This window comes from Pagrus pagrus (assembly GCF_965226575.1).
Source record: "Pagrus pagrus genome assembly, chromosome: 23".
In the NCBI taxonomy this organism is placed as follows: Eukaryota; Metazoa; Chordata; class Actinopteri; order Spariformes; family Sparidae; genus Pagrus; species Pagrus pagrus.
The window spans coordinates 964762-1080182 of NC_140205.1; the positions used below are offsets into that span (position 1 = coordinate 964762).

A 115421-nucleotide genomic window follows, 5' to 3' on the forward strand; every position below is an offset into this window, starting at 1 on the left:
CTAATGTTGCTTCTGTCTTTGGTCAATCTGTGAAGTCGGACATCGAGCAGATGTGGAGGTCTTTTGGAAACGCTGAACTGTTCCCATGATATTCACGCTTGGAAGCTCTGAGTCCTTCAGAGTCTGGAATATTTTAAAACAGAACGAAGCCTAAAAGCTTTTGGCCGCGAGCCACGGCTGGAATATGGAACGGGAACACAGAGCGCAGCCGAATGATGAATGATGATCCGCGGATCAATCAGTGGCTCTGATACCAGGAAAGGGATTTAAAGGCTCCCCTGGCACTGACACCAGGGTGAAGGATTAGGACGTATCCTTAAATTACACATTCCATTATTTCACTGCTTAGATAACCTTCACATTGTGAGTCTGCAGGATCCAGATTAACAGCGCGGAGCTGCTGGATGTGAGTCGATCGCAGCTCCGTCTGACAAAACTCAAACAAGTCGTCTCTTGTTCTGATTCTTCTGCTCTGCAGTCGAACAGAAAACAAGCCCTTCAAAATAAAACGGGAGTGTTTCTGCAGCGACAGAGACCTTTAATGACTGGAAACTCTGATGAAGTCCACTGTCACCACGAGGGCCTCGTCTCGTATCTGACGTCATCCTGAAGAGACGGTTTGAAAACAACAATGGCTCCTCCAGAGGTTAGCGTAGCCGCGGTAGCATCAGGCTTCAGAGCTGGAGAGCTTATCTCAATGACAGAAGAGCGAAGAACGACGCTGAAGACGCTCGTCTCTCCACTGACTGCAGGGACAGTTTGACTTACTAACACATCATGTTGGATCATCTTTAATGAGATGTCTGGACGTTGTTCAGCGTGTTAGTGACCAAAACATCAGACTTCTTCTCAACGTGTAGGAACATTTTCCAGCCAGATTAGTGACGACAACATCGAGTTTATCATTTATATTTTGGGACATTTTCCAGCTGTAGCAGAATATTCTAAACAATACGTCAGGACGTTTTCAAACTGTGTTAGTGGAGTCACAGCTGAATATTTCTGACGAGACATCCGGACATTTTTCCAGCTGTGTTTGTGGCGTCAGATCAGGTGTCTGAAGCCAAAGCTTCATGTTTTCTCACCCTAACTGAGCGTTTTTGTGGCTGAACCTGACCAGAGGATAATCACAGCATGTTCACAACTGAAACACATTGTCGACGCTCTGCTGATCAGGTTGGTGCTGGTCCGAACAGGTGAAGTGTGTCGGACCGACAGGCTGCGCTCCAGAGGTCAGAAATAAAAGCAGCGCCTCGTGATTTGTCTGCTGTAACGGACTTTTCAGCCTCTCGGCGCCACAAGACTTCAGACTTCTCCTGCAGATAAAACAGTTTCATTACAAATAAAAAGAGACTGAATGAAACTAAATGATTCTTGTAGCTTTGTTGTTCGTGTTGTCGCTGTTTTTTCCTGTTTTTTACGAGACACTTCTGCCCAAAACAAGCAATTTGTGCCTGATTTAGTTGTTCAGAAGAGGCGCGGCAGCGTCTCGACTTCTTTTATGGCCACGAGGAGTCATTTCACTAAAATGTTGTGTCTACTTAGCACTTGAGAATACAGCTATGATGACATGACAACCCACAGGATGGAGTTACATACGAGACCACAGAGCTGCTCCGTGTCATAAAGTGTACAGTCTTCTTATTGCATGGAAATTCATCCCACAAACATCAATTATTCCCCGTTTAAAGACGTTCCTGTGCAGTTAGAGCATATTAGACGCTGCACGCTGACTTTATGAGAAGTTACTGTACAATTTAAATCACATCCCCTCAGGAGCTCATTCCTGCAGGTAAACAACACAGTTACGTGTGATAAAAATAGACTCAGCAGAACGTACTGAGATAATAAAGGTGACGTACGCCTGGATTTAACAAACAGGTCAGAACCTTCCACTGGATCAGTGATCCATGAGTTACTGGACTACCTGATGCAGTGAGGAGCTTCTGATCTTCAACAACCTGTCGCTCTGTTTCAGAAGGTCCAATTATTGACCTGCATCAAGCAAAGAAAACATCTCAGGAGACGCTGAAACTACTGAAACTGGGTTCAGAACTGTCCGACCCATTATTAAAACCTGGAGGGATCGTGGTGAACCTTCATCTTCAAGGAGGAAATGTGTTGCAGAAACATCTTGACTGATGGGAGATCAGTGAAACGTTCAAACAGCAGAACTCACGACTGTTTGACAGTGAGAGTAAAACATTTCCACAATGTGAAGAGAACTGAATGGACCGGGACGAACAGCTGGGGAGTCTGAAGAAAACCACTTCTCAGTGAAGCTCGGGAGCATCAAGATTGGACTCTGGAGCGATGAAGAAAGGTCCCGTGGTTCTGATGAGTCCAGATTCACCCTGTTCAGACTGATGGGAGCATCAGGGTAAGAAGAGAGGAGGATGAAGTGATTACCCATCATGCCTTGTGCCTACCGTACAAGCCTGCGGGGGCAGTGTCATGATCTGGGGTTGATTCTGCTGTGGCCCGTATGTTGTGTTTATATTAACAAAAACAAATCTGACAGGTTATAAAATCCTAATTCAAAAATCTGACTCATGAAGAAACGATGAGACAGATTTATTTTCAGACAATCAGCAGAAGAAAATATAAATATTTGCACGTTTCCGTCCACGACGCCATTCTGTGAATATGAGCAGTTGAGTGACGGAGACGAGCTGCAGGTGGAGCTAATCCTCCGGTGTGCGTCGTTAAACCACCACAGAAGAAGAAGAGACTCGATGTGACTGAGGAAGGTTAGAGCCTCCTCATCGTCGCTGCACACGGCTGATGCTTCCAGTTAAAGCGTTCAAACCTGCTGTGATATTTAGAGCTTTTACACTCAGGTTCAGATTAAGATCCGTCAGGATTACGACTTCACAAGTCAAAATTAATACAAAACATTAGTTATCAGACTGAAGCTGATGTTTGAGTCTCGTTCCCAACTTGTTTTCATTTAAATGTATTTATTATCGTTGTCTGGTAAAATAATAATAATAATGTCAACACGACTGAAAAGAGTAAACATTATGAAATAATGAGTGAAAAGATGACGTCACTGTTTGTGTTTGTTTCATCATCTGTATGTTTGTTAACACGTTCACTCTTTACATGAGCTGTTTTAAAGATGGCGTCCTCTGATGTTATATTTTATTTATTTGGTTTTTAAAAAAGAGAAAACTGTCTCAGTCTCTCCTCTGTGCATCTTTGTGGCTGAACACATGAGACTGTACGCTTTTGACTGCAAACATACATTTGTGGCTTGTCATGCCGACCACAGAAGAAGTCGGGACCCACGCGGTCGTGGCAGCTGTCCAGGCCCGGCCCTGCGCACTGGGAGCTCTGGGAATTTGGAAGGAGTTTCCCAGTGAAATGCGTCAGCTGGTGGGCCGGAGGGAACACACCCGGTTGCATCACGGCTGCTGTCAACATCAAACGAGACGCTGCCTGCATCCCCGCTGCAGGCGTGGGCGGCGGCGGCGGGCGGCCTGCGCTGCATGACACATCCAGAATATCCAGTGGTACGCATTCCAGCTCCGGAAATAACACGATGCACGCCGTGTGCAGCTCCACAGGCCACAAACCAAACAAAGCTTTTATGTTTTCACATTTCTTACGCATTGTTTGAGCCCAGAGGAAAGAGTGGAAGAAATGGCAGCTGTATATTTAGACCAGAGCACATTAAAAATAAACGCGATATTCCTCTCTGCTCACAGGAACACTAAAATAAAACAGCCTGCGTCAGTCTCAGAGGAAACCCTGCAGCTACAGAGACCCACACAGGAAAGTGTCACCATGTTCACCTCCGTGACCTCCATCGAAACCCCCACATGAGGCACCGCTGCACTTTCCCACCAGCCGAGCCTGACAGCAGCCATGTGGTGGCTGATGGGATACCTGGCTGCAGCGGCTCTGCAGGAGTCGAGTAATGTGCATTCCTGCGAGCTGAGCGCAGAGCGAAGCTTTGAAGAGGCTCAAACCACAACAGAGCAGACCTCAGGGTTTGAACCAATCAGGCCTTCATGGGGGTAAAACAACCCAGATTTCCCTGCAGAGAACACAGAAACACCTCCGACACTGATTATCCAGTCTGGCTCACGCACATACACACTGAAACTAGCTTCATCGTGTTGCGCTGGTACTGTAACGTTTATAATAGAGACACAGTCAAATCAAACTCACACTGTGTCTGTTCTGCCACTAGGGGGGGTCTCTGAGTCTAAACAGAGGAAACACAAGACGCAGCGGTTGGATCACGGAGCTGCTGTCTGCATCGTTACACAACCACCACAGCAACACAACCACCACAGCAACACAACCACCACAGCAACACAATCACCAGTCAATGTTGGCAATGTTCCTGCAAACTGTTTCTTCAGGTGTTCAGTCTCTGGTTGGGTTTAGGTACACGGCCACCTGGTCAGGGTTAGAGACACCACAACCCGACGGGACTTCCTGAAGTCTCATGAAAAACATCATGTGTTCTCCCAACAAACACTGAGGATGCTGAAGGTGAAAATATAAAAATAAGATGTCCTGACTTCCCATCAAAGGTGTGTTTAACCTGCCACAAACACAAATCCAGCGTTAAAAACATCTGGTTTGTCAGCAGGTTTTTGTTGTTGTTGTTTTGCCACAAACAGCTAGAAAATACGTTGACGTCTCATTCAGAGACCTGGACAGCTGGAGACGTCCTGACTTCCTGTCAGGATCGTCAGGTAAACATCAACAAAACTCGTCTCAGGGAACAAATGAAAGGTGTCTCTTCCTTCCTGCTGTCCGGTGAGGACAGACTGGCTGCTGCAGGCAAACTCAATAATCCCATTCAAATGAATTAACTCAACTTATACGTGTGACAGAGTACTTTTTTTGTATATGTACTTCACTACAGGATCTGAATACTTCGTCCTGTCCAGGATGACGACACTGAATCGGCTCTCTGGTATCTGATGCAACATATCGAGTGACTCCTCCGTCCTCTGTGAGCTGCAGCGCTTTAAATATAAGAAACAGATCCAGTGATTTATTTCATCAGACATCCTGTATGAGTTCACCGTCTGACCTAAACTGCAGCATTAAGCTCCACCGGTCCACATTTAACTATTAGACCTGGTGGGAAAATGAGAGGGGGTATAATTGGAGAGACCTCCACGCTGCCAAACATGTCAACATGTCTGTTAAAGAGCCAGATGGTGCAGCTTTGATCCGCATTTATGTGCCTCACCTTCCCTGATTGTCTCAGAGCCTGGCGACGCTGCCTTCCTGCCTGCCGACCTGAATCTTCTTCAGGCCTCGCTCCACCGACAGCTGCCATCCTCCGTCCTGCACCAACCCCCGTCAGTGTGTTTACGCTCGAGGATTCATGATGAATCTCAGATGATCCGCGGCAGCCGGCAAAATATAAAGATTATAAACTGTTATCACACCAGGCTAGGCTAACGGTAACTCACTAATGTAAACATGTTAAAATGCTAACAATAAGCATAACACCATGTGCAGTTAGCATGCATACAAAGTTAGCACAGGTAGCATATTAATATAACTTTTAGTAAAATATGAGCATGATCGGCTTATGTTAACATGTTAGCATTAAGTGCTAAAGCTAACAGGGATTCAGGCTTTAGTTTAGGCTAATTCTGTCTTCACCTGAGCTGTTGGACGAGTGGAAATGTTGACCTGTTGGTGGCGCTAACGGTTCAAGTGAAGGGGTTTATCTTCACATGAGCTCCAGCGTCTCCAGCGTCTCCAGCGTCACGCTGCTATTGTGGCTAAAATGAAAGTGAACCGACGTCACGCGACTGATTCAACACAGGACGAAACTGTGACTGTGAGCGTTAAACAACACGATGAGGGCTGAACTGTTGGTACAGCGACGACACCTTTGTCTCTTTTATATATGTGTGTGTACACTGGAGCTTTGTGAAGGTTTATCCTTTATCTTTACGTCTTTTCAGTGTTTGGGATCGGTTGTGTTTCTGTGCGTTAGTCTCAGGGCGTCACCCTCCTGATCAAACACACAGAAGAGAAGAAAGAAAGAAAGAAAGAAAGAAAGAAAGAAAGAAAGCCCTCCTCCATCCAAAGCCTCCTGCTTCGTCATTTGCCATCCCAATTTGTTTTGAGGCTGCTAAGGCATGTCTTTTGGTTTGCCTCAGTGAAGCTGTTAACACATAGCAGATTTTTACATGCTGCCATTAAAAGCCACACTCTTTAAAAAGCCCCTTCTTTATTTTTAGCATGTCTCTGTTGAGAAAGAAAAAGGAAAAAGTGGCTTTGGATTGCTTGAAACCTTTAGAGCGACTGCCAAAGGTCCGCTGAAGCTGTGACTTCTACAGCTGAGGAGCCAAATCCTGCACTTCAGCAGGACAATCCCCCGTTTCAGGCAGACTTTAATGGTATCAGGCTCTGCACAGATGCCCACCCACCTCCACAATTACTCCCCCAACCCCCAAACCCTCCAGCTCAGCATAGCGAGACAATGTAATTATGAGAAAATGCTTGCTAAAACTTAAAGCAGACGGGGTTTTTTCATCAGCTGGCAGAGCTCCGAGGCTCCTCCATCCCCAACAGATCCACCCGCCAACCACCGCCGAAAAACCCCCGACCCTCCACCCAGGACCATCATCTGACACCCAGACTGTGATCCAGTGTCGTGGGAGCAGCGACAGTCTAATATGTGGTCTGTTTGACCGCAGAGTGTGTGAAGCCACATACTCTACTGTTTAACATCTGACACCAGAAGATCAACAGTCGAGAGCCACCGACTAAACTTTCCAAATAAAAGTGTCCCCAGTGGGCCGTCGGCTCCGTGTCACGGCTTCAAAATGTCAAATCTTTTATAGACGCTTTCTGTGGACACACTCAGGAAAATGTGTTGTAGGAGCGAAGAAGTGGACGTGACCTGACACAAAGTATCTGTGTGCTGATACATGTATAGTCGTGGTACAAGTACTGCATGTACAGCAACTGAAGCGTGTACTGTACATATTGTACTGTGTAACTCTACATGGTCTCTCTGGTAACAACAGAAGGTCTCTGTATCTTCTGTGAGCGTGTGAAGAAATATTTTGTTCATGTTTCATGAAATCATTCTGATCAATGAGCTTCGTTTTGATTTAGTAAAATGTAACAACATGTCTGAATTTTATATATTTTTAGTTTAGTTTGTTTGAGTATTTGTGTATTATTGCTCGTTGACTTTCAGAACCTCCAGGCTCGGGTTGTAACGGGCTCAGCAATAAGAAACATCTCCAGACACTCGATGTGTCGAGCTCACCGGTTTGACTCGTTACTGTCCGCGTAGTTTAGACGCTGCTGAAACAAGATGGTGGCCTACTTCTTCCCTCCTCTGGGACTGTGCAGGAAAATCTACTTAGTCGTATTTATTCATCATCGTTAACGTATTTATCATTATCTTATCTTTCCCATGAACGGACTCCAGAGGAGAATCGCCCTCTCTGGTTTTCCTCACGGTCGCTGGGATGGAAAGACGCTTCCCTTCCCCGCAGGCTGGTGCAGATGTGAAGCCGCGCTGCAGTATTGATTACAGCCTCCATCTGTTGTGCGTTTTCCCCGTTTTTTTCTCTTCTTTCTATTGTGAATTACTCCCTTTGTTGTGTGTTATTTTTCCCATCCATACTCAGCCTATTTCCATGAGTCACTCAAAGTGCTCGCTGCTGCGATCCAGGCCCAAAGTATTTTTACAGACAGACTCCTTGTTTATGGTTTTCTCATCAATAAATGGCCTATTGTCTCCGGACACCACGGGACTCAGAGTGGGCAGCACTTTATTTTAAACAGCAGCGCTGCTATGAATATCACCGTGTGCAGACTTTTGTTCTTCAGAGTATTATTAGCATAGTACTGACGGCCCATTCAAAACTTTTAACAGTCACACTTATCAAAACTACAAGATACACTGATGACGTCATCACACAAGTACTGTGAGTCTGAGCTTCCTGCTACAAACTGATCGAAGGCTCGAGCTGCTACGAGTTTTATTTTACGTCAGTCTAAACGGGATCATGTGAACAACAACCTCCTGCAGCCACTAGGGGGCGCCTGCAGGAGGCTCGTCATCGGGTTCATAAAGTGGATCTGAAACCAGCTCAATCTGTGACAGGCTGGTGGCGACGAGGGGCAGACTGCTGTTAACGTTCAGATATTATAGATTATTAGCTTATTTAAATTTGTAATAGGTGATTAGCTTAATATTTCAATGACATAAGAATAATGTGGCCGACGAAGGCAGCACAAGCTTTGTGATAATGATTGAACAACAATAATAATAACACACATGCACTGGACCTCCTGAGGGTTCATACGTACCGAACTATGGAACCCTGAGATGTTCTGAACAGAACCAGCAGTGACAGAACTGTGAGCTCCTCTGTGGTCCAGTTTCAGAGTCATTGTTCCAGAGGAACGTTCATAAACATCTGGTTGGTCCGAATCCAGAGAAGCTGAATACCTGCAGCAGGTTTTCCTAAACACTGAGTCTGTTTGAGCCATCAGTGCCTCCCTCCTCCCCCTCCTCCTCCTCCTTCTCCCCCCCCCCCCCCTCCTCCTCCCCCTCCTCCTCCCCCTCCTCCTCCTCCTCCTCCTCCTCCTCCCCCTCCTCCTCCCCCTCCTCCTCCTCCTCCTCCTCCTCCTCCCCCTCCTCCTCCCCCTCCTCCTCCTCCTCCCTCCTCCTCCTCCTCCTCCTCCTCCTCCCTCCCCTCCTCCTCCTCCTCCCCCTCCTCCCTCTCCTCCTCCTCCTCCTCCTCCTCCTCCCCCTCCTCCTCCTCCTCCCTCCTCCTCCTCCTCCTCCTCCTCCTCCCTCCCCTCCTCCTCCTCCTCCCCCTCCTCCCTCTCCTCCTCCTCCTCCTCCTCCTCCCCCTCCTCCTCCTCCTCTTAATGCCTCCACTCCTCAGTGTTTGGCTTCTCCAGTGTGCGAGGACATATGGAGAAACACTGAACAAGCTTCCTTCCTCCTCTTCCCTCCTGAGAAGGTCCTTCAGTGCTTCTGCTGCCCTCCATTTTAAAACAATTTACAACCACAGAGTCACAACAAGGAAGTGTGTAACTGCTGCTGCATATCTATTACACACCGCACGCAGCATGGTATCGCCATTATGAGAAAAATGGCCCTGACGCGACCTTCACTCCATTTTCTGCAAACATCACTGACCCGTCTGAAGACAAGCTGCCAACCAGGAAACACTGCAGGTCTTCAGACACACAAAGCTGACGCAGGTCCGTCCACCAGACACAACGGCCTGAACGCGTCCGAGTGACGGCCGGCACCGAGTCGCTCGGCCGGTCTGAGTAAGAATCCATATTGTTCTTCTGGAGAGACCAAACATAACGACGGTTAAATTAATACACAGGAGGAAAGAGCTGGAACGTGCTGCAGAAGATCTGATGAAGGAACCACGAGACGAGTTCAGTCGAGTGAATCTCCTGTCTGCTATAATAAAAACACTCAGTCGGTCCAGTCTGGGACCAGCAGGTACTTCTACACTGCATCCAACTACTAAATATACTTACAAAAACTACAAAATACACATCAAACTACTAAATACACATCAAACTACTAAATACACATCAAAACTACAAAATACACTTACAAAAACTACAAAATACACATCAAAACTACAAAATACACATCAAAACTACACAATACACATCAAAACTACAAAATATACTTACAAAAACTACAAAATACACTGCATCAAACTACTAAACACACTTATAAAAACTACAAAACACACATCAAAACTACAAAACACACATCAAAACTACAAAATACACATCAAAACTACAAAATGCACTTATAAAAACTACAAAATACACTTTTATAAAAACTACAAAATACACTTATAAAAACTGCAAAATACACTTTTATAAAAACTACAAAATGCACTTATAAAAACTACAAACTACACATAAAAACTACAAAATACACTTATATAAAAACTACAAAATACACTTTTATAAAAACTACAAAATGCACTTTCAGCACTCTTCTGCTGATGAATCGCTCTGTGGACACGTCGCTCTCAGAGATTTCCACGTTTTGCTCCACAACATAAAATCTGTCAGTAAATAACGTTTGAGCTTTAAACGTTTGCGTGTCTTGAAACAGGCGGCAGCTGGCAGCAGCTCCGTCACCAGGAGAAATGTGAGCGGTTTACGTTTATAAAACAGACTAATGTAACCGCAGTCTGAGTCTGTTTCAGCCTGCGTCAGTGTGAAACCACTGGATGTCTGCAGGACTCACCTACGACTTCAGTCACTCTGAACTCTCACTTTACACATCGATCGGTTGGTAGAAAACCTGGACAGTAATTGTGCAGTAAGACGCTCAGTGGTGGAGACGTTTGAGTCATGTGACCGTGATGTCGTCTGTCTGTAGCCTAGCATTAGCTTTTTACTGCTACACATTTAATTTAAAATCTGTGCAGAGTATCTGAACTTCAGCCTACAAAAATGTGTCATGGTGAGCTGTCCACATAGTTTTGGCCGTGTCGTGCTGTTGAGTGTAAAATAGAAACAGAGCGATCGTCAGTAATCGTGTTCGTTCTCATCCGTCGAGCTCGAGGAGGAAAAAGGAGGACAGAGCATCAGTAGATCCTCACTAAGCTCTTCTCTTCAGGGCATCCATTCCTGGAGAAACACTGACACAGAGCTTCCATTACCACGTTGGCAGATAACGCTCGCCAGTGAAGAAGGAAGTGAGGCTAATTATTTCCTGAGTGGAAGTCAAACTGCTCTGTGAGGAGGCTGCAGGCTGCAGGACGCCGACAGTCACACAGAAACACACCTGAGTCCCACTCTTACCTGGACTTCACCCTGCTGCTGCTGGAAACACCTCCACCCTCCTGTGTGCTGCATTTATCCTCCGTCACCCCCGACACAGGAACCTCCTGCTGCCAGAACATCCTCCGGACCAGAAACCAAAGTCCTGCAACAGACCACAGATCCTCCATCAGTGGTGGGAGGACGGAGACGGACGTTTACAGAAAACTCATCGACAGGAGATCAACACCTCAAATCCTTTACAGGTAGAAAGGAAACAAGGCGAGGAGGGAGGAAACAAGGAGAGGAGGGAGGAAAGGAAGGAGAGGAGGGAGAAAACAAGGAGAGGAGGGAGGAAACAAGGAAAGGAGGGAGGAAACAAGGAGAGGAGGGAGGAAACAAGGAGAGGAGGGAGAAAACAAGGAGAGGAGGGAGGAAACAAGGAGAGGAGGGAGGAAAGGAAGGAGAGGAGGGAGAAAACAAGGAGAGGAGGGAGGAAACAAGGAAAGGAGGGAGGAAACAAGGAGAGGAGGGAGGAAACAAGGAGAGGAGGGAGGAAAGGAAGGAGAGGAGGGAGGAAAGGAAGGAGAGGAGGGAGGAAACAAGGAGAGGAGGGAGGAAAGGAAGGAGAGGAGGGAGAAAACAAGGAGAGGAGGGAGGAAAGGAAGGAGAGGAGGGAGAAAACAAGGAGAGGAGGGAGGAAACAAGGAGAGGAGGGAGGAAAGGAAGGAGAGGAGGGAGAAAACAAGGAGAGGAGGGAGGAAAGGAAGGAGAGGAGGGAGAAAACAAGGAGAGGAGGGAGGAAACAAGGAGAGGAGGGAGGAAAGGAAGGAGAGGAGGGAGGAAAGGAAGGAGAGGAGGGAGGAAACAAGGAGAGGAGGGAGGAAAGGAAGGAGAGGAGGGAGAAAACAAGGAGAGGAGGGAGGAAAGGAAGGAGAGGAGGGAGAAAACAAGGAGAGGAGGGAGGAAACAAGGAGAGGAGGGAGGAAAGGAAGGAGAGGAGGGAGAAAACAAGGAGAGGAGGGAGGAAACAAGGAGAGGAGGGAGGAAAGGAAGGAGAGGAGGGAGAAAACAAGGAGAGGAGGGAGGAAAGGAAGGAGAGGAGGGAGGAAAGGAAGGAGAGGAGGGAGGAAACAAGGAGAGGAGGGAGGAAAGGAAGGAGAGGAGGGAGAAAACAAGGAGAGGAGGGAGGAAAGGAAGGAGAGGAGGGAGAAAACAAGGAGAGGAGGGAGGAAACAAGGAGAGGAGGGAGGAAAGGAAGGAGAGGAGGGAGGAAAGGAAGGAGAGGAGGGAGGAAACAAGGAGAGGAGGGAGGAAAGGAAGGAGAGGAGGGAGAAAACAAGGAGAGGAGGGAGGAAACAAGGAGAGGAGGGAGGAAAGGAAGGAGAGGAGGGAGAAAACAAGGAGAGGAGGGAGGAAAGGAAGGAGAGGAGGGAGAAAACAAGGAGAGGAGGGAGGAAACAAGGAGAGGAGGGAGGAAAGGAAGGAGAGGAGGGAGGAAAGGAAGGAGAGGAGGGAGGAAACAAGGAGAGGAGGGAGGAAAGGAAGGAGAGGAGGGAGAAAACAAGGAGAGGAGGGAGGAAACAAGGAGAGGAGGGAGGAAAGGAAGGAGAGGAGGGAGAAAACAAGGAGAGGAGGGAGGAAAGGAAGGAGAGGAGGGAGGAAAGGAAGGAGAGGAGGGAGGAAACAAGGAGAGGAGGGAGGAAAGGAAGGAGAGGAGGGAGAAAACAAGGAGAGGAGGGAGGAAAGGAAGGAGAGGAGGGAGGAAACAAGGAGAGGAGGGAGGAAAGGAAGGAGAGGAGGGAGAAAACAAGGAGAGGAGGGAGGAAAGGAAGGAGAGGAGGGAGAAAACAAGGAGAGGAGGGAGGAAAGGAAGGACAGATAGAAGCAGTGAATGTAAAGGGAAATATATGAAGACAAAAGGAAGAGGAAGAAGGACAGAAGGAAACAAGTTAAGAGAGGAAGGAAACAAGGAGAGGAGGGAGGAAGAGGAAGTGAAGAAAGTCTTCAGGTAAAGTTTTAGTTAGAAAAATGTATCCAAAGTTTATCTTTACTTCTACAGTGAAGTAAAAAGAACAATAATAATAATAACAATAATAATAATAATAACAATAAACAATGGTTGTTGTAATGTCCCTTTAATCCTCCACAGTCTCGACCTGAAGCCGTCTGAAGCGTTCGGAGGTCAAATGACTCTTATTCTCTCCTGTGCGAGTGACTTTAACAGGATTTTCCCTGCATGCATTGCCTTCATGAGGAGTTGTGGGGATTTCTGTGTATTTGGCCGGCGAGGCCGCCTGTCAACACGCCCCGTCAACAAAGCCCCGTTTCCATAGAGACTCCCAAATAAGGGAAAAAAGAAACGCGAGCGGCGGCGGCCAAATTGCATTTTCTTCTCCTCTCGAGTCAATTGGTATGAACAAGGGAGTTAGGTTAAAGGAGTTGATACTTTAAACATGTCAGAGGGAGTTAACAGGAGGAGCCGGCCGGCCTTCATGACAGAATGAGGCTCGTTCACGCTCTCTCCAGGGAACACCTGCAGATAAAACACATCCAAATCAACAGCCGGACCTGTCAACTGCTCCGTCACAGCATCAGCTTACTCTCACTGACAGTCCACCGAGCAGCGAGGACGTCTCCACGGCCGCCTCATCCTTTATGATGACAAATAAATCCAAGTATTGACAACAAAGACTGGATCTGCTCGGTGTAAACAAAAGGACTGGTTCTAACCAGCTAAACAGTCTGAGAGGAAATTTATTATAAATAAAAAAAAAAATGATGTGATGACAACAAACTGAATCAGGTCAGTGAGAACAAAAAACAGTGAGTAAGTCAGCGAGGACGTTCAAGGACTTCAGTAGTTTCAGTCCACAGCGCTGTGTCGGTGTCTGTGTCTGTGTCGGTGTTGGTGTCTGTGTCTGTGTCTGTGTCGGTGTCTGTGTCTGTGTCGGTGTTGGTGTCTGTGTCTGTGTCTGTGTCGGTGTCGGTGTTGGTGTTGGTGTCGGTGTCGGTGTTGGTGTTGGTGTTGGTGTCGGTGGGGAAAACATTCAGGCTTGTCCGAGTGTCTTTAAACCAATCACACCTCTCGGGCGGCGATAAGCCCGGGATGCAGCGGTGGTGCCCCTGTAGCGTCGTGGGAACCTGAACCCCGACACGAACACGGCCCCAGCTACAGCTGCTAGCTTGTTTAGGTCTGTGCTGTTAGCCGTCAGGTACCTGCAGAGACGGGCTCTGGACTCAGGCTTCACACCAACAGTCTGAAGGAAACACGGAGCTTCCTGACACTTGGATGGTTGAACGCTGGTGTTTGAAGCTGCTTGACTCTGACCTGGAGGGAAACCTATAGAGGAACTCGAGGCTGGAGGCTGACTCCTGTCGGACTCGGCTGTGTTGGGTGTGAAGGTTTTACTCTCCCGAGTCCAAACAGTTAAGAGGACCAAGGCCCGGCCCGCTTTAAGCTTCGTTCTGGGAATGTGTTGTCTATTACAAACCACCTCCTGTAATTTGGTTTAAATTAACTTCCATCTGGAACGAGGAGTCTTGTTCCCGAAGAGCAAAGCTAACGTTTCATCCCCCACGTGCCCTGAACATTAACCCCTCCGACCCTCTTATCTCCCGGTCCGTCCGGATCTCCGTCTCACGCCGAGAGTCGACAGTCGAGAGTCGAGAGTCGAGAGTCGAGAGGTGAGAAGTGTCTGTGGAAATGTTCAAAGAGGAGGCGACAGCGCTGCAGCGACGGGCCGAGGCCACACACAACTCTCATTTCCCACTTTTCATTGACATGTTACAGTTTATAGATGTTTTTTATTGAAATAAAAGCCAGCAGCAGTCGGCCGACCACTTCACAAACTCTGAGTAGATGAGTGGAGATTTACAACACGCCTGAAGAAATGAGTCTCACAGCGGCACCGCGTCTCAGATCTGAACTGGATTCAGAGTCTTCTGGGTTTTTTTATGACTGTGGAGTGATTGAACAGTCGAGACAGAGAGACGGCGGACGTCCAGAGGGTGACATGACAGGAAGGTTTGCTTGTGGCCTCGTTTACAGGTGGAGGTCAGGATGGGACAAGTGTTTTATTCATTTTCTTAAGGCCGTTTTCTACCCCACCGAGCAGAAACACGTCCAAAAGACGTCAATTCAACGTCTGACCACGTTGAAAAGACGTCCAGTGGAGATCCGGACGAAAGTTTGAGTGACGTCTTCTTAAACGTTCACTATTGATTGAAGTGACGTCCGTACAGGGTTCAAAATTAAAGTTTCTACAGTGTAAGTTTAGACTTTTCACCTTCAGTCAGACGTCTGAACTTCTTGTGGCCAAGTTTTCCAGCTTCAGGTTGGATTTGAACCCTAAACCGCTGCGTGACACGTGAACGTTGAAAAGACGTCTAAAAAACGTTCACTCCGTCTCTCCACCTGACGTCTTTTCTACATCATCAAAGACGTTGAAAAGATGTTTTCTGTGGTTGTTTCTGCTCAGTGGGAAGTAGTTTACTGGAATATCCTTCGTATATAAAACATGTGTAGAAATGTGTTTGTAAGTGCGCAGAGACAATCACACACCTGGCGACTATGGTTGCTGATGGTTCAGTAGGGTAATCTGGGTTATTAGCCCATCAGGGTCAAAAGCTTTTCAAATTTGGGTGTTTTCCAAACATCGACGCCGCCACAGGCCAGTTAACACGATCGTCACACTCACTCTCTCTCTGAAATATCAGATTCAGGTCCCGGGAGGCCTCTGAACTGACTAAGATCTTCCATGGTGGAGAAATGATCAGCGAAGCCTCTTGTCTTGTGGGCTGAGGGTGTTTGTGTTGTTTTTAAACGCCGTCCTGCGCTCAAGCCGACGCCACCAGACCGCCGTCTGCCAGGGGATTTTCAGACCAGAGGGAGACGCTCGGCTGCTCCTTCTCTCTTTTTACTGTGCGGTCGAGTAATTCGATCCAAGTCTCAGGAACAAGACAAGGGCTAATAAGTGGAGGCTGTACAGTAGCACCTACTGTAAGTTTACAGCCTCTCTGCTGTACCACATCCAGATGTTTGGTGAAGTCTGGATAAATATAGACTCTGTCAGGAGCTGTGAAGTCCCCGCTACATTCTGTAAACATTTTCCTTACCATAATTTGAATTTTATTATAAACTCACAGTCTAACAAGCCCGTGAAAAAGCAGCCGCGTTCAGCAATAAACAAGAGAGCGGCTACTGAACATGAAGACACAAGTGCTTTCAGCTCAGCAGGCAGTTTACTGTCGGACTGAAACTGTAAATGTGCCCCACGGTGAGCACAAGTGCTGCAGTCGTCTCTGCACGTACCCGACGTTCAGAGACTTCGTGTCGCTGCAGCATTTCAGGTCTTTGCATTCATTCAGACAGCGGCAGGAGGTCAGAGTCACTTCCTGTGTCTGATATGAGTCACTCTGGTCGCTGTGGAGACGATACGATGATGACGCTCACACGAGGTCTCACGTCACATTTAAACTTAAGACACAGCATCAGTTGTTCGTTCTTTGAAACAACTTCACGATCGAGTAAATTATGATTTTTATTTTATAATCCAAGTCTCCAGAAGCCCCGAGATCCCAAACTGGTCTGAAGACGTTATTCACACCCTGATATCGTCACTGCAGCTGCTGAGATGAAAGAGTGAGCGTGCACGAGCTCGACTGCGTGTCGAGGGTTTAAACCTGGTGTCCTCAGATCAGGTTGTGATCTCTTCTCTCCTGCAGATGTTTTTTACAAGATCAAGAATCAACTCTGAACCTTTTCAGCCAACATGGACGAGAAGTCGATGAGGAAAATCATCTACGACTGAGCGAGAAGATCATGTTATCGGATCGAAAGCTCCAGAAGAGACTGGGACTGTATTCTGTCCTTCGTTCGGAGGACCAGGATTATTTTTTTAAAAATGAAATGACTGAGCCGGAGCTGTCAGATAAAAGCAGGGCAGTAAAAAGTACACGAGTTCCCTCTGAAGTGCCGTCTGTTAAAGTAAATGTACTTCATCTCTCTGCGTCTCGTACATTTTCCTACGGAGATATGAGGTCAGGCAGGATGATGAGGACTTCTTCTTTTATCGCTTCTGGACCCATCAAACATTCCTCCTCCACATTTTTAAGAGCTGTCTGACTTTTACAACCTGAAGCCGTGAGCCTGGACTCCAGCAGCAGGTCTCTGTGGCTGCGAGTGGAAAAAAAAAAAACGGAGGCAGGCGAGGGAGGTCACGTTATTAAAACCGACTCCACTACTGCTTATTATCTTCTGTCAGACTCGGCCTGTGTTTTTCAAGAGGTGTGGACATGGGAGTATTTACGAGCTCTGTTTTTAATAGACTGTTCCTTTTAGACTCAAACAAATGCCTCTCATTATATCCCGACTGGATTCGCCATAACTACAGTAATGGCTGGTGGCAATTCTATGATCCACGACTGCAGACCATTAACATGCTGGTGTGGGAGTGTTAATCTCTCGCACTCTCAGCCACGTTCCCCAAAGTCTGACTGGGACTCCGACGGCTCGGCTGAGCCGCTCTCAGACACCAGACCGTCGGGGTAACCTCCTCACCTGGCCTTCACATCCAGACGTCCCGTCGGAGAAGCTGAAGGGGGAGTAAGTAAATAAAAAGTGAGCTCACAACTGGGCAAACCGCAGGACACCTCCGAGCTCCAAGGCCCGGCCGCCGGCGAGAGGAGAGGGCCGCGGGCCGGCTGCCATGTTTGGACTAAGTGAGAGAAAAATGGAGTCTTTCTGAAGGGACAAGGTTAGAAGAATGGTTCGGGTTTATTTTCCATAATCATGATGTTGGAGTGTGTAAAGGTCTCTTTTTGAGAGGTCGGCCCTGATTGGCCAAAATGTGATGAGAGGACTGGCATCGTCTCTGGGACTGGTGGAGGAGGAGAGACCTTCATGTTCCTCATCGCAAGAACCAATCCTGGATCATTTAAAGAGGAACTGAACTAAACTAAACACTTTTAACTGAAAACAGTGTTTAGTCGTGTTGTTTATTGATTCAGGTCCATATTTTCGAGCTCCAGACTCTTTTCATGGAGACAAAACTACGTTTTTCTGACAGGAAAGTTGTGGCAACACAACCGACCGGTTATTAAAAGAGGAACTAAACCTAAAACCCCTTTTTTTAACTGAAAAACAAAGTTTAGTTGCGTTGTGTGTTGATTCAGGTCCATATGTTTGAGCTCGGGAAGTGACCAGGACGGTCGTGAAATCTCCAGCTGATCTCTCAGCTGATAAAGTTTGTGGCTGATGTAGAAGATCAAATGGTTTCACAGTCAAACAGGAAGCAGCTCCTTCACTGATGAACTGGACTGGATCTCTTTCCTTCAGACTCTCCATCACCTCCGGACAGAATCTGTGTCCAGTCAGCGTTTCATCGATGAGCGACGGCCTGTTTCAGCACTGAGCGTCGTCCTGCTGCAGACACTATTTACGACTCCTGGAAGCTGCAGCTAAGAAAACACAACTTTCTTAAGCTCACAAATCCAGGTGAATCACTCCCACTTTATTCAGCCATTACATCACACTTTCTCAACACAAACTCACAAATGGGCCCGAACAGAGTGCAGACAAATTAGCTAAAATATGAGGTGTGCTGCAGGGAGACAGCCATGATACTCTGCTTCATTAGAGCCTGAAATCTTACCAATTCTGAGCCGATATATTGAAGCACGAGAAGGAAAACTCTCAAAGGTCACAGCAATTATTGCACAAATGAATGAGAGCAGTGTAGGTATGGCACCGAGTTCAAACATGGCCCCGGAGGCGGCTGCAGGGGTGGCCAGGCTGCTTGGCACAGCCGGCGATGACGTGACACGTCAAATAAATGTCCACACACAAACCTCGGTCCACACGAGAAAAATGGACTCGACTTTCACTTAAAGAAGTCGGCTGTTTGCTCGCTGTCTCGCTGCTTTCTTGGCTTTTCAGAGTGTAAAAGTGTCACAGCTGTGAGCAGCCAGAGGGCCGAGAGATTAATGTAATCCTGAGGAACGACCGGCTGTAATCCCCACAAAACGAGGGGTGAAGCAGAACCAGGACAAAGTCTCAGGATCAGATCAGATACTTCACTTTTGTTTCATTGGATTCTCTCTGATTCACAGTGTCATGGCAACCAACAAATCAATCACAACTTTATTGATTTATTCAACAAAGACAAATCTTAGTAAGAGTCAAACTGCAGACAGGAATGAGAACAGAAACAAGACGTCGCAGCCCGTGAGGACGCAGTGACACCAACCACATGATCGTTTTGATTCATATTCATATTTCCCTCGTTCTGCACACTGAAGCTCATTAATAGGCTTGTTGCCCCACGAGCAGCCTGAATATCTGCTGTCTCAGCAACTTTCTACAAACCGTGAAGAGGATCAGTCCACCGAGGTCTACACTTCCTGACCAGAACATCACAGTCCAAGAGTCACAGTGAGGAGGAGAAACCCGTTAGAGCTCATTACACAACAGGTTCACACCTGATATTAACATGCGTCACTTTCCCGCTTTAAATGATAAACAGACCCGTCCATCACTGAGACAAACAGACTGTTTCTACTCAAAGACAGAAAGAAGTTCATGCAGAACATTTGCTGAATTAACAAGAAGGAACAAATAAGTCAGAATCAGTCAGAGACAGAGTTTCACACAGTTTATAAAGTGTCTCCAACTCAACAACTCACTAAACTGACACATTTGTTAAGGGAGTCTGGGACAAAGAAGTCGCCTATACTGGTTACTGTTTAGTGTGTTTGTAAAATGTGACATGTTTAGATCAATAAAATGTTTCTTCTTTCATAAATTGAGTGTAAATGGTGAAGTCAGTGTAAACAGTGTGTTCAAACAGCTGCTAAATGTTGCAGGTAAGACTTTAGCACTTTAGACACAGAAGCAGACAGGCTGGTACAGCCATGCTGCCACAAACTGACACTTTTTACAAGGAAACAAACAACTGACTGTTTTCATTTAATGCTGAATTTACAAGAAGGAGACGATCATTCAGAATCTGTCGAAGCCGTTTCACAACATTTGTTCAGCTTCTCCTCATGTAACAACTCTTAAAATCACTACATTTCTTAATGGAGTCTGGTGATGTTGTGGTTACTAGTTCAAACTCATTTGTCTGTAGGTGTAATGACCCGTCAGGCCTGTAGGGGCTGCTGTCAGCGCTGTGAGGCCTCTATAATTTAAAACCCATCCAGTCCAATAATACTTACCAAACATAACAAATGACTTGTTTGTGCAGAGTTCATTAAGTGACTACAACAAGTTGCTCTGTAACAATGACTGACTCTATAATCACTCCTCGCTCTGTTTCCAGTTCCTCGAGTCGCTGCTGACAGCTGCGGTCAGCTCGTCTGCGGCCCTCGCCGCGGTTCATTCCTCCAATCAGGCCTCACGCTCCGGCTGATCGCTAATGTCATTTAACCATCAGCAGTGCTCACAGGCCGCCCACACCCTCCGCTCACTTGTTACCAAAGTAATTGTATAAAAAGTCAGTTAATCGGGGCGAGTGGAGACCGGAGCTGAATCACCTCATCTGGGCAGCCGGCGGCCAATCGGGGACGCGAGCCTCGGAGGGGTCCACCCTTCAGGGAGATGTTTCGCTCCACATCCAGGAACAACCGGTCACTTTTTCCCCCGAACTTAAAGCTAACATAATTATTGAAAGGTTGAGAGGCCGACACATGCCAGGCTCTACCTAGCGAGCGGCCGGCCGGCTGTACAGTGGAAAAGCTACAGTGAAAATCAACACACTTAATGACACCTTGATTCAGGGTCGGACACTGCCTGCCCTCTTGAAAAGTTGAGGATGTGATCCCCCTCCCCGCCTCCCCCCGTCGGACCCAGACTATAAACAACAACCTGCCAAGGTCTACCTGCTGCTGCCTGTGAAAATCAACAGGCTTAATGACACCTTTATTAGTCATCTGCTCAGACGCCCCTGGTGGCAAGGCTCTCCCCATTCAGCTCTGGAAACTTTGGATCACTGTGGCCGCTGACTAACGCTCTGTTTACATACCAGAGAGGGCCAACACTGGGGGTGAGGGCTGCCGAGGCTGCTGCTGCTCACACCAACCACACAGCAGCGTTTCACTGCTTTATTTAGCTTTCACATCAGAATCAGCGTGATAACATCATGCAGAGGCGTGTTACACCGGTGATCACATGAGCTGATCAACGCCAGCCTTCACATCCCAAACCAGCTCATCACAGCTGACCTGAAGGTTTGTAAGAAATGGGAACAGGTCGAAGGTAGCTCCGAATCTGCAGGAGGCAGCATGACCGCTAACTGCTGCTCACTGTACTTTAACTGCCCTTAGCAAGTAGCTCTGTTAGCCGTGGAGCTAAGTGGCCCCATTAGCTGACTGGAGGCTGCCAACAGACATCCATCGAGACGAGTCCGAGTCAAATTATTAACGAGATGAGTACGGGTCAGAACTTTGACTCTGACTTTCTGGGTGAACTGTTCCTTTAAGAGCCACGTTGTGCCGCCCTTCCCTCTGTCTTGCAGGTCTTGCAGGCTGTCCTGGTCAACTTCGACCTGAGACGGTCTTCATCTGGGTCTTGCAGGATTCAAAGCGGGCCCGTGTGTCCCTCTGGACAGCCGACCTCCACCCTGCAGCACCTTCCTCCACAACATGTCACACATCCTTACACTGATTTCCACACCCCATTGTTCATTTGTGTTGACTTCAGTTTTAATGAGTTCTGTTTGTTTTGGGTGAATCTCTGAGCCAGTTCATGACATCATTCACCAGCACATCCAGGCACATGTTGCAAATATCCAAGAGCTCGCAGAGATCAGACGGAGCTCCGGCTGTGCTGAATCTTATTGCATGTGGCATGTTTTGGGGGCATTTCTATGTTTTGGGTGGAGTTCAAGTTTCAGAAAACATGATTTTCATGTGCAGTCATGTTGTGTTATGAAATAATGTAAAATGTTTGGCACAGATTAACATAATTAGGAGCAGGGGAGTTGTGGAAATGCTGCATGCTAAGTTGCCATAATACGCTGACAAACAGACGAGTCAGAGTGGTATCCATGCAGGCCTCGGGTCCGTCCAGCACCACCTCTCTGCAGCAGCTCCTCCACTCCAAAGAGCAATCAGCACCGAGGGCAGCCGGCCAAGCCCAGTTACACGTTTACAAGCAATTAAAAAGCGATTTATCATCCTCTTCTTAAAGGTGCCTAACCACAGTCACACAGTCGCCTGGTCTGCGGTGGAGTTTCTAAATGTGCTGCAGAGAGTGGCCCAGATTTTAATGAAGAGGGAGGAAAGTCAGCAGAGCTCCAGTTTACAGAGACGGAGAGCTGACAGACACAAACACAGGACTCCATAATCTGATGAGTCAGGTGGACTACACACTTTATATAAACTGTTCCTGTTTCAAGAGTCCAGATTCTGGATGAAGAGTTTTATTCCAGGATGTAACAGAGACCCTGTTCACACCTGGTACCATCCTGAGTGGTCCCATCACAGGTGTTTTTAAGACCCGATCACTCAGACCACAGGAAGACCAGACCACGAAGAAGAAGAAGGAGACTGATCCAACCATTGAACTAGTAACCTCAACATCACCAGACTCCCTTAACAAATGTGTCAATTTAGTGAGTTGTTGAGTTGGAGACACTTTATAAACTGTGTGAAACTCTGTCTTTGACTGATTCTTCATTTTTTGTTCCTTCTTTTAAATTCAGCAAATGTTCTACATGAACTTCTTTCTTTGTTATTGTTCCTGTTTTTGTGTTATTGTTGCCTCTCACCTTAGAAATGTTTCACTCTCTACCAACCAAACTCTGTACATTTTTTAAGGATTTTAAGAAAACACAGATAAATTAATAATTAATAATACATAAAATTTATATTTTTTTATGTAATGGTTCTTATTTTGTTGTTTGAATGTTCACGCATTAACATGCTAAGTGTTAGCATGTCAGGTGAGCACATCTCTGAACCTGATCAGGTGGAGATACGTTTTGTTCTCCAGGTGTTGAAGGGGTGAGAGAGTTCATGGAGATTTAACTCCTCCTCCTCCTCCTCTTCCTCCACCTCCTCCTCGTCTTCCTCCCAGTAGCCATCAGCAGCCTGCAGCGGTTTGTTAAACCAGAGCTCATTTAGTGTTTTACACACTTCTTTAAATGACTTTGAGCCTGGCCGGTTTCCTGAGAGCGACCAAACCCGCCCATGGAGGCGACAGCTTGGCCCTGCGCCTGTAACCACAACACCACAACAGCAACATGACTCACACACAGGCTGCTAATATGGATTCCTCTCTATATTAGAGTCATAAATGAGATTGAAAACAACACTTGTCATGTTGTATTTTGTGATTATGGTGTAGACAGGATCTGAAACTACCAATAAAGTTTGTCTTGGGTGAGAAATTGTTGCCGTATTGAGATGACAACAGGAAAATGGAGGTTCAGGTAGCATCTTTTCAAAGACCATCTCTGGTGTCGGACGTGAACTACAGTTGAATTCAAACAAGGTGGTCGCCTCCTCGTGTTTAACAAAGAAAGGCAGCATCACTGTGCAGTTCACCTCTTCATCCTGCCACACACAACTACAGGTCACACATCTTTACGGTTGTCAATACTCAAACTTGTCCAACTTCAAGCATTTTTAAGCATCAAAAAGTTCCTTATAATATTGATGTAGTAGAAGTGAGTTGGAAAATAAATGTTAATCATGTGTAAAGTGAACAGCAGAGGACCAAACATTGAGCCATGTGGGACACCGTCGTATCTTTTGTCTCTTGTTAGCAGCAGTCAAGACGTCACAAAACCAGCAGCAAAAAGTAAACGCCTCAATATAGATTGATATAGATTTTCATTATTCTATTCGTGACCCACTCCCTCTTCTTCCTCCTCTCTCCTGAGCCAATCACACGCCCGCCTCCAGATGATCGATGCATCATGTAGCCAATGAGATGTCAGATCCAGTAATATATAGTTTATATCAGTTTTTAAAGCCCTGAACTTGGAAATGATGCAAGTTGATGTAGTTTGATGTGTTTTGTCTGTTTTTCCAGCTCAGGTCTTGTTTTAACCAGCCGCCTGAATATTTCCTCAGAAAAACCTGTTAAATGTTCATTTTCAGTGATTTGTTATCGAATTTGAACTTGGACCATGTCAGACGACATGATGTGGACCCATGGTGTTTTCTAGCTAACAGAGGCAGTTACAGCTCATCTGCAGGCTCATTAACGTGTGCTCAGACTCTATAGATTAATGACAGAAGCACTTACAGAGCTGCGAGCTTCGAGTCTTGAACTTGTTCAGCTTGAGCCTTATGGTTACCGTGCAGGTGTGGTGGGTCGGTGAGGGCCTCCACTGTGTGGGGGAAATGCCCCATTTGTAAAGTGACCATCAGTCATAGTGACAGGCTGAGAGAGGCCAGTCAGGCCGCCGTGAGAAGAGCGAGACACAACCGTCTCTGTCTGAAGCAGCAATGGATAAACAAGTCGGGGCTTCAGCCAGCGCTGCCCGCTCACCACTTCAGACCTCACACACTAACCAGGAAAACACACACAACCGGGCCGACATGCAGCTGTGAGACTCAGAACCACCACTTTTATGTGCATGAGGACATTAACTGCTGATACGTTTTCCTCAAATCAGAGATAAAACACTCACTGATCTGTAAACAGCAGAGACACACGAGAGTCCAGAATCACACAGACATAGAAGTGTGGTGGTGTGTTGGTGGTGTTGATGGTGTGTTGGTGGTGTTGGTGGTGTGTTGGTGTTGGTGGTGTGTTGGTGGTGTTGGTGGTGTGTTGGTGGTGTTGGTGGTGTGTTGGTGGTGTTGATGGTGTGTTGGTGGTGTTGGTGGTGTGTTGGTGGTGTTGGTGGTGTTGGTGGTGTTGGTGGTGTGTTGGTGGTGTTGATGGTGTGTTGGTGGTGTTGGTGGTGTGTTGGTGTTGGTGGTGTGTTGGTGGTGTTGGTGGTGTGTTGGTGGTGTTGATGGTGTGTTGGTGGTGTTGGTGGTGTGTTGGTGTTGGTGGTGTGTTGGTGGTGTTGGTGGTGTGTTGGTGGTGTTGATGGTGTGTTGGTGGTGTTGATGGTGTGTTGGTGGTGTTGGTGGTGTGTTGGTGGTGTGTTGGTGGTGTTGGTGGTGTGTTGGTGGTGTTGGCTGTGCTGTTGTGGTGTGTTGGTGGTGTGTTGGTGGTGTTGGTGGTGTTGGCTGTGCTGTTGTGGTGTGTTCCCTCACTGAGACTCTGGACTCTTCACTGGGCCTGCCCACCTCGTCATTAGCCTGTCAGCTCTGATGAGTGTGTGGCTGGAGACAGAGCGCCTTCACAGCGACCGGCCGCCGCAGAGCAAACCGACGGTGGTCCGAGCTGTGAGACCCCAAACCACAGCGGCTTTCACCTCAACTCAGACCCCCCTGCTCTCCTCCACCTCTGACGGGAATCCACAGCACCTGCCACACTCAGCCGGGTCCATGTGCACAAGTAAATACAAGCAGACATGCAGGCAAACAAACCTGTACTCCACAAACATGTACACAGGAGGGAAGTGACTGAGATCCAGTACAGGTTACAGGTTCTGGTACTGCAAATGAGTATTTCTGTTTCAGTGAGGCTTTCTACTTTTCCTGCACGAGATCTTAGATGTAGTTAGGCAGTTAGAGATTTAGCTAACATTAGCTAATAGCTAACATTAGTGTAAATGTTCTCTCAAGAGCTACAGCTCAAGCTAACATTAGGTAAGAGCCAGCAGGGTTAACAGTCCTTGGGCAGTTAGGATGTATGCTAATGTTAGCTTAGAGCTAGGATCAGTATAAATGTTCTCTTGACAGCTACAGCTTCAGCTCACGTTTGCTAAGAACCAGCATTTGTAACCTGAGGCAGGTGTGAATGTTTTCTTGAATGTTAGCTCAGTGCTAGCAGCTCACTGGATGCAGATTAGTCAGCTGTTTTAGGAAATGACTGATTAACTTTTAAAACATGAAACCAAACATTTATAAGGTGTTTTTTTTCTAGATGTACAGTGTCAGTGGTAATCAACAGGCTGGGAGCTGAGAGCCACAGACAGGAAGTCAGAAAGTATTGAGAACCTGATCTTATTAAGAGTTTGTTTGGAGAGCGGAGGGACTAACGGCTCATAATGACCCATAATCCTCGGCGAGGCTGACGGTGTGGACTTTCAGCCTTGAATCTCAGTATGGTTTGAGTGGTTTGAAGGGTGGAGTCTGCTGCCTGCTGCGAGCACAGGAAATAGGTTAACAGGATTCAATCACACGCTGCAGCCAATCCAATTATGTAGTTAGCTGAAGCTCAGGTGCACCTGGCAGCAGAGAGGCGAGCTCCTCGTCTCTGTTTGGTGGAAAAAACATGAAATGGAGAGAAAGTTTGGTGTTTTTTACATGTGAACCACAGTGAGACCCTGACTGAAGGTGTTCCTTCAATAAACAGCCAACTTTAGGAAACGCTCCTGGTTTAACTGTGACTGAGCCGATAAAACAAACAGTTTAACAGGTGTTTCTGTGAACAGGTGAAGGTTTCTCACTGGGAGACGTTCAGTTTTACTTCTCCTCCACAGAGGACAGCGCTGCTCGGTCCAGACTGACATATCGCAACAACCATCGGATGGATCATCATTAGTTCAGACATTCATGTTCCCAAATGTTTTTAATGAACTGTGGTGCCTGTGAGTGATCGTTAAGGCTTTACTTAGACACGAAGTGTTTTGAGCTAAATGCTAACATCAGCCTGCTAACATGCTCACAAATAAATTGCTAACAATTTGAGGTTTTGCATGAACAATGTTTATGCTACTTTGTTCACATCTTAGTTTTTAGCGTGTTAGCATGCTAACTGATTGTCTCAAATTAAATTCAATACTGTCAATTATCCGCGCTGTAAACAGTGTTAGCTCATGACTGATCACACGTTTAAGCTTCCATAGCTACAACATATACAACAATACTTCTTCTTCCTCAGTAAATGTTCAGAGTATTTCTCCCAGCTCAAGTTTTTTAGCTATAAACTGTTAATGTAAAGACTGTAGTGAGTCAGAGTGTTCGTTCCTGCAGACGTGAAGCTAACCTGCATTTTAAGCCTCGATCCGTGTGTGATGAACAGGAGTCGACTGCTTCCTGCCGTCTTTGTTCTCCGGTTCATGACTCCTAACAGAATCTGCTGTGACCACTGGAATGATTTGGGAAATCTTTATCTAAACCTCACAAAGGAGTGAACATGTGACACAGACTGGAAACCTGCAGGTTGATCTCAGGGCAAAATGTTTCACAATGTGAGGAATGTAAAGTGTGTCACTGCAGGACGTCAGCCGGCTGTTTCCACACCTGTCACCTCCAAACAGACACATTTACATCCAGTGACATCACGTCTGGTTAACGTGCTCCTCAGGTGAGCCGACAGGTCGCCGTGTCACCTGAGTTCACTGTCTGCTCATAACGACGAGTATATAAAATATGTTTTAAATGTGACGACTTTAAATATTCAACTGACCTGATAACTGAGTAAAATACAGGACGTCAGAGAAGAGACGGGACTTTACATGTTGTAGTTTTATTATCATTCTTATTATTGTCATTAATTTGTATTAAACATCTCATTTTATTTATCATTTAATCTGTAACAACATAAAGCTCGTCTGCAGAGGAGAGAGACCAGATCCCAACTGATCTGAAGAGACTTCAGACATTTAGTAACTAGTAACTAAAGTTATAAGTTACAAATAAAAGTACAATATTTCCACTCCAAAATATAGTGGAAGTATAAAGTAGCAGAAAATGGAAATACTCGAGTAAAGTACATGTACCTCTAATTAGGGTAAATGTACTAATTTACTTTTCATCACTGAGAAAAAGTACATCCAAAATATACCTTAATACAGTACTTGAGTAAATGAAGTTAGTTACATTCCATCACTGAGATGTAATGGAGTAGAAGTAGAAGGTAGCAGAAAATAGAAATACTCAAAGAAAAGTATGACTACCTCAAAATTCTGATTAAGTACACGACCTGAGTAGATGTACTTTGTTACAATCTATTATGGAGATATGAAGTATAAAGTAGCAGGAAATGGAAATACTCCTGTAGTACATGTACCTCAAAAGTACACGACTTGTGTAAATGTACTTAGTTACATTCCATCACTGAGATGTAATGGAGTAGCAGAAAATGGAAAAACTCAAGTAAAGTACAAGTACCTCAGGATTGTACTTGAGTACAGTATTTTTGTTTCTTGTTTGTATTAAATAACTTTGAGACAATATTAAAGTATTTTTATTGTTTTCAGTGTTTGTAGTTCAGTTTGTTTCCATCATTGAGCTTCTTTGTTTTTATATTGTAGCTTGTAGCTTGTAGCTGCTATAAAGGTGCTTTATTAACATGCATACTCACTGATAAAATATCTGAGTGTACTTGTATAGAGAAATACTTGTACTTGTACTAATAAATCCACGTTCCTCTGCACCTCCCTGCTTCTTGTTGTGCTGTTCAGCCTCAGTTTTCTGTGCAGCGACAGTAAAGTCGAGTCGAACCTGAATAATAATCCTGATTGCGAGCAGCTGATGAAGAGTCGGTGGAGACGTCCTCGCAGACAGGAAGCGGCCGACTGGCTGCAGATCAACAGTAACATCATTCACTGACGATGTGAAGTGTCGAAAGCAGGAAAACGTGCGGTCTGTGGCTCTCCTTTAAAGATAAGCAATTTAAACATTAGACAGAGCGGCTGCAGTGTGTATTAGTCTCATTTTCAGGAATGTGTGTGTGTGTGTCGTTAGCGCTCGCTGCCAGGAGCGAGGGGCAGCCTTGAGACGTTTCCAGGACTCTGGTATGCATTATTGCGGAGGACGGGATCAAGGCGGTTTTAATACGACGTGACGTTTGACCAAGTTGTTCGCTGCAGAAAGAAAAAGCTCAGAACAGCAGAGAAATATTTCTGTTCTCTGCTTCATTCAGAAGAACGAGGTCACAGCGAGAGTTTGCTCTGATTTCATGACGTGCAGCACATTTTCACTTTTGAATGTTTGTTTTTTTAGTGTTCTGCTTTACTAATGATCACCTCCGAGCTGAGGCCAGGCGGTGCTTGATGAAGTGACTGACGCCGTGTGAAGCAGGATCCTGCTCAGACAGTCGGGACTGTTCTGGCCTCCCTGCAGTCAACCTGCAAACAATCTTTTTAAATGTCAGTATTCGCTTTAACTTTCCCCTTTTCTTTTCTGGTTCTTTGGACCCACACCCATCTGAGCGTCGTCAGAGCCAAGCCCAACATGCCCGCCATCCAGCAGACAAGAGTTCAGACCAAAGCAGAGCACAAACAACACGAAGGGAACTGCAGAGAGACGAGGTGAGAAGTGGCCGAGCCCACCTGGGTCCTGACCACAGAGCAAAGTCATCGATTAAAGCTTTTACATTTCACTGGACTAACTGCCGGTGATGGAAACGTGACAGCATTAAACAGGGTTTGTCCCTCAGGGGCTGCTGTAGCTGTATGCACTGGCTGCTGAGACCATTCAGTATAAACCCAAATACTGACTGACTGGATCAACTCGATGCTTCCTCTGCTCTGGTTGCATCACATCTAATGTCTGAAAAACTCAGTCCAACGGGCCAAAACACTGAGAACACATGCACCTAAAAACACAGCACACACAACAGACGTCCTCCAGGCCTGTAGGGGGAGCTCTCAGTGGGACAGCTTGACTTTTGAGCCAAGAGAGAGTGAGGCTGTTCACGTTTGATATCAACATCCGTCCTGAGTGATCCGAGTCCCACAAGTGGACACCTGGCGTTAACATACACCTGGTTCTGATGTCACTTCCTGCTCTATATGAAATAAACGTCACTGACACACAGACTCCATGTTTCTACTCAAAGACAGAAAGAAGTTCATGTAGAACATTTGCTGAATTTACAAGAAGGAACAAATAATGAAGAATTAGCAGAGACAGAGTTTCACACAGTTTATAAAGTTTGTTTTAACTCAACAACTCCTAAAATCACTACATTTGTTAAGGGAGTCTGGTGATGTTGAGGTGACTGGTTCAGTGGAACAGACAGTGTGTTCACAGACGTCTGCTGCTAACAGAGGAACAACATGTTGTTAACATCACCGTGAAGCACCCGGAGACCAGACAGTGATTTTAAAAGAAAAAGGTTATTATTTAATATATTTTCTGTTGGTTCATCCTGCTCAACATCTCTGTCCACTGCAGGTGTGGAGGATACTGTCCAACATAAAAGACAGAGCATGATTCACTTTGTAGTTTTTCATATCACCCTTCACTGCTGAGTGTCGACAGTCGGCACTCGCATTCATCCTTTATAAACTCAATTCAACCAAAAGTCCAGCTGTCAGAATAAACAGCTGATTACATTTTACAGCTTTTTTTCTGCTTGTTGGTGATTTTACTGTGTGGTTTCTGCTGCTGCTGCTGCTGGAGCTCAGATCAGCTGATAAAAGAGGAAACTGGAGGTTAATTAGTCAAACCAACGACACACTGGAGATACTGAAGGTTTAATTTCCTCCTCACAGACTCCGGAGGAAACGCTTTACTGTCTTCATCAGCGGCGGCAGGCGGCGCTGCTTTATGATTGGACATTAAAGGCGTTCAGCGCTGTAAAATATTTACGACTTCCAGTGAAAATTAATTTGAGAAACAACAAATCACAACATGAAAGTTCTGAAGAACCCACAGCAGCCGAGGTGGACGTCAGAACGTATTTACTGACGGTACTGGAGAAATACATTGTTGTGTAGATTTATATTAACCTGGTGGATTTGTTCTTAAACGTCAATACTTTGCCTTTAAAAAGTATTTTAAAATGTACCACACCAACATCATGTCGATCCAGCCATCAAGATCCCATCTCACAATATTTAAGAAAATGAGAAAAGATTCCTGGATCCGTCCATTTATCTGGGCCGACACTCATCCTCCATCCGACACGGGGGAAATCTGTTCTGTAGCTTTTGTTCAACCCTGCTGACAAACCAACCAACCAACCAACCAACCAGCCAACCAACCAACCAACCAACCAATCAACCAACCAACCAACCAACCAACCAACCAGCCAACCAACCAACCAACCAACCAACCAGCTAGTTTTAAACTAGTTAGTTACTGAGACGACTTCATGTTGAAACTCGGTGCAGAAAGCTGCTGCAGGACGATGATCAACGAGCTGCATCATGGAACCAGCATGTCAAACATGACGTCATGTCACTGAGGCGTCTTCAGGACGGGTGGAGACACTGTGCTGTCTCCTCACTCTGACCCCCCCCACCCCCCCGACCAAACACACATAACAAACACACCACCCAGGATCATCACACACAGCCGAACACCCAGAGTGACAGTGTGTCTGGAGACGAGCTGAGATGTAAACAGTCTGAACACAAACATCAAGACGGAGTGATGTCACTGCTGATACTGATCACACACTCCTCCCTGTGTTCAAAGCACACACACACACACACACACACACACACACACACACACACACACACACACACACACACACACACACACACTGACAGGAGGTGTCCTCTTTCAAAACAGACGAACTGGGCTCCACCCAGGTCCGTCCACTGCGTTCATGTGACGGGAACACGTGGAGGGCGGTCACACGTCGAGATGTTCCATTATTAGTCCCAACATGGTTTTTCTCTAGATGTCACTTTTTCAGCGTTCGTCTGTTGAACTCGGTCCTTTATTTCAGGGATTTTCTGGACTCAAAAGTAATTAAAACTGTTTATAATAACATCTCACTAAATGGCCTCGATAAGTACTTTAAATCCTGCCTGACAGACAGTTTTTTGTTTGACTCGGTTGCTTACAAAACTCACTTGTGGTGTAACTCAACGCTCGACTCCAGGTCCTCTTCTTCTCTCTATTTACATGTCTACACATATTTTTATTAACTTTTATTAATCTAAAGAAAACAGAAGACACGTCAAAAAATGCTCCATTCATGAGTCCTAAAGTGCTTTTTCAGTGATCGTACTGGAATAACATATTTGTCTTTAGAGCGGTGGTACAGAGAGTTATATCACATCCGACCAGTCTCTTAATAATAAGTAGTAAGTAGTTTAAATCTCGTGTCTTGGTCGCTTAATTTCATTATTTACCATCTCACTGGTGGTGTACCTCAAGGCTCGATTGTAGGTCCTCTTCCTTTCTCTACTTACTGTTTATTCTGTATCTGTTCAGTTATCAGATAGTTATATGAAGCTCTGGCTTCCCCAACTCATCAAATACTGAAGATTTGAGATTGTAGGTCGGGTCGGCCGCCATCCAAAAGCCTCAGTGTTTGACGAGTTGGAAAAAAGACTCAAAAATCAACTTTGCGTTCTCCGACCTCCTCTGACTCTCTGACTCTCCTGGAAGTTATAGCAACAGGCCGCCAGATGAAACTTTACCTTGAGGAAACTTGTGGATTTCTCTGGTTTGAACATTGTTGGAAACATTCGGGATAATGTGAGAACACAACGAGACACAGCTCATCAAATTCCACCAAAGTTGAATTTGTTGGACAAGATTAGCCCAACTTCTCCCCCCCGAGTGAATCCACTGATCGCAGGGATTCAATTGAAATTAATCGATTTTGCTGCAGAAGTTTGCCTTTTCCAGGCTGTTGATCGCAGCTAAGGTCAGACACGACAGGACAGTTAAGGACAGAGCTGCTTCCAGTCTGTTTCTGTCTCTGAGTCCTCTGGCTGAGAGTCTCTCAGACCTCCTGAGAAGCTGCTGAAGTTGCCTCCAGCTGGCAGATTTCCCAGCAGTCCCTCCTTCGCTGGTGTCTGGGGGGTCCAGATGCTGCTGAGACTCTCGCAGGCAGTTTGACAAACTTCTATGTGAGGAATTTAAACTGAAACTTCATGTTAAATCGCAGGATTAGAGTCCAAACTGCTGAATCATTATGATTAACCTCACAGACGACTTTTAAAAGGGCATCAAGTACAATTTGTCTTTTACAGGCAGATCTACAACTAATTAACATCACGTGTGACTCTTCTGCTTTAATGAGGTTCTGCTGGTGTTAAAATATGCTGACGTGAAGTAGCACCGAAACCTCTCCCTGCTGCTGCTTCATTAACGTGGGTTTTCATTTGTCTTCATTAAACAGTAGTTTAGACTCATTCAACCTTCAGTTACACAAAGATATGTAGATATTTTTGCAGGGAAACATTAGCAGCAGTGTAGCACTGACGTGTGTTTCAGTTACCAGGTTTTAGTTTTTTAAATCAGTCACTGATGGTGCAAGAAAGGTTTGAGAACCATTCTGCTAAACGACTGAAGCAGCTGGAGGCCAAAAAACATGAACACCAAGTGTGCAGAAGCCCCGAGATCACAAACGGATCTGAGGAGACGTTATTTACACCCTCAACCTGCAGTCGAGCTCGTGCTAACACTGCAGGCGGGTCGCTCATCACGATATTATATCCATTCTTCGGACAACGATGCCATATTACTGATATCGCAAAGTCTACCTCGCTGTGACAAATTCAGGGACGTGTGATTAATATGAGTTCAGTTCAGACTTTTATTGTCCCTCGAAGGGAAACTTCTTACAGAAGAGGGTAAAAGCACAAACACAACACACAAGAGGACAGAAGACATCACAACAGAACAACAACCAAATATATAGAAATAAAATGTAAATGTTTTGTCCAATCTATCTAATCTACTGGAGTGGTGGTGAGTTTAAGAGTTTAAGTTGAGCCGACTCCGACGATGAATCCCTGAGTCGTAAATATCTGACAAAGAAGCTGCTGCCTGCACAGAAAGGGTCAGACACCACGAGATACAACAACAGGTCAGAGGTACGTAAATAAAACCATCAGCGTCTCATCCACATGAAAACCACCTGGTCTGCACATCCATCATCTGCTCATTTAAAGGAGCAGTCTGCAGTTTTGTTGGGGAAATGTTAATGAGAAGAGAATAAACTGAATAAACAAACTGACCTGAAAGGACAACGCACTTTATACTCAACACAAACTCAAAACTCAAACTCATATAATTGTACATAATTTAGTGATTGAGTGCAGTGAAATTACGGCTCGATATTAAAAGTCAAGGAGACAAAGAACAATGACTCACCTTTATTAGCTTTAGCCTATTGCATTTTACATTGTATAGATTAGCCTAGCAGCTAGCAGACTCTATCACCAACAACTGAAGCTCCAGAAATGTTTTTGTGGATGATGGAACTTCACCAGATGTTCATCAGCGTGGAGCGAGGAGATGGTGATTTTTGGAGGAGATGGTGATTTTTGGAGGAGATGGTGATTTGAGATGGTGATTTGAGATGGTGCTGTCTCCAACAGCTTGAACTAGAGTTCAGTGTGTTTGAAGAGATCTTAAGGAACAAGATGAGTTTGTAGCGGCTGAGCCACCGGTGAACACATGAAGCGTCTGTATGAGCAGGTCTGACTGAGCGGTCTGAACTGTGTTTGGCTGAAGGTTTGCAGTGAGACCACAGAGCTGCTGGCAGACGCTCTGGCAGTGTTGGTAAGCCCCGGCTTACTCTGAGGCCTGTGACGTGAGCCAGGACTGTATGCCTTTCTACTTTGGTATCATAACAAGTGAAGCTCTCCGGGTTTAGACCGACACCACAGACATTATCCACAACACAACGCCCACTGCTGCTTTTAATAGCTCGCCTGTCACATGTGCAGATTCACCCATGGAGGCCCCGCACGCTGTGATCACCGTTACTGCGGCGACATCAGGGACATTCAGGAAGACAGGCGAAGTTAATGTGATCAAGACTGAGAATAATTCAACAAAATGAGAAACACAGAAGAAGAAAAATGTCCAAACGAGGCTGCAGGAGAAGAAGAAGAAGAGGTGACCGCTGTGATGTAAAGAACTGGGTCGACATGCAGAGTTCCCATGCTGCCCTGGGCTTTGTGATGACACGGTGGCCTCCACCAGCCTGCCCACGCCAATCAGCAGCCAATCGGAGCGTCCGAGCCCACGGTCTGACACCGCTCCACAGACGGCTCGATGACATCACCGCTGCCTCAGAAACAGAAAAGGCGGATTTATTTAGCAGCATGTGGAATCCCGCCTTCGTCAAGCGGCGTGCCGCCCCCGCCGGCGTTACAGCCGGCTGTGTTTACAGCGAGCGGAGGCCAAACTGAGAGGCAGACTCACAGTTTCTGCTCTGTGTTTGTTGGCAGCCGCCGCGGCCATTTGTGGCGATGCCTGAGGTTTAGGGAGCAGTGGGGGCTGCTGGGAGCACAAACACTGAGAGTCGGGCCTGTGTGGGCCGGCTGGATGACACCAGGCTCCCCGGAGAGGAGACCGGGGCCCCCGGGGGCCGAACACCGGCTACCGTGAGGAGGGTCGAGAGCAGAGCTGAACCATGTGACCACAGCTGGACCAGAACCAACAGCTGCAACCGCTGAGCTTCAGGTCCAACAGCTGGAGGGGACAGACAAGAAACCGGTGGTGGAAAGTAACTAAGTACTGTACTCAAGTACAATCTTGAGGTACTTGTACTTTACTAGAGTATTTCCATTTGATGCAACTTTTGACTTGAGCCTGACTGTTACTCAAAACACTTCATTTTACAGCCCCAGAAATGTCATAAGTAGGTGTAAATTACTAGGAACACAACTGAAATATCTTCAAAATTACCCCCAAATTAAACCAAAATAATTACCTCAACATTTATTGAAAATTACCCCAAATTATATGTAAACAATATTCTGCTATTTTACAACAAGCAGCTAATAATCAGCTGGTAGTTTCTATTTCCAGGAAACTTCCGACGGCAGGTCAGTGAACTGAGGGACAACAACACACACACAGTTATTAGACACAGACACTGAAACACATGTAAATATTAATTTGTGGCTGTTATCAATTTATATTGATATATTGACAATGCATCGTCTCAAAGTACAAGGAGTGTTGTGAAGACATTATTATGAGGCATCAATGGGCAAATAAGTAATTAGTAGGAAGTGAAGTTACATCAGTGTTTGATCTTCCCATTGACTGTAAAGATCAGAGCCATGGCGGGGTCAGCCACAGGTTTCTCACAGAGGGTCGTACTGCAGTCGCCGGCTTGGCAGTACCTGACTCAGCCCAACTCCTGGCTTATCAAAAATGGACCAAGAGGTGGCGCTGAAGCGAGCCTAGTTAGTTCAACAAGCCTATCGGGCTGGAAGCTACCAAGCTAGCTAACGCCAACAAGCTAGTATTACTCACACATAATTTTGCCTCACGTAACTTGGGTAAGTCTGACCCCAAGAGGCAGAATATCTTTCTGTACCAATCAACCAACTTACCAAACCAACCAACCAACCAACCAACCAACCAAACAACCAACCAACTTACAAACCAACCAACCAACCAAACAACCAACCAACTTACAAACCAACCATCCAACCAACCAACCAATCATTTCTCCCTTGACCCTCGGCCTTATGGGTGGCTTCCTGACTGTTTTGTTTCGCTTCAATCATAATCTACTTTTACTTTAATCTATTTGGTGCCATTGTTGCTCAAGCTGTGACGTAACGCTGTGAACATGTACTTCCCTCCGTGACATATTTACTGTCCTGTTTTACAGCTCACACGCCGTCATGCCAAACAGACCAGAGGGCGTCGGGCAGATTTATATCCATTAACAGTCGCCCAGAAAAGTTCTTTTTTTTAATGTTTTCAATTATTTCTGCATTAAAAAGTGAAAAGCGGCCAAACTGGCTGAGCCTGTAGTATCCACAACGATGGGATAATAAAACCCTGCAGGTCAATAAATAATAAACGCCTCTGTGCTGACAGTAAAATCATCATGAGAGTGTTTCATTTCTCAGTAATCTGCGAGTCCAGCGTGTGAAAATCTGCTCATAAATCCTACAAATGTCTTCTTGTGTTTCTGATGGAGCTTTAAAATGACCTAAATTGGTCTTTTCACCGAACACAGCAGCTACAATCTCATTTTAAAGGACATGAATGGATCAAACACCCCGTGGCTTCTGTTAACAGCTGAACAGCAACATGAGGATAAGTACCTCAACCGGACCAACGTTACACTGTGTACTGAGCACTGTATTACACAGAGTTACCAACATCTCTTCTTGTCATGGGAACGACTTGGCTTTGTCTGGTGCTGTCTGATGACTGTGTGGGCGACAGTCCTCGATGATTCCCATCTGACAATTTATGGATGTGTCTGTGCGATCTTTATCGGAAGTTAAAGCTCCCCTGTGGAGGTTTACTACAAACAAACAAAGTTTGTCTGTTTACATTCAGTGTTTCTCACTAAAGTTCAGAGCTAATGTTGGATTTCCATCCTCGTTATTTTTTATTTTTAATTCTTCACTGGTGACATCCATGTTGACCAACCAGCAGTCGTCAAATCATACATGTGCTCTGATGTCCTCGTACATTCATTTGACTAACTAACTATTCATCATAGAAGTTTTTAAACCAAGAAGAAGAAGAAGAAGAAGCAACAACAGGCCCAATGAATGACACGCTGATGTCTGATCTCCAGGTGCTTCACTGTGATGTAAATTAGCAGCAGATGTTCATGAACACACCGTCTGTTTCATTGAACTAGTAACCACACTATCACCAGACTCCCTTAACAAAAGTTGTGATTTTAAGAGTTGTTGACTGAGGAGAAACTGAACACACTGTGTGAAACTCTGTCTCTGACTAATTCTTCATTATTTGTTCAAACATGGAGTCTGTTTGTCTCAGTGATGGACGGGTTTATTTATCACATAGGGCAGGAAGTGACATCTGATCACAGGTGGTCACTCAGGACAGATGCTGATACCAGGACTGAGCAGCTTTACTTTTTCAAACAAGAACACATGTATTAAAACAGTGTGAACATTTACCACAGTATGTTGTCGTTTCCATCCACATGCGATATCTCCAGAGACCTCCAGTCATTATGTAACACACCTGCGTGCTGAGTGTTCAGTCTAACAATACACAATAGTCTGCAGCGTACCGTGAGCTGCCACAGTCAATCACAAATGTAAGTACTCACCTCGGCTGCAGAAACAGCCTATTTATGACCTTTCATCGATCATTACGTATAAAATCATCTGAAGAGTTACTTGTGGGCGAGTAAATGAGTCGTAGCGGGGGGCTGTTTGTCTGGGCGCTCAACAAGTATGAGCTCATTCTCACAATGTCGGCCTTGTCACTGAGCTTTTCACAAATGTCGTGGGCTTCATCGTAACGACACATTCAGACTCCAACTATTAGATTCTGATGGTTCTCGTTCACATTTAAACATTCAAGACCGCAGAGGAACACATCTGTACTTATGTTTGAATTTGATTCATGTTTCTACTTCCTAACTGCAATGATGCTGTAACACCAACAATGTAAAGCACTGGCTCCTTTACCTTACTTTGAGTACACTGGACACTTGACCAGAACTCCTGGCGCCAAAGGTAAATGTGGTCTTTTCTGGGCTGAGATGCAACCAACCAACCAACCAACCATCCAACCATCCAACCAACCAACCAACCATCCAACCAACCAACCAACCAACCATCCAACCAACCAACCAACCAACCATCCAACCAATCATCCAACCAACCATCCAACCAACCAACCAACCAACCATCCAACCAACCAACCAACCATCCAACCAATCATCCAACCAACCATCCAACCAACCAGCCAACCATCCAACCAATCATCCATCCAACCATCCAACCAACCAACCATCCAACCATCCATCCAACCAAAACAGACTGAGATCCAGTCGACCCATAATATACAGTATACATGTAAATATGTATAATTTACTTTTACTTGTACTTTGATACTTAATACATTTAACATCAGATACTTTAAGACTTTTACTCAAGTAAGTTGACTTTCAAATCCAAATACTGTACGACTGTTAGTACTTTTTACAACACTGAACAAAACAAAATGACAACCATCTTTAGCATGAAGCTCGGGGTCATCAGATGTGATTCATCCTCTGGGGATCATGAGTATCTTTAGAAATCTGTCCAGATTTAGTGACCGATGACTTCAAACCTTTAAATGTTTGGAAACCCTGAAAATAAAGTCCGACCTTCTGCAGCAGCTCCAATAATAGCACCCTGTTTCTAACTCTGGATGTGTTTGACGTTTGATTTTCAGACTCTGCTGCCTGTGACACACTGGAGGAGATCCACCGAGAGGGAGGAATCCTGCGTCAGAGCGTCACTCCTCAGCGAGCGGCGAGCTGAGTGTGTTTGGAGCTGTGAAGAGACAAAACCACGGCGGTGGCTGGGCTCAGATCAGTCTGACTGCGGTGTTCCTCCACCATGACTCTCAGTCTGCTGTGTTATTATAGCATTATCCAATCAGCCTCGTCTGGCCCCGAGGGACTTACCCCCAGTTTTACACAGCTTGTTCAGCTCCCCCCACATCACAAGAGGTCAGCCTGTGAGACAAGCTAACGGGCTGTAATGTGGACGTTCAGAGGCTTAATGAGGTGGCAGCGCAGGTTTACGGGAACACGACTTTCCACCAATCACAAGCCAGCAAAGTCAATCCCACCACACTTAATGGGCCATTTATGAATCAGTAAACATGTGGTGAACATATTGATTTGTAGAGCACATTTGTCAAACTTCAGACTAAAACTATTTTCTACAAATTGCCTTTCCTTGCTCAGACTAGGATTAAAAAAAGACTGATTTTAATGTTTCTACCACCCACAGCGGCTCCACAGAAGTAAAACATCTCAAAATGTTTTCAGGCAATGATAACTCAAAAACATGAACATGTGTTTCCTGGTGTCCAGAGCTTCAGATAACAACATGTCCTCTCAGCTTTACTCTGGGAATTTGTTTTAGCCGCCTTACATCCAACAGATTTTGGGGTTGTGGTGCTTGAAGAAGAGAAAGTTTCTGTCTGAAAGGGTCAAAACTCATTTTATTAAGAACTAAACATGGGACAATACAAAAAGTTAATGTGATGACAATTCTGGCCAAAATAATCCTGAGTAAAAACATTATCTCAATAATCATCAAAATATGCTTGGAAACATTTTCGGTCATTCACCGATTCACAAGAGGTAAAAACATTGACAGTCGTGTGCAGAGCCAGACCTTCTGGAGGAGTAAACACCACGAGTCGCACAGAAGACTCAAGTAAAAAGTCTTGATACGTTCTCCTGGTGTCCGGAGGATGATTTCAACCGACTATCCAAACAAACAACCAACCAACCAACCATCCAACCAACCAACCAACCAACCAACCAACCAACCATCCGTCCAACCAACCAACCATCCAGCCGACCGACCGACCAACCAACCAACCAACCAACCAACCATCCAACCAACCAACCAACCAACCAACCAACCAACCATCCAACCAACCAACCAACCAACCAACCAACCAACCAACCATCCAACCAACCAACTAACCATCCAGCCAACCAACCATCCAACCAACCAACCAACCAACTAACCAACCAACCAACCATCCATCCATCTGTCCGACCATCCAACCCATGACCAATTTTTTTTTTTTTATCACTGTGACATCACCGTGACATCACTGTGACATCACTGTGACTTCAGGGTTTGCTGCAGAATGAGAAGTTAAAGCTAAGCAGTGTCCTATTGACAGTTTAGGATTAGATAACATAAGATATATTTTATGGTCCCGAAGGGGAAGTTTTGTTCTGGCAGTTGTACAGCTGCATGAGGGTTTACTTCAGATTTATACTCTTCCCTTGGTGAAGGTTTGTTTTCCGTCCTTCACAAGAGAGAAGAACAAGGAATTCATGTGAATAAATCGCTCAGTTTAATTCTCACTAATTACTAATTTGAGTGACTAATTTGTGAAAAATGTTTCCCCAGACACCCTCCAGTCTCTGAAGCGTCTCCGCTTCATTCTGCTGTTGTTTTTATGCACTTAAAGAATTCAAATAAATCTTTAAATCCTGTTTCATTCCATTAATGAACCTGCGTTCGGATCACAACACATGGAAACTGAGAGGCCCGTGGACACGCTCCATCTGCCTCCTCCACACACACTTAAATCAACATGTCTGCTGCACTCTGTTATTAGCTGCACTATTTTATAGAGCTATTTATAGTAGCGTGAGCTGTCTGATTTGCTTCGTGTGGCGGAAAGTCAACTTGGAAATTGAAGCTAACTGAAGCCAGTTCGAGTGAAGCCAGGCAGGCGTCTCCGCTACAGCGACTTGTGTTTTATTGGCTGCTTCTCACACCGGCAGATTCACCTCACATCCTGACATCATGAATATATATCTGAGTTTTGGTGTTCACCTTCCTACGTCCTCATTTTTCACTGGAAAAATCAGATTGTGCTGGCGCCGTCCTCTGCCTGGCGTGTCCTGCGCTGCAGTGGAAGAAATGCGGCTGGAATTACAGATTCGAGGGCGAGCTTAATCTCCGAGGACACCTTTGCACATGGAAACTGCTGTAAACCAGCCACAAGGAAAACAGCTCATCACACATGCACAGTAAATATTGCAGAAGCTCGAGGATCTGTATCTCCGCAGGAGCTTTTAAAAGAATTAAAGACGAGATGAGTTGACAAAGTTTCAGAAAGCTTTTTTCTGGAAACAAATTCACAAATCTGCCAACACCGGGGCCGCAGCCAGGGCTCAGTCTCTGGGTGCAGGAATGAAGCTTCAAACATCTAGATTTTTTATATTACTTTTATCCAACTGTTTCATCACAGTTGCTTTAAATATTTCACAACACGAAGATGTAAATTCTGCGAAGAAAAAGGTCATGTTCTGGTGGGAAATCACTGATGTTTAAGCAATCAATTATAGAATATAAACTCCTTTAAGGAAATAGTGCAACATTTTGGGAAATGTTCCTTCTTTCCAACAGTAAGTTGAGAGGTACTGAGAAGGATTAGGGCCACCGGAAAAAAAACAACTATTTATTTCTCAGAATTAAAGACAGCCTAATCCTCTGCTGTAGATAAGGAGATGAAAACCCAACCAGTGGAAGTACTCAGATCTCAGTGCTGTGTGCTGGATACACTGTTGTTCATTAAGAAATATTTCAGCACGTACCTCCCTTAAAACAACAAACTGTGGTTTTACTCCTCAGTTTGTTTCCAGATTAAACAAACGAGATATATAATGTGTTAATCCAACCCAGTGTCACCGCAGGTCATGAAACAGAGACCATATTTAATCAATAGGGTTTGAGGACACTCAGTTTAAAATGGAAAATTAAAACTCGTCACATAAATTTCTGTCAGTATTTCACAAACTGATTTTTTATAACATAAAACATAAATTACATATCAACCCACCAATCAACCAATCAACCAACCGATTCTGATAATCAGTTGACCCATAATATACAGTATATACTGTACATAGGTTTATATACTACATTTATGTGTAAACTTATGTATACTCTACTTTTACTTTTAACTTTTGATCCTTAAGTACATTTCATCTCAGATACTTTAAGATTTTTACTCGAGTACTGTTCATATAGGTGACTCACTGTCACCATATCTTCACTTTTAAGTAAGATGTTTTGTACTTTTACAACACGGCTTCTCTTCCTCCTTCATTCTTCTTCCCTTCCTGTAATTTCTGTTATTTGACTCAGCAAGTCTCACATATTTCTCCAGAGAGGAAACTTTTGTAGTTCGCCTATTCTTACACGAGTGTCTTTATATATTGAGTTGTTTGGTTCAGCTTTGGTCACCAGAAGTAAATGACCAAAATATTAATATCAGGACGTGTTTGTCAAAACAACTGAATGGTCCTGTGTGCAGAAAACCTCCAACAGACTGAAAGCGTTTGTTTTCTGTCTCAAGTTTCTGGTTCCTCTCTCCTCTGATTTACATATTCAGAGGAGCGTAAAGACCCCACATCCAGCCGACAGCGGGGGGGAATCACGACTGCGTCTTCAAAGAGACTTGTTGTCATCTTGATGTCGGTGGACGATGACGGGACGTCAGATGTCATTCGATACGATCTTTAGCTCTGTTGTGATTCTGCAGGATGAAGAGCTTGTGGTATTTTTCTACTATACTCTGCATGAAATGTAACTGAATCAAATTATTCTTTCAAAGTGAAACCATATTGGGGAACATATGAGGGCTGACAGAGGGGATCAGGACAGTAATATATGCTCTCTGACTCAGGGGGAAAATGGATTCTGGCAGCAGAGGCAGAGCAGCACAGGCGGCGCTCTGATGCCACACACTCGCTCACGACCACTTCTATGGATAAACATGTTTTTATTGTCAAGGAGATGAAAATGAGAGATTGTGTTCAAATTCTTCGCCCCTAAAAGACTTTAAAGACGCTTTATGTAACCGTCCGTCACGTCGGGGATTACAGGAAGAAGAATCTCTGGTACTCTGAGCGCGATGGAAAATATGTGTCTTCTGCAGATCTACTGACTCTCAGAGAAGAAGTCTGGAGTCTGTCAAGACGTCTGGACGCCTCAGCTGACCAAATTATATCTGTGAGGTGTTTCTAAAGATTCATGTCTTCTGTAGGAACCAATGTGCTTGGAGCCGACAGCTACAGACAGGAAGTCAGGAGGTGTTGAGAGACTCCTTTCACATTGTTACACCGTGTTTTATTGTTACTAGGCGACCACAGAATCACCTGTCCTTCACTTCCAGAGCAGGTCCGTTGGACGTAGATGACACCTGGATACAGCGTTGGAGGCGGAGCCCTGTTCGTCCCTATGAAAGCTGCCCGGTGGTGCATGAGGCCACATTTCTCAGAAACTAATCTCTGAGCTCTCCTCCCATCGGTGATCGTCTCCGGATCAGAGCAGAATCTGATGAGATTCAAGGTGTTTATTCCTCCAGGAGGTCTGGATCTGCACCGACTGTCCTCCAGAGCTGGAGGCTCTGCCCACACAACGTCCGACAAACATGTTTTGTTTTGTTCGATCACATATTGTACATGTGTACATGTAAATGACAGGTGTAAATGAGGCCTGGCTGTTTTTGTCGACAAACAGGAAGGTTTTCTGTTGAATCTGCTGATCTTCGTCTGTGTATCTTTATTAAACGTTGTGTTTGACGCGACAGGATTTCGTGTCCTCGTCTTCGACCTCTCTGGGCTCTTTGATTTGTTTGCAGCTCAGTTTTAAGTCTGTGTGGTCTCCTTCTCTTCGTTTCCACCTGGAGCCAGATTGTGACGTTCATGTGTTAATAAAAGTGTCTCGTTTCTCCTCGTTTGTGTCTTTAAAGCACGTTGTTTTTTATCCCGCTCAGTTAATTAGGTGTGAGGAGCTGCACTCTTTCAGTTTCCACATCCAAAGATGAGAAATAATCTGCAGCGTCTGGAAGTTAACGAATTTATCACAGAGCGACGACAACGACGCGACTTCAAACAGAGATTAATTAGCAGAAGACAGTGGTGTCTGTACGGGACTCCTCACATCGCCACAGTAAACACCAGCTTACGCACGTGGAAACATTTTACAGTGTTCATAAAGAGCAAAGCCTCTGAATGAAAAGCATGTTGAGCTCACGGAGGCAGAGCTGAACGTATTCCTGATGATAATTCTTCACGTTATCTCGTTAGTGATGTTTTCTCTGACGAGCTTCTATCTTTAGCTTCGTCTGTGACATTAACAGCGTCAGACAGCAGCCGGACATTTAATTAGGAGTAATAATTTAATCCGGGTTCATTGATGACGAATGTTTTCCGAGACAGAAAAAGAATATTTTCTTGGTAAAGCGGCGACACACAGCAGGACTGTTATCTCATGAGACACACAGAGACACGACGACTTCATTGTGACGATTTCCAGCTAATCCTTCAGATTACAGCAGAGCATGAGGATTATTTTCACATTAAAGTCATAATCTGAGGTTGTGGATGAAGGAGTGTGTTTCCGAACACACTGAGATTAGAGTTTCCTACACGTCTCAAGTCTCATGGAGGAAAAATCTACTTCCTGCTCTCAGTTTCATAATTTGTCCATTTGGTAGAAACGCGTCAGCTTCATCTGTAAATCTGCCAGAAGAGGGAAAAATATTATGAAGCAATGATGGTGAGACAATAAAGTTTCTGTCATGATTATGAGATTAAAAAACATAAATAAGGGATGAAAATTTTAAATGAGATAATTACTGACTGTCTCATATTTATGAGTTACCACGTGGAAACATTTATCATCAGACTTATTGTATATCCAGCGTCCTGACGAACTCAAACTTCATTTATTATTACAGATCTTCTCAAAATAAAGATTTTTCTTGAAGATATTTTTTATGTTATATTTATTAAAAGAAATAAATATATAACTTTATTAAAATATTTATTAGAGAAATATTGTTAATAATTTACCTTATTCAAATATCTCAGCTGTTTTTTTACTTTAATCCCGAAACTGCATTTATTTATTTGTTTGTTTGTTTGTTTGTTTTATTCTCAAAATATATTTGAAAATATTCCAGTAGATTTCTTGTCGATTTCTGTGTGATATTATTTTAAAAAGTTTTATCAATCTTTAACTTTATTATCGAGATATAATTTTTTACCATAAAGCCTGAAAATATATATTTTTAATTCAACTTAATTTTGGACTTTTCTCGTTGATTCTTTTTGTTATTCTAAACATTTCATCAGGGATTTATTCATCTTTCTTTATCATCAGTTTTAAAAACATTCCTGTTCATTTTAACTCTTTTTCATTAACTCTGGCTGTAACGAACAAACCACATGATGCCTGATAACAAATGTAACTCAGACTGGACGAAGCGTCGACGCAGCGGCGCCGTCGCCGGCTTGAGACTTTCAGGTTGGTCGATGAAGAGGAAGCGAGTCACAGCTGCACGAGATGGAAAACTTCATCCTTTACTTCCACACGTCTCCTCATGTCTTCCACACTGACGGGAATCCAGGCTGAACGTAAAGAAAGAGGCTTATTGGTGACGCAGTGACTCAGTGTTGGCTCACTGGAGGTTCACGTTCCTGACTGATGAGGAGGAGGACGAACAGTCAGTACGCAGAGAAACACGATGTTAGTCACTAAAAGGTCGCTGGTTCGACTAAAACTAAACTTTGTTCCTGGAAGTTTCACTAACGTGTCCCTTAGATTTACTTGATTACTTCCATCGGACAGTAATCTGTGCAGTTGCAACACCAATGACCTTGTTTACACTGGTGCACTTTGCTTTTAGCCGCTAGCTGCTTCACTGAGCCACATAAAGCTAAAGTCGGCTCAGTCTGGACAAGCTAACGCTACTGAACCGAGTAACTGTCATTTTAATTTGCAGGATTTGAGGCGTGGCTATAAGAGACCCCACACGTTAGTTATAGTACATAGTATATTTTTATTGATATGCTTTAAGCTCCTCAGGTGGTTTATCTCAGGTGTTTTTGGAGCTTCTTCCAGGAACATTTGGTGGTAATGTTGAGCAGAAGCTGCTCGGCGTCACGGACAGCCAGCAGAGGCAGACAGGCAGCGTCTGGCTTCAGCTCCGTCCTCACTCATGAAGGAGTGTTTGACCCAAAACCACGACCCTCCGCTAAACATAGAGAACCTCAGACCAGCTGGCACGACTGGAAACTAGAGCGCAGTGCTTTCGTGTTGGAGATTAGGAGGGATGCTACCCAGGCGTGGGTAGGCGTGACGAACCAAACCACTACTACCATGTTTTGAGGAGGTTTTTCCTTTTTTCCCTGCCTGGCAGCAGGGGGTCATTACTTAATAGAGTAGAATTAAAGTGAGACAAAAACAGAGGAGATAGACACAAACACAGCCGAGCCAGACTGCTCGGTGCGAACACTGTTTTCATAAGCAGCTTTTAAATGAACACATTAATCTGCCTAAGTAAAGTTCGGGTCTGTGAAGAAATAACATTTTAAGGTTGAATTTAACGTGTAGGTTTTACTGCTGCGCCTCAGTGACGTGCAGGAGGGTAAAAAATACTGCGAGCAGGATCAATCTGTCACAAAGTGAGAGTAAAGCAACCACCAAAACCACAACTGGTGAAAAACACCAAATCTACCGGTCACGGACGTAAAACAGCGAGGAGCGCTCACATGTGTCATTAGTTTAGACTTTGAATTATGAAGTGAAGTTGTGGTGTGCTGGTGAGGGGAGGAGAGGGGATGTGGGAGGGAGGCAGGAACAGATAGAGTGAGTAAGTTCATCCATCTAATTACAATCCAGCTCCATGGATTCTTCTGCTAACGTGAGGCGGCGATGATGCTGATGACCAGCGTGTGATGTCAGCAGGAGGGCTTAACCTGTGTTTATAAAGCTTTACGAACCTCCACAACAGAGCAAAGAGTGCAGAGACTCCAAGAACCCAGAGGAGCTTCTTCTCCTCAGAGGAACAACCTGCGACAAGACGGCCGAGGAAGTTTATTTTCACAAGCTTCAGTGGATTCTTGATATTCAGGAGACGTCAGGAGCTGCGATACAGGTGGGTGATTAAACTGTGTAAAGCCCAGTTCTGCTAAACTGGGACTTCTTCTCAAATACAGATTTTAAATGTTATTCTAACAAATATTTATTTTCATGATGGAGCCTAAACTGCGTCATCGAAGTCTGAGTTTTGTATTTGTTTGTAAGTAGTTGATGGATCGAGGTCAGTGATAGAAACTTGATTTATTGTGACAACGCTGAGGCGGAGATCTGGTTTGGTGCTTAACATCACTACTGCGAGATCCTTCAAGGGTCCAACGTTATACCGGCCTTGGACTGGTGGAGTAGAGCTCATCATGGGTTCAATGTTTTGGACTAAACATAGAAAACGTAACATTAATGAACTAAAAAAGAGAGACCTGATCCGGACTGGATCCAAGAACAGTCACAGCTCGTTTGTAAAGACGAGGATAATTCAACTTGATCTCCAGTAACAGACGATAAAATCTGGACCCGGTCTGACGAGGGACCCAGGTCAGGTCCTGGTTACTAGGACCAGTGGACCTGGTTCTGGTTGTTGTAGGAGCTTAAACTCCTTTGTGTTGGTTTGTAAGTTGATGTTGAAGTCTGGACTGGGGTCCAGGGTCCGGCTGGATAGTAACCATAGATTTGCGAAACAACTTATTGATTTATTGTCGTCTTTATTATCCACGTGCACAAATGATTTATGTTTCATCATGCGGCTGCGACAGCTGCAGTGGTCGGTGAGTTTAACGGGGAAACTTCAGCTCATGATCTGTGGTATCAGCTCCACCAGCTGATTATCTCACAAACCAACTGTGAGAAAAACAAAAAGTATTAACAGCAGAGCGAGAAAATGAGCTCTGACGGAGGTTAGTGTGAATACAAACAGGCCGGTACGGCAGGATTTTATTTATTTGTGTTATTTAGTTTTTTTACCATAATTATAAACTGTGTGCCTGATAAAGTGGTTAAAATCGTCTGGTCATTAAAACTGATTAAAAAAAATAGGACAGCTCATCAATACTGATCAATAATTATCCATATCAACCAATATTAAAACGTTGGCTCCTTAGTGTTTGTTTTGCAGTGTTAGCTTCTATTAAATGCTTTTATTTTGTTGATGAAAAGCTTCATTTCTTCAAGTCAAACAGTAAATGTGTTGTCATATTTTCAGTGTGTTGGTGAGTTTTGTGTTCGCTTGTTGCTGCAGAGTTAACGACTAATCACCTGTTTGCTGCAGTGAAGCTTAATGTCCTAAAGTCATTTTGGTTACATTTTAATTTTCGGTGTTTTCTGCCTCTGCATGTCTGTTAGCTTGTTAGCTTGTTAGCTTGTTAGCCATCCTTCTCTAAGTAAAACATAGCTGTGGTTTCACACCCTCACTAATGAGAACGCTCAACATGTCTCTGCTAACGAATCCAACACTTCTGGTTTTAATTAGCCTGAAACACTTTCAATAGAAGTCAGTGTTAAATATCTCCAGTCTCCCTTTAATGCTAATTAAATCACAAGCCTAAATCCATAACGACTGTGTTGAATGACAACTAGCGAGTCAGAACTGCTCTGAACCGCTCTGTCCCTCTCCATATTCTGATCCAGTTTGCTGGCAGCGCGGCGCTAACCATAATCAGATCTAATTGAGCGCAGGGACGTTGATTGCCTTGGTGGGATCCAAGAGTGACACACCAACAGATTATGTACACCCAGATGGTGACATCTGCAAAAGTGGCCCAGAGACTCAGGCAGACTGCAGGCGCCTTCCCTCCTCTGAATACTGCTGGTTGTTCGGCGCTGCAGCTTCACGCTGCGCTAACATGCAGCGTGCAGAGAGCGCTCATCTGCCAAAGGGTTCGGAGACGAAGATGACTTCTGCTGAGCGCTGCTGTTCCATTTTCGTGACTTCTGCTGACATATGATGTCTCATTTATAACTCACTGGCTGCGTCAGATGGGAGGTTTGATGGCACGTCAGTGAAAACAGATATTTAGCTTCAACTGGAGTTTCCCACACAAGTCAATGAAGTGTGTGAGCGTAAGGAGACACAAACCATTTCTGAGAGTCAGTATTTCAGATTCAGAGTAAATAATACCAGACAGGACGGCGATCCGCTGTGTATTTTAAATGTTCAGTGCTTTGTGAGTGAACAATAAACGGTATACTGCCGTCAATCTGACCTGATGCCTCTGTCCTCCTCCTCCTCCTCCTCCTCCTCCTCTCTCTCCTCGTACTCGCCAACCTTGAGAAATCAAAATCAGGATTTTAAAACCAAAGCGAGGTTCCTGCTGGTTCCACCCTGAAAAATGTTTTATTTATCATCTGCAAATTTTATTATACTATAAAGTTGCAGAAAGTTATGAGATTTGTAACTTTATAGTAAAGTTGCAAAACAAAAGTTTCCAGTTCAGAGGAAGCAAAAAGTTTTAAAACCAGTTTTAACACAAATAATCTTATCAGAGCAGAAAATCACTTTTACTGTCGATTCTTTTGCATCTGATAAATAACAGTTTAATTTACAGATGAACTTTTTGCAGAACATTTGCAGAAAAAACTAAAAACCTTCGTGTCAAAATTTAGAATAACCAGTGATAGAATGTAACTAAGTACTTCTTCCTAAAATACTCTACTCAGGTATAATTTTGAGGTACTTTACTTGAATATTTCCATTTTCTGTGACTTTATACTTCAGCTCCACGACATTTATTTGGTAACTGAAGTTATTAGTTATCTTGCAGCTTATTCAGTGTTGATGGGCTCTACCTCGTGACAGTCAGATTCACAGAGCTGTCACAACGTGTTATCAGCACATTTACACCAGAACAAGAGGGACAATCAAACCAGGAAACATATACATATACATGCTGCTCAGATGCAGCGACCCAGCTTCAGCCCGTTTGTGTGGGCAGCACTTTTCTCATTATGTCCGATGGTCACTGGGTTCTGCTGCAGCTCGGCGTCGTGCACAGCGTCGTGCACGGCTCCAGAGAGCGTCGGTCTGTGGTCGCACAGCGGTGCCGCAGCATGTGCTGCTGTGGTGGGCGTGTGTTGTATAATGTGAACGAGAGTAAGACGAGCGGGGGGAGAAGGAGTTTCTCAGAGTTTCTGTCCATCCCCAAAAACAAATAAAACCAAAAACGTACATTCCTGAATTCCTCCGCTAAAATCTGTCGCCGCGAGGCCGCAGAGGAGGAGGGTCGAAGGTGAGCCAGAGGTTAAACTGAGAGGGAGGAAGGCCACCCCTGAGAGACGTCTCATGGTCTCTTCATCATCCCTCAATCATCATCATCCATCACCCTGCCCCCCCGACGCCGCTCGCACTTTTCCATCATTTCGCCGTCCGACCTCCGTTCCTCACCCCGAGAACTCCTCCGTGATTTACTGCCGGTCTCACAGCTGCTGCACAAACTGCCATCACGTCTGTTAAATGGAGCCTGAGGTCGCTGTTCTCATCCACTGAGGAGCATCAACACGTCGTCTTCCACATCAAAACACCTTCAACTGATCAGACATTTAAGGTTTTAACAAACCAAGTCAAACCTTTAAGTCTCTTATTGGGATTAACCCTTTAACACACACCAGCATTTTCTGCATCAAATTAAACACACTGACTCGTGCTGTGTGTATTTGCTCATGGATTATTTCTACATGTCAGAAAGGAAGAAAGAAAACAGTCAAAAAAATCAAGTTTGAGCAGATGATCTAACCCTCGACCCCTGTGGAGGTGTTATTCTTTGTGGTTCTCAGTTTTTCTTTGATGGTTTTATCCTCTGTGAGGCACTTTGTGTTGTTGTATGCATCAAAAGTGCCATACAAATAAAAATAAAGTTAAAGTGTAAATAACATCAGGGCTCCTGCAGACTGAGATCGCAGCAGACGAGCTGCATGGAGACATCTGATGTTTAAATCATCTCCAGCTGCTATCATCAGGAGGAGACGATGACTGAGCCTGACTTTATATCATCAGGAGGAGACGATGACTGAGCCTGACTTTATATCATCAGGAGGAGACGATGACTGAGCCTGACTTTATATCATCAGGAGGAGACGATGACTGAGCCTGACTTTATATCATCAGGAGGAGACGATGGCTGAGCCTGACTTTATATCATCAGGAGGAGACGATGACTGAGCCTGACTTTATATCATCAGGAGGAGACGATGGCTGAGCCTGACTTTATATCATCAGGAGGAGATGATGACTGAGTTTTTGGGTGAACTGCTCCTTTAAAGAAGCATTTTTTGCACTGAGCAGCAGGTTTGTCATCTTATTTCCTGACAGTGAGAAGTGATTGGCTGGTGGAAGCTGTGACCCGACGGGGTTAACGTCCTATCAGAGCGGTGGGGGGGCCTCAGGACGGAGTCAGGACCCCTGGGGGGGGCACTAACAGTACGGGCCTTTGTGAGGAGAATTGTTTTTAAAAGCCGAGGCAGGAGAGGCGGGGGGTGCGGTCGCAAAGATTAAAAGCGGACATTTGTTTTGTGCATGTCGTGCTCTGCCAAGACGCAGCAATTTTCTATGAATCTAAAACAGCTTTCCTGGCTCGGACCCCACAAGCTGCCCGCTGCCAGGAAAAGACTTTTTTTCTCGTACCTGTTTACGTGCAGGTAAAGCGGCTCTCACAGAAGAAGCACATGAGATCTTTCTTTCCAGCCGAGCGAGCGGCGCGAGGGGGCGTCCGAGGAGGTGGGAGGGACGACGACAGGTAGTCGCTCCCACCGCCGATCCCGACACTCCTCCTTTTGTTCCCAAAAGATCTGCCCGGACTCTGTGTTCCTGAACCCGCTCCAACCAGAGGAGCTCATAAACTGGAAGGAACTTGACTAATTTGCAGACAAACTGGGGGGAAAACTACTCCCATGATTCTCCCTGGCACCAATCATTCACCATCAAAATGTGACCTGGAAGGAACAATGGACTCTGTTCATGATGCTAATGAATGAAAAGAGGCTTGTTGCATCACCACGTCCAGGCTTCATGTTGACAGCCTCCATGTTCAGCAAATAATGTCTTCATTGTTTCCTTTCATGTTCATACGGAGACCTTCAGTGAGCAGCTGCTGCGCCAAAATCACCGACGAATCAAAAGGCCACAGTCGACCACAATGCTCAGCGTCAGATCGATCTACACTCAGATACAGACGGCGCCCTCTGTCCGCTCACTGCGATCACTTCATCCATATTTATCCGTATTCAGTTTACGGATACGGACGTCTGTATTTGTGCGTGTTTTTCAAAAGCTGATGGACGAAACGCAGCGAAAAAGGTTTTTAATGACCTCACAGACCTCCAGCAGCTACAGCGCTGCCTCGAGTGAGTTATTAGCCCCTGCAAAAAGAATTGGACTGTTTTTCTCTGAATTCAGAGGAAACTGAGAACTGTAAGGAACAAAGTCATAACTCTTTCTTTACCGAGGCCCTGACGCTCCTCCGTAGGACGTGTTGCTTATCATCAACCACTGCTGAACTCAACAGGCTGTATTCGGAGTGGGCGGAGTCGTCCGTCCCAGATACTTGTAATAGCCGAGTACTCGCTCTACCCCAGCTTTTAGTCTTTCAGCTCATTGTTTCTGTTTCCCAGCTTGGTTTATTTGCCTTTTCATGTCTCCTTCAGTTGTTTTGGTGAAGTTTAGTCGTACTGACGTCTCCAGTCCGTCCGTCATGTTTGCTGATCTGTTTAGACTTCTCTCTCTGGTAACTAACTAGTTTTTAAGCGCTCTTAATCGCAGCATTTGGCGTTTAAGTGTTACACAAACCACACATGTTGTTGGTACACGTTTAAATGATGTTGTGGGAAACACAAATAATTATAACTTGTGTGTTTGTTAGATCGACACTCAGGTACGCCCTGGTTTGGATGGAGATCGCCGAGTGTTTGTGCAGTTTAAAACAACTCAATCAGTCATTGTTTAACATTCAACAGAGAGAGCAAAGAGAAAGTCTTTGTGTGAAGTCGACATCACAAAGAAGTCCACTGGCTGAAATGTCAGTGACATTAATCATGTGTGTGTTGTTCTTAAAGTCGGTCCGCACACACAACGGGGATAAAAACACAACCACACGTAAATCTCCAAACTTGTGACACGCTGGTGCCACATGCTGTGTAAACATTTTCCCACAAATGATTTCCACACAGATTTCTGCCTGACAGATAAGAGTGTGTGTGTGTGTGTGTGTGTGTGTGTGTCTGTTTTTAATTGTCGGAGGCGACAGCTGGAACACATTGCTGATATTTCAACACGTGTCAGTCAGAGCGGTGGAGGCGATGGCGCTGCTGCCCGCGGTGTTTGTCTGCGTCGTCAGGACGGACTGACGGCTCCGTGTGGAGGTTCACTCAGGAAACTCAGATTCTTCCTCTGAACGTGTTTTTGTGGGATTATTTCTCACATTATTCTGAAGGATTACGTTTGTTTAGAACACAATTGGACCCTACTGAAGAAAGTCGGTGCAGTTTTCTGTCGTTTTTGCTTCCACCAGTAGGAGTCACCAAAGTCACACACTTTAAAATCCTGCATACAGAAGCTTTAACTTCATCTTAATCCTGGAAGTGTAAATAAAATCATCCTAAAACATCTGCACCCTTTGGAGTACAGACAGGCTGAATGCTTTGCTCTGTCAGTGCCTCAGTTATTGATCTACAGGAGTCTGAACACACTGAAATATATAATTCTTTCTCTGGCCTGATCTTTTAAAGCAGAAAGGATCCAGCAGATGAGCTGTAAACTGCCTGTTAGCTGGAAACACAGCGGGTCCACATACACACTTTTAATCTGCCGTCGTCCACTCAGATTATTTCAACCACTGTAGAAACATTTTTCCACCGTCCGCACATCAGACGAGGTGAAGCGTTCATGATGCACATCTTCCTCTGAGCTCAGCAGTGACACGCTCATCTCTGTTTAACGAACTGAACTGCTGCTGCTGCAGATCGTTACATGTGATCGCAGCAGTCTGATCTGATCTGGTCTCAGCTGCAGACCACCAACACGTCTCTGCTCTGATGTGACCTCTCACTCTGCTGCTAGAAGGAGTTCAGCTGAACTCTTCTTCTGTGGTTTAATTCAGCCTCAACATGAACGATAACTAATCACTTCCTGTCCCAGAACCGGGTCCTGTCAATCACTCAGCTGCCTAAACAATGTAGAAAAACCCACCAGTGATGGGAAGTAACTAAGTACATTTACTCAAGTACTGTACTTCCGTTCCATTGTGAGGTACTTGTACTTCACGAAGTATTTTCATTTTCTGCTACTTTATACTTCCACTCGACTACACTTTGGCAAATATTGTACTTTTTACTACAACCTAAGTTACTAGTTACCAAAGTATCACATTTCTAAATTTATTTATCTGTAATTAAATAAAAAGAAACTGATTCTAATAATTTAGATAAAGCTGAATATTGTACCCGCTGTACACACTTCATACATACATGTGACCTCATGTGTAATTTCCTTTACGCTTGGTATTTAAGTACATTTAATATCAGATACTTTCAGACTTTTACTCGAGTACTATTCATGTGGGTGACTCACTTTTACCAAAGTAATATTTTAACACTGTATCTTTACTTTATACTCTATTATTGTACTGTTGGGTACTTTTACCGACACTGTTAGTAATGCATTACTCTACACGGACTGCAGTATTGTAAAGTAAGATATTTGTTCTAGTACTAGTAACTAGTAACTAGTAACTAGTTAAATGTAATGCATTACATTTTGGAAGTAACTTGACTGTTTCAGAAGATCAGAAGCGGTTGTGTGAACGTTTCACAGGAACAGAAATGTTCCCGAGTCTCATAGTTTGGAAACGTCGTGACAGGTCAGAGTTCAGCCTGCCAGACCTCATCACCTCCGCTCAGATGTCAGCTTCGTGTCCGCAGGCCGAGCGTTATACCTGAACAGACCACCTGACCGCTCAGGTCGGCGGTGGGCGGATAAAGGCCAGCGATGGCCCAGAGTCAGTGTTGTGACGCAGACTACAACCAGCTGTCGGAGTGCATCACTCACACAGGAAATACCTCCCAGACTTACTGCGGCGAGAGCGTCCGAGACGACAGAGTCGGGTTCAGTGTTTGAGTTTGTTATATTCAAATCAGGCAAATTAAACAAGAACAGAGAATAATTCATTACTTGTGAGAAAGAAAAGTCAAGATATTGTGTTAATATTACTTTGGTGAAAGTAGTGGACTGATTATCGACCTGAGTGATTATACGATCCAATATTCAGCATTGTTCTGATGACTGTAGGTAAAATACATTTAATAAAAAATGTGCTCTGATGCAGCATGTAATCTGCAAGTAACTAGTAGCTAAAGTAATCAAATAAATGTAGTGGAGTAAAAAGTGTAATATTGTACAATACGTACAATACGTCATCATTGTACAGTACTTGAGTAAATATACTTAGTTACATTTCATCACTGATTTTAGTGACCATGTCTCTGAGCTGCGCCGTCACTGTGATCAGTAACAACAGCACCAGACTCCCTTAACAAATGTGTCAGTTTAGTGAGTTGTTGAGTTGGAGACACTTTATAAACTGTGTGAAACTCTGTCTCTGACTGATTCTGACTTATTTGTTCCTTCTTGTAAATTCAGCAAATGTTCTACATGAACTTCTTTCTGTCTTTGAGCAGAAACATGGAGTCTGTTTGTCTCAGTGATGGACGGGTTAGTTTCAGTGACATCTGATATTAGGTGGTCGCTCAAAACACGTGTCGAGACGCGTTTAATGTCAGCTGTGAAATGACCAGTTGTGATCGGATCGCTCAGGTCGGATGTAAAACCAAACGTCAGTATTTCTCTCAGCAGCCGTTCTCCATCTTTCTCCTCCTTAGCGTTAGTTAGAGTTAGTTACTGTAGAGACAGAGCTCACATTATAACTACATCCGTCGGGGCTGGTGCTCATTAAACAGCCAGTTCCTGATTTAAATGAATGTTACTAATTTTAGCCTGTTTGTGACTTTTAATACACAAACTTCTTTATATAACAGCCAAAAACATTTTAAAAGAAAAACAATGAGAACAAAAATGTAAAATGATTCAACACAGCTGTTACATGAGAACACAGAGGATTCTTGGCACTAACGAGCCCTCGTAGATCTTCCAGCTGGGTCAGAACCGCTCTCAGTGTTTGTGTTGTTGTTGTGTTTGTTTCTGTTTTGTTGTCTTAGTCTTTGGTGATGAGTGACTTCTCAGTGTTTTCTGGCACTGAGCGTCCTCCGTAGCTGCAGCTGTGGCTCAGCTGACTCTCTGTGCTGCTCGAGTGCCACCTTCCTGTCTGACTCGTCCACAGTCGGTGGGCTGAGACATGATGGAGGCCCTCCTCTCTGTTAAGAAGTCCTCCCCTTCCCTTCGCCTCTGACCTTCTCAGGCACTCAGGCAGCATGCAGCAAACGCTCCCATCAGATCGACCTGCAGCAGTCGCAGCAGCAGCAGTGCAGCCTCAGCTCGTCGCTCTGACACTCACCTTTAACCGCGGGACACCTGGACGACTGCTGGAGCCGCAGCCGGACTTCTTCTTCTTCACTTTGAGGAGTTTGTAAACTGAGGAACATAAGTTAGAGCAGTGAAGACGAGCTCCTGGATGTCTTTTGGCTTGTGGGGATTTTTTCTTTCCGCTCCCCAAGGTGTCATCACCTGGATTTGTGTTGGAAAGTCTGACTGGAAAGTTTGAGAAAGGACATAAGTGACTTATTTTTCTTCCTTTATCTTTTCTCCGTGCGGGACAGACACTGCTGTGGGAAAGTAAGTTTCCCAGTAACTCTTATTCTTCTTCACCTCCTTCCTTTTGTGTTGCTGTGTTTAATTTCAGCTTTGTTGTGGCTCCACTCTGTGAAACACGCTCGACTGGTTTCATCTCATGTGAAGCAGCGTTAATCATTTCAACAAGCCACAGAGAAACTGTTTGAGCGGGCGGGTTTAGAGGCAGACGCTGCGAGACGCATGTGAAGATAAATGTTCCTGTGTTTGTTTGTCCACAGAAAGATGTTCTGCTCCAGGAGAGTCCTGCAGCGCTGGTGCTTCGCTCTCTTCCTCCTCTGCTCTCCGGTGCCGCACTACGGACGGCCCATTGATGCCCTGAGCAGCAGAATGTAAGTCTGATTTCTGGACACTTTTCAGCCTTTTCCCTCTTCAGTCTGTGCTGCTCAGTCCAGACCTGAGGGGAGCTGGAGTGGAATAAACCTCCAGATAATCTTTTTTCCCATATTTGCACATTTCTCCCCCCCCCCCGACGTGGTGGGCGAGCAGAGGCTGGAAAATGTGTTCATATGTGAAACGTGCTGAAAGTGTTTAGTTAGCCCTCGCCCACCTGCGTGTTTACATAAAGCAGAAACCGTCTCCGTGTGATAAACTCCCGGCAGCTCCGCGGCCTCCGAGGCTCTCAGACGCTCGGTCCTCTGCCGACGCCGTCCATCCCTCCGCAAACACTTTGCGACGGAGGGAAGTGAATAATGCTGATGTTCGGCTCGGCCGCGGACCAAACCAAACCTGCTGCCCCTGCTGAGGTGTCCGATGCCAAACAGAATAAATGTTCTTTCAAGTTGCTGAACGCAGTCTGAGAGCCGTGCACAGATGATATCTCTGAGATGGAACGAGTTTTACTGAAGCGGTGGAGATGCTGCTGTAAACAGTCTGAGGGAGAGTCCGGCCTCTCCGGGGAGAGACTCCACATCTGAAATGCATTTTGGTGGCGGCGCTGGAAGTTCTGGAGAGTCGAGTCTTTAAAGTGATTCAAACCGTGTGTCGTCCAGGTTTAACGGGTTGTGTGTGTGTGTGTGTGTGTGTGTGTGTGTGTGTGTGTGTGGGGCCTGTTCTGCTTATGTCAGGGGAAATGGAGCTACAGCCGTTGTGTGATATGAACTTAATAGGATTTTCGGGGCAGGAAAGGAAAACACGGGTTGCGATGAAAAGCGCGAGGTTGAGAATCACACAGCGGTGGAAGCCGGCGACCTCCGACCCGCCTTCATCTGCTGCTGTGGCCTCGTCACAAACAGGACGCAGATTTCAGGCTCTTAAATTAGATTCAGTTGAATTTAGACCAGAAAATGATGTTAGAGCTCCCAAACTCTGGGAATCACCTGAAAGTAGTCCAACACAAACAAAGCTGCAACCATTAGTCCATCCTAAAAAATCAATCTGATGAAGATTTTAAAGATTTGAAGTGAAGACTTGCTGCTTTTCTTGTTCTTCCATGACAGTAAACTAAATGTTTTGGCCAAACAAACAGGACGTTAGACTTCTGAGATGTCCTGAAGGACATTTTTCACAGTTTTGATGATGCAGGTCGTCCGTCAGCTCCAGCTCTCTGATTCCAAAGCGTTTCTATCTGGAAACTTTGAGTAATTTATACATTTTTTCTTCTGCGAGGACGCTGCCTGAATGAAACTGTCCTAATTTTGTCCTCAGTTTTTGGGGCCGATGCTGATGTTGATTTAAAAAATCATCTGTTGCAATGATGCCTCAAACACATGAGGTGTGATTTTTAGACGCCCGAGGAGGTGAACTGTTAAATATTTGTGCCCGAGGTCGACCCTCTCCCCTTCCTGTCCAGTTTGTCAGGTCTCGTGAACATGAACCAAGCTGTGGCTCAAATGACCAACAGACAGTCCCAGTTCACCCTGACAGGAGGTGGGAGTCCATATCAGAGGCTATGGAAGCCCAATGCTGCCGATTAAAGACAAAAAAAGATTGAGATTAAAAATCAGAATTATGAGATCAAATGTCAACACGTCTCATAATCTCATAGTTCAGTTTTTTACGAGTTTTCATCTCATATTTCTGTCCTCTCGCGGCAGTAAGGAGCCTCCAGTGATCCGTCACACTGCTGGTTTTCCTTCTTCCGTTGTTCTCCTGCAGAGAGAAACAATTAGGCTCAGGTGGGACGGCGAGCGCTGGAGCGCTGCCACCTCAGGATGTTTCAGGGCCATTTTCCTCCTCCTCCCCTCGGCTGGAAGCTGTTTGATGTGAGCGTTATTAAAGGTAGAAACAGGACCGGATCAGTTTCACAGCCGCTGTGCTCGCAGGCTTTTTCTCTTCAGACCTGAGATTTACAGGAAATATCTGTATGCATATAAACACTGGCTGTCTCAGGGGCTCCCTCTGTGTTTGGGAGGCGAGTTTTGTTCAGGATATTATTATTATTCAGCAGGAAAACACACGGTGACCCTGGGGGAGCTGAATCAGAAGAGAAAGTCCTTTCTTATTTGTCCATGTGGTTTCATCACATTTGGTCCGTGTGGTTTCAGATTTTAGTCTTGATGTTGCTGCAAAACCTCCACGACTGAATCCAAATCAAACTGTAACTGATTTGTGCGAAGTTCAGTGGTGCATCATGGGAAGCAGCCTGACAGCAGAAGGGCGGCGCTGAGCTCTAATCAGCCGCCGCTATCTCCCATTGAAGTCGGCGTGTTTGTGTGCTCAGACACCTGAAGTGTTTGGCCGGCGTTGGCGCTCGCTGGTTCCCAGGCTTCGAGCCGTGCCCTCTGCCTCCATGTTTGTCTAAGAGTTCAGAGTCTGAGTAACGCGACACCGCGGCAAAGCAAAGCCCGAATCCTTGTGCTGCTCCGACTGCATCAGGAAAGATAACAGGTGGTCCCATCTGGACAGGATCAGCGCTGATGGAGCTGATGGAGCTGATGGAGCTGCTCTGCTGCGTCTTTCATGCCCTAACACTTTTGATTGAGTGTTGTTTTAATCACACTCAAATTAATCATATTAAATCTGCCACCAAGCAGCTCGGTGCTCGTTTCCAGTGCGGTTTGTTCTGTCGCTGCAGGTTCATTAATCAGAAGTCCATCCTGACGTCTCAAAAACACAACAAATATCAATGAAGTTTGGTGTAAAGTTCAGCCAAGTGCTGAGCGTTGTCTTTGGGTTTCTGTGCAGACAGCACCACCGTGTGGCGGTTCCTTGCTGTAGCGCCACAGACCAGGAGATACAGTCCTGCTTTAAAAACCCGAGGTTGTGAGTTTGAATCTGTCTCGGTGCTGCTTTTCTGCCTGAGCAGATTTCTCACCTCCTGCTGTTGTTTTGCAGTATGAATCAGTGACGGCTGTCTGTACTGATTCCTGTACAGCAGTGCAGTGTGTTATGGGTGTGGCCCAGGCAGCTCCAGGCTCCATAGCTCAGGGGTTAGAGCACTGGTCTTGTAAACCAGGGGTCGCGAGTTCAAATCTCGCTGGGGCCTTGTCAAGTTTTCATCCCCTCACTCGAAACAACAGGATTTCTGTTGTCTTATCATGTACTTTATAAACTGCAGACTCAACATGTAATACTTCGTGGCCGTTCACCTGCAGGTGGTGCTGATGGTGTCACAGCTCAAAATATTTAGACATTTCAATGAGGTTTGGTGGAAACTCAGCCACGGAGTGTTTGTTTTATCTGCATAGTGACCGTGACAAAGTGCTTTTTATTGTGCTGACTGTGATAAAACAAGTAATATGGATCTCAGTTATGATTGCAGATTTTTACTGGACGATTATCACGACCAAACAAATTCATACAGATATTACTGCGAGATCTACTGCGTAGAAAACAAATGCTGTCGGTCAAAATCACCTTGGTGTTGGAGTGAAGGGAGGCGGAGCCACAGCTGTAAACACACAAAGAACGATTACACCTGATGTGAAGTGAGGAGGCCACTTAACTGATGATCGTCACTGATGTAAAGCTTAAAGATACAGTTAAAATATTTCTCTGGGAAAAGTGAAAGTCCCTCATATGAATAGTACTCAAGTAAAAGTCTTATATTTTATGTTTATGTTTTTAGTTATTCATTTTTAAATCTACATTTATTCCTGTACTTATTTCTGCATTTGTCTCCAAAAATCAATGAATGAATATATAAATTAATTTACAAATAAACAAATGGTAAAACAAACAGGAAGTGATTAAATGCCTATATTTATTTTAAGTATTATGTTCGGTGCATTTATTGAAATATTTATTTATTTTTCATTCTGATTACAGTTTTTTATTTATTCTATTTGATTCCAGATAAAATTTATTAATTTAAAAATGTTTGTGCTACTTTGGCTCTGACGCAGCATGTAATCTGTAAAGTAACTTGTAACTAAAGTAATCAAATAAATGTAGTGGAAATATAAAGTAGCAGTACAGTATTAAAGTAAAGCAGAATAAGATATGTGCCTTTATTGATCCCGTGTGGGAGAAATTCAACAAAATACTTAAGTAAAAGTACTTAGTTACATTCCATCGCTGCCCTTTGTGAAGAGTTTTCATTCTGTAAATACTGAAACATATTTAGCAGATGAGTATTTGATGCTTGAACTCTTCTCAGAAACCTTGTGGAGGAGTTTGTCCACACAAATTATTTTTATTTTCATCTTGGAGCACTTGTGCTTCCAGATCGATCCCTCCGAGTCTGAGCTCCACGTTAACATCCAGACTAATGAAAAGTGACGGGCCGCAGATTGTATGAATGAACAATCGAAGGGAAATCTGGCAACTTTAACGTGAAAAGGAAAAGAGGAGAAACTCATCTGGACCTCCTCGTGCAGGGTGGAGATCTTTGGTATCAGCTTTAACGACCCTGGGAACAAATTCAGCTCCTGCGGTTCAATGAATCATCTCAGTTCACTGATCGGATGCAGCGGCGAGTTATTGGAAAACTGCTGGTCTGTTGAAGCCTTCGCTCTCATTCCTGTGCTGATGCTGCCCTCTGCTGGTCCGCTGGACGTCCCAGAGCCCAAAAGAGTGAATACTCTTTATTATGACATCAGCAACATGAATTTATTCAAAGCAGTTTATTATGAGGCGCAAGGTTTCAAAAAGATCTTTAAAAATGTCAGTGAAGTTTGGTGCAAAGACATTTACTTTTAAATGTGTTTTTAAACTATTTTATTTAATTAGAAATCTACTTTTAAGCACCAGTTTCTCTCTCAACAGAAGGTTGATGCATTAAGTTTCTGTCCAAAGAAACGTCGACGCCAAAACATCTAAAATTGTTGAAAAGTCAATGAAGTTTGGTGTAAAGTTCTGTCACGAGCAACAAAAGTCAGTTTTGTTATTAGATTTCAAGATTTTTATGTGTGAAGACGTATATTTAAACTTTTATTGAATCAAAAATGTTCTTGTTCCGTCTCTGTGTCAGCTGGAGGCCGATGTCACACGATGTCATGTGTCAGACGTGAATGATGTTTGGTGTAAAGTTCTGTCACAAGGAACAAACAGAACATTTAAATTGTGAAGAAGTATTTTGACACACTTTTACTCAGTTCTCCCAACAGGAAGTAAATGTATGAACATTGTGAAGTGAAAGAAAAATCCCTCAAACAAATATTTTGTGTGATTGTTTGCAGAAAGCGGTCTGTGACTCACGCTCAGCTGATGCACGACAAAGGCCGGGCGCTGCAGGACTTTAAACGGCGCATGTGGCTGCAGGAGCTATTGGACGAAGTCCACACGGCGGAGGTCCGGGACCTCCCGGTCCAGACCACCAGCGGAGGGGGGAGCAGCAGCGGCGCCGGCGTCGGGCTGCCAGGGGCCGGACTGGGCATCAACCTGAGCACCACCGGCAGCACGTTGCACTCTAAACCCCCCGGAGGAACCAAGAACCTCCCCATCAGCTTCAGGCTGGAGGAGGAGGAGGGCACCAACCTGCCGCAGGACACAGAGCAGAACAAGAATCAGACGTACAAAGACGGCGGGCAGAAAGTAAAGAGGAAGAAGAAAGGAAGGTCCGGCAAGAGGAGGGAGGGAGAGAAGAGGAAGAGGAGGGCGCGCTCGCTGGGGTGGAGGCTGGAGGACGAGGCAGGCAGTGGACTCCACCTGGAGTGGAGGTCTCTGCTCGGCCTGCAGAGGGCGCTGCTTTAAAACGCTGTCAGTCTCTGACAAAGGTGAGTCTGCAGCTCACAGTCTGATGGAAAGTAGACTCAGGACTTCAGACAGGAAATCTTTAGGTGAACCTTTTTTACTGAAGTCAAAGCTTCTTCAACGTCCAACAAACCAAGTCCTCAGGAATTCATACTCCAGACATGCTAACTAGCTATGCTAACTTCAGTACAGAGATGCCAGTGCTCCAAGAGTATTAAAGGAGCAGTCTGTAGTTTTGGGGATGAATGTTAATGAGCGAGTGACAAACAAACTAAATAATCAAACTCTCTTTGTCTTCATGACTGAAGAAACTGAATCAACAAACACACTCACCCTTTAAAACTTTTCTAGCATTGAATCTTGGATAACATTATTATTCATAACTGAAAATATTATGCAGAATTACCTGAACTTAAATTTAAGTTGTTATATGAAATAAAAAATAATTCACGCTGAAATATAAAACGTGTGACCTGACTGTTGTCTCCGTGTGTTTGTCTTCCAGAAGCCTGCGGACAGTCGGAGTGGACTCCTAAATACTCACGTTACAGTGTCCTGTAATAGTGACTGTTTGGAAAGAAATTGGAAAATATTTATTGTCTGTAAATATTCTAAATATAGCAGAATAAATAGCAGAATATGATAAAAAAAAAACTTATTTGATGCTCTGTGAGGCAACAGATTTTAATCTTTGTGAATCCTTGCTTTTTTTCTTTTTTATTCCAGTTATGTCAGATTTTTTTGCGGTAATTTATTTTGTCTGAATGGTGTATTTATTTTGTAAATGTATCGAGGTGCTGCTGACCTTCTATATTTTTGTACCATATTGCACTTTAGATATATAAATATAAATATATATACCATTAATTTGTTCATTGACTTGTTCATGTGGTTGATTGAAATGAAGAAAAAAAACAACGGTCGTCACTCTGTGTTATCTTCCAGTCTGATTCTTGACCTTTCGCTCTGTTCAGACGTCCAGTTTTTTGTTTCTCTGCTGCTGTTCATTCGGATGTTTTCGGCTCCGATCGAAGCCGTTTGCTGTCTCACGTTTGTGTTCGACCCTCCTGCTGCCTTCACTGACTCTGTTTCCTCCACGGCCCGCTCTGCTTCTCAATGCCAAAGTTCAGATATGTACATAAACCAAACACGGCTCGATATTGTTGTTTATGGCACTTGCACTGAGATGAACACCCTGTACTGAACGGATTAAACATTTGACAGTATCCTCCTCTCTGTCTCCTGTGTCTTTAATGTCCCATTAATGGTAATAACGTCAGGAACCTGGATGATATCATATCATTATATATATTATAACACTGTGATGTAAATGACAGGTTAGGTCTCTGTTAGCCTGCCAGTGTTAACAGCAGATGTTTGTGAACACACCGTCTGTTTCATTGAACCAGTAACCTCATCATCACCAGACTCCCTTAACAAATGTGGTGATTTTAAGAGTTGTTGAGTTAAAACAAACTTTGTAACGTAGTGAAACTCTGTCTCTGACAGATTCTGAATCATTGTCTCCTTCTTGTAAATTCAGCATTAAATGAAAACAGTAAGTTGTTTGTTTCCTTGTAAAAAGTGTCAGTTTGTGGCAGCATGGCTGTACCAGCCTGTCTGCTTCTGTGTCTAAAGTGCTAAAGTCTTACCTGCCAACATTTAGCAGCTGTTTGAACACACTGTTTACACTGATTTCACCATTTACACTCAATTTATGAAAGAAGAAACATTTTATTGATCTAAACATGTCACATTTTACAAACACACTAAACAGTAACCAGTATAGGCGACTTCTTTGTCCCCAGACTCCCTTAACAAATGTGTCAGTTTAGTGAGTTGTTGAGTTGGAGACACTTTATAAACTGTGTGAGCTCTGGCTATGCGAGACGAACCCCAACATGGACTCAGCCGCTCTCTTCAGGCTCAGCTCTCTCTGGAGTCAGTCTGGTCTCATCAGGCTGAGTCACGGTGAGTCAACGAGCAGCTCAACACATGAAAGTTTCCACTGAAGCTGAAGAAAAACCGAAAGCTGGACTGAAACATGTTTCCAACAGACTGAAAAGCATCACTCAGCAGGATTCCTTCAGTTACTAATGTCATCTGTTATTATTAACTATTAGTAATAAACAGAATAATCACTGGATCATTTTGTTAGTGAGGGAAACTTAAAATGTGATGATTCTGCAGTTAAAAGTCGCTGAAGGCCTCTGGTGTCACGTCAGGAAACGCATGAAGCACGGACTCAAACTCTGCTACAATAAAGTTTAAACTGCCTCCCGTCCTCCACCACGTCTCCCTCCTCTGCTGCGTTTCTTCAGGTTTTCATCACCTCTTCAGTTCGTCCAATTAGCGTCTGATCAACATCAGCTGCCCACCAGGAAATTATCCCCATCAGCTGAGAACGAACTCGAGGCTTCTGTCGCTGCTTTTCTAAACTTCTGCACGTACAGCAGGAAAGAAAATTACTACTTTCCACTCAATAGAGCAAAAGTGTCAACAAATTGCCGCCTCTCATCATAAATTCCATCCAGAATTCAATTAGAGGTGATCAACAGCTCCAGGCTGCAGAACGAGGCCAGAGGGACTTGGCTGCTCTGCGAGCCATTAAAATAATTCCCACCGCTGCGGCTTCACAACATGACAAGTTTGGTTTGGCGGCGGCTCGTCGAGCTGAGAGACATGGAGCAGAGAGAGCCGAGCGCTGGTGTCAGCGGCAGGGGCGGACTTACCATTAGGCAAAACTAGGCGGTTGCCTAGGGCCCCAAGTTCCTGAGGGCCCCATAAAAATCCTCATACACTTATGGTTAATACAGTTATTACTTATTTGCGCACATTAATTATGATTTGATTAAAATCCTCTCGCTAAAATGCAGCAGAATGCTAATCGTATTATGTGTGTGTTGTTGTTAAGGATACAGTGTTTCAATGGGCCACATGCCAAGGCTCTTTTAATGATCAACAGCTGGGATAGATAAGTCTAAAAGGTCAAATATGACATTTCTAAAATGATATGGGTCAAAATCTTGATCAAAGATGTAAAGCCAGTGATTTATACAATTGCATTCAATGTTCAGACCTTAAAGCTCTGACTCAGCTGCTGGGACTTCACTTGTAAAATAGATTATAAAAATGACCCACGCTACATTTTTTACATCTGCAGCAATGTCAGTTCAAAATGTTATCAACTGATGCGTGTCCCTGAAGACATGTTTTGTAGTAAGAGCTAACAGAGAGAAACTTTTCTATCTTGCTAGGTGTTGACGTAACTGTCTGTGTCTTCCTGTTTCCGTCAGTGTGACGAGCTGAAATCCATGCAGGATGCAATCATTGTATCCTGCATGGATGTTGCACTGTATCCTTAACAAGTTAATTTTAATTTCATTTAGATTTGAAAACGGTTCCTGAAATTGAACAGTGTGTCTCCATCTTGGGGGTTGATCTGAAAATGGTGGTGATGAATGAGTATTTGTAATTAATGAAAACATTGGTTATTCACTGGGTTGTTGCAAATGTGTGTGATAATCTCTGGACACGAGGGACCTGAATTTAAAGAGAGTGATGAATATAAACTTTATTCAGGGAGAACTTCATGATGAGGCGCACATGTCATGGAGGACGAATGGGTGGATGTCCAGTGGAAAGGGGGCGTTATGTCCCATTCACTCCAACAAGAAGAAGCAGCTGTGGTGTCGTTGTTGTAAAGGTGAGCACAAAACTATTGTTTTCATGATATGTGAGGTAGGAACTTTTCTTGGGAAAGATGAATTGATTTCAACCAAATTATAGTGTGACTAGAGATAACAGTTTCTTTAATAGCGATCATGAGTGTATGTAGTTTATTATCTGCCCCCCATTATTGTTGTACCTGCATTTGATGTTGTTTAGATGTAAAAGCCCTGATAAAGGCTTTCCCAGCCGTCCCTGACATGAACTTCAGCACATCTAAAAAAAGAAATGGAGGAGAGGAGAGATCTGGCTCTTCACATCCTGGAGGCCTCAGGTAAAGGCTAATTAAGCATACAAATCAAAAACAAGATACATACGAGGTAAATATAATTAAATAAGTGTTTTTTTAGTCTTTGACGATCAAAATTGCTGTGCTATGTGTGCCACCTTCAAGCCACCAGGACCAGGAGCTGCCATTGTACAATGGGTGAGTAACTGAACAACAGTTAAAGACATGTTGAATTGTTATATAGCCATGAAAAAAATATAATAATGTTTAGGTGTCAAATAATAATGAATAAAAAAAATGAAATATATAATTTGTTTTCAATTAAACAGATCCAATGTGATGACTGCGACCAGTGGTTCCATGGCTCATGTCTGTCCATGGACAAAACCTGGAAATGTCCCTTATGCCAACAGCAACAAGGGACATGTTTATGTTATAATAAAATCATTGGAGCCCGACTAGTGTTGCATCATGTTATTCCACTGGCTGCATGAGATACACCTCTTGTTTTTACATTTTACTTCTGTTCATAATTTTTTATTAATTTTTAGGATATATGTAAATATTAGCATGTTAGCTCAATAGCTTCTCAATAGCTTTAAACACAGTATCTCTGCTTTAAATATCCCACATTTTTATTTTGAAAACAGGAAGTGGGTACACGCTGTAGCCGTCTCCTCCGTGTGTTTACTGTAAAGTCTGTAATACGGGTGCACTTGAAATGTTGGAGTGGCTGCGAATGTCGAATATCCAACTTAAAACTAACTTCACTGAAGTCTTGTCATGATGTATTTTCCAGCTGGCCCAAGACGATGTTTTAAAGAGTTTTGGCTGAAGAAGTCGCCCCACAAAGGAAGACTCTTTCAGTTTATCACAAATATTAGCATTAAATCATCATTTTGAGGGTACATGGTTTTCACTGGGCAGGAAGGGTTTGAACTATGTAACCAGCAACGTAAATGATGTACAGTAGTGGAGTAGAAAGTGCAGTATTTGCCTCTGAGATACAGCGGAGCAGACAAAACTGAAGTTGCATGAAATCCTAATATGTCTAGTCAGCACTTGAGTAAATATACTTACACTTCACCACTGGGTCAGAGCCTGATACTGTGTTTGTGTGTTTGTTTTCAGAATGAGGGAGAGAGACAACGTGAAAAAGGGACAGGAAGAGAGGGACAACAGGTAAAACACATAATACATGTGTATTCTGTTAAAACGTATGTGTCTGTATAATTGACCTGTTGTTTTGTGTGTTGTCTTCTCACTTCAGAGGGCCCCATGCCTGCCTTTGCCTTGGGCCCCAAATTTCTTAAATCCGCCACTGGTCAGCGGTGTGATGTTGTGATTCAAGCAGCGGCACAGCAACAATCCTTCAAATCCACCCAACCCAATCAGAACCAGAGAGTCAGGGAGAGGCGGGCGGAGACCTGGACCCAGCAGCCACAGGATCAGGAGCATATAAACATATGGTCTGGATCTTATTGAATCTCTTTTCTGATGTTTTTATAAGTCAGAAGGTTCAGTACGAGATTTCTATTTTAGTTTACGTTGTAAGAAGACAATCATAGAGAGCAGGAGTCAGGTTTCCTTCATGGACCTTATTTGATTAAACGTTTGTCTGGTAGTGATGAAGAGAGACAGATGATGTATTGATCCTGTTTGAATTGTGTCATGAATCACACAGATGATGTTTGTCAGTTTGTCATCAAACTATTGAAACATCAGACTGTGAAAATACGTCATTATAAGGACGACACAACAACAGTGTCGTTAGTGACGTCGTCTTGTTGATTGTCGCCGAAACCCGGAACTTAAACTAGGGACGCATGATATGATAACAGATTATTACCTGACTCTCATGCTGACACCGATAAAATAACTGATGAAAGAAACCAACATTTTAAGGCTTTTTCATGCACACCTGAGTGTGAGAGAGGCTCAGACGTAGAGAGCATCCTCACAGAGAAACGTCCACACCATGACGACGTGTGTGGCTCCACACAGCTGCAGCAGGTTGATGTTATGAGCGTGACATCATCGAGTTTGTTCTTCTTCTCTGTTTTTATTGGCTGCTCACAAAACAACTATAAAAGGTGCATACTTGTGTTATCAGCTGTAATGTTTTTATCTGCTGATAACCAGTAATGTCAATTTTCCATCATTGGGCCGATAATTTATCTGTCCGATATACATCGTGCATAACTTAAACATTGTAGAGCTGCTCCTGTATATTAGCAGCTCGCAGAACTGAACCAGAACCAGAACTGCAGTTCAAAAGTACATGAGGTTTCACTTTAATTACAACAAACTGACAAACATCATCTGTGTGATTCATGACACAATTCAAACAGGATCAATACATTTGTTCTCTCCTCGTTCACTACTGAACAGTTTTTACAGAATAAGGTCACATGGGGCGTGGCTTCGTGAAATTTAATTATTGATGAATAAGTTCCATTTTGTTTTTTGTTATTTTGTGTTAAACCCCCCTGAAGCCCAAATGTCCCTTAAAAAACTCCGACATTAAACACAACATTGGTAACCTTGGCGGTTCGGATGTACGGGCCGCCGCCATCTTAGCTGCCGATAACTCCAGCTGCAGCTAGCCGAGGCTAACAAGCTAACTATGTTCTCACGAAAACAATGAGCACATTTTACTTCACGTTGCCCCAAACAGACAGACAGCTTCACTGTACATTAGCCGCATGATAGCGAGGAACAACTAACACTGAGTTCAGCTAGCAAAGTTAACACTCACCAGATCCTGTAGCTTCTTTTCTTCCCTTCTCTTCTCTGAAGCAGCCATTTCCCTCCATCAGCAGTCAGTGGAGAGAGTCGCTGTCCATCACAGAGACCTCAGCTGCTCTGACAGTGAAGATAAATCCACTTCTTCCTGGTGTTTATTCCTCCAGAGCTCCAGCAGCTGTCCCATTAATCCAACACCGCCTCTGTCTTAGTCCAGTTAACCCACAGAAACACACATTATTATATAAAGTGTCTCATTTCTGCATTAAATCCTCCAAAAGGCACCAATACCATAAACAGAGTTCAGTGACAGGTGAAGGACAGCTCACAGCCACCTGTCACTCAAAGAGGCCACGCCCCCAATTATCCTTAATGTAATTTAAACCAGTGACATGAAAGTAGAGATGGATTAATCAGGTTCAACTGTGAACAAGGTGGATTATGACTCCTTCCATGATCAAGTATTGATCAATGGAGGTTTGAGGTTTTTAAAACTTTCAGTAAGCCGAGAAAAGTGATCTAAAATGTTGTGACGTCATCACAAGGGCGTGATGACAATAGGCTCGTTGGAGATGAGCCAGGCCTGCGCAGAATCGATCACCGACGACCACCGCACAATGCATGCCGGTTAGATTTGTGTCCGACTTGATCCCGACTTGCTCTGACGTCATGCACGCGCCTGCAACGATAACCTCGCGAGATCAAGGCGCCGCAGTCTTTAGAGCCAGGCGCCTGCAAGACCTCAGGGCATGATGGGAAACGCCTGGCTGTCGCCTGATCAAAGAGCTGATTGGCTCTTAGTTAGGACTACAAACTCTTAGTTAGGACTACAAACTCTTAGTTAGGACTACGTTCAGTCGACAATTCTTATTTCCTGTGTATTGGTTATATTTAATGTTAGATTATATGAATCTCATGTGCAATGAAGATTTAATCTGTTAACAGACATATTTTGTGTGGTTGATATACTGTATATAATTACAAATATAAATACATCAGTAAATAAAGATCATAAGAAACCTTTGCTGCTCGTCCTCCCCATGTGTAGCCTGTATATGTAGCTGTGAGAACGTTTGGACTGTTAATTCAGTAGTTCAGTTTCTTAAATTTAGGGATTGTGTGGTTTATAAATGACAGTGTCTTTATATAAATCTACTTTGTAGGCAATTCTTGTTCAATAAATTACTTCCAAGGGCTGAAATCTGCTCAGTCGCTCTGACTCTCACCTCAGTCATAACAGTGGCATCGTTAAACAAATAAAAAGTTATGATTGACAAATTTAGACCACAGTGAAAAGTAGTTATCATTTTAGAAAAATCCACTTTGTATGACCTCAAAGTTTGTATTTCTATTTGTTACATTTGTGAGATTAAATATTAAAAATCACACCACATCCCATCTGCCTATTGAGAGGATTAACATTAAATTATGTGCAAAGTGGAAAAGTAGGGGGATCTCTTCTGCTTCAGTTTCATCAGCGATCAACGTGTTGTGTAAACTGCAGGTAGCTACAGGTGGATCTGACAGGATGTAAATATTTCTGTGACTTCCTGTATTTTCTTTGACGGCGGCTGGAAACTGTCCGACTGGACTGCAGCTTGTTGTCAGCGCCCCCTGCTGCTGCCGCCTGGTCTCGTCCACCTTCCAGGCGCAGTTCATCTCCAGCGGGCCTCTTGTGCTCAGCAGCAGCGGGCTGCTCCGTGGCTGTGACAGCGTCAGAGGAGCGGCCGTGGATCTATAATATAACCTGGATGTGACGAAGCCTCTCAGCAGGCACGCCGATTTTTTCCCAGTGGCCACTCGCGGTATTGCAACAAAAAATCCCATGGGGCGCAGAAAGCATTTTTCCCATAAGCCGTAATAGTAAAAGAGAAGCCTGTGAAACTGTTCTCAGGACACCTCCAGCTGTCACCACTGTTCACTGCTAATCTCTGTATGCCATATTTTTAAGTCATGGACTTTTAAACCGTCAAAAAGTTTTCTAAAGGCCAGAAAAGCCCCCCCAAAGTCTCATTTCCCATGGTGACGTCACAGCTGTGTGCGTGCACTCCCAAGCGCGGTCGCGCTGTGTCTCGGGAGCGAGGATGCCTGTTGGCTGAATGAGCTCTGAACGAGCTACACGTGGTGGGAAAAGTGGATTAAATGACTCCAGGGTCTTTTTCAGACAGAGTTGTGATACAAGTTTCATATTTTAATGTCGTGTATTTTAAATGCAGCTCTAACGGTATTTTGGCATTAAATCCATGGTAAATAACCAAAAGTTATTTACCATGCATGTGATAGTGTCGGTGATGTGTGTCACCAGGGTCTGATGACTGTTTAATATCCTTTTCATCCTGTCATAACGACCTTTTATTACGGTTTGAACCGTCTCAGTCTGATGGCCTGGAGTCATGCAGTCTGCAGCAGAGCTGATGATGATGATGCAAGTATAAACTACAACGCAATAAATAATAAAGCTGAATAAAATAGAAACATATAAGATAAAATTAATTAAGAAATGCACTTTTTACTTACGTAATGTCAAAGCATTCTCTATTTAAAGACAGTAAGAAACAACAGTCAACATGCAGTCACATGTTATTCTCTCACTGCGCTCTTACAAACTATTGTTCTCAGTTTTGCAGACTGTGATCACAAATTAAACCATTTTTACTTTGGACAGATTTGTTTGAGCCTTGGAAATTGTTGTGTTGTCAGGATGAACAGAAACTAGCAGGCAAGCTGCTTCAGAGGAACAGTGTTTACTCACAGAAGTCAGATACAAGTGCGCTGTATATCCTCAATGCATGAATTACATGGAGACACACTGCCACCTACTGGCATGATATATTTATGCAGGCACACACGTATACCATAGAAATATTTTACAATTATTGTTTATACGCAGAGGTGGAAAGAGTACACAACTTCACTACTTGAGTAAAAGTACAGATACTCCTTGTCAAATATTACTCCAATACAAGTAAAAGTAGCTTAGTCAAAATATTACTTAAGTAAAAGTACTAAAGTATTTGTTTAAAAAATTACTTAAGTAAAAGTATTTAAAAAATATCTCAGGAAATACAGGAAAGGAAAGTAGCTTAATGTCATTATACAATACACTGATGCGATTCTGCTACAGACGTGTTTATAGCTCAAAAATAAGCAAATAAAGGCAAGAAGCCTCAGAACACAGACTCAGCTGCATTCACCAACACATGAAATATATACTATACTCACTCTATGCTACTCTCTCTCTCACACACACACACACACACTCTCTCCCTTTCACACACACACACACACACTCTATCTCTCTCACACACACACACTCTATCTCTCTCACACACACACACTCTCTCTCTCTCTAACACACACACACACACACACACACTCTCTCTCTCTCTCTCTCTCACACACACACACACACCCACACACTCTCTCTCTCTCTCTCTCTCTCACACACACACACACACTCTCTCTCTCTCACACACACACACTCTATCTCTCTCTAACACACACACACACACACACACACTCTCTCTCTCTCTCTCTCTCACACACACACACACACACCCACACACTCTCTCTCTCTCTCTCTCTCTCACACACACACACACACTCTCTCTCCCTTTCACACACACACACACACTCTATCTCTCTCACACACCCCCACTCTCTCTCTCTCTCACACACACACACACACACACACACACACACACACACACACACTTTATCTCTCTCTCTCACACACACACACACACACACACACACACCTAACTCCTACCTTGGACTCTTTGATATGAATTGTATAAAAAACATGAGCAGAAAATCAACTCAATCATTCAACTGCACTGCAACAGTTGCCATATTTTTAAACCGTTTAAAATGGCAACTATGATACTACAAACATACAATTACGTTTAAAATGTTCATCTGCAATTTAACCAACATTGTGCTAGCTAACGTTAGTAACAACTTCACATACCGCGACGTGCTTTTTCAGGTTGGAAGACGAGTTTTTGTCGGCCGTGATATAATTTGTTCGCGATAAGCACAACAAACATGTAAACTGAAACGAATCAAACATGGGTTTGAGATAAGGCCACAGGTGCTCGGTGGGAGTTTCCCCCGTGTTTCTCCAGTGTCTTCCTCCATTTCTTCGTATGGCATGACGTAGTACAGGTACGGCAATACGACTAAGACAAACCATACGCGAATCCGCAGAAACAGTTTATTTTCTCTGAATTTTGCAAAAAAATAAAAAATCATCAGCTGACGTAAGCTCAAAAGTAGCGAGTAACGAGAGCATCAATAGAAATGTAGTGGAGTAAAAAGTACAATATTTGTCCTTCAAATGTAGTGGAGTGAAAGTAAAAGTATCCCCCAAAAATAATACTAAAGTAAAGTACAGATACTCAAAAACTGTACTTAAGTACAGTACTCAAGTAAATTTACTTCGTTACTGTCCACCACTGTTTATACGTATATGCACAATCAACTTAATATGAATAATGGCACTTGCACTTAGATATCTGCACTTTATTGGATTCACACACATTGTTTACACATCAGCAGCTCCGCCTGAAAGGGAGAGTCAGGACCCTGAATAGAGGAGACTACATGCTGTATCACTTTGTTAGTGTTTGGTGGAACATGTGCCATCATTACTGTGTCTCACATGTGTAGACTGTAGTGCCATCAGTGTGTGATGTAGTTGAGTCACTGTGTTCAGTATGAAACATAAAGACAGTCGCTCTGGCCACAGGCTCAGCTCTCTCGTCTCTGTGGCACCGTGAGTCCGCGACACAAACGCGCCCCGTAACATGTAATCTGTTGTTTATGACAGATCGGACTACACAAATACACACAACACAACATGTATATGATAATCCATCGATCCACCGATTGACTTCGCTGAAAACAAATGCATACGACCGGAGGAGGGTTAGGAAAACAGCGGAGAACAACGTTTTATCCTCACTTAGAAATAATAAAACAACACAATAAACCACGTGTAGTCTATAACCATGACTCTGAGAACATCATCGGTTGATGTGCGCTATAAATTCATCATTTGATTGTGTAGATCTGTCGTTACCGCTCAAACTCATCCACAAGCACTCATGAGCGCGCAGCGCTTGTCCAGAACGCAATTTGCTCGTTCTCATTCTCAAGTCAGAAACTTTTTCGGCGTATGCGCGAGGCGAGCAACTCATGGATGTATTATTAGTGGATACAGGACCGGGAAATGGCCGCCGTTGATTTCAACGGAGCTGCTGTGATGTGTAAACAATGTTGTGTGTGAATCCAATAAAGTGCAGATATCTACCAAAGTGCACTTGCCATTATTCATATTAAGTTGATTGTGCATATATGTATAAACAATAATTGTAAAATATTTCCAAGGCTCAAACAAATCTGTCCAAAGTAAAAATGGTTTAATTTGTGATCACAGTCTGCAAACCTGAGAAAAATAGTTTGTAAGAGCGCAGTGAGAGAATAACATGTGACTGCATGTTGACTGTTGTTTCTTACTGTCTTTAAATAGAGAACGCTTTGACATTACGTAAGTAAAAAGTGCATTTCTTAATTAATTTTATCTTATATGTTTCTATTTTATTCAGCTTTATTATTTATTGCGTTGTAGTTTATACTTGCATCATCATCATCAGCTCTGCTGCAGACTGCATGACTCCAGGCCGTCTGAGACGGTTCAAACCGTAATAAAAGGTCGTTATGACAGGATGAAAAGGATATTAAACAGTCATCAGACCCTGGTGACACACATCACCGACACTATCACATGCATGGTAAATAACTTTTGGTTATTTACCATGGATTTAATGCCAAAATACCGTTAGAGCTGCATTTAAAATACACGACATTAAAATATGAAACTTGTATCACAACTCTGTCTGAAAAAGACCCTGGAGTCATTTAATCCACTTTTCCCACCACGTGTAGCTCGTTCAGAGCTCATTCAGCCAACAGGCATCCTCGCTCCCGAGACACAGCGCGACCGCGCTTGGGAGTGCACGCACACAGCTGTGACGTCACCATGGGAAATGAGACTTTGGGCGGGCTTTTCTGGCCTTTAGAAAACTTTTTGACGTTTTAAAAGTCCATGACTTAAAAATATGGCATACAGAGATTAGCAGTGAACAGTGGTGACAGCTGGAGGTGTCCTGAGGACAGTTTCACAGGCTTCTCTTTTACTATTACGGCTTATGGGAAAAATGCTTTCTGCGCCCCATGGGATTTTTTGTTGCAATACCGCGAGTGGCCACTGGGAAAAATCGGCGTGCCTGCTGAGAGGCGTCGTCATATCCAGGTTATATTATAGATCCATGGAGCAACTCCGTTGAACCCCTTGCTTTTATGTTTTTCAAAAAGAAATGGAACTTTATTTTAAGCTAATCACCAAATCAGCAAATGAAAAGGCTATTAAAACCATAGACCTTTGTAATATGTACAACCTTGTTGTATAATGAACATCAGCCCTGGCACATGTTCTTTGTATTGTCATTGTATACTGTTCCCTGTATACTATTTGTACTTGTCAACTTCTTGTAAATAAAGCCTTAAAAAAAAAAAAACTCCGTTGAAATCAACTGCGGCCATTTCCCGGTCCTGTATCCACTAATAGCCTACTTCCCTGGGAGCGCCAGGAAACACTCCTCCTCCCGGCTGGATGATCCAAGAACCTGCGCTAACAAATAAAACACACCTTTAACTTCCTCTACGCTCTTCACAATAAAAGTCCTGTGGCATTCTGCCATTGACGGTCTTTTATTGTGAAGCAGCAGCAGGAAATGTGTTTTCAGCGGCAGAAACTTAACATGTCAGTACTGAAACGTGTGTGTGTGTGTGTGTGTGTGTGAGACTCGCGCGCGACTTAAAAAAAAACACATCCATGTCACCTCTCAGACTGACTTCATCTTCATCACGTCAGCTGCTGTAGCCACATTTCTAATCGAGGTGTGATTTTGTGCTTCAGTGAGCTGTAGGTGCAGGAAGACCAGTGTGTGTCTGCTGTAAGTCAAACAGCAACAACGCACACACACACGCGCGCACAGATGAGCTCAGAGGGGAGGAGCAGCTCGGTGTCAACTTGAAAGTTAAAGTGTTCAGACTCTGTTTTCAGACGACGCAGCTGAAGGAAGAAAACTGAAGTCTGAGGCAGGTGAGTGTTAAAACAAAATTTTTTATTATTTCCTGTCAAAGTCACCCAGCAAACATTTTGACGTCTATTTGACGTCTAATCAACGTCGGTCAGGCAGAGGTGCTGAAATGAAAGTTTTTCTGACGTCGGTCATTTCGACGGCTCTTAGACCGCATCAATTCACGTCGTTTCGACAGCATATCAACCTTTGTCAAAATACACATGTAATGTATTGCATTTAAAAATATGTTTACCTAAATCGAGTTTCAACTAGTGCCTACATAACTGGCATTACCATTATGACAAGCACAGCTCTTGTGCTGTAGCCTATAGTCTACATGTGCAATTCTCAATGCTCTAATCTGCAACTATTTAAATTAACTTATCAATTTCAGCAAAAAAATCCTTAAAATGCACAGAGGTCAAAAAGTCCAATAGACAACACCAGCAAATTTCACATTTGCCAACTTAAAATATCACAGGAATGGTGAACCTGGTTAAAACTTTCATAGTAAATAAACTCAGCTGTGATAAAGTTAAAAATACTCGAATAATGTTCACCCATACTGTAAAATACAAGTAGCCTAGTACATGGACAAATCTCAGGTAAAGAAAAAAAAGACAGCATTCAGGACCAGATATATGTAACGAGTTATCTATATATTGAATAATTGAATAAAAAACGAACATGTTTATTGGAACAAATGTTTTATTGACTTTCTTTTTATTGCAGTCCTTTGGGGGTCTGTCCCTTGCCCCTGCTCCTTGGTGGGGCATGTTTAAGTTGGTTCTGAATCACACTCTCTATTTCTGCATCTGTGGCCTTTGGACTCCATCTCTTCACAGCAGCTGGAGAGAGGGCATAAGAAAAAAATAAACATTTTTACAAGAGCGCCTATTCAGAAGTTAAATGCACTTTATAGATGGCAAGAACAAATTGTTTTGGGAGTTGAAAGAGTAATGAAAGAACCACTTCTTAGAGCCACTCAGTAGCCTGAATCTGATGGTTCCTAATAAAGCCAGTAGGCATTAACAGTCTGTGCTATGGTAGCCCAGCTTAGCCCAGGATAGCCACATGCACATGAAGCCCATTCAGTAATTTCAATTATATCAATCTTAGTTTCTTACACTTGATGACATGGAACATCTTTGTGGCTTTAAAAGGCACAACACAGAGAGGCAACACTAAGCATAACTTCTCTTTCATGCAGGTGCCTGGCTGTTCACACAGGGAGCACAATAGCACATTAGAGGTTTTCTTTTAAAGGACAATTCCATTTCATTTCAAACATGTGCTACAGTTTCGGAATACATTTACTCTAAAGAATGAATTTGAAGATATTCCTCACTGTTGCTGCTGTTATGCATTAGCACCTCTGTCCAAGCATCATCACAACAGCGTAAAACAGTGGCGGACGGCTCTGAGGCTGTATCCAAATATTCATATTCATTCAAGCCCCCCCATTCAAGTGTGTGTGTGTGTGTGTGTGTGTGTGTGTGTGTGTGTGTGTGTGTGCGTGTATCTCACCTGGTGTGCGTCTCACAATAAACCTGTGAAGTGAGGTAAATTGGACAAATAGTTATCAAAACAGGCCTATGCGAGGGACAGAGACACACAAATAGATTACTTTTATATGTAGAGAGATAGTGACATTGATTAACCTCTGAAGTCAATAAAAATGTAAAAATTTTAGTACGCCTAAAATAAAAAAAAACTAAGGATGAATAACTGCTTGTGGCTTCATCTGAGCATGTCAATGGCATTATGGGGCTGTAGCCACACTATCAGTGAACACTTGTTTTTGAAGAAGATGGCACAAAGTATGACCATTCTACACCTACGCTGTGATTGACAGATAACCAGCCACACTGTCAGTCACGTCTCTACAATAAGCTGGCGCCCTCTGCCGTTGCGGTCGTGTAGCGACACCAGACAACTATCAGCATGTGTCAACGGTTAGACCCCGGTTATAAGACGATTTCTGGCCACATATCAATGTCCGTGGACCAGATAGTTTTCGGGAGCTGGTATGGACCGTATGGTCCGTCCCATTTTTGTTGTATGTCAAGCGACACTATGGAGTTATAATTGTTGCAAAACTATTTGCAAATGCGTATCTCAGTCTGTGTGTGCGTGTTCAGATCTGTGTGCGTGTGTAAAAAAAATCCATATTCTGTAAATGCGTACATAGATCTGTAAATGTCTGTTATCAGCAGTGGTGGACAGTAACGAAGTAAATTTACTTGAGTACTGTACTTAAGTACAGTTTTTGAGTATCTGTACTTTACTTGAGTATTATTTTTGGGGGATACTTTTACTTTCACTCCACTACATTTGAAGGACAAATATTGTACTTTTTACTCCACTACATTTCTATTGATGCTCTCGTTACTCGCTACTTTTGAGCTTACGTCAGCTGATGATTTTTTATTTTTTTGCAAAATTCAGAGAAAATAAACTGTTTCTGCGGATTCGCGTATGGTTTGTCTTAGTCGTATTGCCGTACCTGTACTACGTCATGCCATACGAAGAAATGGAGGAAGACACTGGAGAAACACGGGGGAAACTCCCACCGAGCACCTGTGGCCTTATCTCAAACCCATGTTTGATTCGTTTCAGTTTACATGTTTGTTGTGCTTATCGCGAACAAATTATATCACGGCCGACAAAAACTCGTCTTCCAACCTGAAAAAGCACGTCGCGGTATGTAAAGTTGTTACTAACGTTAGCTAGCACAATGTTGGTTAAATTGCAGATGAACATTTTAAACGTAATTGTATGTTTGTAGTATCATAGTTGCCATTTTTAAACGGTTTAAAAATATGGCAACTGTTGCAGTGCAGTTGAATGATTAAGTTGATTTTCTGCTCATGTTTTTTATACAATTCATATCAAAGAGTCCAAGGTAGGGGTTAGGTGTGTGTGTGTGTGTGTGTGTGTGTGTGTGTGTGTGTGAGAGAGAGAGAGATAGAGTGGGTGTGTGTGAGAGAGAGAGAGATAGAGTGAGTGGGTGTGTGTGTGTGTGTGTGTGTGTGTGTGTGAGAGAGATAAAGTGGGGGTGTGTGTGTGTGTGAGAGAGAGAGATAAAGTGTGTGTGTGTGTGTGTGTGAGAGAGAGTGTGTGTGTGTGTGAGTGTGTGTGAGAGAGAGAGAGAGAGAGAGAGAGAGAGAGAGTGTGTGTGTGTGTGTGTGTTAGAGATAGAGTGTGTGTGTGTGAGAGAGAGAGAGATAGAGTGGGTGTGTGTGAGAGAGAGAGAGATAGAGTGAGTGGGTGTGTGTGTGTGTGTGTGTGTGTGTGTGTGAGAGAGATAAAGTGGGGGTGTGTGTGTGTGTGAGAGAGAGAGATAAAGTGTGTGTGTGTGTGTGTGTGAGAGAGAGTGTGTGTGTGTGTGAGTGTGTGTGAGAGAGAGAGAGAGAGAGAGAGAGAGTGTGTGTGTGTGTGTGTGTTAGAGATAGAGTGTGTGTGTGTGAGAGAGATAGAGTGTGTGTGTGTGTGTGTGTGTGTGTGTGTGAAAGGGAGAGAGAGTGTGTGTGTGTGTGTGTGAGAGAGAGAGTAGCATAGAGTGAGTATAGTATATATTTCATGTGTTGATGAATGCAGCTGAGTGTGTTCTGAGGCTTCTTGCCTTTATTTGTTTATTTTTGAGCTATAAACACGTCTGTAGCAGAATCGCATCAGTGTATTGTATAATGACATTAAGCTACTTTCCTTTCCTGTATTTCCTGAGATATTTTTTAAATACTTTTACTTAAGTAATTTTTTAAACAAATACTTTAGTACTTTTACTTAAGTAATATTTTGACTAAGCTACTTTTACTTGTATTGGAGTAATATTTGACAAGGAGTATCTGTACTTTTACTCAAGTAGTGAAGTTGTGTACTCTGTCCACCTCTGGTTATCAGTTACAACTCAGGCAGGAGCTCTGGATTGGCTCTTTTTACACGTGACTTTTGCTACACTTCTGCAGCGGCAGATTCTGTCAGTGCCCGATCCGTACCCGGAACACGATCCGTTCCAGACGCTTCTGCGCATGCGCCAGCATTTTCCCTCAGACGCTTCACGGCTGGACAGCTACATACGGCAACTCCACTTGGACAAACTTTATTAGGGCACTGGCCGTGCAACTGACAGTACAAGCCTACGTCTGTTAAAAGTTAAATGAAGTGAAAATACTGAAAAAATAAATAAATTAATACAAAAATAAAAGCGTCTGTTTAACTGCCTTTACATGTTGTGCCGCTTCGCTGGATTATGGCCGAGGTACACCGAGACACCCCGTCTGCCTCGGCCGACGGACTATCACACTCCGCGGCGGGCGGCTGTGGCATGACGCGGTCTTTCTCACCCCATGGTTAAGAGCAGGGCGGTTGGTTTATTCTCCAGCCCAGTCACTCCGCTCTTCATCACCCACACTTCTATCTATCTATCTATCTATCTATCTATCTATCTATCTATCGTGTGTGGATAGACCATATTACCATTACCTGAACTGAAGTGTGTGTTGTGACATAGACCAAAGACCTATCCATTCAGCAGCCTATTGTCATTTAGATTCCTTTTAACACATTGATTTCACAATCAATGTTACTGTAATAAAACAAAAGCAGTTGTGCAACCTATCTTTATAATACTGTCTGAATTAAATGCCTTTAAATGACTCACAACAAAGCAAATCTTTGAAATAATCTGGAAATTACATTGTAATAAATCATTTTGACTGATTGGTGTTGTTTATATTGTTTTCTATGCTCTATTTTTTGTTTTTGTTGTTTCAAATTTTAATGGTGTTAAAATGATAACTTCTCAGTGTGATAATAGGAAAGATGCATCTTTGTAAAATATACAACTTAAATGTTTATGGTAATATGGTCAATCCACACACACTCGATAGATAGATAGATAGATAGATAGAAGTGTGGGTGATGAAGAGCGGAGTGACTGGGCTGGAGAATAAACCAGCCGCCCTGCTCTTAACCACGGGGTGAGAAAGACCGTGTCATGCCACAGCCGCCCGCCGCGGAGTGTGATAGGATCGTGTTCCGGGTACGGATCGTGTTCAGACAGATTCGTCTGTAACTTTTCCTTTGCCCTGAGCTCAGGCTCACAGCCTCACAGGCTCACGCTGCCTGGCTGCAGTAGCAGTACAGCCTACACACTGAGCGTGTCACTGTTGGGGTAACAGATGATCGTTACCCTGACAACTTACTGTAAGTAAAAGTTCATATTTTGTTCACATTCTGCTAAAACATGAACTTAACTGACAGCAAACAATCGAGAATCCATCGTGGTCTGCCTCTCAACATCGCAACCGCTCGTTGCGCCCGCGGTTGGCAGCGTGAGCCTGTGAGCCTGAGCCCAGGGCAAAGGAAAAGTTACAGACGAATCTTTTCTACATTTGCAGATCTGCCGCAGAAGTGTAGCAACAGTCACGTGTACAAAGAGCCAATCCAGAGCGTCTGCCTGAGCTGTAACTGATGACAGACATTTACAGATCTATGTACGCATTTACAGAATACAGACATATACGGATTTTTTTTACACACACACAGATCTGAACACGCACACACAGATCTGACTACACGCACACAAATGATAAAGCACGCACACACAGATCTGAACACGCACACACAGATCTGACTACACACACACAGATTGAGATGCACATTTGCAAATAGTTTTGCAACAGTTATAGCTCCATACGACACCTATAGGCCTGGCATATGAACTACAGCGTTTTCGGTGGATCCGTCTAGATGCAAATATTCTTGAAACAATGCCGAGGAAGACGGAGAAAAAATAACGTTTTCGCCCGTCTGGACGGCCGCTTGAAGTGTTTTGGTTCTGTAACGATGCTAAACCGATAGTTGCACAGATGTTCGGCTCGGTTTAGCATAGAGCACCTCACGTAGCCTGTGAGCTAACTCAGGGCTAGTTTCACACGGCAGCTAACTCGGCTGCTAGCCGCCGCTCGGTTACGAATAAAAGCAAAAAAAACAGCTATCTGTAACAATACACGATGCAGCAACAAAATCAAAACTCTAACATGCAACTGACAAACGTATAATGTCTTACCAAACACGGTTTCATTTTAAATTACAGTACTTTTAGTAACTCACCTTTCACAGGTGTCTGTGTCTCCTCCTCGTCAACTGACACTGCAAAGTTCTTCTTGCGCATGCGTAGGAAACCACTAGGTGCGCTGACTACGCGAGGAAAAATAGTTCCTAGATGGATGCTAGAATCACAAACATTTCAGCCCACATTGCCGATATGATACTACAATATTTTCTTAAATTCACGAACATATTTCCATTATTTCGAATAGTTTTTAACATTCGTGCGTTGATATGTCGTTGAAACAACGTCTAAATGACGTTTCAGCCCCTCAGATAGACGTCACATCAACCTGCCTGCCCGACGTCAATCAGACGTCCCGACATGATTGGATATCTGCATCTCGACACAGCAGAAGATAGAGGAAATCATTCTTGACAGTGTTGTTTCAGTTAAATATGTTTTCTTTGAGATCGTATTCCCCCTAATGTTCACATGTCGAAAAAAAGTCGAATTAAAGTCACGTGGTGACTCAGGGCCGTAGCCACCACTGAGGACACCGACGTCATGTCCTCGGTACTTTTTTCCTTAAGTTTCGTTTCATTAAAACCGAAAGTAAACACGGTCGCGACGTGACTGCAGGTCTATTTTTAGAACGGCAATTAAATGAATCGGAGCAAAGATGCAGCGTGGTGAGAAGAGGCTGCATCAATCCAAGTTATCATTTATTGCAGCAAGAAAGGCAGAGGATGATCAGGCAAAGAGGAGGAAAGGTGAGAATTGTAATAAGCTGAGAGAATGAGAAAAATAGCGAACGAGCCTACAGATGCAACAGAGAGCCAATAGAGATGTTACGAAAACTATGTTGCCAAAGCATCAAGAATCAAAGAAACAAAACAAATACAACTCACAGAATCAAATATATACAAATAAAATAAAAAAATAAATAATAAAATAAAATAAAAAGTATATATGCATTTATACTGTATACCCTGTGTGTGTGGGTGCTGATGAAGTGCTGTCTCTCTCTTACACACAGACTGGGTGTCATTAGACAGTTACAAGTTGTTATATATAATGAAAAATGTATATATACAGTTCATATGAAATGATGATGATGATAATAATAATACATAAAATAAAGAAATGAAAAACAACAACAATATTATATCATAGCAATAATGGTTGTGTCTCTCTCTCTCTCACTCACTCACTCACTCACTCACCGTAGCCTACACCAAACACTTAATGTATAGTTACAGATCATCTTAGTTGTAGTTTTTTGTGAGGCAGCAACACCACACACACACACACACACTCAAATACTTCAGTTATAGTTTTATATATATTTATTTTACGATTACAGCAACGCATTCATACAAAGACACACTAAAATAAATGTTTCATCAGCAACATGGTACTGTGTGATTGTTTTGTTTTTTTCCGGGGGGGGGGGGGGGTCCTGCCGAATGTTGACCTCGGTATTTCAAAAATCCTGGCTACGGCCCTGGTCGTGACGCGACGTCGATAGGACGTCTTCATCTAGACGCAGGTCGAGAAAATGTTTGCTGGACAGTGAGTCCGTTTGTCTCTGTGGACTGTAGAGGACACACATGTTAGAATAAAGTCAACACTTTGATTCTTCTGTGGACACAAAGTCCTGATAGGCTGAATAACACACATTCAAACTGCTGTAACTAAAGACGAGGAGCCCAGAGGGGAAGACCAGAACCCTGACCCGCTCTGTGGTGCTGTACACTGTGTGTGTGTGTGTGTGTGTGTGTGTGTGTGTGTGTGTGTTCTGAGCTCACAGTTCATGTTTCACCTCTCAGACCTGAAGATGAGTGTTTGTGTGGAGGAAGAGGAGGACCGAGCAGAGTCTCCAGGATCCATCTGTCCCTCTATGAAGAGTGACTGGTCCAGAGATGATCCTCCAGCCTTCAGTACTGAACCTGGACCATCAGACACAAAGTAAGACAGCTGATACTAACTCATTTATATGACTCATTTTTCAGTGATGATGTTTGTTTAGTTGATTTTGTGTTCATGTCTTCAAATGTCCACTAAAATGTCTTTTGTGTCCATGTTGAAGACTCTTGACGCCTCATGTTCCTCTGTGTGTCTGCTATAAATCTGTAATCTGATCTAAGAGGACAAACAGAAAGTTTAAACCTCCTTTTTATGGACAGCAGCAGCAGTTTGTGTATGTAGAGCTTCTTAAATCTCTTTATTGATGAAGGATTCATGTGATGTGAATAAAAACATGTTGGTGTTTGCAGAGTTCAGTCCAGCAGACAGAGAGCAGAGTCTCCAGGATCCATCTGTCCCTCTATGAAGAGCGACCGGTCCAAAGGTCGTCCTCCAAACTTCAGTACTGAACCTGGACCATCAGACACAAAGTAAGAGGACTGAGACGGACTCATTGAGTGTCTGCTGGTAATGTTTTGCTGTAGAGTAACATCAGGCTCCAGGACTGAAGACACACTAACAGAAACTCTTTGAAAGTCTCCTGAACACTAACATGTCTGAACTCAGTCAGATCCTGGAGGACACTAACACATCTCACCAGGATGAAATAGATTGGTGTCACCATGACGTGTTTTTGTAGGCTGACCCTGAAGTTAGCATCGCTCTGGCTCCCTCCACAAAAAGCCTGAGAGATGTTTGAGTTGGATTGAGTTGTTCTCTGTGACCGTCTGAGCTTCTCAACAGTGTCGACCAGATCTTGATGTTTCTAACAACAATCATCAAATCATTGTAGTTATAAAGAAATGTGTTCACAGAGAGAGGAAGAGGAGTCGTGTCTCTGTGAAGAAGCAGCCCACCTGCTGTGTTCGGTGTCAGGACGTCCTGAAGGATCCGGTCTCTACCAGCTGTGGACACTGGTTCTGCAGACGCTGCATCACCTCAGACTGGGACCAGTCTGCTTCACCAGGAGACTCCTCCTGTCCCCAGTGTGGAGGTGAGACCCAGAACAACAGCTGGACTGTGGACAGACAGTCAGAGACAAACTGTACCGAGTCAGACTGAACATCTGAGCATGTTAAAGCTGTTGTGTGATTTGGCGCCCCCCACAGTTTGTGAGTGCAACACCACTGTAGTAAAAACAAATCCCAGGTGTGTAACAGTTTGTCAGACGTAATTTAGGTGCTGACTACAAACACAACTCATGACATCATCACAATGTTGCGTGTTGAAGTCAACACGTATGTAAGGCTGCGATCCTACAAGTGACAGAGACACCGTTCACCTGTTACAACACACTGGACCATCAACACGGCTCTGAAGCTGCTACTTTAACCTCACAAAGTTACATCATGTTGCTTTAAACATCTCGCCTTCTACATGTCACTACATTTATTTAGAGACTCAGGAGGCATCAGACCAACACCAGGACAAATTACTAGATTGTCTCGATGACACACAAAGTCAATGAAAAGACCTGAAGACACTCAAACTTTATATCTTCTGATACTGATGATTGTTATTGATCATGAAAATAATCCACAGATTGTCAAAGTTTCTCCAACATTTGTCTCTTTTCAGTGAAAGTTGGCCTTCAGGAGGTTTTAGATGAACACAAGATCAGTCTGAGGAGGAGATGTGAACGTGTGACTGAAGGAAGTGATGGAACAGGAAGTGATGGAACAGGAAGTGATGGACCAGGAAGTGATGGAACAGGAAGTGATGGAACAGGAAGTGGAACCCTCCTCAACAGGATCTACACTGAGCTCTACATCACAGAGGGACAGAGTGAAGAGGTTAATACCCAACATGAGGTGAGGCAGCTGGAGACAGTTTCCAAGATGGAGGCCCTCCATGACGATCCAATCAGGTGCTGCGACATCTTTAAAGCCTCACCTGACCAACAGAGACGCATCAGAGTGGTTCTGACCAACGGCGTCGCTGGAGTTGGAAAAACCTTCTCGGTGCTGAAGTTCACTCTGGACTGGGCCGAGGGCTCCGAAAACCAAGATGTCCGTCTGCTGGTTCTGCTCTCGTTCAGGGAGCTGAACCTGGTCAGAGATGAGCAGTACAGTCTTCTCAGGCTGCTCCATGTTTTCCATCCAACATTACAGAAGGTGACAGCAGAGAAGCTCGCTGGCTGTAAACTTCTGTTCATCTTTGACGGCCTGGATGAAAGCAGACTTTCACTGGATTTCAAGAACCATGAGGTCGTGTCTGATGTCACACAGAAGTCATCAGTCAGCGCGCTGCTGACAAACCTCATCGAGGGGAAGCTGCTTCCCTCGGCTCTCGTCTGGATAACTTCCCGACCTGCAGCGGCCAATCAGATCCCTCCTTCACGTGTCGACAGGGTAACAGAAGTACGAGGCTTCACTGACGCCCAGAAGGAGGAGTACTTCAGGAGGAGGTTCAGTGATGAAGATCTGTCCAGCAGAGTCATCTCACACATCAAGACCTCCAGGAGCCTCCACATCATGTGTCTGATCCCAGTCTTCTGCTGGATCACTGCTACAGTTCTGGACCACATGTTGACTACAGACCAGAGAGGAGAGCTGCCCAAGACCCTGACTGACATGTACTCACACTTCCTGCTGGTTCAGACAAAGAGGAAGAAGCAGAAGTACGACGAGGGACGTGAGACGAGTCCACAGGAGCTGACGGAGGCTGACAGGGAAGTTCTTCTGAAGCTGGGGAGGCTGGCGTTTGAACATCTGGAGGCAGGAGACATCATGTTCTACCAAGAAGACCTGGAGCGGTGTGGTCTTCATGTCACAGAGGCCTCGGTGTACTCAGGAGTTTGTACAGAGATCTTCAGAAGAGAGAGTGTGATCTTCCAGAAAACAGTCTACTGCTTTGTTCATCTGAGCGTTCAGGAGTTTCTGGCTGCAGTCTACATGTTCCACTGTCACACCAACAGGAACACAGAGGTGGTGGAGGACTTCCTGAGAGGATGGAGGAATAAAAACAGTGACTCATCCCTTGTTGACTTCCTGAGGAGCACCATGGAGAAATCCCTCGACAGTAAAAATGGCCAACTGGACCTGTTTGTCCGCTTCCTTCATGGCCTCTCTCTGAAGTCCAACCAGAGACTCTTAGGAGGCCTGCTGGGTCAGACAGACAACAGGCCAGAAATCATCCAGAGAGCCATCAACAACCTGAAGGAGATGAACAGTGATGAGATCTCTCCTGACAGAAGCATCAACATCTTCCACTGTCTGACGGAGATGAACGACCACTCAGTCCATCAGGAGATCCAAGAGTTCCTGAAGTCAGAGAACAGATCTGAGTATCTCTCTGAGATCCACTGCTCAGCTCTGGCCTACATGCTGCAGATGTCAGAGGGGGTTCTGGATGAGTTGGACCTGTACCAGTACAGAACATCTCTAGAGGGACGATGGAGACTGATTCCAGCTGTGAGGAACTGCAGAAAGGCTTTGTAAGTCCAGATGTGTTAAACATTATAAAGTGAGGTGAAGCTGAAGCCTTCAGTATTAAAGATCAACACTTTACACACATGAATAATATAAAAGCTCGACACTATACACGTTTACCAAAACAAGTATTAAACCTGCTGATTGAATCAATGATCATCACCGAGCTCAGAGTAGAAATGACATGAAGTCGTCTTGTTTCCAAAACATTCAGCTCCTAAAATGATGATAACACAATGTTTAGTTGTAATTCTTGTGTTTGTGCAGTGGGAGGCATTAAATGAATGAAATGGGAGATGAAAAGCAGCGACAGAATAAAATGCATCAAAGACTGAGACAATACACACAAACACATAACTGAGTAAATACATACGAGTGCAGTTACAACCTACAGTGACTTCACAGTTCACTGATCATCATGTGAACATGAAGCTGAACCAATATAAATCACAGCAGCCTGTAAACTAACATCTGACACGTTCACGTCTCACTTATTTCAACACTTTTGTCCCAAACTGTCATTTCTGCTTCATTATTTCCCTCAAGGACACTTCAACATGTGTTTCTGTTGATTTATGTGGCACTTTAAAAGCAGTGACATCAGTTTGTTGGACACAAATAAAACAGCACAACAATGAAAGAGTCACAAGAAAAGTATTACAGGGACAATTACAGATATAAATATAAAGACAGCAGCATGAAGAAAACGGACAAACACAAACATGTCAAACCAAAATCACACAAAGATGACATCATCACAATCAAATCAAATCAAATCAAAATCAAATCAAATTTTATTTGTATAGCCCAAATTCACAAATCACAGTTTGCCTCAGAGGGCTTTACAATCTGTACAGAGACGACACCCTCTGTCCTTCGACCCTCGATTCGAGTGAGGAAAAACTTGCCCCAAAAAAAAGGCCCTTTTAACAGGGAAAAAAAAATGCGGAAGAAACCTCAGGGAGAGCCACAGAGGAGGGATCCCTCTCCCAGGACGGACAGACGTGCAATAGATGTCGCATGTACAGAGCAGATCAACGAGATCACAATGTATTCAATTATAAGCGATGGTTGACAGGAGTGAAAGTACACAAAGATGTATTACAGCAATAATGATGAAATGCACATAATGGAAATGTGATTACTAGTGATAACAGTAGTAGTGATCAATGGCAAGGATGGTATGTAGTAATGCAGTACGATAATAGTAGTGGAACGTATGTAACAGAGATGTGACTAATATTAGCGACAGTAGTGGTGGGTGTCAGGCAGGGTCATGGCAGTAGGCGCATCCACGATCAGGCAGGGCCATAGCAGTAGGCGCATCCACGATCCACGATCAGGCAGGGCCATAGCAGTGGGCGCATCCACGATCCACGATCAGGCAGGGCCATAGCAGTGGGCGCATCCACGATCCACGATCAGGCAGGGCCATAGCAGTGGGCGCATCCACGATCAGGCAGGGCCATAGCAGTGGGCGCATCCATTATCCACGACCCGGGCGCGGCCAGGATCCAAGGGAGCCTGTAGGACTAGAAAGCACAAGGACTCCGGGGAAGAAGCAAGTCAGTGACATGCAGAGATGGGGCATGTATACAGGCATAATGTATACAGATGGAGAGGAGAGGAGAGGAGAGGGGAGGAGAGAGAAGCTCAGTGTGTCATTGTCCCCCGGACTGGGCCTATAGCAGCATAACTAAGAGGCCTGGGCCTGTCCTGGACCAGCCCTAACTATAAGCTCTATCGAAGAGGAAGGTCTTAAGTCTACTCTTAAAGGTAGAGAGGGTGTCCGCCTCCCGGACCAAAACAGGAAGATGGTTCCACAGAAGAGGAGCTTGATAGCTGAAGGCTCTGGCTCCCATTCTGCTTTTGGAGACTTTAGGAACTACAAGTAATCCTGCGTTCTGGGAGCGTAATGCTCTAGTTGGGTGATCGGGTAATATGAGCTCCTGGAGATATGATGGTGCCTGACCATTAACAGCTTTGTAAGTGAGGAGAAGGATTTTAAACTCTATTCTTGATTTTACAGGGAGCCAGTGCAGAGAGGCCAATACAGGAGTAATATGATCTCTTTTCTTAGTTCCTGTCAGTACACGTGCTGCAGCATTCTGGACCAGCTGGAGACTCTTTAGAGACTTGTTAGGGCAGCCTGATAATAGAGAATTACAATAGTCCAGTCTGGAAGTAACAAATGCATGGACTAGCTTTTCCGCGTCTTTTTGAGACAGGATGGGCCTGATTTTTGCAATGTTACGTAGATGAAAAAATGCAGACCTTGAAATTTGTTTTATGTGGGAGTTGAAGGACATATCTTGATCAAAGATAACTCCCAGATTCCTGACGGTGGTGCTGGAGGCCAAGTTAATGCCATCCAAACTAGCTATATCATTAGATAATGCAACTCTAAGGTGTTTAGGACCAAGTACTATAACTTCGGTTTTATCTGAGTTTAACAGCAGAAAATTGCAGGTCATCCAGGTCTTAATGTCCTTGAGACATGCATGGAGTTTAGTAAGCTGATTAGTTTCATTTAGCTTTATTGATAGGTATAACTGTGTATCATCTGCATAACAATGAAAGTTTATGGAGTGTTTCCGAATTATATTTCCTAGAGGGAGCATATATAAGGTGAATAGTATGGGTCCAAGCACGGAGCCTTGAGGAACACCATGACTAACCTTGGTATACAGGGATGACTCATCATTAACATGTACAAACTGAAATCGATCCGATAAATAGGACTTAAACCAGTTTAATGCGGGTCCTTTAATGCCAATTAAGTGTTCCAGTCTCTGTAGTAGAATGTGATGATCAATGGTATCAAATGCAGCACTAAGATCTAGTAAGACCAGGACAGAGACAAGTCCTTTGTCAGAAGCGATTAGGAGGTCATTTGTAACTTTCACCAGTGCCGTCTCTGTGCTATGATGTGCTCTAAAACCTGATTGAAAATCCTCATATAAACTATTTTTATGAAGAAAGTCACATAGCTGGTTGGCGACTGCTTTCTCAAGGATCTTGGAGAGGAAAGGGAGGTTGGATATAGGTCTATAGTTGGCTAAAGTTTCTGGATCAAGATTAGGCTTTTTAAGGAGCGGTCTAATTACAGCTAGTTTAAAGGATTGTGGTACGTATCCTGTTAATAGAGACAGGTTGATCATTTCTAGTAAAGATGTGCTAATTAAAGGTAAAGTTTCTTTCAGCAACCTAGTTGGGATGGGGTCTAGGAGACAAGTTGTTGGTCTAGATGAAGAAACCATCAAAGTTAGTTGGTGGAGGTCGATGGGAGAGAAGCAGTCTAAATATAAGTCAGAATTTACAACTGTTTCTGAGGTTCCTGTGTTTAAAGATACAATAGTGACAGCTGAGGGCAGGCGATGATGGATTTTGTCTCTAATAGTTAAAATTTTATCATTAAAGAAGCTCATGAAGTCATTACTACTGAGCGTTGTAGGAATACATGGTTCAGTAGAGCTGTGACCTTCTGTCAGCCTGGCTACAGTGCTGAAAAGAAACCTGGTGTTGTTTTTGTTTTCCTCTATTAATGACGAGTAATAGCTTGCTCTGGCATTGCGGAGGGCCTTCCTATATATTTTAAGGCTATCTTCCCAGGCTAAGCGGGATTCTTCCAAGTTGGTGGAACGCCATTTCCTTTCAAATTTCCGTGATGTTTGCTTCAATATGCGGGTATCCGAGTTATACCAGGGTGCTAACCTCCTGTGTTTTATAGGTTTCCTTTTCAGAGGGGCAATAGAGTCCAGTGTTGTTCGCAATGAGCCTGCAGTGCTATCAACAAGATGATCGATTTGTGAGGAACTGAGGTTAGCGGAGGAGTCCTCTATTATATTAAGACATGGCATTGAGTTTAGTGCCAGCGGTATAATTTCCTTAAATTTAGCTACAATCAGCCGTTAAAAGCCATTTTATACAGGTGTGTTTTGAGGGGATTTAAAATGGGGCACTGATTCAGCCCAGCTGATCTCCTCAGGCAGGTCAAAGTCTGGAGGCTCATGTGGAGCGGAGGAGCTCAAGTTTCAAACTACAAACCTTGTGATCAGTGACTGACCAGCTCAGCTGAACAACTGACCAGCTGAGCTACAGCTGCTCATGTTCATGTGCTTTGTGATGCAAAATGTATCGAGTCTGTTTTCAGAGTAAAGACTCAGATTTTATTGCATGTAAATGTTTTATTATCTGTATTCACAGACTGAAGTACTGTCGACTCTCAGAGACTCACTGTGAAGTCGTCGCCTCAACTCTGAAGTCCAACCCCTCACACCTGAGAGAGCTGGACCTGAGTGTCAACAACCTGAGTGATTCAGCAGTGAAGCGTCTGTGTGCTGCACTGGAGAGTCCAAACTGTCGACTGGAGACTCTGAAGTCAGTTCATGTGTTTATTCTCTGTTTATATTAAATTTAAATCTAGAACAGAAGTTTTGCATTTCCTTCAGTTCACACACACACACACACACACACGTAATGTTAGCAAATGTTATTGCATTTAATCATGACATGATTTGGCCTGATTCCCTGAGCGAGTCCATCTGACAGCACAATGATAATCCACAGGTAATATTTTATGTTCACCAATATAGCTATGACAAGGAATTATATGTAGACTGGGGTTTAAATTACTGGGAAATAAATTACCATTCTGATGGAGACTGTGAGGAACGAGGCTGAGCACTATCAGTGTCTGACTCAGAGTCAGGTTCTGGCTCTGATGGCTCAAACAGGTAGTGCTGGGTCCTTCAGACGATGCTGCTAGCACTAGCTTCCATTGTTGCTAGGCTACGTCCTTGTGCAGTACACAGAGGGCTCCCCTCCCGCGGTGGGCGTGGTTCCAGCGCCTCTAACTGACACGCCCCCAGCGTTTCACAGCAGAGAGAAGTGCTTGTTTTTCCATGATTTTGAGACCTAATTTTATATACTTAGCAACTTTTTTAATCTTTCAAATTTGGCTCAGTGGTCAATGATACATGTAACTGTGGTGTGACAAACTCATAACACATTTTTTTTGCTGCTTTACACGCACTTTAAGAATAATTATACATAAATATGCTGGCGTCTTAAATAAGCGACGATTCAAATAGCTGGCTAATATGGTAAACTGGTGTATTTTGAGAGAAGCAGTTTTACAAACAGACCATATTACCCGCCCCTACAAAGCACTCAAAAAAGTGCAAAGGAACGCACCCAAGGCGGCATCCGTCATTTGATTGGTCCACACTCTAGCTGTCCCCTATTGGCTGGTGAAACACAATAGTTTGAGCGCGAGGAGTGACAGCCTTGAGTCTGAGCAGACTCCTCAACCTGAGAGGAGGTGCTTGTTCTGAGTGCGTGCACATTAGTTTTGAGCGCGCAGACTTTAGATCTGAGCGAGCGCAGGACATATTTGAATGCGAGCGAAATTTTTGAGTGCAAGCAGAAGAAATGTGAGCACGAGCATGTGATTTTTGAGTTCAAGCACACATTTTGAAAGAAAGCAGCAGACATCCAAGTGCGAGCAGAAAATATGAGTGCAAGGAGAATAAATCTGAGCGCGAGAAGGAGCTGTGTCACTGAAAAGGAATGAAATCATGCTCTTAAACTGAAAATCTACGCTCTTGAATAAAGATAGGATAATTCTTCCATAATATTCTACGTATGCCTGCATTAGGACCTCAAGCTCCATGGGTGTAAAATAACTCGATCTCTTTTTGTCTGATGTCATGGTGACGATCGTGGTATCAGGGCTCCATTGACGATGGCTTTTTATAGTGGTTGTGCACGCGCGTAACTCGAGGTGAACATACTCAGAGTTGATTGAACTAATTCAGATCAGCCGTTCTGGAACCGGATACTCAGAGTTTCCCATCTCAGAGTAAGTCAACTCAGAGTTCAGGGATAGACTCAGAGTTTGTTGAACCTCCTTTCTGGAACACCCCCCAGACCTGACTGAGATCAGCAACATGTTATTAATCCGTGTTGATGTGAACAGGTGGTGAATGTTGTGTTGACAGGATGATGTCACCATGACGATGATCCACAATAGACAGGTGAAGCCACGCCCCCTCTGGTCGACCACCTGGGACCTGATTTCAGAAGAAATGACACAAATAATTTTCTGCTCTGGTTTGAATTGTGTCATGAATCTCACATATGATGTTTGTCAGTTTAAAAGAAACATTTTCTCCAGAAAGTCTCAGTTTGTCATCAAACTAATAAAATATAAGAGTGAAAATCTGTAATTATAAAGACGACACAGCCGACAGTGGTTAAGTGACGTCTGGTTTAACGCTGACTGAAACCTTGTAGAGTCGTCCTGAATATCAGCAGCTCACAGAACTGACCAACTCTCCTTTCACATAACTGCAGCTGTCAGTACGACCACACCTTCTTCTGTGTTGAGGCGGCGGCCATGTTGCTGCTGGTGACGTATGTTGAGTGAGACCAAGTAGTTCACTGCATGTATTAAAGACAAACTGTCTCCTGTGTTTATCTGATCGCCTCTTCTGATTGGTCCTTTTAGAGACCGCCCATCAAACTATTCAGAACCAACATGTCTGATAACAATCGGACCGCCCTTAATTAGGACACAGTGATGTTGAGCTGCACATTTAAACCTGAACACATCTGATTGGATCATAAATTGATTTTTATCTTCATCATTTATTCTTTATTCAGATTGAGGAGCTGCAGTTTGTCAGAGATCAGCTGTGCTTCTCTGGCCTCAGCTCTGAAGTCCAACCCCTCCCACCTGAGAGAGCTGGACCTGAGTAACAACAACCTGCAGGATTCAGCAGTGAAGCGTCTGTGTGCTGCACTGGAGAGTCCAAACTGTCGACTGGAGACTCTGAGGTCAGTTCATGTGTTTTTTCTCTGTTTATATTAAATTTAAATCTAGAACAGAAGTTTTACATTTCCTTCAGTTCACACACACACACACACACACACACACACACACACACACACACACTATGACTCCAGACCTGGCTGAGATCAGCAGCATGTTATTAATCTGTGTTGATGTGAACAGGTGGGGAATGTTGTGTTGACAGGATGATGTCACCATGACGATGATCCACAATAGACAGGTGAAGCCACGCCCCCTCTGGTCGACCACCTGGGACATTATGGAGCTAAATCAGAGTCAAAAGTTTTGTACTTGAAAAAGTAAAATTTGAAACTGAAATTTCAAGTTTTGATCTTGAATTTTGAAAAATACATCAGCGTATTCAAAATAAAAATAAATGTACAAAAACATTTTTCAGGTTAAAAGTAATTATGATCAGCTCTGGTAATTCTTTTGAATTAATCATTTATTTTCATTTCTCACTTTCATATGTTTTAATATTTGGGATCCTATTTCTTTCAGTTGCATGTTTTATATTTTCAGATTCAGATATTAGTTTTTTTTACAGTTTCAAATCTTTTTTCAGTTTCAGATCTTTTTTTTCAGTTTCAGACTTTTGACCCTGATCTAGCGTGGGGGGCGTGGCATCAACGGAGAGGGGCGTGGCATCATGAAAGACAGCTTAACCAAAAGGCTACAGACCTTCCCCTATCATGTTGCCTTCAGGGAACGTAGGATCTAAAACCATTCGGCTACGCCACATGATTGGCAGTGAAAAAACTGCTGTCAGTGACAAACTTTCATTTGCACACCATGCACGAATATCCTGCACGGCTAAAACTGTTTTAATTTCCAAGGCTGTTTAGATGTGGAAGCTGTTTTTGACAGTACTGAGGACCAATTGTAGTATAAGAGCGACAAAATCACGCCAGATTGTGCACAGACACCCACGCTTTAAGTACTGAAATGTCCGATTTCCACGTAGCACTGTGAATGCCTCACAGTGTCCGCTGGCAATGGCGTCCGGTTCTGCTGGCTCACCTGCTGGACCCAGCACACAGGTGAGAAAAGAAAGGTTGGGAAATCGTGATAAATATCAAAATGAGAGGTCGTTTTGTAACAACATACAATGTTTCTGACATCTTTTAAGTGGTGAATTGTCAAAGCTAGAGGTTAAGCATAGGGCTAACATTAGCATCGAGTAGCTGCTAACGCAGTAGTAGGTAGTAACGTTAGCCTATGTACTGCGTGAGAAACACAGATAATGCTGTTAATTTGAATAAAGGTAGTGCTGTTTTGTGGTTGCAGGAATGCATGGGGTGCTGAAAAAAACACAAAACGACCTGTCATTGTGATATTTATCACGATTTCCCAACCTTACTTTTCTCACCTGTGTGCTGGGTCCAGTGCTACGTGTCGGACATTTCAGTACTTAAAGCGTGGGTGTCTGTGCACAATCTGGCGTGATTTTGTCGCTCTTATACTACAATTGGTCCTCAGTACTGTCTAAAACAGCTTCCACATCTAAACAGCCTTGGAAATTAAAACAGTTTTAGCCGTGCAGGATATTCGTGCATGGTGTGCAAATGAAAGTTTGTCACTGACAGCAGCTTTTTCACTGCCAATCATGTGGCGTAGCCGAATGGTTTTAGATCCTACGTTCCCTGAAGGCAACATGGTAGGGGAAGTTCTGTAGCCTTTTGGTTAAGCTGTCTGTCATGATGCCACGCCCCTCTCAGTTGATGCCACGCCCCCCACGCTAGATCAGGTTCAAAAGTCTGAATCTGAAAATATAAAACATGCAACTGAAAGAAATAGGATCCCAAATATCAAAACATATGAAAGTGAGAAATGAAAATAGATGATTAATTCAAAAGAATTACCAGAGCTGATCATAATTACTTTTAACCTGAAAAATGTTTTTGTACATTTATTTTTATTTTGAATACGCTGATGTATTTTTCAAAATTCAAGATCAAAACTTGAAATTTCAGTTTCAAATTTTACTTTTTCAAGTACAAAACTTTTGACCCTGATTTAGCTCCATAGGACCTGATTTCAGAAAAAATGACACAAATAATTTTCTGCTCTGGTTTGAATTGTGTCATGAATCTCACATATGATGTTTGTCAGTTTAAAAGAAACATTTTCTCCAGAAAGTCTCAGTTTGTCATCAAACTAATAAAATATAAGAGTGAAAATCTGTAATTATAAAGACGACACAGCCGACAGTGGTTAAGTGACGTCTGGTTTAACGCTGACTGAAACCTTGTAGAGTCGTCCTGAATATCAGCAGCTCACAGAACTGACCAACTCTCCTTTCACATAACTGCAGCTGTCAGTACGACCACACCTTCTTCTGTGTTGAGGCGGCGGCCATGTTGCTGCTGGTGACGTATGTTGAGTGAGACCATAAATTGAAATTAAATTGATTTTTATCTTCATCATTTATTCTTTATTCAGATTGATGAGCTGCAGTTTGTCAGAGATCAGCTGTGCTTCTCTGGCCTCAGCTCTGAAGTCCAACCCCTCCCACCTGAGAGAGCTGGACCTGAGTAACAACAACCTGCAGGATTCAGCAGTGAAGCGTCTGTGTGCTGCACTGGAGAGTCCAAACTGTCGACTGGAGACTCTGAGGTCAGTTCATGTGTTTATTCTCTGTTTATATTAAATTTAAATCTAGAACAGAAGTTTTACATTTCCTTCAGTTCACACACACACACACACACACACACACACACACACACACACTATACCTCCAGACCTGACTGAGATCAGCAGCATGTTATTAATCTGTGTTGATGTGAACAGGTGGGTGAATGTTGTGTTGACAGGATGATGTCACCATGACGATGATCCACAATAGACAGGTGAAGCCACGCCCCCTCTGGTCGACCACCTGGGACCTGATTTCAGAAAAAATGACACAAATAATTTTCTGCTCTGGTTTGAATTGTGTCATGAATCTCACATATGATGTTTGTCAGTTTAAAAGAAACATTTTCTCCAGAAAGTCTCAGTTTGTCATCAAACTAATAAAATATAAGAGTGAAAATCTGTAATTATAAAGACGACACAGCCGACAGTGGTTAAGTGACGTCTGGTTTAACGCTGACTGAAACCTTGTAGAGTCGTCCTGAATATCAGCAGCTCACAGAACTGACCAACTCTCCTTTCACATAACTGCAGCTGTCAGTACGACCACACCTTCTTCTGTGTTGAGGCGGCGGCCATGTTGCTGCTGGTGACGTATGTTGAGTGAGACCAAGTAGTTCACTGAGCGCTTTAACACAAAACTACATGAGATTTGACTTTATTTACAACACACAGACACTTTGTGACTGAAATAAGGTCCATGAGGTCCACCTGAAGGGGCGGGGCTTCCCCTCCCTATAGAGAGGTGTAGTCTGTAGTCCTACAGCCAGAAACCTGTTAGCATGTTAGCATGTTAGCACATCCTGTTACAGTCTGTGAGTCAGTTGAATGTGTCTTCAGTTAAATGTGTGAAATAAGGTGTGTGGTTACCACAGGCTGAACATATTTACACGTTTTGTTCTCCAACATAAAATCCATCATTAAATGTCCACAGTTTAATTATAAAGCTCTTCATGTGTTAAAAACTGTTAGCGGTTAGCGGCTAACAAGCGTCTGAATGAGACTACAGAGGTTGTCGGGGACATTAAACGTCCTCACAGCGAACACGGAGACTCATCTACTCACTAGTCCGTCTTTACAGGCCCACTTTAGTTACACACTATTCTAACTGGTGGGAATTAAACAGTGTTGGACTCAAATATCAATGTATGGTAGAGAAGATGTGAGGATGTGAGAGGAGGGGAGATTCCCCTTCACCTGAGCTGTGGGGAGTTGTCAGGGACAGAACAGGTCAGGAGTTCATATGAGGATGATAACAGGAAGGCAGCTAGGAGGACACTTATTGTCCAGTCAAACATCAGAGGGTCGCTGCCTTGGGGAAGGCATGGGTAACACCTGTCATACAGTCTGTAACCACTGTTCTGCTGTGTAGAAGTCAAGACCACCTGCAGACTGCAGAGAGCGCTGTGGCTCTTCTCTCCATGCTGCATGTGTTAAACACAAACTGTCTCCTGTGTTTATCTGATCGCCTCTTCTGATTGGTCCTTTTAGAGACCGCCCATCAAACTATTCAGAACCAACATCGTCTGATAACAATCGGACCGCCCTTAATTAGGACACAGTGATGTTGAGCTGCACATTTAAACCTGAACACATCTGATTGGATCATAAATTGATTTTTATCTTCATCATTTATTCTTTATTCAGATTGAGTCGCTGCAGTTTGTCAGAGATCAGCTGTGCTTCTCTGGCCTCAGCTCTGAAGTCCAACCCCTCCCACCTGAGAGAGCTGGACCTGAGAGGAAACGACCTGCAGGATTCAGCAGTGAAGCGTCTGTGTGACCTGAAGGACAGTCCACACTGTCGACTGGAGACTCTGAGGTCAGTAGAGGGTTGGAGTCAGTCCACGCTGGTTTCAGCAGTATTGTACTGAACACAGTCAGTATCAAAGTAAAGATCCAGTATTTCCTGTTTTCCTCAGTGAAGCTGTGAGAGGAGAACGGTGACAGGCTTCATGATTGGACAGAAAGACAGAGAGAGAACAGTCAGCCAATCAGACGAGCCAGAAGCTTGTTGTGATCTGGTGTTGAGTTGATGTGAAGACGACTGTTGTTGTTGTGTTCATGTCTACAGGAAGTAAAGCTGGATCACAGCTGACAGCATCACAGGATGTGCAGAGACAGTCGTCCTCATTCATCAAACGTGATCGCTCTAAAACACTAAAGAACTGATCAGCTGATCTGTGTCACAGCTCTCAGGTCTACGGTGGCCCTGAAGGTCAAAACACAACAACATTTCACAAACATCAAAGTGTCCACAGGGACTCTGGTTCTGTCCAGTTACAAACAAGAACGCTGTCCCACCTTTTCTGTGATGTGAGATGTTGATGTGTTTGGACCTTCAGGGCCACCGTACAGATCAGTCTGACTGAAGCCTGCAGATCACTGCTCTGATTTCAGAGAACCATCATTACATTTAGTAACCATGTGGTGTTTGTACAGAGCAGAAGCTGTGCTGAAGTCCAGTAACCACAGCTGATGTTGGACTGTCAGTCTGTGTGTGAACATGTAGGAGCTTTAACATCATATATTCATCTGTCCATCTGTCTTTTGTTTGCTCCACACATTTTACAACAGACTCCATATTTACATATTTGTTAATGTTTCAAAGCAGATGAAATATTCAGGTGTGACTGAGACTCTGGTTTTTAACAGCAGTCAATCATCATCACAGTGTTTCTGCAGCGATGATGCGTTCAGGGACTCTCTGCACTTTATTTCACTGTGTACTTGAGTGAAACCTGCAGAGTAAACCTGTGAGCTTCACTCCAACACGTTAACATGAGAGCTGAAAGGAAGCTGGCTACGCTACACAGCCGCTCCACTTGTGGTCTGAACAGGACTGAAGTCCTGCTGGTCTTTATATCACTGACTGACAGCTGATGGAGGGAGTCTCTGTCAACACTCATGTATCTGCTGCTCTCTCTGCTTCTCTCATCAGGTGGGGGTGGTGAAAGGTGGAGGTGTTGAGAGGATCAGCTGTGTCCTGATGATCCAGAGAGGTTGAAGCAGCACCATCAGCTGGTGGGTGGAGAGGCTCTGACTGGGCCGTGTTACTGGGAGGTGGAGTGGAGAGGAGAGCTTCATCCAGCAGTGACTGACGGACCGATCACAACAAGTGGAGATGACTGTCAGTGCTGCAGTCTGAACTGCTCTGTTGTCTTTCTGTCTCTGATCCTCTGATATCCTCAACACACACTGACTCTGCAGGTTTGCTTTGGTTCTGACAACAGAACCTGAAGTTATTGATGCACCAGAACACCGGCACGTCATCGGTATGGACCCATAAAGGCTTTAAACTGAAACAGGACATCGCCCCAACATAAATATCTCTTCTAATATGACGGGCCGATAAGATGACACTGTGATTACACACACTACGCCTAGTTTTCTTGTTTTGCCAAGTGAATGTGCACATGTTGAAAATCATTGTGTGTCTGCGTCTGTCAGGGCTCCATCACGTTAGGAGAGAACAAAATAACATGTTAATGTCTCTGTAAGAGAGACTTGATGGAGGACTCTAACTTTTAAGTGAGTTGCGTTGTTCTGAATACTTGTATTGCCACTGATGGAGAGCTATTATTTCACACAGAGTTCAGTTTTAAGTGACCACCTTTATTCTGATCACAGATTTGGCATGAACACAAAAAATCAAACTTTCAATCTCATTTTTCTTCTCAGCTCAGTTGCTTCAACATAAATCCATATCATACCAAAACCAAAACAAAGAAAGGAGAAGATGCTTTTCTTTTGAGGAGTCTCGCAGTGTTTTTTAACTTCATGACATCTGTTTGGTGTAAACTGTCTTTAAACGAAGCGTCGTGCAGCTTCAGCCTTTGATCACAGCGATCGGTCTCAGTTTGATCGCCTTCCTACTGATTCCAGCGTCGTGACACGTGTTGACGACGTCCGTCACGTTCTTGTACGATTCAGGAGCCTTAAAACAAAGAAAACAACAAAACAAACTGAGTCGACCCAACATCCATGCCCGGGACATGTTTAGTGCCACGTAAAGAAGTTTTAATAGAACACAAATTAAATTTAATCTCAAAATCTTCAAAATCAAAAGCGTTCCTTTAATGTCGCATCTTAAACAAACTGAATATTCAAATAATAATAAAAATAAAACTCATTAAAAGAAAATTTAGAATTGAAATGTTTGAAACATGATTCTGAGTTCTGCATCAGCCAAGAGGCTCCTTCACTTCTAACAAACTGGAGGAGTTGCAGGCTTTTGAACTCTGTGTGGGAATGACCTCACATTGTGTGGGAGTGTCCTCACATGGTGTGGGAGTGTCCTCACACAGTGTGGGAGTGTCCCCACAGTGTCCTTAAGGACACGTGTGAGCTCTGAGTTTCAGAGTCATTAGGGCCACTTGTGGGTCGTTGACCCAACCGGCCTTCATGTGGGTTGTTGGGGCCAGGTGAGCCCAGGTGTGAACAGTGATGACTCTGTGAGGACACTCCCACACAGAGTTTAAAAGCCTGAAACTCCCCTCCAGTTAGTTCGAACTGAAGAAGCCTCTTGGATGAGAGGTGAAACGTCCAGTTGCCTACAATATAGCACTTTACTATGACCTGGATGACTGAACCTTCATCAACATTTCAAACATGACCAAAGATACTTCACCTCCTCCATGACCAGTTTGGGTGAAGCCACTCGGATGGCGATGCCCATGTCGGCCAGTTTGTCCAGGACGTCCTGGAAGTCCAGGTTCCTGCGGGACTTCGCTCGAGACAGAGCGCGACCCTGAAACAACAGACAGGTGGAGAAGTCAAAAGATAAACAGTCATATATATATATTGTAATCATACACATTTTAGTTTGATCTTTGTGTTTGCTCGTTTTAGTTGAGTTTTTTACTGCTTATTTTCATTCCACTTTGTTTTATTTTAGGTTTTTGTTTTAAGGTTGTCTAAAATATATATACTTGGATAAAAACTACAGCAACTTGTTTTAAAACGTAAGGACACTAGAGACTCGTACCGCTCCGTGACAGGTGGTGCCGAACGTCTCCGTCATGCCTTGATCGGTCCCTGTGAGGACGTAACTGCAGGTTCCCATCGTCCCTCCGATCAACACCGGCTGACCTGTGAGCTGAAACAAGAGGATAAAACATCGATGGACGCAGAGTCAGATCTCCAGCAGCACTTTTAAAACCTGATTCAACAGTTTGTTGATGAGTCTGTACCTGGTAGTCTACAGGGATGAGGGGGTGGTGCGGGGGGAAAGCTCGGGTGGATCCTTTGCGGTGGACCAGCAGCGTCCTCTGCCTCCCGTCCACCACGTGCTCCTCTACTTTGGCGATGTTGTGAGAAACGTCGTAGATGACGTGCATGTCGAGGTCGTCCGGCGTGGTGCCAAACACTTTAGAAAAGGCCTGAAGAAGAAAAGTTTAAAGAGTCAGTCGGCATGATGTTGTTTTACAGAGAGGTCTGAGTTCATTTAAAAAGGGCCATGCACAACACAAGTGCTCAGCCACTTGCAGCTGACAGCTAACGGCTAACATCATTTCTAATAAAGGATTTTCCTCAAACAAAGTCGTGTTTGTTTTTCACATCAGTCTTAAAGTGTTCTGAGTGAATGGAGGAAGGTTCAGCAGATAAAATGGATTTCTGATGGAAACATCTGAACGATCAAAATCAACCTGGATGACGACGTTCTCAGGTAAATAATAGCTGAAATGGCGGCCATTTTGAAATGTAAGTGACCCAGGAGGTACGTACACATCGGCCACAAAGCAACACAAAACAACCACAGAGACACAAACTAAGTCTTTTGTTTGCTTCTTTGCTGAATGTAAATTATTTCACTGTATCAGACCTCATATGTTTCTATCAGTGTATCAGACCAACTGACCCTCAACATCACTTCTCCAGTCAAAATGGTGCCTTTTAATAAACTCATCAGAACCTCTCCAACAAATTCTGTTTTTAAAAGTTCAGTCTTACTTTCCTGACAGTAAGACCTCATCTTCCTCACTAATCTTTCGGCTGGGTCTGAGTCCTGATATGAATGCGGCCTCAGATCGTCTCTTCGGCTCCAGGTGTGTTTACCTGTCTGGTGAGGAAGGTCATAGACGAGCGGTTGACCCAGGCGTAGTTTCCTGCGGCCGCCATCCCCTTCAGGTAGTCCTGTCCTTCCTGTGACGTGATGCGAGCGCACGCCAGCTGACGGTCGTTCACCGTGATCTTGTCTCTTTTCATCGCCTTCTCCATGGCGACCAGAGCGTCTGTTTGTGAGAAAAATCACTTTACATAGTTATTTCTAACATTTTTCTGTGTATTTAAGAGAAAAGATAGTGAAACAATATCGTTTTGGATCTTAATTGTTCTATTTTAATGTTTCAAAGTGATTATCACTGTAGATGTGTACACTTTTAGAGGTGCCTGTGCCATTTTTGTTGTATTTTGGGTTCCTGGTGCTTTATTCTTTGTTAGATTGATTAAAATGAGAAGTCTGACAGCTGAATTTAGTAAGGACACTTTAAGATGCGCTTAACAAACATGAATGCAGACAAAGTCGTCAAAATTGAGCTAAAAAAGAAGGACTGGGTCAGTGGAAACCCGTGATCCGGGTGTGTGTCGAGCTGCACCACCTACCTGTGGCCACCTGGTGTCCGAGGCCTCTGCTGCCGCTGTGGATCATCACACACACCTGACCTTTGTGGTCGATGCCCATCTTCTTGGCGGCGTAGTCGTTGTAGATCTCGTCCACCACCTGGATCTCAGCGTAGTGGTTTCCAGCTCCCAGAGTCCCCAGCTTCAACACACAGACACACACAGGAAGTCAGGACGTCTGACCCTCCGTGTATACTTACATATCTCATAAATGTAAATGTATCACACACAAATTAGCTTCACGTTAGCCGATATCAAAGTCGTTTTAAAGGCAGAGTTTGACAGCGAGCAAACATCCACAGAAGTACATCGAGGTGTGAGCCCCGGGGCTGCTGGGATACCTGCGGCAGGCCTCTCTTCTTGGCCTTGGACGAGACTTTGTTGGGGTCGGCCTGCAGCATCCTGCCGTACTCCTCACAGTGCTCTTTGTCTTCGGCCCAGGCGTAACCCTCCCTCAGGGACCAGTCCACCCCCATCTCCAGAGCCTCCTCCAGGTCCCTGAACACACACACACACACACACACACACACACACAGGTAACACAGGTGAACAGGTGTAGAGGGACTGTGTTGAGCTCCGCCCTCAGTCCTGCAGGATCCGTCCTTACTTGGCTCCCATCGGGATGACTCCCTTGGATCCGACTCCCACTGGGATGTGGTCGAACAGCGACTGGGCGAGCTGCTCCTTCACCGGCTGAACGTCGCCCTCGTCCAGGTTCGTCCTCAGCAGACGGACGCCGCAGTTTATATCAAAACCAACGCCGCCTACAGGACAAGTGAAACGTGACACAGCACTTCAGAGATGATTCACCTCTGAGACCAACGTCAGAAAACCATGGATGGATTCCTGAATGAGTCTGCTCAGGGACCGCTGTGGTGCACCTGGAGAGTTCACTGAAATAAACACAAGATGGCGGCAAAGAGAAGCAAAACGACAAAGAGACATAAAGCTACAACAAAGAGCCGTAACACAACGACACAAAGGGGCATCAAATGAGCACAAAAAGATGCTAGACAACAGACAAACATTAAATGAACAAAAATGTTCAACAAAATGAAAACAAAGAGACACAAAACAACTACAGAGACAGAAAATGACAACAAAGAGATGCGTAATGACCAGAAAGAGTTTCAGAGTGACAATAAAAACACACAATATGATCAAATATTTATACAACGACGACAAACAACATCTGTGTCAGTCTTGGTGTCGTGGTCCTGTCGTGTGAGGGTGGTGGACTCTCTCCGTGTCAGTGCCCAGGGGCTCACTGTCTCTGATCCGTCCTTGCAGAAATTAGAAACGTACCTGGAGACACCACAGCATCTGGGTCGTTCATGTCGAAGGCCGCCATGTTCCCGATCGCAAATCCATATCCAGAGTGAACGTCTGGGAGCCCGATGGACCTCTGTGGGATCAGACGATCAACACGTTTACATTAACAAATCTCTCTGAGGGTTTGTAAAGAGCATGTGATCATGATACTCACGTGTACGATCCCTGGCAGCGCTGCCACGTTCCCGATTTGTTTCATGGCCGGCAGGAATCCTCCCACGCCTGAAATACAAGAGATCAATACAGTAAACACCTGCGGAGATGATTTCAGCAGGTTAAAGAGGTTGAAGAGGTGAACAGCTGCTGACCTCCTCCACGACAGGCGTTACGAAGCTCCTCAAACATCAGTTTCTCCAGCGGCTCATTCACATAGAAGTTTCCTTCAACCTGCGAGACAAAGAAACGAGTTTTAATGATCATGTGGACGTCTGACCTGCTTCCTTCAATTGTTCCTATTTGTCCTGATTTCAGTCACATCACTTTTTTGTCCTGTCTGATATGGTTGATGTTGTATCATTTACTTGTATTACAACACATCTTTAATTTAACGCATATATTATTGTTTTCATACCTGAAATAACAACTTTAATATGATCCTAATAAAAATGTTTGATTATGTTAAATGTTAAAAAAATGTGTCATAGTTTTAATCTCTATGATAAACATCCAGCCTTTACAAAACCTTCTATATCGGGCTGACTTCAATTGGAAAAATAGTTAATTGTAATTTCGGATGCCTCTGTAGACAAACTGTAGACTATAGTTTGATATATTTGTATTTTTTCCACATCAGTAGGATCCGGACTTTAATTCGGCTTACAATATATAGCGAATAATTACGTCACATAGCTACGTCAGCAGTTTTAACTTTGCTTTGCGGCTGATTTCGGGGATCATTTGTTGATTCTTGTGACAACCTTTAATCTATTATTGTCTTATTTTCAGAGGGGAGCTCCTAACTGGTTAAAGTCTATAAAAGTAGCCAACATGTGCTAACTGACTGTGTTTAACTGTGGCTACATAAGCTAACAAGCTAGCTGAAATGTGTCCAGAGTCTCACCTGCATGTTGGGAACGAAGCCCTTTTTAATCCTCCAGCAGTTACTGCTGATCTTGTCCAGATACTGCAGCTCATCGTTATAACTTCGACTCATCGTTGTGATCCGAAAATGTTTGATTTCACAGTTTAATGCTGCGTTTCACCGGCTGTCTGATGCCAAGTGCCAGCAGTCACAGCGCTACGGAAGCCCGCAGCTATTTTGACAGCAAAACGCGGTTGTCAATTTTGCCGTGACGCAGGAACATTTTTAATCTCTACGAGGAAAAACAAAATGTCGCCTGTGTGACTGTTGAACTAGACCCGCGGGGAGCAGATACTAACTGCTGGTATAAAGTTCATTACACGTCCATGTTGTGTCGAAAGTAGCAGTGTTTGCTAACAGTTACACCGCTCGCTTGCCGTAGTTGTAGTCAAGTAGGTTTCATGAAAATAAAGGAGGCATGGCAGGTGGAGCCGGAAGTTGGCCTTCAAGACAAAAGCACGTTTTTAAATAATAGTCTTCACGCTGTCATTAAAACACAACATGATAGACATTAAAACAAGACAAAATGATTTGAAGCTCGAGATAAAACTTTTTAATGATTTTCTTTCTCGTTTGGCCTTTTACCCAGAGCTGGTGATGCAGATGATGTCATTGTTTTAAACCACACAGATAGAAACTAACTCTTTCCATCAAGTGAGCAAATAAGTGATACGAGTTTTCTTTATTTTCAAGGAAGAATGAGACATAAATAAACAACAAATAAGATGTGCTGACTCATGGACCATAATCTAAGACCTTCCCTCCTTGTCTACTTTGTTATATTCTTTTAAAGTCTACTGTGTATTTTCATAACATCTTGTACTTCTTTTACATATTTGCCTTTTTATATTTCATTAAAGTACTTTGAATTGCAACTTGTTGTCATAAGGTAGGTACAATACAAATTGGGATAATGTGATTATGTCTTCGTCTTTCCTAATGTTCTGTGTCCACGTCCTTTTGTCTTCACTTATGCTGTTTTGTCTGTGTTCAAATGCTCATGTGTTTTAATGTGCGGATGTGCTTTGTCTATGCTTGTATGCTACGTGCTAAATTGTTCTGTTGTGTATATGTGTTATGTTTTCATTTGCCATCAACCTGCTGTCATGGTGTGGAGTAGTGGTTGTGTTATTTTACTTATCTGTACTTATGTGTTGTGTTTTTTTGTTTGGTTTTTGAATATCATCGCTTTTCTTTCATTCCTTGATTTGTCTTTGACGGGTGCATGTCTTTCTATTTTGTCTGATAATGTTTTTCTCTTTTTTTATTTAAATGTTCGAAATAAACTTAACTAAACTAAACTAAACTAAACTAACCTGCCAGGGACTGCAGATGGAAATTAACCTGTGTGGCTAAATCTGGCACATTTACATGACAGACTCTGATGCTCATGTTAATTAATGTCCACTGTCCCTTCTTTAAAAGAGAAGCAAACAAACACATACATTGATTTCCCTGAGGAAAGTTTTCATTAAACTCCAAACACAACAGAACAGGCAATTAATAAGATGAGGTTCAGAGATATTTTTAAAACAGCAAAAATGTTTTTCACTTTTCAAACAAGCCAACAGTGGTTTTATTTTGAAGGTAATGAAACCGGAAGCAGTGTGTCGCCGCTCCCGGTCCCGGTGTCGGTGTCGGTGGTGTCAGTGTGTCAGTGTGTTGACAGTGCGATGGATGAGAGACACGAAATAAAAGCAGCTGCATGTAACAACCGGACTCAGTCATGTAAGTGTTGCTCTGCCGGTCCGTGAGTCTTTAACTGCCTCAGTTTCTAAACGTTGTGCAAACACGTCAGTAACTGACGGAGTTAGCACAAGTTAGCTAGCAAGCTTCAGTACGCAGCAACTTTATGAACGTTAGCTAACGTTCAGAGCTGAAACGAAAACGAAACGGTCACTTTGTTCTCGAATAACAAGCCGGAGTTTATTCATCAATCTCAATTATTTTGTGCATTTGGTAATACTGAGCTGGTCTTGTGTTAATGTTGTATTTAAAACTTTTACGTTAAAAATTAAACGTATCAGAGTGAATTTTGCGCTGAACTACTAAAAACTGGTGGTTTCAGCTCAACCAAAACAACGTTAATGACTCATCAGAAAATTAAAGAAATGGAGGTTCATGATGGAAATTTGTAGTTTTATAATTTTATCTTTCATCCAGAAAGAGAGCAGGTTTGTTTAATGACGTTGTTCATACTAATTGACAATTATACGATAAATATGGTGGATTAATCTCCGTTGATAAAAATACACAGTTCTTCAAAGATGGACTGTTTCAGAAATGGGCACCTCCCACCAAACTCCATTAACTTTTCACCACATTTTAGTGAAACCTTCGGTCTCGTTTTTAAGATATCGTGATAAAAAGACAAACAAAATGTTGTCCAGATGAATGCATGATATCAGGTATATTATAAGGACAGCAGTATGTGGACACTCCTGACATGTAACAGCAGTGGTTCATTAAAAATACACAGTTTTGAAGATGTTCTGTTGTAGAAATAGGCTTCCTCCCACCAAACTCCATAGAGTTTTAACCTAATTTTAGCTGCTTTCTAGATGTATTATTGTAATTGTAGAAATTCTCTATTTGCGTCAGGAACTGGTATTGTGTAATACTTAAAACATACTAATGTTAAAAAATACTCCATTTTAAGAATGAGCACCTCCCACCAAACTCCATTACTTTTCCAACCAGTTTGAGTGAAACCTGTGATCCCATTTTTGAGATCTCGTGCTAAAAAAGACAAACTAAATTCAGTCTAGATGAAAGTTTAACATTGGATATAATACATGGACAACCTTGTTAAATAAGCACAGTCATTCATAAAGAATACTAACACGTTCAAGGATGTTCTGTTGTAGAAACAGCCACCAAACTCCATTCACTTTTATCATAATTCTAGCTGCGTTCTACACGCATTATTATAATTGTAGAAAATCTTCATCTTAAACGGCAGGTTAAGTAAAAGCAATAGTTCACGAGAAAACACATCAAAAGTTCACAGATATTCACTTTTAGGAATCTGCACCTGTCCAAACCAAACTCCATTCATTTTTCATCAAATTTTAGTGGAATCTGTCGGTCAGGTTTGGTGCTGGTCTGCTTGATGTCCAAATAAAATTCAGTCACGTTTGTAAAAATCAAACAGAAAACAAACAAGTGAAGATGTTATAGGAGGTAATGTGGCCAAAAGTATGTGGACAGATAGTTTATATGTGTATAAATGCAAAAAAAACAAGATGGATACTGTAGCTAGTAGTAAAACCAGTGCTGTATTTAGTTGTAGTATATGAGGAGGAGCTGTTTGATCTGTTTGATTACTGTTCCTCAGTCTGTTCGTTTATTTGTCCTGTACAGCATGAAGCTACGTGTTCGGATCAACCGGCAGACCAGCAGAGTGGAGTTACTGGGAGAAGATCCCAGTTTGAAGGAGCTCATAGATCACATCAAGGAGAAGGTGTTGTGTTCTCACGGACTCAGGTCAGAACTCTGATATAGTTTTTCATCCACGTGTCCCGTCATGTTGCGGTGCAGGCAGGAGATTTGATCTCCCTGATGTTAAACAGTGTTTTCTGTTTCTCTCTCAGTGCAGAATCAGAGTTCAGTTTGTCTCTGAACGGCTCAGAGCTTCTGTCAGACGCCGGTCAGACTCTGTCGTCCTGCGGCATCGTCTCCGGAGATCTGATCTGTGTCATCCTGCCTGAGTCTGCAGCCGCCAGCGCCGACCACACGGAGAACCAGAGAGAAGAGCAGAACCAACAGACTGCTGCCATGACATCCAGCCAGGTGAGGGGAAGTATCTGGTAAAGACATGCAGTCGTGGAAGAAGTACTCGGGTAGTGAAAGTAGTGATACCACAGTGGAGAAACAAACAGAGGATAAACAACAACATGGCTGTGTGTCATTACTGTACTCTGTCACAGAAGCAGATCGCTGAAGTAACGGAGCTGCAGGAAGTGACAGCTAGCCTGAGAGCTCGCTGAGGCTAAAGCTAAGTTTAGTTATTGATGAGTGAGCTTTAAATGTCAGTCAGTGAAGTCAAAAGCAGGATTGGAGCTTCTCCCATATGTCACAGCTAGCTTAGCATTATCCTGCAGCTAGCTTAGCATTAGCCTGCAGCATCACTTCCAGACTCTTCTCTGGTGTGATGAAGACAATCAGCTGACTGGTTCCAGAGGAAACTCTGACAGCATCAGATATGTTGGTTTATTGTCTTGTTCAGAGATCCTTTATTGATTTGTTTGTGAAGAGGGTTCACTCTGGACAGATTTGAGAAACAAACTGAATTTCTCTCTTTTGTTGTTTATTGTTGAATCACTGAAGGCTGTTTGTTGAGCTCTCCAATCTTTGTCAAGTCAAGTCCAGCTGTTGTTGTAAAATGCTGTCTTTGTAAGGAAGAGTTTGAACATCATCCAGCTGTGGCAGACTAACAAAGGCAGAGCCGTCAGTGAAAAAATAACTGCACCCCTGATGGCACATATTGAAGCGGTTGTTGTTCAGTGTGGTGGATTCTGACAGGTTTGTTGTATTTGAACGTCTCTGTGTTAATCAGCCCGGCAGCAGCGGAGGCGGCGGCAGCCCTGCAGCCCTCACAGAGTCTGAGGAGACCCCCGACATGTTGCACTGTGAACCTTCGGTCTCCAGCTGGGAGCCGATGCTGTGCAGCGAGGCAGAGGAGGGTCAGGCTCCTCTCGCTCTGGAGCTCCTCTACCACTTCGCCCAAGTGACGAGTCCCAGCGAAGCCGTGGTGGTGGCCGGGAACCGTCTGATGCTGGAGACCGGCTTCGTCCCTCAGGTGAGCCTGCAGACAACATGGAGGCCTCTCACTGAGTAACTTAGTAAAATGGAGTCGTGCAGTTAAAGGATGAATCAGTGTGTGTGTTGTGTGTCTGTGCCGGGCTGTGAGCTGAACACCAGTGAGATGCCTGCAGGGTGGAGGTCAGTGGGTGGAGTCTACAAGCTGCAGTACACCCACCCTCTGTGTGACCACAGCCTGGTGACGGTGGTGACGGTGTGCATGGGCCCCCAGCTCGTCATTAACGGTGAGTTCGTCATCGTTAACGATCCAGCAGCCGTCTGATCGAACAGTTACACATTTAAAATGAGACAAAGTCATTTAACTTTACTGGAGTATTTCCACTTTCTGTTACTTTATATTTCCACTTCACCACATTTTGGAGTCAAATATTGTATTTTTTACTCCATTATATTTATCTGATAACTTTAGTGCTGCATGATTCTCATAATCTGAAAAATGCTGACTATCAGATCTGATCATAATAAATTTATGTTTAATTTACTTTTTCTTGTACTTTTGATACTTAAGTACATTTACTATCAGATACTTAAAGACTTTACTCGAGTACTGTTCATGTGGGCGACTTTCACTTTTACCAAAGTAACATTTTAACACCATGTCACTTTTACTGGAGTACGACAGTTGGTGCTTCATTCAGCACTGCTCCACCTCAGAGGTAACTTCAGTCCTGTTCACTCTTCACTGAAAACGTTCAGTTAGCTCTTAAAACTGCACTCAGTGTTTTCACTGTGAGACCTTTTCTCTTGATGCTCGTCCTCTTCTTCGCTCTGCAGCGGTTCTGAAGGTGAACCAAACCGTGGAGACGGTCCGCAATATGTGTCTGAAGCCCTCCAGCTACGTGACCGACAAGTGGCCAGGTAGAGCTCTGATTGGTTGAAGCGACACTAGTGCGAGAGCTTCTGTGAATAACGAGCCTGATGTCACGTCTCTGTTGTTGTTCAGGAGACGGCGCCGCCGCAGCGTTCAAAGATCTGAAGAAACTGTCCCGAGTCTTCAAAGACCAGCTGGCGTACCCGCTGATCGCTGCAGCCAGAGCAGGTAAAGACTCACCTCAGCACACGTCTGATGGGATTATGGTGTCTTTGTTCAGGCTCCTGGCGACCAGCGTCAGTCTGACTCGATCAAATCATTTAGTAAAGGCCAGAGGAGCGTTTCATGAAGCTACCAGCTGCTGGCTGAAAGACTGACGTCACTAATGAATACAGACAATTACAGGAATGATCAACAATAAAAACAAAGCAGTGAGGTCATAGTGATGTCGCTGTCGTCTGTCTCCAGCCATGGCTCTGCCGGTGGCGTTCGGTCTGGCCGCTCTTCCTCCGGAGCTCCTCCTCAGAGTCCTCAGACTGCTGGACGTCGGCTCAGTGGTGAGACTGTCTTCAGTCTGCAGACACTTCAACGTGGCCACGGCCGACTCCACGCTGTGGAGACACCTGTTCCGCCGAGACTTCACAGGTGAGACCGTCAGCGCTGTAGAGGTGACGTGTTACAGTCAGAGCGGACAGAAAGACAGAAGCATCTCCCAGTTTGTCTTCTGACTAATAAATGAATCAACTGGTCTGTGTTGTGCTTCAGATTCAGACCCCAGCAGACCCAGAGACACAGACTGGAAGGAGGTGAGCAACACACACACACACACACACACACACACACACACACACACACACACACACACACAGGAGAGACATCAGTGGGTCACATGACCTGGAAGCTGCTGAAAAGAAATGCAGATTTTTTATGAAAGATATAAATAAAAATAGAAGAAGCACCAAAATTCAATGTAAAGAGTTAAAGTATTCAGTATTTTAAGTATTATTTCAGTTGTTCTGTTGGTTCTGTTGGTTCTGTTGCTGTAACACATATAAATGACCCGTCTCTGTGAAGATGTAGTTCCTGGTTTTGCCTTCAGGGGGCAGTGAATCATCCTGTAGTGCTGATGTGTAAATACAAAATGACGTCCATCACAAACAAAAGGCAACAAAAACAACCACAACACAAATCTGATGATGTCAGACTGTTTCAATTAGTCACTGATTACAGATTATAATTATTTATGAATTAATAATTATTAAATCAACAGAATAAAAGCTTCAGATTATATTCTGACTTGTTTTCTGTCCTCAGCTTTACAAAAGGTTTCAGAAGATCCGTTGTGACCTCCGACGTGCTCGTCATCATTCCCTCCCTCCTTTCCACCGACACCCCCGGGACATCTTCCACCCCGCCCCCCTCCACCCTCCGCTGCCCGGGATCATCGGGGGGGAGTACGACCAGAGACCAAACCTCCCGCACGGCCTCTTCCCCCGACCTCGCTACGACCCCATCGGCCCTCATCGAGACCACGACAGACGACCTCTGAGCGACTCGCGCAGGCTCGGGCCGATGGGAGGACGACCCGCAGACGTCCGGCGAGGTTTCATCTGATGATTGTTCTTCTTCTGCAGTAATAAAACTTCTGAACAACAGGAGTGTTGGTTTGTTGTGGAAAGATGTTCGTGGTGGTGGATTGATTTCAGACAGAGGTGGAGGTGTTTTAAAGCAGAGCAGCAGGTTGACTGAGCACAAAGGACGGCCACTGTAAAAAAATAATAAAATTGAGTTCTGACTCTTTTTTTTTATTATTTCTTCACAATTTTGACGTTTTTTTCACAGAATCAAAGAAAACAAGTCAGAACTGAATTTTATGTATTTAATTTTATTTATTTTGTTTTTGTTTTTTTAACTGAGGCCAAAATCCTCTTTTTGTAATAAATTTGGGAATAAACACGATTCAAGAACAAGATGAACTGAAAAGATATTTTCTGAATTATCTCATCTTTGCATCCTGTGTCCTGTACAGCAGAGAGTTCGGACCACTGGAAACAAATAAAAATACAATTTGAGTTCTGACTTTTTCCTCAAAATCCTGATTTTAAACTCTGAATTCTGACTTTTGAAGTCAGAATTGTGGAAAAAAAACAGGTCAGAACTGAAACATTTGTTTAACAAATTATTTTCTGTATTGATGAAACGTTTGAGATGACAAAAGAAATGTTAACGAGCCTTTATCATATTTTGTGTTTTCATTCATTTGACTCAAAAACACAAGTCCGCCTCGTGTCTCACTGTCTTAACATTCAGTTATTATGAAACATTGGACTGACGGACAAAGATGTCAAAGACTTGAACCAGTGGAATAACCTGACATGTTTTTTGCCTCCATCAGCACTGAAATGGGAGTCAAGTCGTTAAATAAAAGTTAAAATGATGATTTTGTCTTTTGAAGTCATATTTTGCTTTGTTTTCTTTTTTACTTTGAAGGTTTCGACTTAAAAAGTCATTTTTTTGCAGAATTTAAGTCAAAATTTTGTCTAAGTAAAAATAAGGTTTTGTCTTTTTTGAGGGATAAAGCAGAATAGCATCACAGGTAATCCTTTAAATTGAGGTTTTCTGTCAAACTTTCATTTTGAGTCAATAACACAAATTATGAGACTAAAATCACAAAATTAACTTCCTATAGTTTGACTTTAATAGTCACAGTTTGACTTAAATGGTCATGATAACTTAACTTTTTTAAATAACAGGTTAAATTTAAGGCACTGGATGTCACAACTCAGCAATAGTTACCCCCAATTTGCACCCTAAGTGAAATTTTTTTCACTTAAAATTTTTCGACTGACTTAAAAAGTAAAAAACAAGATTAAAAAACAAGTAACACACTAATGTTTGTTTCCTTAAAACATCTTCTTCCTTTTTGTTTTTATCAGAACATATGAATTTAATATTTTAGTTGTGAGACTTCAAACAAAAACAGCTATTAAACATTAAAAT

General features: G+C 43.8%; 4 protein-coding genes and 1 long non-coding RNA gene across 13 annotated transcripts; 4 read left to right on the top strand and 1 right to left on the bottom strand.

Moving 5' to 3' along the window:
* The first annotated feature begins 13772 nt into the window (after positions 1 to 13772).
* Positions 13773 to 114861, top strand: fbxo7 (F-box protein 7). Of its 2 annotated transcripts, XM_084345328.1 has the most exons (11): positions 13773 to 13783; positions 108436 to 108514; positions 110150 to 110272; positions 110380 to 110578; positions 111345 to 111587; positions 111666 to 111834; positions 112385 to 112468; positions 112554 to 112649; positions 112890 to 113066; positions 113187 to 113227; positions 113736 to 114861. In XM_084345328.1, exons 3-11 carry the CDS (start codon positions 110151 to 110153, stop codon positions 114033 to 114035), a joined length of 1431 nt encoding a protein of 476 aa, XP_084201454.1. In that variant the 5' UTR covers positions 13773 to 13783; positions 108436 to 108514; position 110150; the 3' UTR covers positions 114036 to 114861. The 2 variants fall into 2 exon arrangements, with proteins under 2 accessions (XP_084201454.1, XP_084201453.1); XM_084345327.1 differs by lacking the exon at positions 13773 to 13783 and having other exon boundaries at positions 108397 to 108514.
* On the top strand, positions 56512 to 64184 carry pthlha (parathyroid hormone-like hormone a). Its single transcript, XM_084345337.1, has 4 exons — positions 56512 to 56868; positions 57105 to 57215; positions 62445 to 62981; positions 63464 to 64184. Exons 2-3 carry the CDS (start codon positions 57109 to 57111, stop codon positions 62956 to 62958), a joined length of 621 nt encoding a protein of 206 aa, XP_084201463.1. The 5' UTR covers positions 56512 to 56868; positions 57105 to 57108; the 3' UTR covers positions 62959 to 62981; positions 63464 to 64184.
* LOC311252663 lies at positions 66585 to 68245 on the top strand. 2 transcript variants are annotated; one of them, XR_014621559.1, is made up of 5 exons: positions 66585 to 66664; positions 66847 to 66961; positions 67038 to 67114; positions 68048 to 68098; positions 68187 to 68245. It is a non-coding gene; the product is annotated as an uncharacterized lncRNA (long non-coding RNA). The 2 variants fall into 2 exon arrangements; XR_014621560.1 differs by having other exon boundaries at positions 68048 to 68239.
* Positions 76648 to 101196, top strand: LOC311252281 (protein NLRC3-like). 7 transcript variants are annotated; one of them, XM_084345299.1, is made up of 10 exons: positions 76648 to 76829; positions 84678 to 84835; positions 85144 to 85263; positions 85648 to 85826; positions 86411 to 88268; positions 92470 to 92643; positions 94930 to 95103; positions 97562 to 97735; positions 99401 to 99574; positions 100694 to 101196. In XM_084345299.1, the coding sequence occupies exons 2-10, from the start codon at positions 84681 to 84683 to the stop codon at positions 100704 to 100706; spliced, it is 3021 nt and encodes a 1006-aa protein (XP_084201425.1). In that variant the 5' UTR covers positions 76648 to 76829; positions 84678 to 84680; the 3' UTR covers positions 100707 to 101196. The 7 variants fall into 7 exon arrangements, with proteins under 7 accessions (XP_084201425.1, XP_084201426.1, XP_084201428.1 ...); XM_084345300.1 differs by having other exon boundaries at positions 84697 to 84835; XM_084345298.1 differs by lacking the exon at positions 76648 to 76829 and adding an exon at positions 83109 to 83637 and having other exon boundaries at positions 84697 to 84835.
* On the bottom strand, positions 101347 to 107146 carry LOC311252287 (RNA-splicing ligase RtcB homolog). The gene is made up of 12 exons (XM_084345324.1): positions 106766 to 107146; positions 106014 to 106092; positions 105860 to 105927; positions 105679 to 105778; positions 104981 to 105137; positions 104715 to 104871; positions 104356 to 104515; positions 103810 to 103985; positions 102945 to 103133; positions 102740 to 102850; positions 102383 to 102502; positions 101347 to 101689 (listed from the first exon to the last, which is right to left on the bottom strand). Exons 1-12 carry the CDS (start codon positions 106856 to 106858, stop codon positions 101582 to 101584), a joined length of 1518 nt encoding a protein of 505 aa, XP_084201450.1. The 5' UTR covers positions 106859 to 107146; the 3' UTR covers positions 101347 to 101581.
* Positions 114862 to 115421: the final 560 nt, after the last annotated feature.

Bases quoted from the DNA above. Each gene is read 5' to 3' on its own strand.
- pthlha (XM_084345337.1), top strand. From the start codon at position 57,109: ATGTTCTGCTCCAGGAGAGTCCTGCAGCGCTGGTGCTTCGCTCTCTTC. The intron at 57,216-62,444 runs GTAAGTCTGATT...GATTGTTTGCAG, and splicing joins GATGCCCTGAGCAGCAGAAT to AAAGCGGTCTGTGACTCACG.
- LOC311252281 (XM_084345298.1), top strand. From the start codon at position 83,547: ATGCAGCGTGGTGAGAAGAGGCTGCATCAATCCAAGTTATCATTTATT. The intron at 85,827-86,410 runs GTGAGACCCAGA...GTCTCTTTTCAG, and splicing joins CTCCTGTCCCCAGTGTGGAG to TGAAAGTTGGCCTTCAGGAG. The intron at 95,104-97,561 runs GTCAGTTCATGT...TTCTTTATTCAG, and splicing joins TGTCGACTGGAGACTCTGAG to ATTGATGAGCTGCAGTTTGT.
- LOC311252287 (XM_084345324.1), bottom strand. From the start codon at position 106,858: ATGAGTCGAAGTTATAACGATGAGCTGCAGTATCTGGACAAGATCAGC. The intron at 103,986-104,355 runs GTAGGTGGTGCA...TCTCACAAACAG, and splicing joins CGGACACCAGGTGGCCACAG to ACGCTCTGGTCGCCATGGAG. The intron at 102,503-102,739 runs GTACGAGTCTCT...CTGTTGTTTCAG, and splicing joins GCACCACCTGTCACGGAGCG to GGTCGCGCTCTGTCTCGAGC.
- fbxo7 (XM_084345328.1), top strand. From the start codon at position 110,151: ATGAAGCTACGTGTTCGGATCAACCGGCAGACCAGCAGAGTGGAGTTA. The intron at 110,273-110,379 runs GTCAGAACTCTG...TTTCTCTCTCAG, and splicing joins TTGTGTTCTCACGGACTCAG to TGCAGAATCAGAGTTCAGTT. The intron at 112,469-112,553 runs GTAGAGCTCTGA...GTTGTTGTTCAG, and splicing joins CGTGACCGACAAGTGGCCAG to GAGACGGCGCCGCCGCAGCG.